General features: G+C 52.4%; 3 protein-coding genes across 4 annotated transcripts; all 3 read left to right on the forward strand.

The window, feature by feature from the left end:
• Positions 1 to 299: 299 nt before the first annotated feature.
• On the forward strand, positions 300 to 92,074 carry BSN (bassoon presynaptic cytomatrix protein; the record flags this gene model as incomplete). The annotated part of the gene is made up of 10 exons (XM_080350730.1): positions 300 to 466; positions 24,492 to 24,891; positions 48,883 to 49,659; positions 78,838 to 79,269; positions 80,711 to 87,331; positions 88,039 to 90,157; positions 90,444 to 91,192; positions 91,473 to 91,566; positions 91,688 to 91,831; positions 92,034 to 92,074. The coding sequence occupies 10 exons, from the start codon at positions 300 to 302 to the stop codon at positions 92,072 to 92,074; spliced, it is 11,544 nt and encodes a 3,847-aa protein (XP_080206856.1).
• Positions 92,075 to 95,621: 3,547 nt separating this feature from the next.
• On the forward strand, positions 95,622 to 99,642 carry LOC308044247 (acylamino-acid-releasing enzyme-like). 2 transcript variants are annotated; one of them, XM_080350799.1, is made up of 21 exons: positions 95,622 to 95,920; positions 95,998 to 96,124; positions 96,205 to 96,292; positions 96,377 to 96,452; positions 96,529 to 96,692; positions 96,765 to 96,902; positions 96,991 to 97,082; positions 97,157 to 97,197; positions 97,274 to 97,395; positions 97,539 to 97,599; positions 97,668 to 97,765; positions 97,855 to 97,906; positions 97,992 to 98,080; positions 98,152 to 98,290; positions 98,364 to 98,447; positions 98,528 to 98,608; positions 98,704 to 98,792; positions 98,909 to 99,099; positions 99,169 to 99,271; positions 99,339 to 99,445; positions 99,513 to 99,642. In XM_080350799.1, the coding sequence occupies exons 1-21, from the start codon at positions 95,812 to 95,814 to the stop codon at positions 99,616 to 99,618; spliced, it is 2,157 nt and encodes a 718-aa protein (XP_080206925.1). In that variant the 5' UTR covers positions 95,622 to 95,811; the 3' UTR covers positions 99,619 to 99,642. The 2 variants fall into 2 exon arrangements, with proteins under 2 accessions (XP_080206925.1, XP_080206926.1); XM_080350800.1 differs by lacking the exons at positions 95,622 to 95,920; positions 95,998 to 96,124 and having other exon boundaries at positions 96,216 to 96,292; positions 96,564 to 96,692.
• Positions 99,643 to 102,542: 2,900 nt separating this feature from the next.
• LOC308044110 (uncharacterized protein) lies at positions 102,543 to 105,018 on the forward strand (the record flags this gene model as incomplete). The annotated part of the gene is made up of 5 exons (XM_080350586.1): positions 102,543 to 102,567; positions 102,919 to 103,017; positions 103,857 to 103,964; positions 104,337 to 104,399; positions 104,807 to 105,018. The coding sequence occupies 5 exons, from the start codon at positions 102,543 to 102,545 to the stop codon at positions 105,016 to 105,018; spliced, it is 507 nt and encodes a 168-aa protein (XP_080206712.1).
• Positions 105,019 to 136,822: the final 31,804 nt, after the last annotated feature.

Raw genomic sequence — 136,822 nt, forward strand, 5'->3', positions numbered from 1 at the left:
CGCCCGCCGCCGTCTCGCGCTGCCATTGGCTGCCCCTGCGCACGCCCGCGGGGCGGAGGGCACGTGCCGCCCGCACCAGGCCGGGGCGGGTGGAGGTGGGGGGGGGGGGGGAACGGGGACGATGGAGGGCGGGGCAGCGGGCGGCGATTGGCTGGGCGGCGCGCGTGCCCGCGGCTCGAGCGGGCGGGTGCGGGGGGCGGCGCATGCGCGGGGCCGGCGGGGCAGGCGGCGATGGCGGCGCGGGGCTGATGGCGGCGGAGGCGGCGCTGCGCTGAGGGAGCGGTCCCGCCCGGCCCGCCATGGGCAACGAGGCCAGCCTGGAGGGCGGCGGCGACGACGGGCAGCTGCCGCCCGGCGCCGCCGCCGCTGCCGCCGGGGCCCCGCCGCCGCCCGCCGCCTCCAAGCCGCCTTCAGCACCGGGCGGCGGCGGACAGCTCCCGGGCAGCGCGCCCGGGCCCGGGCCCAGGTCAGAGCGCGGGGGGCGGTGGGAGCCGCGGCGGGTGCGGGGGCAGATGGGCTTCGGGGCGAGGGTGCGGGCAGAGCCGGGTGCTGGTGCGTTGGGCGCGGGGGTCCGGGTACAACAGGCGGGGGCAGGGTTTTGGGGGGCAGGCAGGAGCTGCAGGTGTGCGGCGTGCGTGCGGGCAAGTGCGGGCAGCCGGGGTCAGGGAGGGGCTGCAAGGGGTGCGAACTGTGGGGGACCACGGTGCGGCAGTCTGGGGTGCGGGCAGACACGGGGGGTAGACGGAGGCACACAAGGCATGTCACTGCTGGAGGTGCAGTCCCAGGGCAGGGAGCAGCTCAGAAACATCAGTGGGTGCTGGGGGAAGGCAGGGGTGTGGTTTAGGGTGAGATAGGGACAGCATTCCCTCGGGGGGCAGCGCAGAAAGGGGGGTGCTGCCTGGTGGGTGAGCGTCCAGCAGTGAGGGCTGGGGCGGCACAGGGGGACTGGGGTCTGAAGGAGGGGTCTTTTGGGGTTAAGGAGCCTCGGCTGTGCACAGCAGGAGTGGGAGGAGGGGAGATCCTGGTTGGGGATGGGGCCCAGAGGATAGTGAGGAGCAGCCAGGGCTTGGAGGAGATTTTGGGATGCAGCCTGGAGGAAAAGGGGGGTGCAGAAGAGGGTGACCGGGGCTCTGGATCTGCAGGGCTGTGATGAATGGCGGGTGGTAAGCTGAAAGCTGGGGAGCAGGCTGGGGGTCTGGTCAGGGTGGGAGGACGATGCCCAGTGGCACTGGGGTCTGCGGGCATCCTGACCATGGCCATCCCAACTGGAGCCAGCACCAATGGGAATGGCCATTATGTAACAGGAGGGACGTGCAGCCCTGCTAGGAGTCACTGGTGCAAAACCTCGCGGGGAACCACGCTGAGCTGCGCTCCCTCTGCCAGGCAGCACCAGCCAGCAGGGAGCTGCTTCAGGAGCAGGCGTGGGATTGGAGGTATTCCTTTAAAAAAAGCTGATCCGAAAATATCACCTCATCTGGAAAAATAAATGCAAGGAGCACAAAGTTGCACGGAGGGATGTGGGGGACTCGGTGGCAGCTTGCCCACGGCGTGTGGCCGAGGTGGCATTGTTTCGGACTCTCCACCTCGCCCGTGCGGTGATGAGCTCTGCTTGTGTTGTTGGTCGCGTTACTTCCAACAGAGAAAACGCGAGCAGAAACCTGGACAGGAGGCTGCGGTCTCGCCTGGTGGTGCTTTCCTCTTGGTCCCAGCCAGCCGGCTGCAATCGCTGCTTGCAGGCTGCACATTAGTGTCCAGATGGGATTCGGGGACCCTACAGGGTATCTGAGCTGCTGACAGGCTTTTCTTTTGTAAAACCTCTGTTAGCTTTTATGTAGAGAGTGTGAAAAAATACCCCTGAGTGAAATCATGCCTGTTTTCCTTTATGTTTTTCCAGTTCCCCTTGCTCGAGAGTCACTGACCCTTCCGCTTTAGAATCTGCCAGTGGGAACTTGTTTGTAGGTTGCTCCTAACAATTTAAATTAAATACCCACATGGCTATTTAGGCTGGCATAACAAGATCAGCTGAGGGAGCTGTGCACATCTGCTGTCTCTGTCTGTTTTGGTGCTGCCACGGGGCTCTCCCATTGCTTCCCTGGGTCTGGGTTTGCTGCTGGGTCCTGGGGCTGGGGATCCTGGGGGCTGTGGGGATCCTGGAGCACATGAGACGGGCAGGATGGAGCAACACAGCCCTGCAGTGCTGCCCATCCTCGCTCCTCCTGCCAGAAACACTGCGTTGATGTGTCAGGCCGTGCCCAAGCCCTCGCACACTGAGCTGATGCTCCTGCCCCTCCTGGGGAGCTGCTTCTGGGGAGCTGCCCTCCCTTGCAATTAATTAACGCAATTAAAGAGCTGGGCCACACGGGGCTCTGCGGGCTGACGGCACAGGCTGCCGCGGAGCGATGGTGGAATGGGGAAGGTGCTGATCTGTACCGGTGTTTAAGAAATGAGTGTAGGAGGAGTGTGGGGGGCTGAGATAACGTTTAGGGATTTTAATTCAAGGTAACAAAGTGGAAATGAAGGAAAAGAACAGGCCTCAAGAAGAAAGTCGTCTTTGTGAGATCCAGGAGTGGCCACATAAGATAGACCAGATGTTGTAAAAGGTTTAGCAAAGCGCGGCTTGTGCTGACTGAGCAGCGGGTGTGCGGTGCAAAAGTACGGCTCCGGAAATCCCATATAGCAAGGCAAGAGGAAGTGAATTTCTCTTATTACTTGGACAGGTTAGTTTTGTTTTTTTCTCTGAATTAAGTAACCTAAATCTGCATGCAAGTCAATGAAATCCATAGTAATATTACTTTTCTGTGTAATTTTTCACAGCTTGCTCTGTGTCATAAGATATTTAGACTATTGCCCTGTGTACGAGGTACACTGGATTTTGGGGTCTTGTGTTCAAGTTCATAATAATTGTGTTCAGGAAGCTGTGCATGCACTGTGGAGAGACTTTAGAGAGTAAAAAACGTCTTGTAAAAGTAGCATCTTCTTACCAGGTTGTGATATCTCCTGATATTTATGAACTTTGATTTTCTGCTGGCTGCACTGTGCGAGGTGCGGCGGTGCGGGAGGAAGGAGGTGTGTGCGGTGCGGGCCTTCCAGCAGATGCAGCTCTGAAAAAGGCCGAGGTGGTGCGGGCTTGCACCGGGCGAGATGTTTTCAGTGCAGGTGGGAAGATCTTACCCTGTGCACGGTGCTGCCCGAATCCTGGCTGGGAGGGCCGTGCCTGGCTCTGGTACCTGGGCAGGGTGATGCTGTCAGGGCGGGAGGGAAGGGTTGCTCCCGTCTGCCTGGACAAAGGGACCCACTGTCACCTGAGAGGAGAGAAAATATGGAGTGTTGTTAACCTGTAGGATCAAAGGAACAGAAATTGGTTGTGGATGTGTTCGGACTGAAACTTTCCAGCTGCCTGACAGTGTGGTTCTGGTTCGCTCCTCCAAAAAGAAGGGACAAGATAGTTTTAGGGTCCAGCTTGATGGACTGATGAAAAAGGTTTGGATGGCAGAGCAGAGATGATGCCAAGTTTAGAAATGTAGCTTCAGGCACAGAGCTTTAGGTGGCTGGTTTTCCTGGTATCCTGAAGAGAGACTTTATTGCTGGTTTTGATCACATTTATCTGTACCTGATTTATGGCTGATTCATTCAGGTTTTCGTTCTGTCTGCTGCTCAACTGTGGAGCTCCTAAAAGGCTTTTTTCGATGCCTGGATGCATGAGCTAAAGCTGAAGGACAGCAGAGGTGAAGAGGGTCTGTCTCCTGGGGGGCATTGAGTGTCAGCCACGAATGCCTGGGCTGTCGGTGGGAGCCGTGGTGCATTTGGTGTGGCTGTTCCTCGCAGCCTGGGAGACACACATGGCAAACAGCTGGGCTGGCTGCAGGACTGCGGGGCCAGGAGGAAGCTTTCTCCCACGGCACCCTGGCAGAGGCCACTGGGACCTTTGCTTTTTGTGCTAAACAAGCCACTTTAGTCAATACCCCTGAATTTCTCAAGCCTCCAGGTCAGCACGCTATGAGCTGGAGTGACCACGATGGGAAGATTCCAGCACTGAGTGGTAGCAGCTCCCACCTGTGCTGTGAGTGCTTCTCTGAAACCTTCACTTGGCTTGGGACGGCAAGTCAAGTGTCCGTCCTATTTACCCTGCTGTACATTTAGCATCGGTCTGTTTGGCAGTCAGAGAAATCGGATATGAAAGAGTGTAGTAGAAACAGGACTGAAAGAAGCACACCTCCAAATTAGAGAAAATAGCTCAAGTTCGGAAAAAATGTTCATAGTTCAGATGCTCTATTCTGCCCTTTTGATAGCTTACTTGTGTTTACTGGGTATTGGCCTATTTTCTTGCCATAAGCACCACAGCAATAATATTATAGGTAATAAGTATATACATAAAGTAATTTTACAAAAGAAGTTTGCCCATTTCTTTTTAAATAGGCACTTTCCACCAGATTGCAGAAATGAGCAGTCAATGTCCATTTTCTTATGACTGTGCCAGAAATAAAGCCATAAAATGAGACTGTGTGATGGAAAAATAGCCTATACACAGGGCTCACAGCTGCGTAGAAACCAGGCTCCAGAAGCCAAGCTCTGTATTTGTTTCCATGCACTGCCATCCCCAAAGAGACTGAGCAGGACTGTGCGGAGACGGTGGTGCCATCAGAATCATCACTGGGAAACCTTTTCCTCAAATATTAAAATATCTTTTTCTTGGCCTTTTGCTGAATTGCAAAGCTTGCCATGCACCCGTGCTTAGTAAGTATTGGTTTATTTACTATAAGACATTTGGAGGGTCAGGAGGGAGCTGAGGCTGAGTTTAAGTGAGGAGGGAAAGAACAGGTATGCAACATTTCGAGCTCATAAAACCTGTGTGAGCAAAATAAAAGGTAAAAGGAGGAGTACAAAATGGCTTACTTGACAGATCAAGTCAAAATATTTGCTGTGTTAGGTATCCCACTGGGCTTCAGTTCGTCTTCCTCTCCCGTGATGGGCAGGCGCTGTCAGCTGCAAAGTGTCTTCCCTTTAGCAAGAGGTATTTTCCATACTTTTGATGGCTATGACAGCAGCCGTTAGGCCACTGAATTTAGACAGCACAATTCTGGGTGGTTAAGTAACTCCTAAACCTCTTCTGTGAACACGCTCATCAATATTCTAAATGTTTGGCATCAAATATTTATGCCTTTATTTCCAAAACAAATACACAGATTTGCAATCTGCTGCAGAGGGGTTTCTCGCCGCTGAAACCAGCCTGGATGCTGTGCTGACTTCTTGCCTCTTTAGCGTGCGTGTTTGCTGTGAGGGGCTCCTGGATGTGCCGATGCCATTCATTCCACTCAGGAATAAAAATGTAGAAGATTTTGGATGGGTTGGTTTGCTTTGCTCTGTTGGCTCGTGCTGGTTGGAAGGTTTGGAGGAGTCTCTAGCTCCTTCCCGTGTGGTTTGCAGCTGTGGCAGGGACATTTTTGCACGCCACAGCCCCGAGAGCTGGTGCTCGGCCTCTTCTGCTGATGCTCAGCAATGCCACAGCTCTGGTGACCACGTCCACGGGGACCGACGGGTCCCTGCATGCCACGGGTCCTGCTGTTGCTGCCACGGGCTGGGTGCTGCCTCCCCAGCATGCCTGGGAAAAGCTGTTTCTTTGCTCTGCAAACTGAGCATGGATTTGATGCTTCCCATCATGTTCCCAATTATTACAAACAGGTATTCAGTGCTGTGGTATGTTCCTGCAGTTTATACTGGTTTGGGGAATACTCGATGTGCATCTGGACGTGTACCCACCAGAACAGACCCGCCTGCCTGTGGGCGCAGCCCTTGTCGCCAACTCCCTGGCCTGACAGCGCAATGGCACACCGTCGGCCAAGGGTGTTTTTCTAGTAATCAGGTTGCAAGATCAGACTCATGTCCGATAGAACAACCTATCCTTGGTACCATCTCAAGGCATATCAGGGATAAGAGGGTCATTAGGGTCAGTCAACATGGCTTCACCAAGGGGAAGTCGTGCTTGACCAACCTCATTGACTCTTATGATGACATAACAAGATGGATGGATGATGGCAGGGTGGTGGATGTGGTCTGCCTTGACTTGAGTAAGGCATTTGACACAGTCTACCACAGCATCCTCACAGCTAAACTGAGGGAGTGCGGTCTGAATGATCGGGTAGTGAGGTGGACTGTGAACTGACTGAAGGGAAGAAGCCAGAGAGTCGTGGTCAATGGTGCGGAGTCTAGTTGGAGGCCTGTATCTAGTGCAGTGCCTCAGGGATTAGTACTGGGGCCAGTATTATTCAATATATTCACCACTAATTTGGATGAGGGAATAGAGCGTACTATCAGCAAGTTTGCTGATGACACTAAGCTGGGAGGAGTGGCTGACACGCCAGAAGGCTGTGCTGCCGTCCAGAGGCCTGGACAGGCTGGAGAGCTGGGCAGGGAGACATTTAATTAAATATAACAAGGGCAAGTGTAGAGTCTTGCATCTGGGTAAGAACAGCCCCAGCTTCCATTATAAAATGGGGAATGACCTATTAGAGAGCAGCGTAGGGGAAAGGGACCTGGGGGTCCTGGTGGACAGCAGGAAGACCATGACCCAGCACTGTGCCCTTGTGGCCAGGAAGGCCAATGGTACCTGGGGTGTATTAGAAGGGGGGTGGTCAGTAGGTCAGAGAGTTTCTCCTTCCCCTCTACTCTGCCTTGGTGAGACCACATCTGGAATATTGTGTCCAGTTCTGGCCCCTCAGTTCCAGAAGGACAGGGAACTGCTGGAGAGAGTCCAGCATAGGGCAACAAAGATGATTAAGGGAGTGGAGCACCTCCCTATGAGGAAAGGCTGAGGGAGCTGGGGCTCTTTAGCTTGGAGGAGACTGAGGGGTGACCTCATTAATGTTTACAGATATATAAAGAGTGAGTGTCAGGGGGATGGAGCCAGGCTCTTCTCGGTGACAACCAATGATAGGACAAGGGGTAATGTGTTCAAACTGGAACACAAGAGGTTCTGCTTAAATTTGAGAAGAAACTTCTCAGTGAGGGTGACAGACACTGGAACAGGCTGCCCAGGGGGGTTGTGGAGTCTCCTACTCTGGAGACATTCAAAACCCACCTGGACACCTTCCTGTGTAACCTCATCTGGGTGTTCCTGCTCCATGGGGGGATTGGACTGGATGATCTTCTGAGGTCCCTTCCAATCCCTAACAGTCTGTGATTCTGGCATACAAGATGCACCTTCAGAAGGAGAGGACAGGCAATCAGGGTGCAAAAGCATTTCCTAGAGCCAGGTAGCTCAGTTTGGACAAACAGGCTACACAGCAATGGCATCCTGTTTTTTTGCTAAATGTGGAAATAAGATGATCGCGTCGTCTCTGCTGATGAGAGCTGCTGCTCTAGGATGCTGTTTGGGGTTTTTTATGGCTGGTGAGTGACAGCAAGTGCCGATGGTCATCCCGGTCCCACACAACTGTTATGAGTGTTGCACGTATTTTCTTTGGATTGAGATTGTTGCTGTTGAGCCATCAATGTGTTTTCAAATGTCTGTTTGAATGACAGATTTGTTATTTTTGCATCAGTCCATGGGCACGACTATTCTTATGAACAGGTTTTTTTTGTCTTTTCTAGTGCCTGGAGGTGCTGAGCTTCAGCGTGACCCCGAAGCGCTGCTGTGCAGCCTGTCAGTCATGCCGGGCCTGCCGTACCGCTTCTCGTGTCACTGACACTGAAAAGTTTTTATAAATGTAGTGAGCTGGCTCCTTCTGAGAACACCCAGCTCCTCCAACGAGCTGTTTAGGAGCCTACAAGGAGGAGTGGTTTCATTGCATCCTATAGACACTGGGCTGTGATTCATAGTGAGGGTGGAAGGTGTGTTCCTGGGGGGCTCCTCACCCCTGCTCTGCTCATATTTAATGTTAAAGATGACTTAATTGTGCTGGTGATGGCATCTCGCTGACTCTTGGCCTCTTTATAGCTTAGTGCTGTGGGTTTGATACCGAGATAGACCTGAGCCCCATAACAGACTGGATGGGGCAGGAGACAGCAGCTCCCTGCCCAGGCTGAACTCCTCAGGGGCAGAGGAACATCATCCACCAAGGCAAGAAAAGCTGCTGCTGAATGCAGTTATATTGTTTTTCCTCTCTTTTTAAAGTGACATAGTTTGGCTTAAGACAAAAAGTGACAGCGTGCCATCCAGCCTGACTTCTGGCACTGCGTGGTAAGGATGGTCACGATGGCTAACAAAGGTAAAATGAAATCTGGAGTTTAGAGGTCCAAACTGGCCAAATGGCAACGAGATGTATAAACAGTGAGCACAAATAAGAGTAGCAGCAGTTTACCAGAAGGTGTGATGGGATATATGCTTACATGAAGCTTAAATAAAAGCCTCACCTCCTAAAATATTTGGTCTCCCTCAGCCCAAAACTGTAGTTTCTGTGAGGTACAGCAGATTAGCTGTTCATACTGGTTTATTCCCTCTGAAGATGTGATTAAGTAGCTTGGTGCGTTCTCTTTTGTCAAGAATGATTTAGTTGTGTTTTTAGGTCATTGTCTATAGCGGGAAAATATGAGTATAATTAATGCAGTAAAGTGTATTAGGCATCTTCTAAAAAGAGCTACAGCAAAAAAACCCTTCTCCTACCCCGTCTGTTTCTTGAATATCAGAGACCCTGGACCTTTCTCCTGTCCCTGTCCTCAGTGTCCCCTGCAGCAGCAGTCCTGCTTGAAAACCTGTTGCTCCCAGGTGGCCTCAGCAGCCTGACCTTGTCTTCCTCTTGCTCCCTGACATGAGGAAGAGCCTTTACATAAGAGCAACTGAGTCGAACATCTCCACTTGGACACCATCGGTGCCTGTCCAAGAGCCAGGTGACTGTAATGGGGTGTGTAGGGTGCCAGTGGGCAAAGAGAGGAGCACAGGAGTGGAGGAGACCTCGGGGCCATTACCCACTCATAGACAGCATTCGTCACCCCATCCTATAGTCCCGCTATCAAGGTAACGACTAAGATCTTAAATGAGATACTCTCCTATGCAAAGCCAAAATGGATTTGCCTGTGGTACTCCACATGTTTGAGACATGCAGATGTAGTTTAACTTCCATATGTCTTCTGAGGGACAACATCATCTTTCAGCCCAGGTGTGTTTGCAAACTTGGACTTGGGCCATCCTGTCCAGCTGGTTTTGCAGCAGGGAGCAGCGGTGTCTGGGATGTTCACCCATTTCTGCTTCTGCAGCCAGATGATGGGGCACATTGCATGGCTGGGACACAGCAGGGGCATGTGGGGCAGGACTTGAAGCTGAGCCTTTGGAGATGATGTGGTGGTCCTACGCTTGGCCACTGTGCTCCTCTCCTCTGTGTTTGCAGCCAGGCAGCGGGTGGTACAGGAGGGAAGGAAGGGACCTCTCATGGACACCAAGTCTTCTCACAGCAGCACAGTTACACAGTGACTGCCCGAGTTGCAGCAAGCTCTGCCCAGGCTCTTGTGACCCATGAGAAGCTCTTTCCTTCCTCCCTGAAGACTGTCAAGGCCATCCCTGTGTTTCTCAATGTTCTCTCGTTCTCTGTGAACGGCTTCTGTGCTGGGTTGTGACTCTTGCTTGGAAGGTACTGCAGCTTCACCCACCACCCTTTGAGGTGCAGGCTGCCATCTCCAGCCTGTCCCACCTGCAGCCATCCAAACTTGCGCTTTCTGAGCATGCTTGGCTGCTCCCCATGAGAACAGCATCTCCTGCACTCTTCTTGGAGGGTTTCCCCCATTTTTAACGGTTATAATACAATCTAGAGCAGGCAGATGCTGCATGGCTCAAAGGGAAGATGCATCCATGCTGCTTGAGAAATGCTACTGAATTCTGAGGGGTTCTGAGCAGGTGTGACTGACCATTCTTCTCTTGTCTCTGGGACCTGCTGGGGGCCATGGTTTCTCAGACGTGACAAAGCAGTTTCCCACACAGCTTTCAGGTGAGGATTTGACAGCTCTTCTGAAGGCCACAGAAAAAAAAAATCACCTCAAACCAAAATGTTGCCCAGTGCCGATGTGACAAAATTCTGTGTTGACGTGCCCTCCTCTGCCCGCCCCAGAGGCACATGTGTCTGTGCAGGTATTACAGGGCAGGGAGACTTTCAGAGGCCAAACGTCAATAACTGAGAGTAGCTTTTGAACCTTTTTTCTTTCTTTTTTTTTTTTTCTTCCCTGCCAGTGTACTATTGCATTTTAGGCTGTTTTGATTCTTTCCTGGCAGTGGGGCTCACAGATTTCTCCAGTTGCCGAGAGGGACGTAAGGCTGATGCTGAGCTCTAAGCCTGGCTCCAGCAGACATTGCTTTGTAGGTCCAGTGCTCTCCTGAGGACCGTGGCATCATAAATGTGTGGATTTATTTTGGAATTTGGCTTTATTGATGGATTTTGAGCTCTGTTAGGAGTCGCTTGGAGTACGCGACCTCTTCTGACATGGTCTCAGGGTGCTCCATGCTCAGAAGTTGTACATGAGCAGGAAGGTAATGTTAGACATGTCTTCTTCAGCTATTAAATGAATTCAGAGGGGTCCTGCCCTTCTCCCCAGCCCACCTGAGACCCAAATGGGTCTACCATGGACTCCCCAATATGAGAAAGAGTCTGTCGGTAGCTTGCGCCCTTCCTTCCTCGGTCTAGACGTGAGGAGTACAAAGAGATTTTGCCATATTTAATGTCTGCGAAAGGATGAATTTGTGTGTGGGAATTACTTTCAAAGACTGACATGTTGTAGCTGTTAACTGCTTTTTAAATTTTTTTAACCAGAAAAAAAACAGATTGCAGCCTGGGAACAACAGCATGTTGGGTTTTTTTTTTCTTTGATCTAAAGAAAACATTTCGGTTATAGATATGTGAAGTTATGAGTTATAAAATAGGAACAGTTGAAATTTGGAAACGTGTAAGTTCTTAAGGGACTTGGTAATTTGCCTTGCTCTTGTGAAAAAAAGCAAATCAGCTGAAAATACAAAGCTTGTGAAAGGCTTGGGGAAAATGCAATGCTGAACTACGTCTTTTTGTACATTGATTCCAAACTGTACTTTTTCCTTTGATAAAACATGAAATTACTTTTAATTTATTTTGTTCCAATCCTGGTTACATAAACTATTATTTGATCGTACAGCTGGACTGAAAAACTGTAGGAGGTCTCACATTTAGGATTTTGCTGCCTCTTTCTCATTAAGCCTACAGACTGATTTCTTTAAATGCACCTATTAATCTTCTTAGGGAGACAAATTGTTGTTTCGTTTGGTTTCTTCTTTCTTTTATTTGTTTTTTTTTAGAGCACTAACCTCCCAGTTAAGTGCCAGGGTGAACCCTGATGGTTTGAAGCCTTTCCAGGTATGTCTGCGCTGCAGTTGGGCCACACGATGCTGACACGTCTTGTCCTGGCCAGGCTGGGTTTGGCTGAATTAGCTTAAACACCCGAGGTGGTCCCAGCCTAAATTGTTCTCGTTGTGCTCAGTAAAGACCTCCAAGTCTACAGGATGGAGCAATACATTTTTTTTTCCATTGTAATTTTGCAGTGTGCTTTTTCAGTAGCTTGCCCATGGTAACTGCTGTTGCGTTATTGACTCCTGGTTCGGGACTTGTTGTGGGGCTCCAAGTTTGGGACCATTAATGTGGTCCTTGTATGGCCAGCAGTAGTATGCAGTGAACCATGTGTTGTCCTTAGGGCATGCAGATCTTCCCCATATTTCCTCTGAGGTGCATCAGCCGTGTTGTCCTCTGCCCACTGACAGTAAGCCACCATATTTTGGGTTTCCTTTGACCTGTTCCCAGCAAGTTTTCTCAACAGACCAGGCAGGTTTTGGTAGCTATCCTCTGCTCCCCTGCTGGGAATGGCTTGGAGGAGGGCAAGGAAACCGCTGCCAGGCTGCTCCCAAAACACATCCCTGGACTGCGTCTGCTCCAAAATGAACCTGCGAGATGTCTGCAGCAGATAGTGCCGGAGCACATTGTACCGGGGCTTTCCGTAAATACTCCCAGCACCGATGTACGTGAGGAGCAATGCGGATTCTGCTGACACGGCTGTACATCACTCCATGCTGCTCGGGGTCTGCCCCGGCTGTCCCTCGGTATTTAGGGCAGCACTGTAGTCCCAAGGAGTGGAAATTTCCAAGCCTTCTCTTTTTCCCTACCTGTCTGCAGGTCATTGTGGAATTTTGCTTGGGAATCCTGTAGCTGGGGGTGAAAGAGGTTGTTTCCATTGATAGGGAGCAGTGCTGGTCCTGAAGGGCACCCAGCCTGGCCCCCTCCCTTTGCTGAGGTGCCACTGCCTGGGGCTGGGCACTAGAGGGGACATCTGGTCCTTTACAGTCCTTTGAACCTGTTTTGGGGGTGGTTTGCAGAGCTGGTAAAGCCCGTTTACCACTTTATTATATGAAGTTTTGACTGGTTACCTGACAATTATGACAGACCATCAGTTCTTGTTTGAGTGGAGAAGACAGTCCATATTAGTATGTTAAATGCCATTGGTTACCTTAACCTGGCAAAAATAAGGCATCTAGAAGCATCACTCTGGGAGAGAACTGTAAACCACTCTGTGAAATATCTCCTTAGACGTCCCTTTTATACTTTATTTTATCTGCCTTTCTCATCTTGGAGTGCCTCCTGGCTGCACTGGTTAATGGGTTAGGATATGGTTCCTGTTGGCTGTACAACTCGGTTTCATCCAATGCATGTCAGTAGTTACCAACATAATTTTAATTTATTATTAACTAAAAATACAGTCCCAAACACTCTGGATTAACAAATTATTGTGCCTTTCTTTTTTCTTTGAAATGTGCAAACAAAATCAGCTAGCCGCTTTGGGGAGTTATGAGAAACGCTTTCTACTTATCAACATATCTAAAATCTGGCTCATTTATCAAGTCAGCTTCTCAGCCTTAAATTTTACCTGCTTCCGTTTCTGCCAAGTCAAACCTTTCAATGGAACCTCGAGGACAGATACATCAAATATGCAGATGCATCAGTCTCTTTGGGGACAAATGTTCTGGTTTGAGGTATGTGTGGCAGGGAAACGCGCACAGGGACAAGGCGCCTCAGAGAATTGCAGACGCTGAGAAGTGTTTTCCTTTGATCCTATACAGAATTTGGCAGGGGAATTTCAGACTCTCCTGTTTCAAAAGTACATTTAAACTGAACAGCTTGAAATATTGAAGTAGATATTGTCTCTTACTGTATTGGTAATGTATTATTCTTTGGGTTGGCTTTATCTTTCCTGTTGTGAATAAGAAGTTTTACACGCAAAAACGTTTATTAGTTCTGAATTTGGTTTGCTGTTTGCATTTGGGCTTCTGATTGACATCTCTGAAACCCAGGAAATACAAATCTAAGACACACACACAACTATATTCAGCCTGTCCTGGCAAGGCAGTTGTTTGGCAGCCCCAGGCGCTTGCAACCATGGTCTTGTCTCTAATAACAGATGTTATCAGACCATATGTGCTGGTATGGAAAACATCAGGGATGGAGAAGCTTCTGCAGCTGAGAAGTGTTTCCCACCAACACAACCTGATGTGAAATTTTCATCCGGGGGCGTTTGGCCATGTTGGACACCATGAGGGTGGGGAAGCACTGGAACAGCTGCCCAGAGATGCTGTGGATGCTCCATCCCTGAAGTGTTCAAGGGCAGGCTGGACAGGGCTTTGAGCAACCTGGTCTAGTGGAAGGTGTCCCTGGCCTGGGCAGAGGGTGAAACTAGGTAGAACTATGAATGTCTCCTCCTTGCAGGAAAGTGTGGGCTCATCAGTTTTACTGTGTACCCCTCTATGTGCGCAGTACTTGGAGCTCCTTGGGGAGGATGTGAGTTGATCCCTCTTTCCTCAGGCCCTGCCCAGATGATCTTCTCTTGATTCCTCTTCTACACCTTAGATGCCAGCTCTCCTGCCAACCTGAGGCGACAACAGAAAAAAAATTAAGGACCTAAATGGCTTGTGGAAGAGTTAGACGGACAATTATGGGATGGCCCAAATGCTGTGAGGTGAAAGGACACAATTGCAGGATGGATAAAAATGCTACAATTTTTCACACGTGCAAAAAAGAAAAATACATGAGGTCTCACGTTTCATTTGCCCAAGCTCAAAGAGGGTGCAAAGCCAGGATTTTTCTGTTGCTGCAGTCACCGGGAGCTGTTTGTCTCTCTGCAGTGTGGTCGTCTGATTTCCTCTCCTGGAAATTGCAGTTTTAACTGAGTTTTTCTTTCCTTTTTCTAAAAATACAAGCTGGTTTCTTTCTGGTATGTCATTACCGCCTCATTTTTAACAACACTTCTCTTTCTGATGGATCTTCCTATTTTTTATGCCTGGAATGAGCGTTGTTCCTTGTTCCGGGCTGAGTTGGTTGACTCAAGCTGTCACGGAGATGGATAATGATATATTTTTTTTGCATCAGCTTTTAATTTTGAAGCATGGGTGGAACTCATCCAAAAAAGGGGCCGTGCAGTCTTCCCAGCTTCTTAATGGTCAGAAGCAAATTTCTTGCAGCCAGGGGTTTCGTAGGAGCACGGGGGTCCGCCAGTGGTGTGGACAGGACTGTGAATGCTGTCCTGGTGGAGCCAGACCCCTGGGGTTGACCCCCTTTACCCACCAGCCCAAACCACTCTCAGTGTTGGGGCACTCACCCACAGCTGCAGAAACCCCTCCAGCTCCTGGACCAAATCAAGCCTAAAACTCAAAAGGGAGCCTTGCAAAACCAGACCTTTGTGCCACTTGCCATGGGGGAAAAATGCCAGAAGCGAGTCAAGGGAACGGGCTGCCTCTGCTCTTCTCTTTGGTTTGCTTTCCAGAATGCATTTTTTCCCAAAATAACTTAATTGTCAGGATTTTTTTTTTGTAGATCATTCTATATTTGTAGATGAGCATTACATTGACATTTTCTGAGGACTTTCCAAAATGGCTCGAAGAACTCTTTGCCGAGTGGCAGTACCTCATTTAGAGCCCATCACCACGGTTGTCTTCTCTTCTGTGCGTTATTCCACATTCCTTGACCTTGGATTCCACCTGCTGCAGCATTTTGAGGCACCCATTTCAGGAGAGCCTTCTCAAGCTCTTTGCATTCAGTTTTAGCTTTGAATGCTCTGAATAAATTAGCATGTCTCAGCAAACTTGTCCCTTGATTATTCCCCTCCTTCCCAGGCCATTGATGAACATATCCCGTGGCAGGGTCCTGCAACTCTGCTTGTGAAAACCTCTATCCTCGGTGTCCGCAATTGTGATCAGCTATTAACCCACAAGAAGGTTTCCCCTTATTTTACCACCTTTTACTTGTTTTTTTCCTTCTTTCTTTCTAGCTTTTTATCTGAACGTTTGTCCTCCTGAGGCAATTTTTCAGACTAATCCTGTATATGAAACAGTTCTGGTATGGGAACCTTCATCAATTTCTCTGTAGCAAACAGCATGGCAAAGGCTGGGTTTATCTTTTCTTTTACAGTCTTGCATTCCTTAAATATTTCTGTTGCATTTCAATTTTCTTTCAGTTTTCCAGATTCCTTGGCAGATTGCCTATTTCTAAAGTTTTAGATTTTCTTTTTTTTCCCAATTTATGAATTGTTCTTTAAGGGATTTTTTTTTGTATGCTTTATTAAATTTTTGAATTTAATTTGCCAAAATATGCTGGGTTTTTGTTGTGTTTTTTCCCCCATCTAGATACAATTTTTCCATTTTAAAGGTTTTCCTTTTACTCCTGTAGCCTTATTTGCGCCACTCTTTAATTATATTACCTTGTTATGGCCACGTCTTAAACCTTTTATTGATAGTGTACATTGTGCTGGAGGCCCTAATGTGCTAACAGATGCCATGGAAATTTCCCTTTCTTACCCTTCCATCTGCTGCTTTTAATTTCTCTTTAACAAAATTTCTCACTTTTACTGATTTCTTTTTCCCCCACCCTCCCCATTAAATCTGAGCAGTGTAGTAGTCATGTGTATTTGTGTCTTTTTTCCAGTCCTGCAAACAGATTGAAGCTGAGTCTCTTATGGTCGCCGTTACAGAAAGTTTCTATCGTCAGTTTTGGCACCCGGGAGCAGGCGCCGTGCCTGTCGCAGGACTCTCTAGAGGGACTTTTGAAATTATAGATCTACAAAATAAGCGTTCGTGAACCATGCACCATAAAAATTCCTTTGCTTGATGCCGTGGTTTATCTTGTGGCTTTGTTGGCATTTCATAAGTACAGTACAGTAATTCATGCTTTACTGGGGTAAAGGTCTTTAGTTAAACGTGACCACGGCAATCAGCAATTTTACTGCTTAATTGCTAGAGCTCGGTTATAAGATGTAAGTGGAGGGAGGCGGAGGGGAGAGGTTGCTCCTTGGCTGGGGTACTTTACCCATCATACTTGTCCTTTCTGGTGCCTGCATTATTTTCAAGACTGTCACAACCCTTTATAAAGTATATGATGTTTAACGTACATAAATGACTGGTTCACAGCAGTCACTTGGGCTGGGGAAGAACATGGAGGCCACACATCGAATAGGTGGGTAGAAACCTGATTCAAGAGATGGTTCCAGCTCACCCCTCCCTGGGACTTCTGGGGACATTTATCCCCATTTCAGCTGCCCTTTCACTATGTGCTCCTGATGTCTGTTGCGGGGCTGTATCTCGGTGGCAGGGCTCTTCATCATTTAGAATAATGGAATGATTTGGGTTGAAGGGACCTTCCAAGCTTATCCAGTCCAACCCCTGCCATGAGCAGGGCCATCTTCACCCAGATCAGGTTGCTTAGAGCCCCGTCCAGCCTGGCCTGCGATGTCTCCAGGGATGGGGCATCCACCACCTGGGGCAACTTGGGCCAGGGTCTCACCACTCTCGCAGAGCTTCCAAGTCCTGCAGTGAGGAGGAGAGAATCTCTGTGGGCAACTTCACCATCCTGCCTGCAGCATCCCCCAGGCACGGCCACCCCCAGCAGTCATCTCAAGTAACGTGGAGTTTGGTGCACTCAGCGCAGGGACACTTAATGACCCCACAGCCAGGCAGACATGCTGAGCATCCCCCTTTCGGCAGCATCCTGGGGGACAGCAGAGGGGTTGCTGGTGCCTCCCCTCCTTCCAGCTCTCCTTGATGGCCCCAAGGCTGCTCTTCCCCATGGTCCAAAGCTGACCTACCAACCACACCCGTGCACTAGAAGAGCTACCGTTCCTCCTTGCTTCATATCTTCCAGGTACTTCCTCAGTGCCCAGAGAGATGCAGGCACTGGATCAGAAATCCAGTGGACATTTCTAATAGCTCGGCATTCATCTCGGGGATGGCGTGTCTGCAGGCGCAGTGGAGTTGGGCTCCTGCTTCGCGTCTGCATCCCGGCTCTCAGCATCTTGCCGTGCTGCTCCTCGTACGCCATGCAGCTAATTGCATCACGATCTAGAAGCAGCTCCTGCTCTCTCTCTGGAAGATTTACATGTAGTTTTCTGCTGTAGCAGAGGAAATAGATTTTCCTTGACACCAAGGCAGAATGGATATCAGACACCCCACTTATCCTCGAGAGATTTTAATACTTTGAAGTTCAAGATTGTAAATGTTCTCAGCGACAGTTAAATCACTTGAAAAGGAGACCCGTTCAAATCTTTCAACCTTCAGTGTGCCTGCTCCTGTAAAGCTATCTCAGAAGAAATCTCTTTGATATATATTGGACTGAGATAATCACCTGCAGGTTCTTCTGTCATGCCAGCTGCTGGAGGCTCTGAGGGGCTTGGCCAAGATCCTGACAGCAGTGGGTGCACATTTTGGGCATTGGCAGCTGAAAGAGCATCTCCCCAGGGCAACACGTGGGGGTCTGCAGGTCACTCAGTGACTTTCTGGCCTGTGAGGGCTTGTGGGAGGGGAGCAAAAGTCTCCCCTGACTCCAATTCAGGTCTTGGGCTTCAGAGGGACTGCTCTGGACCCTATGGGGACCAGTTGCAGATGTTCACCATGGTCTCCATAGGGTGACCAGTAGACATCAGACCTTGGGATTCTCTGGGGAGAAGTTTGGGGTTGCTGGGCTGGTGGGTGTGAGCAGCCCTTGCTCTGGTTTTATGGCACAAAGCACCTGAAGGGAAATTGTTCTTAACTCTACTAGGGCCAAGTTAGGTGCAAATTAAGTATTTATTTGCCACATGGCAAAATTAGAATAGAATAGAATAGAATAGAATAGAATAGAATAGAATAGAATAGAAGTAGAATAGTTTGGTTGGAAGGGACCTGCAACAATCATCTATTCCAAATGTAATTGATTCACGAACACTTACAGAAAGGCAGTGTACAGGAATGTAAATAAGCAAGTAAATGCTTATTTAGAGCTTAAATAAGTCATAAATCCTGCTTTCGGTACATAGGATTTGTCTAATAAGATGGCAGATGCTTCTTGACAACCTTGCTTCATACAGCAGCGTGAGTGACATTGGTGGATTATCCTGTTGCTGATTCTCGGTTGAACCATGCATGATGTTAATAAGATGGAAAATAACTGGTTTGTGGTGGACTGAGGCTCTTCCTAATCTTGCCTTTGCAGAATACTGAGTCATGCCCCTATAGTGTGGATGTAAACTGGAAAATGTCTGGTCCTTGTTATGTTTCCATGGATTGTGTAGACCTCTGCATTTTAAACGAAGGAGAAGCTGGCAGCAGTGCCCAGTGTGTTATCTTCTGCAAAACCAGGAGCCAGAGGAAGAATCCGGCAGACCATGTGTCCCAGTGCTGCCTGCCCCATGGCAGCACCGTGCTGGGATGCGGTTCCTCAGGGGAAGGTCATTTGGCAGGTACATTAAGGGCAAGTGGCTTATGCCACTGCCTGCATTGTAGCTCCCCGTTCAACTCCAGCCCCAGGGAGGTTTAGCAGGGAGGCAGAGGACTTGAGGGTGTCACGTTCCTCTGTATTTATGAGAACAGGTATGTGGGTGGAGGTTAGGGGCCCAAATGATTGCCCAGGAGCTCCAGCATTCCATTCAGCATCAGGAGATGGGTGTTAGGGACACCTCGGTCATGGGAAAAATGCCTGACAGAAGTTGCATCTTATTTGATGGGTGGGGATAGAGCAGCCTTGGAGCAAAAGCTGCAGGAGAATGGGGTTTTTCCACTGCTCACAAAAGCGAGGCATCAACCACTGCGGCCATTCACGAGAGTGCTTGTGTTGGCATCTAACAAAATGCTCCCTGACAGTTTCTAGTCACCATTTCATATTTTCTGTTTTGTTTTCAGCTGTGTGACATTCGCTGTTTTTAAACCATCCAGTACACACATTTCCAGCACGAACTTCTTCCTGCATGGACAGAAACGTAATTAAGTCGAGGGCACTTGTATTTAAGCAGGTGCTGATTTTTAATTCTGTAACTGCTTCCTTTTTAGTCAAAGCAGAATCCAATACAGGATTCCCTGTGTAGCACGTTTAAAGCTACGAAGCTGCCACCGATAAAACTCCCAAGCTCGGTGAATGTTTCAGTAGGAGATTTTCAGAGCACGTAGCTGAAACCGGATGCCCTCCCCATCAGACACATCTTTTTCTGTTTATTTATTAAAAGGTTGCATGTCCTATTTTCTAGCCTGACTTGCTGATAGGCAGCATATACCAGCTAATGTTTGATATTATCCCATGCAGTTCCTATGCTGACCCACAAGCATTAGGAATTATGATTTTCTGAGTCAAAGCCAATGCCATTTTGACATAGAGTGCAGCTCCCCTTTTCCTTAGCTACCTCTTTTCTTCTAAATAGGTTATATTCAGTGATTCTTAAAATCAGTCATGTGGATGTTCACATCAGGTTTCATTCGAACCAAGTAGGTCAAATCTCTGCTCGTAGCTGAGCAGCTCTAATTCTTGTTCGTTAACCCAGCCTCCCTCTTTTGGGTGTGAGCATCTACACATCTTCTGTCTTTTCGTGCTTTCTCTTGATTTATTTGCTTCTCATACACTTGGTTTTACTGCAGGTAATCAGGCATTTGTTTTCCCTTTTTTTTTTCTACTAATAGAAAAGACTTGCTTGTCCCCATTTTGCTTATTTTTGATATGGATGTGAAGCTACGAGCTCCCTTCCATGGACAAATCCAGCTCTTCTCTGTGAAGCCTGAGCAGGGCATGCTCTGTGTGAAATGATGGCAATGGTGCCATTTGTTTTCATGTTCTTTTTATACGCTATAATGTAGTAATTAGATCAGTTGCCCAGCGAGCAGAAGACCCATTTAAATATCCACCAGGCAGAGAAAGGGATGCAGTCCTTGTTTCCCAGCTGCATAAATGGGCTGCAGCTCCCAAAGGATTTACTTGGCTCAGAGATGCCAAGCCCCCCGTGGATGTGAGTGCTGCCAGGGTTTGGTGACAGCTGAGCACATGGATGTGGCTGCCATGTTCAAGGGGGCAACGTGAAATTAGGAGAAAACCATTAAATTAGGAGAAAACCAATGCACATGCGCTCTTGAACTTCTCCACAAACTGTGCCTGAACAAGACCGAGTTACCAGCCATGTGTGTAGATTTTGTGTAATGTCGTTATTATTTGTTTTATAGCAAAGATTTTAATGGTGTTGGCATTTACCTTGTGATGGTTATTGCTCCCAAGTTAGCATTGTGTATGAAAAAGGACCCGTTGACACCTCTTGGGATGCTGGCTCCAAGCTTGGGTCTTGTCTGTAAAATTTAGTGGCACCAATGAACTTACCTGAGTTAAATTAGAGCAATTCCCTTCCACAGGCACTGCCTTCACCTGGGAATTCCCAAGTTAAAAGGCCGTACCAGCTTACTGGAGCAGGATTGTAAACCAATACCCTGTCACTGTATCACTTTCATCTCTCCTGAAGCTGCCGGCATCTTTTCACTGATACGACCATGCCATCAGAAGTTAGGTTTAGGACAAACCATCTTTTTCTGAAATTAAACATTAACCAACAGTCTAACATTTGTTTTGGCTGTAAATGGAATTCTGTTTTTAAAGCCTTTCCAATTCCTGTTATTTTAAAGAAAAAAAAAATGTTTACAGAAGAGAAAAAAGTCAGACATAAAAAATCCAAAGTGCTGGTGACACCTTACACTGCTGAGCTTGATTTTGAGGAGAATGGCTTTGACCCTTGGTTTTCATTATGCTGTTCATTCTTCTGATCATCTCAGTCAGTTGTTCTCCCAGCCTGCCACGACGTTGGCACCAGCCCTAAATAGAAAGGCTGGTTTCATATCCGTGCTTGTTCCCGGGTGGAACACAGGAAGTTCTGTGCTTTTTTAATCAGGAGAACTGTCTGACAGAGAAGTGGACCTGGGTACAGATTAATCTCTCAGGGTGATTTTTAGCTCTGGGCTACGTGGCGAACAACCTTTGCAGTTCAGCCTTCTCCCTTGCCCGGAGCTGGGGGTTAATTTTTGTGGGTGTTTTGCAATTCTTCATGTCGGGAGACAGGCAGATGCTTCTTTCACTGAACCAACCAGTCTGGCTGTGGTGTGGTTTGATGCTGTGTCAGCTTCATGGTGGAAAATTGAGGGAGTTCTGGAAAGCAAGAAGAAAGCCATCGTTTTTCAATTTAAAAATAAAATAAATAAGGAAGCAAATGGCAACCTGCCGGTGGTTGTGGGCAGATTAATAGAACTGCCTGTCTGACCTTGTCTCGATAAAGCCTTAATAGACAGAATATAATAAATGGCAACCTCAACGGTATAATTGTTAATGAGCTTAGTCAAATGCACTCAGTATTCTTTACTTGGACAATATTATAGCTCTCTTGGTATCTGTGAGAGTGCTGCTGAATTTGGACCTGCGGAGGTGTTTGAGCAATTTCACAATTACGGTGCTGCAAAGTCAATAAGGCAGGTAAAATCCTGCCTTATTAAGATATCCCAATTTGATTGTTAATGAGTGACCTAGTGGCGTTGGGAGGAATGCCTTGGGAACTGGTTAGCAGCCCAGTGCTAGTTAATATTTTTATCAGTGATGAAGAGGGCTGTAGTGAAAAATGGGGACGAGCTGGAGTTTGGACTTGGGTAACAACAACGAAAGGGTTTGTAGATGGGTACGAAACATGAACATTGGAGCATCCTGGTAAAGCAAGCCACAAGCATGGGCCTGCATCTGACTCAACATGACTGTTCTCATGTTCTTTCCTGGGGCAGCTCTCTTGTATTTAGTTACTGCATTTGACAGGCCAGATGATTCCTTCTGAGCTTAAAATTTCATGGGCACATTCAACTGGTGCAAGTGACAGCCCAGCCTGTGTCATGGGGCAGCTGAAGCATCTCAGATAATTGTAAAATAAATAAACGCGTTAAAAAAGAGTGAAACTGCTGCTGGGAGCGGGATGGAGATGGTGCACGGCGTTCCTTTGCACCTGAAAAGGTGAAGGAAGGCAGGAAGAAGCTCCATCCTGGGCTTGAAAAATTCACTCTTTGTATAAGAAAGGAACTTAAGCCAGACTGCTAGTACAACTGATACCAGCTATAAAAATAAGTGATAGCTACTAATATACTACTGAACACTTCTGCTGCAGGTAGCTGCTGTATGTTTTTTCCATTTTTCACTGAGCTGGAAAGTGAAACTGTGGTTTCATGCTATTTCTGTGGTCAGACCTGGTCAGAATTCCTGCTTGGCAGTAAACATTTTTTTTGGTATCAAATAGGAAAAAAATAAATTGAATTTTGAAATTTGCAGTGGAACAACCATTCTCCTATTCCAAACAACAGTTATTTGACCGTATATACATGAATTTCTTCAAATAATGTTATTTCAATGTTACATAATACACCATTAGGATAGTGTGTTTGCTAGCACACGAATACCGTTTCCATAAGAATTAAATTTAAGGAGAGAAAGTGCATTTTGCTTTCCGACAGTACTTTCTCCCGCTGTCTAGGACTGTGCTCTCCCATCTGCATGAGGTACGATGCCGCACGTTTTACGGGGCAGCGGCTTTGCAGCCCTCTGCATCCAGGGGCAAATCCCGATTCCGGCCCAGGAGTGTCAGTGCCCACGATGGGGGAGCAGCACGTGCAAACAGCACCGGTTGCAGGTGTCTGGCTGCAGGGCCAGGTGCGGTTTGCTCTTTAGTCTGGAACAGATCGGTTACTCCCTTATTGCTTTGCTTTATTATTATTGTGCGATGCCTCCTTCGGAGAAGTGGGTTTCAATTTGCAGCTGAACAGTATTCCCAAAGTGCTATTTTAATATTTATTTTCGTCTGACTTACTATTACTGTGGCAACATGCACTTTGAATTTCATTAGTTTTATGCATTTAAGTTCCCTTTTTAAACCTTCATAAGGTCAGACCCTGCTTGGGTAAATCAACAATTTATTAAATTTGAGATTCTGAGTAATTTTTTCCTTAAACAGCTGTAGATCACAGGTAATGGGGGCATTAGGGCTTCTGCCTTTTTGAGAAATATTTGTGGGCCTTTCTGATAAACAGGTGCACCAGATTATTCTGTAATTAGATAAACATCTTGCATGGCAGATCCGTTCTCCTGCACTCACGGTCCGTCAGCAGCACGTCGCAGGGTCCCTGTGCTGCAATACTGCGGGAGGTGGGCCGGGCAGGATCTCGTGCTCTGCAGCACAAGGACTCAAAGCTCTGGCAGCCGTAGCTGCCCCAGAGCTCCCTGGAGCACTCGACCCTCTCCTAGAGCGCTGGGGGGGCTGGAATCACATGCTGTGGGGTGCTGAGCATCCCACACGGGCTCCAGGACAGCTGCTGAGCAGCAACAGCAGGTGCAATGCCAACCCCAGCGGTCCTCCTTCTGGGGAGCTGAGGTTTCACAGGCAGGTTTCGTAGCCTCATCCTGGTGACCTGACGCATCCCGGCTGGTTTTCTGCCCAGTGAAGACTCGCATCACCCAGAAGAGGGTTCAGCTGGGGCCAGCCACCCCACACAAGCCCCTGTTCCCCACAGTTCTCCTTTTAGTAATGATTCCTAAAGCAAAGCTGATGTCCTCTCTTAATTTCCCACTGCTGTGGCCTCTGGGAAACCAGCCCTCAGTTGCTTTCACCTGTGACTCGCTCAGGGGCAGCTTGACAGTCGGAAAGTATAAGTAGTTCTGCTGCCTCCTTTGAGAGGGCTGCTCCTTCAGCAGACAGGGCTTCTTGCTGCCTTTTTGTTCCACAGCAACTCATAAAAGGAGGTGATAAGAAGATGGTTTAGCACACGTGGGCTGTCTCCCTGCAGAAAGGGCCCTACAACCTGCAGCCCAGGGTTGCTGCTGCCTCTTGGAGTGCTGGTTTGTACTGGCGAAGTGCTAATAGGGAGCCTATGGCTGGCAGGACACTGGGCTGCTCCAAACTCCTCTTTCACGTTTTCTGTATGACTTTCTGACTCAAGTTCAACTCGGAAAATGCCGAATAATTCAATTACATCTCTGCTGCTGGGTTATATAAGAGGAAACTGAAATTGTGCCTTGTTTCATAAGGTAAAGTGTATCTTTCTGCTGATCTGAACAGCTTTTCTGGTTTGCAGCGTGGCTTTACTGTGTCTCCTTGGCTAAGCTGGGGCTTCAGGGGTGAAGAGGGATCTTAACATACTTTTCTGCATTGACTGGTGTCATTTGAATGTACTAAATCTGGCTTATTGTGTATATTTTTTTATGGTGTTTCAGCACGCTAAGGAGACCAGAGCAGCTGGATCAGGCTGGGGCCCAGCGGTCACCATCCCCCTCCCTCACCCAGACTGCACCCAGCACCCAGAGCCCCAGGGAGATGAGGGGCCGGGGCCAGCCTGGAGCGGCGGCAGAGGGACCACGAAGGACACTGCAGGTGGACAGCAGGAGCCAGGGCTCGGGAAGGTCTCCCTCGGTGTCACCGGACCGGGGCAGCACCCCTACCTCTCCCTACTCGCTGCCGCAGATCGCCCCCCTCCCCAGCAGCACGCTCTGCCCCATCTGCAAGACAACGGAGCTCACCTCCTCCCCCGGCCAGCCCAACTTCAACACCTGCACCCAGTGTCACAGCAAGGTCTGCAACCAGTGTGGCTTCAACCCCAACCCGCACCTCACCCAGGTAACGCCTCCTCTTCCTCAAGCAGCCTTCCTGGACAGTTTGGGTGGGTGGTGGGGTGACCACCACCAAGGTTTATAGGGAGAGGTTGTTGCTTTCTCCAAGCACAGAAGTTGCACCTTTGCTCTTGGCAGCTGTATTGGCCAAGAGCAAGGGCTTTTCTGGTTAATCATGGGATGACTGTGATAATGTGAGCTATAATGAGGTGGGAGAAGCAAATTAGTTAAAGGGAAATGGTAGACCACCAGAGAGGTTTAGTCTCTGTTGCTGGGACCCCAGGATGCTTGGCTGAGGTGACTTCTACATACACAAAACTGCTGTGATGTTGAAGGACTAAACAACATGAGGGGAGCAGAGGGGTTGCTGACAACTCTGAGGTGTCGAGCATCTTAAACCTGACTCATCCCAGGGGATGATGTTTTGGTGGCAGCTGAATTTCAGGCAGCACTGGGCTTGGTGGCAGGAGAAGTGTGAGGATCTGTGTGTGAGATGGTGCCTCACTGGGGAGCGATTCGCACTGTGCGGGGTGTGTGATGTGGGTGGGCTGGGCTCCTGGGGGCGGATCTGGCAGTGAGGAGGGTGCTGGGGCTGGCTGGGGTGCAGGGCTCCCCGTGCCCATCTGTCAGGTCTGAGACTTCCACGCAGGGTGGGAAGGGACACGGATGCTGCTTTTGTACGTTAGTAAAGAGCTACTTACCTCTGCAAAGATCAGCATAAAGTATCAGATCTTAATAAAGGGCCCTGAGGTGGGAATTTGGGCTCCTGCAAGGAAATGCTATGGGCCACTTTTCTGTTTCGCTTTTTAATTGATTTGCTAAACGTTTATTTTGTTGGCCAAGCATTACATTGAAAGTTGACCAACTACTCTGAATAGTAGCAGTTAAACAGCAAATAAACAAACAAAAATGCACCAGTTGCTCAGGTTCTGGTCAATTGGGACCTGTCTCCTCTGCCTGCGGTGTCCCCAGCCCCGAGTCTCTCTTGCAGATACCTACGTTAAAATGTGTGTGTGCACAGAGTCTCTGCTTTGCATCTCTAGGTGTTCTCTTTGTATCTCTAGGCATATCTGCGCTCTGAAATGTGATTGACTGCGGAGCATTTTTAAACATTAAATCAAAAAAATGGGAACTGGGATGAAAAAGATATGTTGTGGGTTTTTTTTTTTTTTCCTGAGCTTAATATACATTTCAACACCCAGCACCCTTATGACTTGTAAGTAGGTCACTGAGGGAGGTGGAGATGAGAACAGTTGTCCAAGATCACTGTTTGCAGCGTGTTGGCAGCCGGTGTGACGGGCGGGCTGGGGAGCAGCGGGGGTTGCTGCCGCCATGAGGTGTGACTGGCTTTCCTCAGCAAAATCCCAGTGCTGCTTCTCTAGAGCTCTGTGAAAAGACGTCTGCAGCAGCCTGGTGGGGCTAAAAAGGGTTCATGGGAGGCAGCTCGGAGGTTGGTCGCTTTCTTGGTGGTAGGATCCAGGTTGGGAAGGACCTCCAGAGGTCACCTAGTCCAGCTCAAAGCAGAGATCAGGCGTGGGAGCTCTGAGCTTTCTCCTCTTGGTTCTCAAACTGCCAAGGATGGACCTACTTGGTCCCACCTGCTCTACTGCTTGTCCATCCTCATCCATCCAGTCTGGTCCCTCAAACCCACGGTGTGCTGCAGGGTGGCTGGACAGTGTTGCCGAAGGGGTGGTTTGTGGGTTTATATTTTCCATTTGCATTTCCTTATGAATACATTTTCATGTGAATAGTTGATATTTCTACTTTTGCGCTGCAGTAGATATGGACTTGTAACTTCTCTTTCTGCTTTCAAGGCTTTCTAGCAGGGTTAAATCACACAAAAAAATAATTGCATTTTCTGAGAAAACCAAACCCAAGAAAACCAAAATTGTGTTTTACTTGGTAGCTCCTCTCCTGGGCAGTCTGTGGGACTGCTGGAGACCGCATGTGTGGTGAGGTGTGAGCTCCGGTACTTGTCTGGCACAACACAGCCATGTGCATTGACTTCCAATACCCTTTTGGGAGCCCGGGGTTTATATAAGCTTGATGCTTCTGATACATGTATGTATTTTTAATATATATATTATAGAATAGCTTTTAAAATTTTTATATATATAAATAAAATAAGAACAGGCTTAGTGTATGAGCTGTAGTTCATCACGCTCCATCCTGCCACTTACAAGTAGCAAAAGCAGATTTTTCCGAGGAGGGTTAACCGTACTCCCTAACAAAACACCTTGACTCGATAATTAGGTGATACCTTCTGCTCAGAAGCATATATATTCATTTGAAAAATTATTTATCTTTGTCTTATATTTATTTTATTCTTTTTCATGTGGGTTTGATGATCATTTTATCTTAAAGGCAAGTAATGAATTTCTATCATGACAAAGCATTTAGCCTCTATGGCATCTTGAGTAGATCGCTTGTTGAGAGGAAAAGAAAAAATGAACCTTTTTTTTTATTTGCTGTGTTTTTGTTCCTTTGAGCACCAGCTCATTCTTGTTTCACAAGACTGGGCAAACAGAAGTTCCTGTCTGATGTTGGCGTCACTCAATATTTTACATGTAGATAATCATATTCTTCTCTCTGTTCATCTCCACGCTCTGAAATAACCACTGTCATCGTTTTCAATTTGGTCGTGTGCTGGCAGGCCCGTTTTCTCGTTCATTCACTTATTCCTGAAGGTCAGTGCTCTTGCCATAGATGGTTATTTTAAGCAAGAGGAAATGTGCAGCAGGGAGCTGTAATGGCACCATTAAAGACAAGAAGTTATGAAATAGCATGGTAAAATCTAACAGTTCGCTTACGCTCCTATGCAGGAAATGGGATTTTTGAATGGAGATGTGTTATTTTAAATGCAAAACTGCAGCCTTAACGTTCTAGTAGGATTTTTAATTTCTCATTAAAACTTTTTTCTAGTTTTCATCTGTGTTGTCTTTGAGGGGTTTTTTGGGCAGCTTGTTCTGCAGAACCGTACCAGCAATTCTGTCGTCTCCTCTGGGTGGAACATAGCTCAGTTTCAAGCCAGTACAATAGGTTTAGAAAATCCTCTTTTTGTACATCTTTCACTTTGTAATGCTGCTCCTGTGGCTTTCGCCTGACTGATCCTGCAGCATGTTCATCTGATTGGATTTGCTCTGTTTGGTATCACAAGGAGCAACCTACAGGCAGCCTTTCTGTTCTCAGGGGATCTGAAGTGCCACTGCACATGGCTAATGTGAGAAATTAATTTCTTCTTCAGTGTCCTCCTAAAATTTTGGGGGCTTCTTTTAATTAGTTTCTTCCCCATCCTAAGTGCTAAACCTAAAAAAATTAGAAATTGAGTTTGATTTTGATCAAGAGCACTGGTAGAGCATTAAAATCTGTGCTTTAGTTAGTGCTGAAATGAAACTCAAAGTGTCTGGCTGCCTATAGCTTTGCTTGGAACTGTCTGGGGGTTATATAAAAACCTTTGCATTCTTCCTTACCTTTTTGTTGTGCTTTTTTTCAATTTGAAATTGTGTTCATCAGATGCAATTTCATAAGTAGTCAGATGCATGCAACAGAGATTTTTTTCCCCCCACAACCCTGAATAAAAGGAGCATATTTATACAAAATTACTTTCTTTTTGAAGTCCCTGCTTTTGTCCCCAAGCCATTTTGAATGTATTTGCTATATTTATGACTGTATGAAGTGGTAATACTTGTTAAACTTCAGTTCTGGTCCATGTTTTTAGCTCTTCTTAGGGCGACCGAGGACATTATTTGTACTTTGTTGCATTATGAATATCGCGTAATATGAAAAGATGAAATATTTTAAATATCTGATAATAAATCTGTTGTCTATGAGCTCTGTGCCATGTGAGATCATCACCAACATTTGATCAGACCTTCAGCAAGTGAAACGTAAAAAGTCTCAGGAAAGATTAAAAACTTGCTGGTTGGTTTCCCAACCGCCGCCAGGGTGGTTTGTCAGGAGAGGAAAAAGATCTCTTGGCAGCTCTTCAGTTATCTGTAGCGGGAGGATATACCCACTAAAGGAATCTCAAGTTTTTAGGTAAGTTCTTAAATTTTATAAATGGAAAATAGGCCATCAGCTGAGGAGACGAGAGTGAAGTAGCATGAATGAACAGTATGGGGCCATGTTTGTCCTCTCGTAATGTAACAGTAGATAGTTTTCTGCTCGATACTGTAAGAAAATCCAGGTAAAGTGGAACAAAGAAGGAGTTTAGGGCAGCCGAGGGGTGACCCGGTGCTCAGCAGAGCATCTGCAGGAGGAGCAGTGTGGGGTGGCCTCTGTCCAAGCCTTCTCCAGCCCATCTCCACCAGCATCGCCTCATTCTATTAGCAAATGACTTTAAAAAAAGACTGGGTGTCCTGGGAATTGTGGAGGTGTTCGTATGCTGCTTTTGCCGAGAGCCCATTTCTCATGTGGTTCATTGTGTCAGTTTTATTTCTTGCAGTGTGTTAGTGTCCGATTTTCAGTAAAACCTGCTATTTCTGTGAATTAACAGCCCAGTCTGAAGTATTTATGCCTCAGGAGGCTTTGGCTTGACGAGTGACCGCTGGTTCAGTGGCCCCACGAGCAAAGGGCTGTGCTTAGGGCTGCCAGAGGGGTTGTTAGTTCTACGTTAAAACCATGGCCATTATTAATACAGTAAATCTCCAGTCTTCTCCTTTCATCCCTCATCTCCTGCCTGTTGTTCACTGAACATCCAAACGTTTACAGGTTTCTGATGTCTGCTGTGTAAGCGAGGGCAAAATCCCTGTTGACATGAGCGGTTTCACCCCAGGTCTAATCGGTGCCAAAACAGTTTTGGGGGGAGTCGCTGGGCTCAGCTCCCTGTGGTCTAGGTAGCCCTGAAGTCATTGGAACACGACTGTAATTTATGTTTCTGTAATTTATGTGGCTCAAAGCCATGTTTTACAGTATGTTGTGTGCTGACAGGCTGCCCTGTTGTTCCTGGGTGCTGATGTGGTGGTTTCTGGGACTCTGTGTCCAGCAAGCTCGGGGGCCATCAAGAGGTGAGCATGGTGTGAAAAAGGGTGAATATACTGCTTGCCAATAGATAATTAAACACGATTTTTATGAGACATTTAATCTCCCCTGCCTTTTTAAACAACTAAAGCAGTCCTTCTCCTCCCTGGCTTTTCACTGAGAAGCTGCAGGATGATGCTGGTGTGGTGTCTCCTAAATTTCCAAGGTTTCTCTGGATGCAGCAGCTCCAAGGTTGGTTTAGTGCTTTGCAGCGGGTCTGACGGCAGAGGAGGAGCCACGAGATTCCATTTATGTGGTCTCTTCTCTTGCTGAATGGCAAACCTAACAATGTTTCCTCCTGCCCTTGGGACCTCGTTGGCTATTCATTTTCCTGGCCGTGAAGCAACCTCCAGCCTCAGCTCCTGGCAGACGTGCAGCATCGCATCTCAAAGACGTGTCATCGTGCTTGTACAGAAATGCACGGCTATGTTTAGATATTGTAGTTCCCTCTCCCCTTAAAGAATGGGTGCTGGATCTCAAAAAGCAGATCCTATAGTGGGATAATATTTAACAGTAAGTGTTTCTCTGGTCTGGCATCCCCTGTGGATTTTTCCCCCCCAGTGTCATGCTTGTGGTGGCTGTGCAAGAGGAGCGGGTAGCTGGGGAGGTAGGGCTGTGGGGCTGGCTCTGTAAGCAGCAGTCCTCTCTGCTGTGCAGCTTTCAGCAGGTCCAGGAGCATGTATTTTCCTCCTGTGATCAGGTCAAAACCCAGGACGCCTCTGGGCAGGCAGGATTTGTGTGCTGCCGTGGTGTTAGACAGCTCTTTGCGTCTGTGTGTGCCGATGTTGCACCCTGCATCCATCAGGACCCCGGAGCTGCTGAGTCAAGTTGCCCATTTCAGGATGATTTGTCTTTCGAGATCATCCTTCTTCATGATATAGCTATAAAAATAAATTTGTTGTTAGCGTTACGTTGCAGATCCGGGAGAAATTTTCCATTGGATCAGGCTGTGCAATGGGAGAGAAACGCGAGTTTTATTCCAATTCACGGTTTGTTTTTAGCAGAGCTCCAGCCAGCAGTGACCTGCATGCGCAGCGTGTGATGCTGCTCGCAGGAGCTCAGCACAGCTGCTGATTTATCATGAGGATGCTGCGACTGGGGCAGCCTCTGCCCTGCACAGCACCCCCGGGGCAGGGACACTTGTCCCGGGCTGTGACCATGGGGCAGCTCCTGTCCCCAGGTTTGGGGCTGGCGTGCAGCGGGGGCTGCCCGGGACCAGTGCTTCAGCAGGGGTGTGCCTGCCTGGAGCAGCCCTCCTGCTCCCTTCGAGAGCACCTTGTGCTGGGAGCATGCTGGAAAAGATAGGCGCTAAAAATATGCTTTTTGTGATTGCAGTGGATATTCTGTATTTTTTTATGATGAGAAAATATTGATAGGAACCGATGTATCGCCGTGGGCCAACAGATTGCGTGTTTGTATGTGTATTTCCTGCGTTTTAGCCTTTCCTCACCAGTACCCTTTGCCTTTTAATACCCTTATCCCTATACTGTGTATCCCAGCCCTTGTTTCATCCTGTGTCTGCAGGGAAGGATACTTCTACTTTCTCTTGGGTGGACTGTTTATTTCTGCTCTATCTTTTTTCAATGGTATGATTAGCACTGAATAAAGCATCTAATACGATGCTAGAGAGTAGTATACTTGCTGAGGCTTTCTACATATAAGTGGCTTGCTTGCCTTTTCAGCCCCTACTACAGCCCAAGCAGGGGCTTCTCTCAGCCTTCTGCAGCGACATGATTGCAATTTAAGTTAGAGCCAACAACAAAAAAAACCAGCTTGTGAGTAATTCTGGCTGTTCCTCTCGGTGTGCCGCCTTTCTCTGTGCTCCGTGTGCATGATTCAAATAATGCAAAATTCACTTGCGGAAAATGTCAAAAAAATATCCTGGCTAAACAGTTCCCGGTGACTAACAGTGCTGGTGTTGCTCATGGTGGCTCCCCTGTGCTGACGGATGGCTCCGATGAGCCGCGGCAGCAGGGACCCGACTGTGGGGACGCATTAGCGTCCACAGTGACGTCTTAAATTGTTCGGAAGGGATGTGAGAGTGTGGCTTCCCACACACCAGAGTGATGCTGTGGTGGAGAGGGGTGAGAAAAACAACTGCAAGTAAGGATGAATGCTCCTGAGGGATGGGAAGCCGCCTGCTTTCTTCTTGGCATCTTCTGTCACTTGATAAATACCAAGCCCAGTGAGCTGCACACAGAGCCACCACCACCCTGTGCTGTCCTCCCCTTGGTACATGGAGTGACAACAAGCTGTTTGCTTGGATGGGACATGGTTTTCCTCCAGCTCTCAGCTCGCCTATCACTATAATTTAAAAAGAAAAGCAAGCCGAGGACAGGAAACTGCTGTCCAGCTCTCCAAAGCAGAGTGGGGTTCCAAGTCAGAGGCTCCCCGTGTTTTTGAAAGCTTGGCTGTGGCTGCTGCTTGCTTTCTGTTCCCTCCTCTGGACGTCCCTGGGCAGAGCAATAAGATAATTTACAGCCTGCGGTGCTGGATGGAGCTATTCTGCTCATGTGGATGCTGCTCAAGGTTTTCCTACCTGTCGAGCACATGAAATCTCGCACGTGATTAAGTGTCCTTCTGGATCCTGCTCACTGCATACAAAATATCCCAAAGCACAGCCATTGTGCAGTGCTTTATAGTCCTCACTTTTATGGTCCTGTTCGCGATGGGTGCCTGGTGGTAAAATGCTGCTTTTGGGGAGCGGTTGCGAGGAAACTTCAAGTGCTTTCAGTGCCTCAATGAGGATTGAGTTAATTCCAGCTGAATTAATTCCTATTTACCATCTTGCTACAAGCAGCAGGGAGCAGGGTGGTTATAATGGGGGGTGTCAGATGCTCCCCTGTGGCAGAGCTCTGGAGCGGGAGGAGATGCCTTGGCTGGTAACGATGAATGAGGCTTGTCTGGTCCTTAAAGACAGCAGTGTTTTGCAGAGTTGCTGACATCTCAGCAGTGTCTCTTTTGGCCTGAATTTTATCCCATCACTGTTGCATGGCCTTCTATCACCAGAAACCCAACTTGCTTCTTCCTAACATGGCCATGGCCACGTTTAGGTGCTGAGAGGCATTTATGTAGTGTGGCGGACTGAAAAGTATCAGATTTCTGAAAACAGCCCTGTGAATGCAGTAAGGTGTTTGTGGGACAGCAGTTTTTGCCTGCTGAGGTGTTCTTCACCACCTTAATTCCAGCTCATACAGCCTTGCTCCTGGACCTCACCCTCCTGTTGTACTCAGCTCCTCATCTCAGAGATGTAATATGGACCTGTGCTCCTGGAAAGCCCTTATCTGAGGGAGTGTGGAGCTAATTGGACTGTGAAATCGGGTTATTTTAACTCTGATTGAAATGCTGTTTTATCTGGGCTGTGTAGCTTTTTATCATGAACAGCTGAAGGGTGGGATGTTTCGATTCTGGAGTCTGTTCGTGGTGTGAATAGGCTGTGCTGTAGCTTGGTGTCCTGCCCCAGGTGACATCAAAGCCAAGGGGCTGGAATGGCTCAACAGGGAAAGATGTGGTCTGAGTGTGGAGCAGACTATGTGGCAGGTCTGTGGGTTTAAAGGTTTATCAAAATGAGTTAAGGCATAGATATAACATGGACATAACATGACACTAAAACAGCTGGAAGTCAGTTTTGAAGACTGAAGGGCCAGTGCGTGCTTCCCTTGCCCACTTTGCCCACCTCCTGCATCTTAACTGAGCCTCAGCTGCTTGTGCAGCAGCCCTGCTGCCCAGCCATGGCTCAGAAACCCCTTTGTGGGAAGAAGACTTAACAATGACTTTTTGCTCCCTCTCCACCTGCTCTGTCACCCCCTGGCTGTGTCTGAGCCATGGGGTTATACTGGCCAGACCCTTGAGCTGGAGAGGCCCGAGCTGTGGGCAGGACAGACATATCTGTCAGTCCTGTGGAGAAGTTTTGGTGCCCACCTACTCCCAGCCACCCTCTCCCCATTCTAACGAGCATGGCACAGTATTCCTCTTAGATGGAAACAGAAGCACAAACGCTCGGGCTCGTACGTTCAGCAAAGCCTAGATTATTCTGAATCATCCCACATCCTTATCAGAGCGCTGCAGACGGCGCTTGCATCAGTCACAGCGCAGGCTGGCCGCATCGGTGGCAGCGCTCGGCCCGTTTTAATTGCCACAAGCTAGCAGCTATTTGAAGCCCTGTCCCCAAAGAGCAAAAGAGCTTGTCACTGCGCGTAACTCAGCAAGAAACGCGGGCTCAGCAAGTGTTTCCTAATAAACACCCGATAAGGATGCAAATGTATAGGGGCACGTGTATAGTGCAGCAACCAGCTGGATGTGCCAGAGTGGGGACACTGCTAGGCTTGGCTCCAGGGTTGGGAACTCCCCTTGGGATTTTAGTTTAAGGGGTTTTTTGCCTCTCTTAATTGTAAAATACCCCACTGCCTGGAGACACAGGCAAGGGGTGAGCTGCAGGGGCTGAGCTGCTCTAAGGGAAGCTGGAAAGTCCATATCCCTGCAGCTCCTCGGGTGAGTTTTTCCTCCAAAACCAGCTTCATGGTGGTGCTGGGTGAGGCATTTGTTCTGCTCAGGCCTTCCTCTGCTTTCAGATGTTCTGCATGTTCTTTCTTCCCTGGGAGACAACCCATGTTTCTCCTGATCTCCTGAAAGGCACTGCTGCTCCTTCCCACTGTGAACAGACTATGATGCCTGGTAGATAAAATACCAGGTCTAGTGGAAAGGTCTGGCTAAAAAATAGTGGTCTGTGCTAAAATTACCCCGAGGACAAATTGAATTACCTGAATTTCTGGATTCCTCAGGAACAATGAGCATGCTTATTGTGGGGAGAGGCTTGTGCTTGGGCACATGTGCCTCCCTTTTGCCTGCAATGGGCAGTGTGTACTCTACATATTGTGAAACCTTTTAAGCTTTGAGAAGCAAATACCCTTGGTGTTTGGTGGAGCACACTGTGCTAATGCAAGAACAGTGGTGCTGGGGCATAGGAGGGGTCCATTCCAAAAGGTGAAGCACAGTTAGTTTATGAGTTCTCATACCTGGACGTGCTGCTTTCATCTGGTCTTGAGCAACCTGCCCAAAGGACTTTAGTCAGACTAGGACATGAATCCTGATGCGTGGGGTTTTTTTGTTTGTTTGGTTGGTTTTTGGTGTGGTTTTCTTTCTTTGTGTGTGTGTGTCTTTCCTCTGAGTCCCAAGTCAATACTGAGATGCGGGGCCAGCTCAGCCGATGCCCTGAAATTTGTTTTTACAAACTCTACCTTATGTTCTGGCCTGCCATATTAATTTTCCAAATGATATGATTGTGGCTTTCAAATTGGAGAGCGCTTTGAGAAACATCACCAAGCAGGCACGCTGCTGCTGCCATCTGTCTTTGAGCTGCTTCTGGGATCCCATTACTAGCTCTCAGCAGACGATCGTTATTGCTTTATTGAATTAAGAAGAAAAAAAGCCAAGTGACTTCTGAAATTTTGTTCTCCATAACTAATTCCAGGTGCTGAATTCTTGTTGACACCTAGGGGATGTGTTGAAATAATGCCTTATGCAGATCCTGGGTGTAAAGTTTTCACAGGTCTGCCAAGAAAAGCCCCATGATCTGATAGTTTGAAGAATGTATTATCTGGAGGGCTTCAAGCAGCCCCATGACCCTTGGATGAAGTAGTCTCAGAGCTGTGCCATCCCAACCAAGAGCCAACATTTGGCGCTATATTACTCTATGTAAAAAGTGAAGGCTTCATTGTCCTCCTGATGGGTTTGGCTAGCTCAGGCTGTTGTTCCAAGTCCCCCATCTTCTCCAGCTGACCACTTTTCCCGTGTCCCCCTGGGAAGTGCAGGTCCCAGTACAGCAAGACCTTCTCCCTGGGTGAGTAGGTTGCTGTTCACCAACGAGCAGCATCCCCCAAGGTGCTGTTGTCCATGCACCATGTGCCATTTTGCAACCCAGCACCTGCTGCACACCACGGTTCAGACCTGCTTCTTCTCCTGCTTCCACAGAGTGCCTGGAGCCAGCCCAGGCTTGGGGGTTCACACCAACAGATGAGTCTGTGGGCAGATAAAAGCTTATGGGAAGGTGATATTTATTCGAATGCAAAATGTTTCCTCCTCCTGATGCACAGGTCCTGCTGCTTCCCTCTTGCCAGCCAATCCATCCCTTTTCTGCCCAATTTAAGGCAGTTTGGGCCTGATTGCTCACGGTCAGCGCAGCTCCCGCTGCTCAGCTGGAGGTTTTGCTGCACAGCACTCGAAAATCAGGAGCAAGACCTCCTGATTGCACTGGAGTCTCCTGGGTTTGAAGCTGGGGCAGAGTGACAGTATTTATTGTTTCTCTCCAAAAGCAGTTTCTAATTGACATTGGAGCAAATCAAAGAGCGGGTGAAATCAGCTTGAACTGCGCGGTTTTCTCCTCCGTGGTGTTCTGTCTGTGGGGATGGACATGCCGCGGTGCCGGTCCCCTGGACCAGCATGCTCTGTGGCGGCAGCACTGGCGGACAGGACCCAGCGTGAAGGTGCTGGGGGTGTTTGGCACCTGCAGACAATATATTGAGCTGTAGGGCTCGAGTAAGAAATGCTTTTATAGAAACTGTGTACCTTCTCAAAAATATCCTGCCAGAGGCATAGGATGGCTGCCTGGAGATAGCTCTGTCACAGCTGTGATGCTTTAATCGAAAATACACTATTTACAAGTAAGAGAAGCTTTTTTTTTTTCTTTGCCTGACAAGTTAGTTTGAGATTTCATTAAACACTGGCCCATTCCTGCAGACAGAGTTGTCACCTGTGATGGTGTGGACGGATGCCCTCGTCAAGGAGCTCTTAAATACTTTGTTCAAATGGACTACCTGATTTATTCTTGTGGTATTTATTGCTTGGGTTGCATGCACCAGTGTCTGATACATCTCCATATCTCTTGCCATCTTCTCTTTGCAGCCACTGGTGCAAGAGACATTGCTGTAGCTAAGTGCTGTCTCGGCAAGGGGGACGCTCCCCATGTACTATGGGCTAGTACAGCCAGCTGTGTGGGCAATAAGGGGCTAAAGGCAACCTTAAAATAGCAGTTGGCAGTGGTGTGTTTGCACAAAAAGGGTTCTTGTCAGAGAATTCTTGCATGGTGGGCCTTGTTGGGTTGTGTTTGGTTTTTTTTTTTTTTGGTAGGGGCTTTTGTGTTGACTCAAAGCTGCTGTCATTTGGAGATATTTCAAAGAAAAGCTAAGCAGCTCAACAATGTAGAGGAATAATTTGCTTCTGCAGTATTTTTTGTATTAACTGAGCAATTTCTATCTGAAATTTTTTTCTCTTCTGTAGTGATTTCTAGTTTTGCAACCAAGGACTCAGCCCCTTGTTTGAGCAGAATGAAACCAGCTTTCATGGTGACCTTGCCCAAGACTTGAAATTGGGCTGAGAGGTCCTGGGCCAGTTGCTCTATGATGACCCTTTGGACCCAATCAGGAGGGCTCTCCTGATTGGGTATCTTCAGATTTTGGCTCGGGTGATGATAGTAAGAGGCAGCCTTGCTGACAGCAGGACCCCTTCTGATTATGTCTTTCTGGGTGCACCAGTTTAGATCTCTGTGGCAATAATGACTTCATATCAGCAAGCAAAAAATCCTGATTTTAATCTTACTTTGTATTTGTCCATGTTAGTAATTTTTTTTGAAGACATGTTGATTGCTATTGTAGACTGGTTTGCAATTAAGTGTCCCCTGCTTAGAGGTTACATAATGGCTATAAAAACTCCATTAACAGTGGTACAGCTTTACAGTTGTCTGTTCAAATTCTAATTGTTTACAGATTTTTGTGTTGGAATTGATGTTTTACTTAGTAGATGATGACTTCAAGCTGAGTCCAGGTGTGCTGGGATGGGGATAGGAATTCCAACACAGAAAGATTCAGATTGGATATTAGGAAAAATTTCTTCACTGAAAGGGTTGAACAGGCTGCCCAGGGAGGTGGTGGAGTCACCACCCCTGGAGGGGTTTAAAAGACTGGTAGATTGTGGCACTTAGGGACATGATTTAGTGCCAGCATTAGGTTAACAGTTGGACTTGATCTTGAGGGTCTCTTCCAACCAAAATGATTCTATTATTCTAAAGCCTATTCTAATCTACTAAAATAGATATTAATAGCTGGTAACTGAACAGACTGTTTCTGGTGTTCATGGCCCACATTTGTACGACCATTTCAGGCTGCCTGAGCAGCTCCTAAAAATGCACAGAAACTGTACCTGGAAATGCAGAAAACCATTATTTGTGTCTAAAAGACATGGAGCCCCAAGGGGAGATCAAGACCAAGAGTGATGCAGCATGAAGGTGGTGGCTGGCCACCTCTAAGAGACAGTTTACACATTGTGGCCTTGATGCTGGGACATGCTCGCCTGGGCAGATGCCTTCAGCAGGGAAAACTGGTCACAGGCTGGTTTTAATGGACAAAATTGCTGCTGTTCAGTGTTTGTGTTCTGTAGAATGGCAAGTAATGGATTTGGACTGCAAGGAAGATTGAGGTTAATATTTTGGGAACATTTTCTAGTAGTTAGGGTGGTTAAGCCAAAGCCCCTTCCCCCTTTTGCTGCCCAGCCTGTAAACCCACAACTGGTGGGAAGTTTTAAAGACCGAATTAGACAAAGACCTGCCAGCAGCCACGCAGGCTGGTTTGGTCCTGCCCAGGGGCAAGGACAAAGCCAAAGCCTTCCAGAGGCCCTTGCAGCTCTTTCTTCTTGCTGCTGCTGAACACCAGGGTGAAATCCCGAAGCCTTTAATGTGGGTATGTTGGAACAAAGCAGTGACATAAATAAAATTCAGATGCAGGAGCATCTACTGGAAAGAGCAGGGCAGGGAAGGGCGGCATTGGGTGCCCAGGCTGGAGGGAACCCACCCAGTGCCTCTCATCTGCATCTTGAAGAGTCAGAAAGATGCTTAAAGTTTATTTTATGGCCCTGAGCCCCATGGGAAAACATTCTGTGTGTGTTTGGGGTTGCTGGAGGTGGTTCCTGCCCATTGATGTGTGGTTGGTACAACAGGTTTCCCAGAGCAGTGCTTGGTGCTGTGATTTGTTACCCCTCGGCATGGGAAGGGGCTGCCTGGGATGGCTTTGTCGTGGGTTTAGGATTAACCCTCCTTCTGGACACCTTCCAGGTCCCTCTCCTACCCCAGTGTGGTGGGTCCTGGCTGGACGGGACTTTCCATCCCACCACAATGCTCCTTCTTCCCTTGCCGTGCTGGCCCTGCAGACCCCCATCCTCAGTGCTCTGTGTCCCGCTGGGCTTCGCTGTGGCTCTTAAACTCCATCGTGATGACCTGATGGGATTCCTGGGGAATCCAGTGTGGTCAGCTCCTGAGGAGGGACACCCAGCAACGTGTCTCAGGATTGTGGCATCTGCTCACTTCTCCTTTGCTGCAGCCGTAGATTGGTGTTTCATAGATTGTGTGGCTAGCTGGATTATAAATTATTCATGGCAGGGAACTTATCGTGTTTATCTGGAATAATTGGGCAATTAAATCTGCTTAGGTATGTAAAAAGATTGTGCAATGGCTTGTCTATATTCAGGCCTTAAATTCTACAAGAGCATTTATTACATATTTAATCCAGAATTTAAAAAAAAAAAAAAAGGCAGAAAATACATTCTGCTTGGATGCATTGATCCACTCCAATGTGTTCATTTGCAGAAGTTGTTCATTCCAGCGGCTTCACTCATAAATACATGTTGGACCAAGATAAATGAGACCAAACTTGGCTCCTTCAGTCTGGAGAAAACATGAAGCTATTACACCTGGCCTGTGACTGTCTCTGAAAATACTGAGAGTTATTTATGTTAGCACCAGGATTGTCTTTATTGTTTGAAAACTTCTGTCCTAGCTGTTTTCTACTGGGTCAGAGGATTGTGATCCTCTTTACCCTGACTGCTGCTGTGCCATACTCTGATGTTGGTGCTGCCACAGAAATGCAAAGTTTGGGGCATAAAGGGACCTTTGGATATTCCAGGCTGTTTAGTTGAGTCCCTGAGCTGCAGCTGGTATCTCTTATTGCTGTAATTGTCTGGGAGGGTTCCCAAAGGAGCCAGAAAGTCATGGACCAGGCTGCATCGGGGCCCTCTTGTAACTGAATAAATGTGGTGCCATGCAGTAAATGAATGATGATTTTATTCTGTGTTACTGATAGGAAACTGGGCTGCTTTTCAATTAATCTGTTACAAGTCTATTTATCAAAAGCAGTCTATGCTTTTTATAGCATTATAGCTCTGAATTGCATCTCTGCTGTATGCGGTGGCCACTTTGCATCCAGAGAAACCCCACGGCCTCATGTATTTCTCTGCCTTGAGCAGGAGGTAGTGGTGAATGGAAAGTTTTGAGCTCCCCTGCTCCCTCCCAGGCTTCTATTTTAGTCCTGCAGAAGACAATAAGTGAGCAGGACCGGAGGCTCCTGTTACTTGGGACGTCTGTCCTTCGGCAGCAGCAAAAGGCAAAGCGAGGCATCAGTCTGTCCTTGCCCGAGAGGGCTCCTGGGGATGTCCCACGTCACAGAGCAGGAGGGACCTGGGGCTGCACTTAAAGCACATTGGCATGCAAAGCTTGAGAGGTTAAAACTTTGGGGAGCTCTTTGGTCCCCCTGACGAAGCCCAAGGGACAGCACCCTGAGCGTGTGCAGCCATCCAAACCTTTCATGTGCCTCTGCGGCCAGGGAACAAAGGCTGTCTAAACAGGAGCTAGTCAGGCAGCAAATTGCACAAGAAACCTTCCCTAATGAACTGGAAGGACTTGTCCCTTCGCCTGGGGCGGCAGTGCTGCTTAGCTAGGCAGTGCCTAGCTTTGGCGAGGGGGACCCGCTCTCCAGGGGGGGCGGAGGAGCAGCACTGGGTCTGTCACTGGAGAGGTTTCCTCCTGCCCATCCATTTCCTTCTGCCAGCACGGGCGAGCGGTGAAGAAGGGGATCCTTGTGCTTCCCGAGAAGCTGGCAGCTCGATCGGCACCGTGGCCATGCAGGATGCCATGGGGGAATCGCTGTCCCACGGGTGACGGCAGACCAAGGTTAGTGGCAAAGCTCTGCAGCGTGCAGTTATTTTCTTGGAACATTTGCTGCATCTCTGTCGGTGGCTGCATGGTGTGGGTAAAGATCATCACAATAATGGGGTGCAGGAGCTGGAGGCTGCCTTGAAAACCCAGAGCATCTGCAGAGCCTCGGGTGGGTTAATGCCTCCTGACACGCTTTGGGGAGAGGAGATGACCTGCTCCAGCAGCCTGTGGTTAGTTGGGGGAGTGCTAACTAGAGAGAAGGAAATTGGTTAAGAAGTGACTAATAGGATGAAATGGCACTGTCTTATTCCACAGCTCGATTCTCTGAACAAACATGGTTTCCCATCTGTTGTTTGCGGTGAAAGGAGATGAGTTTGGGGGTTGGTTCTTCTCGCTCGCCAGCAAACGAGCAAGTTGATTATTTTCTGGCAAGAGTTAGCAGGATGATTACTGATGGCTTCGGTGGTTTCCCCTCCTGGGCAGAGTGCTAAGGGCTAGATTCTATTTGTATTGAGATGTTTGAAGATAAAGATGAGCATAAGGTGGCCTTTCTCAGAAGTGCCTCAGTGACCAGTTCCCTTGTCAATTAAGTGCCAAATCCTCCTAATTGCACAGTCCCTCCGGAGCCCTGGGTTGTCCTCGAACTGTGCTTTAGATTTGGACCAGGAAGCTTCAGCCCACGCTCACAGCGTGTTTGCATCCGCCTCCTCTCCACCTGGGTGCAGGCATCAATTTTGGTGATATCTTGATGAGCAGCATGGCCACGGACACACTGCAGCTCCTGCACCCTGAGCTGCTCCTGCTCCTATGGAGGTGTCTTGGGAGATGATGTCTGTTCTCTGATCAGACCCTGGCTGTGCACCACGTTGCAGCTTCCACAGGATGCTGTGCAGGCTTTTCCTTGCATCTGCACGCTGGCTTTGTGCTGATCCCAACCACCGCGGCTGCTTTTCCTGCCCCCAGCACTTTCCTGTGTTGCTACAGGAGAAAACAGCAGTGGTTCTGCTTTAAGAAACAACCCAAACACTTCAGAATAAGGCATATATTTGCTGTACGCTCCACCAACCGGTCTGAGATGGTGTGGGAAGCCTTCTCCAGGTGGTACCTTTATTTTTTTCCATGGATCAGCAGCTCTTCCAGGATCTGCTGAGCTTTCCCTGCTCTCCCGCAACCGTTCCCAGCTCCCGCCGCGGTTGCTGTTCCCTCTGTTCTCTACCCGGGGGCTGCCTTCTGGCACCGCCTCTGCTCTTGGATCGGGATGTGGCTTTAATTGCGGGGTACGTGTCTGTGGCAGATTTCAGCGTGACGATGTGAAAGGCAAGATGCACCCCCCGGAGAGCTCCTCCAGAGCAGATCTGGGAGGCACGGAGGGGAAGGGACGTTTCGCTGACTGGCTGATTTCACGAGATGATGGTTCTTTGTCTGAGTGGTTGAAGGTGCCTAAGGACACTGGCAGGCAGGTCATGGGCAGCTCTGGGGAGAGGCCAGGCTGCTGCAGGGCTCCTCCAGGGTAAGCCAGTCGCACCCATTAATGAAACCCTTCTTCATCCAGTCAGCGTCTTGGCACGGAGCCTCTCTATGAGCTGATTAGCGCAGTACTTCGGTTACTCAACTACAGCTTTGGGTATTTTTGTACTCGTTTAGTTCAGTCTGTACTGGTGGCTGCAAAAGGCAGAGGAGGGAGCTGTGACCATGGCCTTGGGGTGCATCTGCTGGGGGTTGGCTTCATGAGAAGTGGCTCTGGGGCAGACCCCCTCTTGGAGTCAAAGAGTTCCTGCTGAGGGTTTGCTATCTTGCTTTTCCCAAATCTGTTTTCTTCCAAGATTTCCAGTTTTGTAGAATATGAAATATGCATTTTAGGCAACTTGGAGGAAACCCACACTCCTTTTCTCTTCTAATTGCCCATGAACTTGGCTTCTGTTTTTTCAGCTTTCTGTGCACTCTGTTTTCTCATGCCAGAGGAGGAGGATGGGTTGTATCTTCTGCTGAACAAAGCTCATTTGCTCTGTTCTGTTCAAAGTGGTCTACCTAGGATGAGATTGGCCATACTTGACTTGAGATATCCTGGGACCTGTTTTTCCCAGCCCAAAATAATCACCAAAACCAAGTCAGATGAACTGTTCTCCTGAAGTGCTGAATGACCTCCATATGTGAGGCAGGGTCTCATAGCTGGCAAGGTGGGATGGCTTCGACTGCCATGAGGTGTAGTAAATGGGCAGAGCTGATGAAGAACCATTCAGTCTAAAGTCTTAAAAATGATTACCTAGTGCTCTCCTGTTCTTTTCAGTTTTTTTATTTTCATATAGTAGGATAACATCCTGGGTGGCCTCCAAATGGCCCAAAATAACCAACCCTCAGCAAAACCAAAATTATTCTTCCTTATAATCCTAATTGTTGGCTTGAAGAGACCTCACATGCTCAATTAAGAAGTCTTTCTGCTTACAGCTCATTTTAAAGTTTTTCCTGTCTACTGCGAAGGCTGAACTCTATACTTAGCTTACTTTGAGAGCTATATTGTCTTACCTCAGGAGAACAAAACAGCCTGCACATTACCAGCACTCTCTTGCATCTCCTGGTAACAAATCCAGGGGATGGACTGTTTCCACGTATTTCCTAAAATAGGTGGCGTTAGAATAACTTCAGAAGCCTTCTAAGCTCAAGCTGTCTCTGTTGTTTCAGATCATTTTTATCTGGGTGCTTTTCATGGTGTTTTTCTCAAGGGGTCGATAAGCTGCAGTGCACAGGGATGCTTTCTGTCCTCACCACATGCCTATGCAAACCCCCTGCTCTCTGCAGAGAGTCAGGATCTGACCCGCCATGCATGTGCCCGCCTGTAATTCTTCTCGCTGTTTAGAGGAATTTCACGGGAATGCCCTGGAGTGTTGCAGGGGGCTGTGGTGGGAAGGGGGAGGCTGGTGGTGGTGGTTGCATTGGGTACAGTGTACAGGCCTGGGGCAGCTCGGATCTTGAGTGCCAGTATACCATGTGTCAGTAAAGACAGGATGATCCAAGCACCCTATAGATGAAAAGCCTGCAAGCTTTACCTCCCTGAGTCTTCTGCTGAGCCCAACAGCATGTGTATAATTTGCTTTAATGGTTAGAAACATCTGCTGTTAAAAGTGATGCTTAATATATTTGGCTTCCATTTCCAGTCATTAGTTCTTTTTATGCCTTTTTCTGCCTAATTAAGAACCTTTTAGTACCTGATATTGTTTCCCCGAATGTGCTGCTATATCGTAATCAAGTCACTTCTTAATCTTCTCTTTGATAAACGAAAAAGATCAACCCAGTTAATTCTCTCATTTCAGACGTTTTTCTGCATCCCTAGCATCACTCTTACAGATCCGGTCTATATCTCCCACAGTGTTTTACTAATCTCCTTAAAATGCCAGTGTGGAACCATGGAGGGGTCTGGAAGGAGTCCCTGGGCGCTGGAAGGAGGGGGCTGAGCCACCTCCTCACTCCCACCTCCAGCTCCGGAGCGAGCGCAGCTTTGCCAGGCAGCAGAGACTCGACTTCATTGGTACTCAGCATTTTACCGAACTCTGCCATGTGTGAGTGGTGTTAGCCACAGTGAGATACTTAAGTTGTGGTGAATCCTCGTTGTCTTCCAGCTCAGACAGGTAACTAGTCTGAAATCCATTTAGCGTATTCACTATTCATATTTTATAGTGTGCGCTTTTTTTTTGTCAGCATGTCATGCGTTACTAGGTCAAAACACCTTTCCGACATCAAGGATATTGCTTCTGTGCATTACTAATATCAAATGTGCAGAGAATAAAATCAGGTTTGCTTGGCGTGACCTATTTTCCCTAAAACCACGTTGTCTGGCGTCTATGCGTGCCCTTCAGTTCTCTGCTGCCAGAATCCAGCGCTGTCTTTCTGTTTTGGACAGATGTCTGGCTCTGCCCTTCAGGCCGTACCTCTGCCTTCTTGGCTATTGAAGCAGAAGACTTCAAGTCTTCTAAAATTTCCTCTTAAAAATGAACATCAGCATGCAGCAGTTTTCTTAGCTTTCTTGGATCTCTTGGATGCAAAATTGCTCAGATCTGCCAAATTTAAATATCTTCTGGTGCTGGTAGATGTTGCTGAATGTTCTTCTCAGTTGCTAATAAGTTGGAAATGCTTCATCCTTGTAATGAGTGTTATCCTGCTTCTTCCCAACTGTTCTATGACAGTAATTACAGCACATTCGCCATATCTGTCTCATTAACAGCTTCACCATCTCCACCCAGCGATGGACCCATGTCCTTTCTAGGGTGGCCTTTGTCCCTAATGCCCTCAATTGATCCTTCTTACTGCTTCTGAGAAACTTCTTCCTGAAGTTCCTTTGTTTTTCATATGGGTTTAAGCATTTTGAGCCTCCTTGGTTGACATCAGTGTGCTGAGCTCTGATGTTTTTTGAATTTATATTTCTGATGGTGCTTTCTGGTTTGCACAGCAGCCGCCTTCACTTTTAGCCAGTCTCATTTGCTCTTCATTGAGGCACCAGTTTGGTTTCAGACTTATTGTCCACGTCCCCATATTCTTTGTATTTTTCAGTATTTCCTCCAGTCCGATTCCCAGGGCTGAAGGCAATTAGCATGCTCGAGCAGCCAGTCTCAGGGTACTAAAGAGAATGCAGCTTTACCCCAGCATTCCCACAAGGTGAGCTGGAACTAGAATTTTCAATAATCAGGGTTTTTTCTCTTTTTACTGATGGACATTTCATTTTGCTAGTTACCCAGACTGTTAGCTGTGCTGAGAAAAACAAATTATTCTTTTCCCATTCTTGCCCCTATTTCTGTTCTGTTTTCTGAGCATTTTCCCGCTGTATGGTGAATCTGCAGGCAAGCAGAGGAGCATTTAGAGGATGGTGACACAAGCCAACTGAATAGTCCTCTGTTTCCTCTATTTCTGCATCTTATTTTCCCAGTTCTCCACCAAATCAAAACTTTCAGGGGTTGGATTAGTAAAGATTTATGCCCAGGCTTTTCCATCCTCCTTTCTCTTTCCTGGGGGAAGGATCTTTGGCAGGATGACTTGACCCCTCCTCTTTACTGTGTTCCCTCCAGGATCCTTTAAGTTGTCTTTGATCTGTGTAATCCACGCATTGTGTCATCAGTTGCATCAGCAGAGGCTGGTCAGGCAATTTGTGATAATCCCAACTATTAATAAATTTACATTTCAAATGCTTGCTTGGGTAGCAGCCTCGCTGTATTCCTTGCAGCTCTCTCTTGCTCCTCAGCACAGTCATTCCTCAGTTGTTCCTCAATAAGTCACCAAGAGCAATTTGATGGTTTCCATCCCACCTGGAAGCCCTCCGGCTTTTTTCTGTCTCGGTCACATAAACTATGTTTATTGTGGAGAGTGAGAAACCTTCGATGACCACGTTGCTCTCCAGCCCCTGAGCTTGCGAAGATTCTGGTGGGCTTGTCCATGAGCTCTGTGCAGTTTCCATGGCCACAGCACCTGGGGCTGGTACCTCTGGGTGCCCAAGGAGCCGTTCTCCTGCAAAGCCAGAGCTGTTGAGTATTCACCAGCAGTGCCCACTTCTCGTTAAAGCTGGCAAACAGTCGAGGGTGATCAATTGAATTCCCTCAATATTTTGCTTGATTGCTTTAAAATTTATGCAGGAGAGTGGCAAAGTATTTTTCCCAGTCCAGAAAATAAGCTAAATCTTGTGCCAGGCTGCAATAAACACAGACTGCACAAAAACAGGAGTGTGGAGTGTGTCCTTTGCTACATATATGGTGGTTGTGGTCCCCTAAAATCTAGATGGAAACACCCCCACGTGGGTCTTCGAATATCTCCTCTTCCCCTGTTTTCTGCCTCCCTGGAGGGTCTTAAATTGTGGGTAAGGAGATTATGCAGAGAAGGAAGATTTGTATTTCTCGAATACTGGGAACTTTGTGGGGAGAGAGAACCTGAATAGAAGGGATTGGTTCTCTCTTAATCGGAGCTGATGGGGACGGCAGGCAAAGCTGATGGGATTTTGGGAGACGCTCTCCTGAAATAGAATAGTGGGAAGAAATTCTAGGAGGTGTGAAAGCAAAAATAATGCAAGGAATTCTGTATGTCAGAAGACAGACAGCAAGACCATAAGAAATTAAAAACTAAAGCATTATTTCAGGAGCTAAATATAACATGGCTCATTTGGAGCAGCTTGGAGAACCAACAATGTAATGCAAAATTTCTGGGAAAAAATCAAGGCTGTTTTTCACTGGGCTCCGAGTGAAATAGTGGAGCAGAGGCTGGTGGGGGATAGTGGTGTGGGAGCTGGGCACACACAGCAAAGGCTGAGAAAAAGACAGAGCTGATGTGCAACAAGGCTTGTGAGGTGATGGGAAGAGCTTTGCTGGAGACCAAGGCAACGTGGAGCTCTCTGCAACCTGACGGGGCACACAGGGGCTGGGCAGGGAGCCAAGGGGCACAGCCAGCAGGTGCCCTTTGGTTTTAATCCATCTTTCCTAGTTGATCTGAATTTCCTCTGTTTCAATGAGTTTGTTATTTGATGGCTTTATGAGCATGCTCCTGGGGAGGAGACCTGTGCGGAGGGATTCAGGGCACATCGGTCTCCCTTCCCGGCACTCACCGTCCTGTCTCATCAGAGGAGCTGCCAAACCACCCAACTGCACCTCTGCCAACAGCTCCTGTGAGGCAAAAAAGGTTAAAATGTGCCTGTGGCTGCAGTATAGGGGTAAAAACACTGCGGGCAGGTTATGAGTCGGTTGTGCAGAACCAAAAGGCCGGGCAGACCTGGAGAAATGGGGCTGGGCAAGGAGACAGGGCAGTCGATGTCTCTGCAGTGGGATTATGTTGAGTCTCAGACGTGATCTGTAACACTGGGGTGAGGAAACAGCTCCAGCAATGAAAGGCAGGAAAATCTGCATCTCATGCAGCCCCAGGAGGGTGCAGGGGCTGGGAGCTGTTGGGTGCTCTGGGTCTGCTTGTCCTGGATGCTGCTCTGGTTTCTGGCATTGCTCTGGTTCTTTTTGCCACCTTAGTTGCTGGTCCTGGAGAACTCTTTTGCAGGCAGACCTGGCTGTCCTGCTGACTGGGCTATATATTAATATTTGTACAGCCGCTGAGCATCCAGGGGATTCCTTGTATGGGAAGATACACAGCTTTCATACAGCCTCTTTAATTAACTTAATTCAGACATTAATATGTCACAGGTAACATCTCTCAAGGGAAGAAGTCTTTCATTTATCATCACTTAGCTAGGGAGCATTGTATTTTTCATTTGCATTCAAAAGTTCATAGTGTCGAGAGTGAAAATTACCTGTTTACTCCCTGGTCGGCACTTTGCCTGCCCAGCAGCGCAGATGCATTGTGCGAGGAGAACCCGCTCCCACTGTCTCTTACGGGCTGCAGAGCCAAATTTTTGGGTGGGATATCACAGCCACCACACTGATTCCCAAAAAACCATCTCTGCCAGCCCCAGGGAAACACTGGGCATCTGATGGTGTTTTTTCCCCGGGAAGTACCCGGTGGCAGCAGGCAGCGTGCTGGCGCTGGGGAGCATCGCAGTTGTACACAGGCATTATAGCAGCATCTCTCTGTGGAGTGGCCCCTCCTGCCAGCCTTCTGCTCCTGTCTGAGGGGCCTTGGCTCTGGTCACCAAGCAGGAGCACAAAGAAATGTGCTTTAGGGAGATGGTGGGGCTGGGAGCCCTCGGAAAGACCCCTCTGCCCTGGGGGAGGCACAAAATGGGCTGGCTGCCAGCAGAGCCTCGTGGCAGCAGGAGCTTCACAGCAGAAGCCTTGGGAGCAAAGCAAAGCTAATTAAAACTTTTGGACTGACGTGTTGTGCCGTGGGTACCTGTGACAGATGGGGGTCTGTTTGCCATGACTGTGAGATATTTTTCATGAAGAATGTGGTGCTGAAATGTGTTTTTTCAGGGGTTGGTGACTTGTTGCTCTAGCTATGTAGGGTTTGTTTAGGGGAACTTAAGGGTGTGCTGGGGCTGCTGGCCATAGCCTGCCCGCCACTCACTACCCATGTCCTCTCCTTGTCTCGCAGGTACAGGAATGGTTGTGCTTGAACTGCCAGATGCAGCGGGCGCTGGGGATGGACATGACCACCGCTCCTCGCTCCAAGAGCCAGCAGCAGCTCCACTCCCCTTCACCGTCCCCCTCCCACTCCCCGGCCAAGCACCCACCGGGTGCGGATAAAACCCCTCCAGCTGCCCGTGCCCAGCCTCCCGAGCAACCCAAACCTCACCCCGCCACGCCGCAGAGGGAACCGCATGGCCAAGGCCAGCCGAAACCTCAGGAGGTGGCCAGGTCCTCCCCGCAGCATCAGCAAGCCAAGCCTTCCTCCTCTGAGCAGAAAAAGACGGTGGGAGACCCTGGGGTGAAGCCTGCCGCCTCGGCCCCCGGTTCTGGAGCACAAGAGCAAGCCCAGGAGGGACTCACGGGGAAGCTCTTTGGCTTTGGAGCATCCCTACTGACCCAGGCGAGCACGCTCATGTCGGTCCAGCCAGAGGCCCCACCTCCGAGCCAGCAGTCTCCTGGCAAAGTGCCTCCAAAAATTGTCTTCAGCGATGCCAGCAAAGAAGCTGGTCCCAAAGCTGCGGGGGCTCAGGGCCGGGCCGGTGCTGCGCCGACGGCAAAGCCGGGCAAGCCGGAGCAGGGTGTCAAGCCAAAGGAAGTGCCGAAAGTGAAGGTCTCATGCCCCCTCTGCAAGGCGGAGATCAACGTGGGCTCTGGCGAGCCCCCCAACTACAACACCTGCACGAGCTGCCGGCAGCAAGTCTGCAACATGTGTGGCTTCAACCCCACGCCTCACCTGGTGGAGGTAAGGGGGCTGGTGGGGGCAGGCACCTTCTGAACTGGGGTTTGGAGCTTCCTCCTTGCTTAAAATGGAGAAAAGATGGTGCATTTTCCTTCAAAGGAAAAGCCTGTAAGAAGCTGCTGAGGCCTGGTCTCTGCCAGGTGAAGCCAGAGTGTTGGAGGTTGTGGTCCTTCATCTCTTGATGGAGATGGATTTCGTATCTATACACTGATTTCATGCTAGTTTCACAAGAGGAGTGGAGCAAGGGGGTGGCCACTGTTTGGAGCACCCCCAGCAGTGCCTGCTGCTCCACAGAGGTGTCCAAGGAGTCAGTGGGCAGGGTGAGGAAATAGAAACAGGTCATGCAGGTGCCAGAGTTACCAACAAGCATCCTCCTCCTGGTGCTGCAGAGGGACACCTGGCCAGGCCTGGGAGGAGGCTGGTGGAGAGTGTTCTGCAGCTCCTGCATCCTTGGGTGGTGAGGCTGTCAGGGAGCTGACATGGAGTGGGAAGGTAGCAGGACTTCAACAAGAGGATTTCAAGTCAGCTAAGGGCACATGATGTCCTGTTGGATTGTGCTGCCCTCCCCGGATGGAAGGACCCTGTGCCATGGTGCCTGGGGCAGGACCGGGAGTGGATGAGCAGAGGGGGGATGTGGACATATCCAGGGTGTCATTCTGATGTGAATTGGCTTGGGATGGTGCAGCCTGCTGAGATGGAGTGAAAGGAGAAGAGAAGGAGGCTGAGATGGTCTGAGGTCTCTGAATTGTGATGCCTGCCCAGATGATCTTCCCAAGCACTAAAAAGGCACCTTAGCCAGCTCCAGCCACTGATGCCTGGAGAAGAGAGGGGTGCAAATGGGGCTCAGCTGGAGCATCATCCTACTCCCCCTTGCTAGGTAGAGAGGGAGATCTTCCACACTTGGTTAAAGTCTAGACCCTCACTCCCTCCTCTCAGGTGATTTGAGAGCATTATGAGAGGCTGCACAGGGCTTTCTTCTGAAAGTGCTGCATCTTGCAGCCAGTAAGGCACAAAACCGAAATCATCAGCACAAGGAAAAGTTAATGGGAACTTTAAATGACCAGAAGTAGGATTGCTAATCTTGGCTCTGTTCCTCAGTAGGTAATTACATTTTATGTCCCTAGCTCCTCCCTGCAGTTTCAATTACACCCAGTAATTTTCTCCTCTTCCTGAAGCTGCTGCTGTTTGTGGCAGAGGAGAGCCGCTTTCCCGGCATGGTACACAGCGTGTGCGGAGGTGTAAAGCTGTCAGATGGCCACCTCCTTGTACATAATGCTGTTTTTGACTGAAATGCTCTGCTTGTTGCTCCTACCACTGCCTCCTTCCCACACTGAGGGCTTGGGTGAGAAGAGAAGGTGTCCAGGGGTTGTGTGGTCCCTTGGGTAGGGCTGAAGCCCCATGTTGTCCTGTCCTTGGGCAATGATGTGTTTCCAGGCTTCAGAAACCTCATGCGTTGATGTAATGGCTTTAATGTGCTCCCCTTGGCACCTGCCTGTTAATTAATTAATTAGAGAATTAATTTGGGGTCAGGTTGTGCCTGATAACATGGTACTCTCTGCAGGTTCCATGGAAAGGTGATCTCTCCCCAGTGCTTGTCTCTAGGGTCACTATCTGACACCTGGGCTTAAAATTCAGATTTTGAAGGCTGGACTCTGTCTGGCTCGCTCATCTCTTGAGTAAATGCTTTTAGACACCCTTGGCAAACTCACCCTTGCACCTGTGTCCATCTTAGGGTTTCTTGCTGCTGCTCAGCACTGTGGTATCCATGTGCTTTAACACAGAGTGAAGCCCCACAGTGAGGTTTCACCTGGGCTTTGTGATGTCTTGGTTTTTGTTTCCCTTTACAGAGAGTCATTATGCAGCTCAGAATGGATGCCTTGGCTTATGGGGTTTATTTCCGTAAGAGTTGAGGAAGAAATGCAGCACCTAGAGAAACATTGCAAGATCTATTATTGCATTCAGGCTTTAGGTTTGCTTGATTTGAGAAAATTGCTCTGTGGTCTGATCCTCTTTTTGCCCACAGCTCACACAAGCTTGTTCCAAGCCCTGAAATTCACACAAATACCAGAACTTGCTCTTTGAAGTAGCGAGGCTAGATCCATTAATTGCTTTATGAATTAGGCCCTTGACTGCTAACTGCCCTGGGAAGCTGTGTGTGAGCTGATGAGGAGATGTGAGCTGAGGTCAGGTGCGTGCAGAGGAGTTCGAGCTGGGGGGAGACAGGCAGCATCCTCAGCACGGAACGCTGGAGCCTGGGCAAAACCTCCAGCCCAGCTTCAAACAGCCCGGGTTGCAGGGAGGGAGAGAGCATGGGCCACTGTGGCCTGGTTTGGGAAGGAAGGATGGAATTTTGCAGCAAAACAGCGCTAAAAGAATTTGTTTTCTGCAAATAAAGTTGTCATCACTATGAGCAGCGGTAGCTTTGTCATGGTGTTGGAGATGGGTTGCATGTGATTATAGTTTCACAGCAAAACTGTGTAACCATCCTGGGAGGGAAAGAAGCCCTAAATAATGTTCACATGCTCATACAGGATATGTATTTTCACTAACTAGGTCATCTTCACTGCCAGAAGCACTCATGGACTTCTGCTGAGGGAGACTGCTCTCACTGTGCTGGTGTGGGCTGTCACAGCTCGGTGGGAAACATCACCCGAGCCAAGGCTGGTCCTTGTTGGGGGGCTGTGTGATCCCAGTAACACAATGGGAGCCAGTGGCCACACTGGCAGCACCGCTTCCCCGGGGGAGCTCAGGCTTCTTGGTGGCATCACGCAAAATGCTGTGGGTGAAGGGCAACCTAACTCTCACTGACCCTGATCCTTCAGTGTGGGCTCACCTCCGAATTCATCACGACTGTTGAGGAATCATCCCTGCAAGTGGCTAAGGTGGATCTTGGAGGGAGTGTGTGGCCAGAGCAGGTCTTTGGGAAGGGGAGCTGCATGCTTGCAGAGACCTTGTGAGATGCATTAGCCTGCTGATGGAGGTGAGACCACGTCAGGGTGTTGCATGCTGCTGGAAGCAGAGCTCCTGCTGCACATCCATGTGTGCTTCTGCTGCGTGCATGGGCCACCAATGGGATGTGGCAGGTCCCAACTAGTTGGACACATGAAGGGGCACATCAAGAGGGGCAACTGGTCAAATCTCTGGGTTGCTCTCAGCAGAAAGGGGGTGTGGGAGATGTTGCCATCTGGCAATTGCTGTTATGAAATAGGGAGAAGAAAACTGAGTGAAATGCAGGAAGTGGGGAGGGCTTTTACCCCTATCTACAGCCCTCTAAAACTTCTGATTTCCCTGGAAAAATGCAATATTACTTATTCATGGTATTTTCGTCCCCATCCCACTCCTGATCTAAAGATGGAGTTGGAGGCTCCAGGTCCTTGTCATCCCATCCCACCTTCTGCAACCACCTGGGGAGGCATCCAAGGAGCTACCTCCTCCCCAGCGCTTCATTCAGCCGAGTGCACTCAAACCTAGCAAAAGAGAAGAAAATAATAAAAGAGCTTCTTTTTCTGTGGACTCAAACAGCTGAGTTGTGTAGGTGCCAAGCCACCAAAGCCAAAGGTGACTTACAGTTTCCTCGTTGTCTCTCTGCTCCCGTGGGCTGAGCACTTGCGTGCTCTGGTCCAGCTGAAGGTTACTCCTAGAGCATCCCGCCTGCAAGCAGCTGGGTGATGCCTCCAAGCCCAGAGGTCCAGGAGATCCATCAGCTGGGCTGGCTTTCCTTTAGCCCTGGGTCTCGGAGACCTTCTGGGCATGGTCAGAAGGTGATGGTGAGGACTGGGAGGACCCTTGAAGAGTTCAGGTACAAGCGTGGCATTTTGGCAGCACATCCCAGGAGAAGCATGTGGGCTGTGGTAGCCCATGGCTCTGAAGGTTGTGAATGACCAGCAGAGAGGAAGCCCAAAAGTGTGCATGACCTCCGCTTCTCTTGCTTGCTTGCCACGATACACGTTACCCAGCTTTAAATAAGTTGTTTATGTGAATTGCCAGAACAGAAGTACAGGTGCCCGGAGCTTCCTCCCACCTGATCACACCTCCTCCAGGAGCCAGCTCCTGGGAACAGCACCACGAGCTGTTCCTACCAAGTCAGAGCTGGTGCTTTGGGGCTCTCCCAAATTCCCTGCAGCCTCAGCCTAGTGACATGCAGGCAGGGAAGAGGTTTCCATCAAGGTGCTGAGTGGTCTCACTTGGGGTGTAAGGAATCACAGCTGTTCACAGCCTGGTTTGCTAAGGGATCAAGTGATCCGGCAAGAGCTGGCTTGGAGTGTGATTGCCCTGCTCTGCACAATGCTCTCCCAGTAACCCTGATGGCCCCAGAGGTTTTGTATTGAGGCAGGAATGAACTATGCATGTTGTGTTACTAAATAAGCATGGCAGGATGCCCCTTTGCCTAATTAACTAGCCTGAAACAGGAGCTGTCATGAGTTTCATTGAAGAGTGCTGCTGATCCCTGGGTGCCAGGTCCTGACCCCCAATGGGTGCCTCACCCTCTGGAGGGTCCTCTTACTGGTTTTTGATACCTACCACACTGCATCCAGACCACAGAATTGCATTTGTTTTTTTCTGTGTTATAAAAACCATACATTTTACAATGCTTGTGTTGTTGTGGACATGCTGTGTCTCACTGGTCAATGCTATTAGGTTCCTTTTTATGTACCTATGAAGTATGTATATGTTATAACACGTGCATTATCCTGCATGTGATATCACAAGTCAAGATGCAGGGGCAGCATGTGCTTGGATCTTTCATGGAATGTGTTTCCCTTCCACTGCTCCCCTTGTACCTGCAGCCGGGTGCAAACACAGAGCTTGTGAATCGCTGTATCAAATACTTTCCAGAAAACACTGAGCTTCTCTTTCTGTCGTGGTCCAAGTTGTGCTGCTGGGCAAAACTGTGCCCTGAGCAGAACATCTCCTCGGGGCACGGTGCAGTGTGAGGTGCTGACGCCGCGGATGGGCTGATCCTGCCCTACTTGCAGGAGCCACCGCAGCAGCTCCTGTTTTCAGCTGCGGGGAGGGATGCCTGCGGAAAAGGGAGGTCAGTGAAGTGGATAAAAACTCCGGCAGCTGAAGGATGGGTTAGAGAAAGGGGGTACCGAGGAAAGGGTTTGTGCTGAAATCATTTTGGTGGTGGCATGTAAATTTCGTAGAAGGGGCTAAAGCAAGCAGGGAGGAGCACTGGGCTCCTGCCCTCACTGCCGTGGGAGCTGGCATCCACTAGCCCGTGTTGGACCTTTGGTGCACCATGTCCCCCAGCCCCTTCCCTGGGGTCTGTGCACTCCCTAGGGATGTAATTAGTCAGTAGCTGCTGTTCGCAAAGAGGATTAGCTGGGGTGAGAGCGTGCCGCCAGCTCAGTGCTGTCCCGGGCTGGCGTCTGGGGCCGTGCATGGCTCCCGGGCGCCTCCACCTCCTTGCGGGGGCAAAGGTGGGATGGAGGTGCTGTAAGAAAAACCTTCATCCTGAGGTGCAGGCAGAGCCCATGTTGGGGATCCGGCAGCTCGCTGCCCCCGAGAGCCTTGTGTCCTTCCTCCACAGGATGCTTTGTGTGTGAAACCCTTCTCAAAGAGCCGCCTGCCTCCGGTGACAGGGCAGATGGGTGACAAGTGGAGACGGATGCTTAAAGTTTGCAGGCATTATTTTTCCTTAGGAGTCCAGGTCCTCCTATTCCTGCTGGGCTCAGAGGGCCAAAGGGTACCGATGGACACGCTCTGCAGCCCCTGGTCTAGCAGGCAGCAGCTGTTGTCGGTCACCCCTTTGACACTGTTTTTCCTGAAAACCAGAGTCCTGCAACGATGACTGGCAGGGTCCTCAGGGCTCAACTGGATGCTGACGACTCGGTCCCCTCTTGGGGGGACAAGAGGAGGAGCGAGGTGCCACACTGAAGGATGGGCAGGGGTTTGGACCCTGGAGTTACCTGCAGGAGGAAGAGGGAGCTGGACATGAGAGCCATGGAGTGCAGCAATTGCTGGGTTTCTCCTGAATTTTTGTGTAGAAATTGTGACTTTTAAAAAATACCCCAACCCCAGGGGTATAAATATTCAGGTCAGTCACATAAACTTAAGTCAAACCAAGCGCACTGCTAATGACAGGACGAGATGGAGTCGGCTTCGCCGCCGTGAGCCCTCAAATCCCTTTATGGGATGGTAATTAACAGCTTGCTGTGACTCAGGAGTTTTCTGTGCTGCTTAACCCACTGTAATTAAGCCAGCTTCTGTGGCTGGGCTGGGCGATGCTGGGCTCCCTGCAGGCTCCCCTGTGAGCCAGGGGGCTGAAGTGGGGCTGGGGGTCAGGGTGGTGTGTAACCTGGCAGATGACTCTGAGATGAGCACGGTCCCATCAGATAGGGGATGACACACAGTGCCCACAGGTGTCCCACCATTGCAGTCTGTGTTTCTGTGGCTGTTGCAGCCCCTCCAGACCCTGCTGCTGGTTTTTCTGCGGAACCCCATTAGATTTTACCTCTGCAGACTCTTGTCTTCTGCTGCTTGTGTCTTTTGAGGTTTTAGGACTACTCCAAATGCTGGAGTTTGCCTTGCTGAGCCTGCTTTCAGCTTCCAGCTACTTAGAAAATTATGTTAAGAACTGCTGTTTGTTTCTTTAATCAGAAAAAAAAAACAAAAAACAAACACAACAACAACAAACCACAAAAAACCACAAAGCTCTAGGTTCCTTTCCTCCTTTAGATGCAATTATATTATTAGTAGACAAATGTCAGCCCTATGTGAACCCTGCTGATTAATTATGTTGGAGGAAGTCAATGCCCATGCCTGCAGATTGTTTTCAATGGTTCATAAAACCAAACTATAAATTCAGGGGGTGACAGTGGCTGAGCAAGGTAAGGGATTTCTGCCTTCCTCGCTTTTAAATGAAGATGTATTTGAAGTGAACGGTGCTTCCCTGATGCCAGGCTGGTTTTCCCGAGCATATTTGCTGTGCCCTAGGACTTGGAGCTGCTGCCTGTTGTGTTGCTGTGCTCCTGGGCTGGCAAGCTGCCTGGGCTGGCAGTGCCAAGGTGACAACAGCCGGCGTCACCGAGACCCCCAGGCCAGTGTTCTGCAAGAGCCAATGTCTTGCCAGGAGCTGTAGCAGCATCGCCCACCACTGTTAGCAGCAACAGGAGCCCAGGGAAGGGAGGCTCTGCCCGTTCCTGCCGTGGTTTGGGCTGGAGCGCTGCTGGTATTGCACTAGGCAGCAGCGTGCATTTAGTTCTGCAGTAATTGATGGCGAAACGTCACCTGTACAATATTGATAATACTGTTTCCTAGAAAGCGTCAAGGAATAGTTTAGGGAAATGCTTTTTGCCCATATAATGTGGATAGGTCTTCACGCCAGCTCCTGTTCCCTGCTAAGCTTTGATTGCTTTTCCCAGCAGACACTTATTTCAGTACGTGTTGCAAATCTGAATCTGACTGCTGATGGTGTTCTGTCCCTGAAACTTCCATGGCACAGACTCATCCTTCAGAAACCTGCCCAAGACGTCCTCGAGGAGATGGAGGGGACTGTGACCTTGCAGCAGGGCTGTGGAGAGACATACAGGGCTATCGCTGTGAGAGGATTTGATATTCCCACGAGTTGGGTGCCGTGAATATTAAAATTCAACAACCTGGGAAGGGCCTGAGTAACTTTCCATCTCCCAGCAGAGGTTTCATAGTTCAAAGCCACTCTGGGAAAGACTGAGAAAAGATCAATAACTGCCCTAATGCACCTTGTTAGGGGCTTTCTTGACCTTGAGAAGCTTTGAAAAGAGCCACTGTTGTACATATGAAAGGCTGAAGGCAGCAAAAATAGGCAAAGTAGGAGCATGGAGAGGAAGTAGGACAAACCAAAGCTGCTGTAGTGCTTTGTGGATATCAGAGGGGTTTTTATAAATATGTGCTGGATAGCAAACAAACCCAGTTCATTCACAAAATTTGGGTGTACCTGGTTCTAGCACAGCATTTTGTGCCTTTGCTCTTTGAGTCAGACCATTTGGTTTTTGAGTCCCTCAAGGAGACCTGTGGGTCTCTGCTGATTTGGGCAGTGTCACTGAAGCCCCCTGCTGTACCAGCCTGCGAGTCGTCTTTGGAACTTGTCAGATGAGCCCCACTCGCAGGGAGCTGGTGCAGACCTTGGCAGACACCTTGTTCAGGAGCTGACAGGGGGGGCATCCTCCTGAAGGTGTGCCAGGTACAGCAAAGAGCCTGGGATGCTGGAGGAAGGCAGGGTAGGAGGAATGTGACATTAGAGGGAAGGCCTGGGGACTTTCAACGGGACAGAGAGATCCTGGACCCTCACTCCTGCTCCTGTTGCATCTTGCATGGAATGACCAGTGGCTAAGGAAGTTCTGGAGCAGTTTCCAGTGCAGGGACCAGCACCCAATATCAGCAGGTCATCACCATCTGGCAGAGGTAGTGGTGGGATACAAAGATGATGAGGGATCTGGAGCATCTTTCTTATGAGGAGAGACAGAGAGAGCTGGGTCTGTTCAGCCTGGAGAAGAGAAGGCTGAGGGGGAATCTCATCAATGTTTATAAATATCTCAGGGTGGTTGTTAAGAGGATGGGACCAGACTCTTAAGTGATGCCCAACAATAGGATAAGGGGCAATGGGCACAGGAGGTTCCCTCTGCATATGAGGAAAAACTTCTTTCCTTTGAGGGTAGCAGAGCCCTGGAAGTGGCTGCCCAGAGAGGTTGTGGAGTCTCCTTCTCTGGAAACATTCAAAACCTGTCTGGACAAGATCCTATGTGATCTGCTCTGGTGATAGCAGGTATGTTGGACTGGATGATCTTCAGAGGTTCCTTCCAGCCCCAACCATTCTGTGATTCTGTGTGGGATCAGAGGAATCTGGGCTGGGGATGAGCCATGGCCTCCAAACATACTATGTAGGATGACAGACTGCTGCTCAGCTTGGCAGGATGACTCGTTGGGGACTGGTGTGGGACACAGTAGCCTTGACTCTCGAATCCAGGCTGCTCTGTGAGGTGCGTGGGCTCCTGTGTCACCAGCAGCCCCTGCCCTGGAGACGGAGAACATCTCCCTATGGCAGACACAAGTCTTACCAAAACAAGAAGGTCGCAGGGGACCTTTGGAGCAATGTGCTCTGAGCAGCACCATGGGGACTGACAGTGGATGCACACAGTTTCTGGGCAGGTACCAGCAGCAGACAGAGAGGCTGGTGGGACTGTATCAATCAGTTTCAGTCTGAAGGTGCAGTGAGCAGGGAGAGAAATGGCTCTTTTTGTTGGAGATGGTGAGAGGATTCAGATGCTCAGCTCCTATTCCCACCCCCTGGGAGGTGGCACAGATTATCCTGATGTGCGCACAGGCCATTATACAACCTGGAGCTTGCTGATTCCTTTTTCTTCTTATAATGCGCCATGTTAGTGCTCTATTTGGGAATGTGTTGGGACACTTAATCGAGCGTTTAATTGACTTTGTAACACTGGCTTTCTGAGTGGGTTGAGGGGGAGGCAGAAGAGATGCTTGGTTTTCCAGCTGCAATGGGAACATCTTGGGCTGACTTTGTTGGTGTTGATCCGCCTTCCAAAGCAGCATAGTTTCTCCTGGCAATCCCAGTGGCCTTTTGCAGTTCTATCCCACAGTCTTTAGTATCTGTAAAGGTCCATGGAACAAAATTAGAATGAGGAGAGAGGGAGACCACTGACAGTGAAGTGTGTGGATGTGCAAGGGAAGAAGCCAGCAACGGTGCTGATGATGGGATTACCAGCTGGATTTGCACGTGTTGGGGATGGGCATCAGTAGTTCAGGCCAGGCTTTTGTATCCATTTCCACATCAGAACTGTTGCTGGTAAAGCCCAAGGTCAGAGCAGGCCTGTGGGGGCAGTGCAGCCTCCTGGCGTTGGAGATGCATTGGTCCTGGGCTGCTAAAGCAAACGCAAACCTGCATGGTGGTCGGGTTTGCAGCCTTCTCCAAGGGCCAACAGGACCCAAAAGGCAGTTTTATGGTATTTTTGGTTCAGCATTCAGTCCTTGCCATGTGCTGGGATGCCAAATTTTTCCCAACTACTTGTGTGTTGGGATGAGCCATGTGAGGTGACAACTATGAGATCCCATCTCTGGAGAAGTACATTGAGTATTCAGGAAAATGCTGCTGGGCAAAGGAAGAAAATCTGTGCAAAGAAACAGCATTATCAGCACAGTTACAAGTGAATGCTAAGGAGTCAGCCAGCTGGGGGTTCGTTTTCTCTGTTAAATGGCTTGTGGGGCTTTGCCTGGTCCCTGACAGAGTGGTTGCACTGCCAGGAGGTGTGGGATGAAGAGCTGAACCCTCACCATCATCCCTCTCCTTGAGTCTCCCTGCAACGCAGCGTGAACTCTGGTCTCCAGTGAAATGGGAGCTTTCTCCCTGGTTGAAAAGCAAGCCTTGTAAAATCTGTATTGCTAGGGGAACTGGGGTTCTGCACCGTCGCAGTGCCTGGGGTTCAGCAGAGCTCTGCTGCAACGTGCCCTGCACACGGTGACCCTTTTGCCGGTCGATGCAGGCGACAGCAAGGAGCAGGGAGCATGAGCTGGGGCACTTCAGCCTTTTAAATAAAAACAGAAAACCTCACAGTATGTTAAAATTCAAAGAGCTGAATGGACCAGGGGGTGCAGCAAGTTGCTGACTGCTTCCTCCTCCTTGTGGCCTGCTTGCTGGGCTGATGAGCTGGGGAAGGTGGATGGTACCAGCCTGCACCACAAAGAAATGCAAAAGCAAAACGGAAAATGAAAGCGAGCTCTTTGTTTGAAGCAAGCCAAGGCTCTGAGCGCATGCAGGTCTCTGAACGGAGGTTCTGAGCAACGTTTCATTCTTACGTTATCCGGGCTGATTTTCAATCTTGGTGGTCACTCATTAATGTGACCCGTGGCCACCTCGCAGCCCTTGGAACCTCAGCCATCCTCACCTCTCCAAGCAGGAATTGCTCATAACGCACAGGGGACTGAGTTGTGGAGGGATAAAGGCTGCCTTTTGACTCATTTTTTGGACATAGGGGTCAGGAACTGGCTGGAAACACAGGATTAAACACCTTTTTGGTTGTCTCTTGCTACTTAGTTGAAAGGGAGATATTTCACAGGGGTGGTTGGATTTCTGGAGGTGTGAGATCCTCGCAGAACCAGGTGCCCACATGACACCTCAGGGCAGGTGATGGCTGGCAAAACCATGGATGCTAGAAAATGTATTATTTTCTAATTTATTTAGACTTATTTTCTGCTTTCCCAAAGGAAATTCTTGGGATGACACCTGGGAACCTGCACCCCACTGTGCAGAGGAGTTGGGTACCAAACCTTTATAGGCATTTTGCCCCCCCAGGCGCTTCAGCTGCTTCTCTTTCTGTTTAAAAGCCTTTGCACACCTGCTGTCAGGGCATCCGGGCTATTCGATCTCGTGGACCCTGACTTCCTCCGTGTGTGTTTTATCCACGGAGTAGGAGAGGGAAAGACATATCCCTGCATTTCCCACTCCCTGTTCATTTCCCAGCTTTCAGTGAACCTGTTCAGTGCAGAACATGATCTCTGCCCCTGCTATTTAAACTGAAACAGCTTTGTTTTCCCATGACGCTGCTTGTTGTTGGTTTGGTTTGGTTTTGTTTCTGTAGAATGTGAGCAGTGGCAGCTGCTCTGCTGGGCAGAGCAAAAGCCATGCTGCGGCTTCCTTGCTGCTAAGACAGGATTTCTTATAACGCCTGATGCTTCCATAGTCTCATTTTTCACATCAGGCTGGAAACCAGCTCCTTTCCAATAATCAGAAGTGTAGGAGGGATTAGTGAGGAGGCGCAGTTATTAATGTAAGTGATTGTAATTATAAGAAAAGGCATTAACATAGATGCTTGTCCTTGATCCTACACTGATTGCACTCTTTTGCATCTTTGATTTTTATCCCATTTCTGCTCTCATGAGTGGGTGGAAAGGCTTGTCCGGTGCTTGGGCTGCTGCTTGTTGACATTATTGGTGATTTGTGAGCTGGTGCCTGTGTTTGGGGCCAGGGAAGCCTCCATCTCTCCTCCTGCATCTGCCTTTGCTCCCTGTTATTTCTGGCACCACAAAGTCTGACCTGCAAAACATTGGTGACAACTCTGCTGCAGTGTCCAGATGAGGGGGGTGCTCCCTGTCCCCACCATCCATCCTGCACCGCGTGGCCATGACAGAGCTTGGGGGGCCCTGGGGGTGCGATGCCGGTGCCTGCAATGGCCTTGTGTCCCACGTCCCCCAGGGTCAAGATATGACTTTGTGGGGGCAGGCAGCTGCTTTCCTTCCTACCCGCTCACCGTGCTCCTGCTCTGGCCTTACCCATAAATAAATGAGGTTAGCCCAGGATGCACTGCAGAAGGGTCTGATCATGTAGGTAATATTTAGAAGCCCCGGGGAATAAAACACTCCATCAAATTGTGATCATTCCCTGAGAAAGTGGGGAATTTGTAGAAAGCGTCCCTTGAGGAGCTCACCAAGCAGGGCAGAGTGCCAGGGGCCACGCTGGGGATGGCTCCAGGGCCATGTCTGCTTTCTAAGGATATTGATTGCTCTAATAGAAAATGTATTTCTCTCTAAAATATTTTCCCATTGTGCAAACACCAGCACCGAAGAGCAGAAAATAATGACCCTGGGGACAGCTTCTGCCGTCCTGTTTGGCTCCTCTTAGGCTTGCCAGCTGTATCATGTGCTACCATAGGTACATTTGGGTAATATCCTCCTGTGGGGTCTGGTGCATCACAGACTGTTGGTGAAACAGCAGATTCAGGGTTTTGTTGCATCCAGATTATCTGTAGAGTTATTCGGTGATTTGCTAGAACCATTTATGAAGAATTCCTTGGTTTTACCCCATTATCCTTTTCTCCCTAGTTCAGCTGAATCTGGCTGTAGGTGGGAAATATCTCCATCCCCGGCGCCTTGCCCTGTCCCATATTCCCCCACACATCTGCTTGGGGACAGTCACCTCCAGCATCGGGGGTGACGATGGGGGTGCTGCCTGCAAGTGGCATCAGTGTGGTTGCTCTGTCACCCAGTTAATTTTCATTTTAAATCCCTCAAATTTTAACAGTGACCCCAGCCAGGCATAAGAAACTGGATGAGAAATGGGCCACAAAATGTCAGTTTAAAGGGGAGTGTAGCTGTGGTTTTGCCATGCCCTCTGGAGACTGTGAGTGGGAGCTGACGTGTCTGTCCTCTTGGAAGACGACATCCAAAATTATTTATTGTTTTTACTTCGCCAAGGGTTTCTAAATATGTTGCTTGAAATGGCACCTAGAGAAGTGAGATCTTCTAGAAAGGATGCAAAAGTAAGCAAGCCGCTAAAGGGAATGCTGTCACATTCTCTCTGCATTAACGAGCCCTCCTTTTGGGTGGGTAAGAGGTTGGTTTATGTCCCTGGTGGTCCATAGTCTCCTGCTCTCCCTGGTGCGGTCCCAGCGGAACATGAACACCCTTCTCTGCCAGCACCAGCTGCCACGGGAGCTGCGTTCCCGGGGAGCCGAGAGCTGATGTGCCCCTGCCCGCGCCTCGGGGAGCGAGGGACAGACCAGCCTGCAAAGCTCTGCCTGGGGAGCCTCCTGCGCTGGCGGGAGGGAATAAGGAACTTATTGTTAAAAAGTGGCCCAAATTCTTTGTATAGCAGAAAGAAATGGGGGTGGGGGGGAGCAGATGTGTAGCCCGGTGCTTGACTTGCCACCCAGAAGAAATGCTTTTCCCTGCTGATGCTATTCCTAGAGCTGAAATTAAAAGCTGTTTAGGAGCTCCTGGAAACGATTCCCCAACAAAGCAAACGGTTTCAGCTAATTAAGAACCTGATGCAAAAGCTTCAGGTAATACTTTGTAACTTAAACAACTTTCTGGGGTGTTTGGAAGAGAAACAATTACAAAGGCGCAGCTGCTGGCATTGTATTTTCTCTGTCGATGGAGGCAGAGACCTGGGGGATGCGGCTGGGGTTATTGCGAGCTCCCTTTCCCTGCTCTATGGTGCCTCATCCCACTGGTCACGGTGAACATGACACCGGCTGAAGGTGACAGCGGAGTGGCTTGGGCTTCATGGCTTTCGTCAGGTCCCGTGTGGGTGACATATGCCTTGCAAAGCCCTTGACAGCCCGAGCAGCCATGTTAGGGGTTACAGTCTCTGGGGGACAAGGGGGCTGTGCTGGCACTGGGCACGGGGCTGCACAGGGCAGGTGGGGCATAAACCGTCTTCTCAACATGCCCTGGAGCCCCAGGTCAGGACTAAGCGCTGCTGGACCCATCCCTGCCTGCTGCTGCCGTGGTCCCTATCTCTGCAGGGCATCAGGGAAGAGGGAAAACCAGGGTGCTCTGCAGAGGATCCCCTGCATTTCAGGCAGGGAAGATCCTGGGCAGCAGCCCTGAGAGATGTTCAGGCTCAGCCATGCAGAAACCTACAGTGGTGTCAGGGCAGGGGACAGTCCCAGCTCCCCCAGCCCTGCAGGCAGGAGCTGCTGGAGCTGAGGCACCTTCTCGTGAGGGCTGAAAGCCTCTGCCAGGGCTCTGCCTCCATTTGCTGAGGATAATCTCTGTTTGTGCCCCACCAAGGCCATGCTGACCCAATGCCAGCTGTCCCTGCCAAGTGGTGCTTGGGCACCAAGACAGGCTTCTCCCCACCTCTGCTCCCCATGGTTGCAGGTCCCCCACCAGCAAATCCTTGAGCTGTTTCAAAGCTCATCCAGGTTATGACCATCAAAATGCATCAAACCCTCACAACAGAGCATGGGGCTTTATTGCAAAAGCTTTCTCTTCGATTCTGCTTTGCCTCCTTATCTTCCCACTGCCATCTGCTCTGCCTGCTAAAATAAGGAGCGTGCTGAGGACGAGGTGTGCTGTGCGCAGGGGGACCCTCCACTGCGCATCTTCTGCTGTGGTCTGGGGGAAGCTGCTGCAGCCGGGGGTAGGGTTTGTCTGCTCTGGTTTTTGGTGTCTGTAGCAGGCTGAGCTGGCAGTGGAGGCACCTGTCCACGGTGATGGAGAGAGCGGTACCCACATCGGGTGCCTCCTTGCAGGGGACTTGGCTCCCCACCCTGAGGATGCTCATCTCACTCCTGAGGCAGGTGGTGATTTCATGAGACCAGCTGCCTAAATTTTAGCCAGTGAAATGAAATAAACCTTAAGAGATCTTAAGTGGAGAAGGGCCAAGTCCTGCATGCCTTTCTTGTCCCTTAGTGCTCTGTCCCTGGCTCTCTTTGCAGAGGGGTGACCATGGACAGGACCTTCACCACCTTCTTCCTTGGTGTGATGAAACATCTCAAAGGGAGATTTTCTGAGGGCCCCTTTGCACCCAACAGATCAAATGCCCAGGACAGGTGGTTGGTGCCCTGCAGCAGAAGTGGCACAGCAGAGCAGGGCCCTGCGTTCACTTTTACATTTCTCACAACACAAAACTAGGAAGAAAAGAAAGGCTGGGAAGTGGGGAGATGTTTTGCAGAGTTAGCTTGGGGACTTCATTGCCCCAAGTTACTTGAAGCAAACAGTACAGCAAAATGCTGGAGCCCAGAGGGAGGATTTGGGTAAAGTGGAGACACCTTTGGGAGTGATAAGAAGGCTTCTTTAATTCAGAGATCTGCTTTGGGATCTTCAGATGGCATCTTTGAATGCTTTGTGTTTTCCCATCCCACAGCTAGAGGTTTTCGGCCGTTATTTGTGCTGTGACTTGCAGATAACTAACAGGCAGATCTCTGACATGAGTTTGGTGGGTGTTTTTTTTTTTTTGTTAGGATATTTTAAATTGAAGCACAAAGAGCACTTGGTTCCCAAGCCTGTTGAAGCAGAAAAACATCAATTTCAGTGGTGTTTGGTTGACTCGGAGAACAAATACTCTGAAAAAAAACCCTCTAGTTTGGCAAAGAAATGAGGTATTGTGTTGGTAAAACCCCCTGAACGCATGACCATGGGTGTCAGGACAGGGCTCATGGGTTTGACTGTGGCTGTGTCCTGGCTGGGGCCGCGTCTGGGATGAGTGTGGCGGGGGACAAAGGGGCTGCGGCGGATCCAGGGCGCTGCCGGGAGCAAACACCCTCGCGTCTGCAAAGGAGCTGTGAAATTCCCAGCTTTACATAATTTCCTGATTTACTCGGAGTTGTTAAGCATGACCAACAGTCATCTGCTTGCTGAGAGCAAATAGGGCATCAGGAAAAGAAGAGCAAACTGGAGCTAGGCAGCAGTATTTTTAACGGATCGGGGGTTTTCTTCAGGCTGGAAGTCAGATGAGTGTTGCCAGCCTTCAGAGGGGCAGGTTTCCTTCGGGACTGGCCCGGAACTACTCTTAAAGCAGAGCTTTTTAAATTACTTAAAGGATTTGCATGGGGTGGTTCCTCCGGAGGCTTCAGAGAGCGAAGAGGTCCCACATGCATCCATCTGTCTTTGCAAAAAGGGCAGCTGGGAAAGGAAACGCCTTCAGAGATCCATATTTAACTGAGCAAAGATCCATGTGATTATTTTTCTTTAAAGCAACCATTTTATGTGGACTTCACCATTTCATTTCATTTTGGCTTCTCAGCTTCATTCTTGCTGCGTTTACTCTTGAAATGCAAAATCTCAGTTCTTCCACCCCGGTGCCTGTAGCCAGTTCCCATCTCCTGGCTGTGGAGAGATCTGTCACCACTGGTGGGAACATCTTTCCAGGTCGGGGTCACCATCAAATCACCACCCGGCAGCTGGGGGGCTATCAGCTCTTTTAAAAATAAGTTTAAGTTAAAAGGGTTTTGAAAATAAACTTAAGTTTTATAGTGGGTCTTAAAGATGATGAAAATTATATTGGACCTGCCAAGCCATGTGCTACCTCTGTAGGCAGCTCATGGGTTCTCCAAGTGTGCCCTTATGGCCCAGATTTTAGGAGTTTGATGGAGTCAGGAGTCTCATGGGATGAGCACAGGGAGGGGGATGCTCTCCAGACAGGGAGGTCTGGGAGCTGCTGGGTTTACTGTGAGCACAAGGTGAGGGGATGGAAGAGTGCAAGGCACGAGCGTGGAAAGATGCTGATGGTTATAATTAGGGAGTAAAACGGCTCATCTGTCTCTGTTGTAACAACCCGTGTTTCTAGAATGTTTCTCAGCCTTTTCTTGTAATAGTTTATTGACCTGCACAGGAGAATGAAAGATTATGAGAGTTAATTTTTCAGGCTTATCACTTGATTTATTCTATAAAGGTAGTTCATTTAATTAAAATATTTCTGCTGCTGAAATCAGGACTGATAATCTTGAAGCCTGGAACAGGGTATATGGGCTTGTTTTGAAGCAACAGTCATTGAATGGGGTCAGACAGCATTGCCCACAGAAACCAAAGTTTCCAATTCTCTAGGAACACATGTATTTCAGGGCAAAAATACTGGCAGAGGCCATAGAAATAGGAACAGAACAGGATGGAGAAAGAGAGAAGGGGAAGGGGCTGAGATCAGTGGGGTCACAGGGTACCTGAGATGCCTGCAGGTGTCTATGCATCACTTGACTGCTCTCCACCCAAAGGTGAAGCCCTCGGCCTTTGGCATCTTATTTTCCAAGTGCTGAACAGCCCTGAAAGCCATGAGGTGACCTCCCGCTTGCTGGCAGGGCCTGGAAGAGCTGAGGGCAACTGCCAGCAGATGTCCCCTCCGGTGGGGCATCTACCCAACGTGCAAGGGCCATGGGAAGGCAGATTGGGTAGGTCTCAGCAATGGAGCCCTGGGTACCCTCAGCCATTTGCACATGAGGTTTTCAGTCTCTGCTGATGTAGGGTTGTTTCCCGGGAAAATATTATAATTATTTTTAAAGTTTTGGAAGCATTATATAACTGTGCAGGTACTGCTGGACATCAGTTTGGGATGTCCTCAGCTTCCAAGCTGTACAGCAGTTGGCTCCCCAAGATGCTTTGAAAATAATCCATCATGATAATGAAACAGATTCAAACCCCATTCGCTGCTACTGGACTGGTGTGGAGATGAGGGGACTGGGGACTGAGCAGCTTGTAATGGGAAGGAAGCTGGAGCTCTTGAAGATGCAGATTTTCTTCTGGTTTGGAAGCGAGTGGCTGCTGCCTGATAGACACCCAGGACTCTTTGCAATTTAAAATAGAGCAATCAGACAGCTTGAATCTGCTTTTATCAGATGCAGAAAATTGCTAGTTGATATTTTAGTCAACACTCTAGTGCCTATGAAAAACCAAGGTTTTGGTTAAATAAAACTTTTCTGATAAACTTAGCTTTTCTTGGATTTTCTTCTGTTGCAAAAATGAATACAATGTTATATTTGTTTTCTGTAGAGTTTGGCCAGGTTTCTCTTAGCAAACATTATTTTGCTGCGAACTTGAATCTTCTATATACGAGTCCAAACGGTTCCTGAAGAGACATGGTTATTTCATCAAACATATGTGAAATAGCAGCACGGCTATGAGAAACACTTTGTGTCTGCACTGTGCCCATGCACCAAGGGGAGTTGGGATCCGTGATTACCCAGGTCTGGACTGTGCTGGATCCGACATGCACCTCCTGGGCTTTCTTGCAGGATTATTATCATGCAGCTGGCGTTCGGAGATCCTCTTGCTGCTGTTAACCTTGGCTGAGAAATACATCCCGATAATGGGGACTGTTACAGATAAGGATGGCTGGCAGGCTGATAAATCTCGTTAAGGAGTACTACATCACAGAGTAAATTACAATGCACGGCTGGATCGATTCAAACAAAAATGAACAATATATTACTTCTTTATCGGTAGGGGAAAAACAGACTCCTGCTGCTGTGCCGGTGGGTTTTGGTGCTGGGTGCGCAGCTGGGTGTGATGGTAGCACAGGGCTGGCTGAGAAGATGCGGTTTCTCAGCGGGTGCATCCTGGCAGTGCTGGAGCAGGGACCCGGAGGGGTCCTCGAGGAGGGTGACCTGGGAGCAACTGGTGTGTCTGTGGGTGAGAGGAGCCAGGGAGCCAGGGGACAACGGCAGACAAGAGCCATGTCCTCTCTTCTGCGTGGTTACATGATGGTCATTGCAGACTGGTCTGTAACGACTGTAAATGACCCAGACAGCTTTATAAACGTCATGTTGGAGCAAAACGGGGAAATGGGAGATAGTCTTCCTTGGGACAGCCATAGCTAATCTTTGAAAACCAGACCAAACCCTCTGCTGCTTTAATACTCTTGGCTGGATTTTATTGTGAAGAGAAAATCTTCTTAATTCTTCATCCATTTGGATCCAGTTTCTCGGAACTGAGCTGGTGGTTAATTTAGCTTTTCTCCAAGATAAAACAGAGAGAAATAGTAAGGCTCAGTGAAAAGGAAAACAAAAAGCACTTTCAGCATCTGAGGCTTGCTCTCTTGTTCCTCTTATTTTCTTAATCTTTGTGATTTTCCTTTTCCTTAAATATGCAGCACTGTGCTCACGTTTCCTCCCACAATGGCACCCTCAGGTGCCCAGCGTGGGCGGGTTGTTTCTTCCACTTTTTGGAATAGATGCTCCCTCTCAAGCCTGTCCCAGGCCAGAGGCAGCTTTGTCTCCACCTTCTCACCACCATCGAGTAATGGTCGAGGTGGCAGAAGATGTGTAGTGGTGTCCAGTGGCCAAGGAAAAAAAAGGGAGCACATCCAGATTGGAAATAGCAACAAATGAGTATCAAAACTGCTGCCCAGCAATGGGGACCATGTGAAGTAAGAGTGTCTTTTATCTGAACCAAAGTGCAGAGGGGATGAGCTGGTGCACGTGGTGGTGGGTGAACTTGGTGGGTCAGAGTGAGGATGGGCACTTCTGGTGGTTGCGTCTGGCCCCGAAACTAGTCTTGTCTTCTCCAAATAGTAGCACAGAGGATGTCCCATGTCCTACCTAAGAGTGCTTGGCTTCCATGTGTCAACTCCATGTGTCGCCTTCATGACATGTCAAGGCAAACCTGCTTGTGTTCGTCTTCACCAGCATTGCCATGCTGGGAGCTGGCGTCCCTGCCTCCCGTCCCTGATGGCAGCTGGTGCGTCGCTGGATGTCTGTGTCACTGCAGAGGCGTGGCAGGGACACGGATGCTCTGCAGGCCATTTCCAGGGTGATGGATGCTCACCCGCAGCCCTGGACATCAGTCCCGTGGCTTGGACAAAAACCCAAAGCATCCAAGTGCTCTCCTCAATATCCTACTGATTTTTTAAAATGTTTCTGTCTAATGAACTGGAAGGAAATATGTTGAGTGGGGAGGGATGTCTATATATACTCTGCAAAAGCACCAGTTTCCAAATTTTGGACAGCTGTGTACCCTTTTTTAGCAGCCCCTTCACACAGCCCACACAGCACCCAGGCTCTCGCAATCGGGTTGGTTTGGAAATACGCTTTCTTGATTGCAAAATAGTTTCAATCCTTTAACTTAGAAACATTCTTGCCATTTGAAAAGATCCTTTTTTTTTTTAAGCTCCAAAAATACAGAAGATTCTTGCTGCCGCAGCAGCTGCCCTGATTTTGGAGGTGGTGCAAGGTGGGCAGGGATGAGCTGGGGGGTCTGGCTGGTGGCTATGGCCGCACAGGGGGCATTATTCTGGGGTCCCAGCTGGACCCTCCGAACTGGTCACCCAGTTGGCCCCTTGGCATTCAAGTCAGGTGTTTGACGGCAAGCTTGTTTCCCAGCTCTGGGGAATAAAATTGTTTGGGCCTGACAGTGAAATAACAATATGGAAAAGCGGTCTAAGCTTGAGTGTAACCCCACAATTCCTAATAATGTGGGAGAGATGCTGGCCTTTTCTTCTAGCCTCCATCAAGCCAGTTTTGGGCAGGAGCCTTGCTGGGGGGCCCTGGCACAGCCCAGGGGGCAGAGCAGAGCAACACATGTCCCTTTCCGGGGGTCAGCACACCAAAAAGCCCATCGGTTCTCTGCAGATCTCTGTTTCTGCCGCAGCTGGGGCTGCCCAGGACGGCCATGCCCGACCCTGGGGCACAGCTGCTGGGTTTGCGGTGGGCGAGAAGCCACGGGTGGCCCAGGCTGGCCGTGCTGGTGGAAACCGCATCTGCAGCTCTCCCACAGCCGCATTCTCCCCGCTGGGCTGTTCGCCGGCCATCGGCTCTGCAGTGGAATAAGCTGACTTGGCAAGAGCACAGCAATTCCTCGAAGGCGAGCGGAGGGGAGCGTCGCTATGACTCGTCAGTCAAAGACTTTCAGCTGGAATAATCCTCCGCTGGAGTGTTGGACTGTAGGCTCGGGGGCTGTTTTCTCTGGCCTCTGGGCTGTGTCACGGGGGGCTGATGCATCCCTGCTGTGGCCAGTAGCAAGGGAGGAGAGCAATCAGCATCTCCCCTGTGGCTGTGGTGGAGCCGGGGCTGGGAGCTGCTGCTGCCCACGTCCTTCCCTCCCGGCACGGCTGATGGCAGCCCCAGCGCTCAGCCATCGTCTGCAGCTCCTCCCACCTTCTCTTTCTGTGTGTTTTTTCCAGCCAGGAGAGGTCCCAGCACAGAGAAGGAAGAGGGATGAAGCAGAGCAGATGGGAGGCAGAGAACAAGCCCTGCAAGGCAAAGCTCATCCCAGTGAGCTCTTTACTCTGCCCTGCTTTTAATCACATTATTGAGGTGTGAAGGCCACCGATACATCACACATATCTAAAATAGAGCTGGGGAGGGACTGTCGGCTCCATCAGCCTGAGAGAGGCCGCAGGAACAGAATAGGCTGAAGCACATCACTGGGTTACTTAGTCAAATGCTATATTTAGCAAGGTATTGAAATAACTGTGGTGGTTTTCAGCTGGGCTAATCTCTGAACCGTGGTTGCACTATACTTGCCTGGTTGATGGTAATGAAGTCAATTAGTGTGGAGCAGGCAGCCAAGGAATCTCAGCTGGCTGTGGGAAGCACGTGTGGTCCGTTCCCTGGGGACGATGCCGGGAGCTGCGGCGTCACATCAGGCAGTGCCGGCTCTTTGCTGCCCACACCAGCCCCACTGGGCAGTGGGAGGGATGTGCAGTGATTCTGGGGACCCCACAGTCCCCCTCACTCCCTGGCCAGGCAGGTGTCAGCACACCGGCAGCCGGGCTGGAGAAACATGGCCTGCTCTGCTGCACGGTGTTTGAGTCATGTTTAGCCTTTTTTATGTATAGATCTTTATTTGGAGCACAGGTCCTGTAAGAAGCAGCTGAAGGACATGGGGGAGGTTCAGCCTGGAGAACAGGAGGCTGAGGGGAGACCTTCTCACTGTCTACAACTGCCTGAAAGGAGGTTATAGTATAGAAGGTGTTGGTCTCTTCTCCCAAGTAACAAAGGATGAGAGGAAATGGCCTCAAGTTGCACCAGGGGATGTTTAGATTGGATATGAGAAAAAATTTCTTCACCACAAGGGCTGTCAAGCATTGGAACAATCTGCCCAGAGAAGTGGTTGAGTCACCATCCCTGGAAGGGTTTAACAGACGTGGAGATGAGGTTCTTAGGGACATGGTTTAGTGGTGGACTTGGCAGTGTTGGGTTAATGGTTGGACTCAATTACCTTAAGGGTCTTTTCCAACTAAAATGATTTTATTATTTTATATATATATATATATATATATACATACATAAATTTCAGAAGCAGCACGCATATGCTGGCATAAATGCAGTTAGCAAGCGCAGGTGCAGGCAGCTCTGCATCTAGCTTGAGTGGAATTTTGAGGATGTTCTTAGGGGAAAAAAAAGGCACAATCAGGGCACTTCCTGCTCTGCCTGATATCTGCCTGTCCCCAGGGCTGCCTCTGCCTGTCCCCAGGGCTGCCTCTGCCTGTCCCCAGGGCTGCTTCTGCCTGCCCTGGTCCCCCTTGGTCCCCTCCTGGCACTGGGACCACCTGAAACCTCTCTGGCCTCTCCCCACCGCAGGCACAGCTTCGACAAGCATCTCCTGCATTTGTTCCATCTCACCTCCCGATCTCTGGCGCTTCCACTGTCTCGATGCATTTCCTCATCCCCATCTCGAATCCCATCCCTGCCTCAGCGTCTGGAGAGATAAGGGCTGGGGAGGAGGTAAAACCAGGCCTGTGGTTATTTGCTGATGGCACACGAGGTTGCAAACGTGCTTTGCAAGTTGCTGTGGTTGGGACTGTGTTGTGCATCGTCCCTTCTGTAGGTGAGTGTCCTGGAGAAGCACTGGTTGTTGGGTTCGGCACACATGCCCTCGTCCCCCCCAAAACAGCAGTGGCTCGGTGGAAGGGGTTTGGCAGAGATGTGTGGTGCCTCCAGCTGTGGGGAGGTGGTCTGGAGGGGCTGGGAGAGCTCAGCTGAGGGAATGGGCTGACACCGAGGGTGAGTGAGCAGCAGCCAGCGCTCAGGCAGTGGCATCCAAAAGGAATGAGCCCCGGGGAGCCTGCTGCCAGCCAGACCCCAGGCACTGCCCAAGATGGGTCTGAAACGGCCCTGGCATCCAGTGATCAAGCATGACTCAGTCCTTTTCCCTTAAAACTGTGCTGAAAGCCATCCCCAGTATAGACAGAGCTGGGGTGTTTGTAGCAGGAGGATGCTAAGTGCTTGGGAAGTGGGATCACACAGTGAGATGCTCCCATTGCTGCTGCGGGAGAGTGCAGGGAAGGTGGCTGGATGTCAGGAATACTCCAAAACAGGAGGTTTCCTTCAAGCAGGACTGAGAGGAGTGCTTGAGAAGTGATTTTTTTGAGGTTCTTGTTGTTAATTTGGATCTTGATTCAGATACCAGAAGTGTTTTCCATATTTTCCAGGCACCCATCTGTCACAGTGATGAGCCGTGCACAGTACTTGTCAGCAAATAAATGAAATATTCTTGTGAGATTCAACGCATTTAATGCTGGGAAATGAGATCTGGCTTGTGAGATACTTATACCTCATGCTGCTTATCTAATTTTGGACAGATTTTTGTCCTGGTATTTTAATAGATATCATTTAAATTTTGTAAAATAATGCCACAGAACATAAATAACTGGGTGGAATCCTAGGGATGATGTTGCAGGGAGCAGTTTGCATTGGGATGAAGATCACGGCTGTGCATCTGCCAGAAACCTGAGAGGTTACATCGAGGTCCTCAGGGGTGATGGGGACAGTGGGACTGGCAGCCAGGATCTAACTGGGGAAGCTGGGAAGCCTCTGGTGCCGCTGCCTCCCACCAAGGCTCTCAGACCTCCGAGCTGCTGAACAGGAGGTTCATGTGCAACCACGATGCTGAAGCTCACTGGCTCTGTCACTTAAAAAAAACCCAGCGGTGCTGGGGGATTCAGCATTTAATTAACTTGCCAAGTGGTAACGGTGACCAAAATTATGCTGGAAGACTTCTATTTTAGTTAATTACAGTTCTGTTGTTGCCCATTAGTAAATTAAAACAATTGCAGGGTAAATCCCAGCGGAGGTTGGCGAGTGTGGCTGTGGCCACCTGCCAGTGGATGCCAGAGCTCGGGGGGAGCCCGGCGCACCCCCCGTGCACACAGACCCCAATGCTCGCCAACCTCACACCGCATCCCCACGTGTCACCCTGCAGGCTGGGCTGTGGCAAACCCTCCCTGGCCTAGGAGGCAGCACAGGCAGCTGTCGGCACAGAGCCTGCCGGCATCGTGGCCGCATCCTGTGTTTCCCCACACCGCTCACGTGGTGCTCAATTAATAACCGGAATAGTCGTTCCTGCACTGTTGCGATGCCTGGAACGCAACCACTCACTCTCAGTCAGTGGCCAGGGCTGCCCTGCACCTGGGCTCCCTCCTGCCCCCAACAGAGCTCTTTTCTCTTGCTGGAAACCTGCTTTTCCCATAATTCTGCAAATCCCAGTGGTTTGGGGGCATGGAAGGCTGGGAGCCCAGCAGTCAGGATGGTGACTGCCCAGGGGTGTAGGCTGGCTGGTTTCCTGCGCTCCCTGCGCTGCCAGTGCCTCGACATTGAAGACAGCATCTCAGGAATGGTTTAGCTTCATCCATCTCTTTAATTATTGGTGCTTTCCTTTGCCTGCAGCCGGCTCTGCATCCCAGCGGTGCTGCCCGTGCGCTGCTGGGCTTCCCAGTGCGCCAGTCTTCATGGGCCCCAGCTCCCATCACCTGTCCTCTACATGGTTAAAGCCCCTGTGCCTGCACCGCAGTGCAGCAAACATAGGCGTCGAGCAAGCCCCCATCCCATCCTGATTGGGACCATACTTTCCAGCATCTCAAAGCACAGGGACTCAGACAGGCACTGCTGTGCCTTTGCTATAAGCTCCTTACCCGCTTACTGCCCCGGTGAGGGGCACACCGACTTCCTGGCCGTCCAACCATTTGGACATGCAAAGCACTAAATACAGCCTAATTATTATTATCTTCATGGGATCTGGTTAATCTGGATGGGGATTTACAAGCTGTTAGCAAATCAGCTGGTCGTCACATGTTTGCATTTTTCTCAGGGGTGGCTTAATCCTGTTGGCCGCGTTGGCTGGGAAATGCCCAGGACCAAGTTACATGTCTGGAGGAGCTGCTCCCGTGCTGATCCATCTGGGAGGCAGCAGAGGGGCTGCAGGAGAACCAAACACTAAGCTGAAAACCCTGGAGGACAGCGGGAGAGGATGGGTCATTTGTCACCGACGGAGCCTGGAACACTGGTGCAGGGCTGTGAGGTGCCTTGGACGCAGCATCTGTGCTGAACCCCAGGGTTTTAGCATCCAGCAGTGTGACAGTGTCAGTGCTAGGTGTTGGTTGGGCTGCAGAGGGCTCTTAAAGATGAGGACTGAGCACTTGGAGAGGTTTGCCAGGGGTGTTCCTGCTGGGTACAGGTGGCCTTTCCTGCCTTCATCTCCCCGCAGCTGCCACGGGCAGATTTCACACCTTCCTGTGGGGGTGCAGGAGCCGGACAGCCTGGAGCTCCTGCTGCTGGAGATGGTCACTGCAGCCAGCGCCGGGATGTGACGGCAAACGCTGCAATGGCGAATGCAGCTCCAGCACAGCCCATGCTCGCGGCATACACAGGGCCCTGCACAGTGCTGCTGCCGAGGCCGGGGGCTCTCCCACAGCGCGGGACAGAAAACCTTCCCCTGTTTTTTTGCCATCCGAGGCTGTAACCGTGTAGTGATGTTCTGTGGGGGTTCAGACTAAAGCACAGGGTGCTGGACTGTTGGCAGGGTCTCCCCAGCCTGGGAGACCCCTGGGGTGCTGAAAGAAAAGCCCGACAGAGAAAATGCAAACCCAACATGTGGCAGTTTCTTGTCTAGGGTGTCTCCTGGGGCTTGGCCGGCACCTCTCTCAGCTTGGGAAGGCCAAGGGCCAGCTCCACCTGCCACATTCCCCGGTTCCTGCCTCCCCTCTGTGCCCCAGCCTTTCTGCAGGCTGTGAAGGACAAAGGCTATCTCAGAGCAGAGCTCCACAATCTTTTTGGCAGGGCTATTTTTACCAGAGATCGTTCCTTTCTCCCCTTCCTGGTGCAGTCCCATGAAGAGTGGAGCCATCACATCTGCGAGAGCAGGGTGACACTGGAGTGGGTGACACCGGGGCAGCTGCCCAGCGGAGTGGCTGCGGAGCCACGGGCAGGACTGTCCCGAGGAAGGATGCTCAGACCGATCTGCAGAGCTATAGACGCCCGTGGGTGGGGAGGGGCTGCTGGCGGAATGAGGGGTCTCCAGTCCAGTCTGCCATGCAGGGCAGAGGAGCCATCAACACAAGGGACTTGATCTAGCAAAGTCTTGAACCCTCTCCAAGGACAGAGACCCCATGGTGACTGTCCTGGGCTGCACTACTGCCTCAGCCAAGGGCCTTTTCCTGATGTCCACCCTGACCCTCTGATCATGCAAAGCCTGTACATCTGGACAAAGGACTGGATGAACTAGGAGGTAACACCTTTTGCAGGTGCCCTGCCATGGTGGTTGTCCCAGAGGGCAATGGCCAGAGTGTATGTGACTCCTGCCTCTCCATGGGCACAAGAGCAACCTCTTCAGATGGGACCTGACTGGCACTCAGTTTCCACACTTGGTGGCCAGCCTTGGCCTTCCATGGTCATCGTTGGCTTGTATTTGGCCCCAGCGGGGCAAAAGAGTCTGTGCCCATCCCCTTGTCCAGAGCTCCCAGCCACCATGGTCTGGCAGAGTGGGACAGCACAGGCATGGTCAGTGCCCCATCCAGGGAGTGTGTTGAGGGCCTGGACAGGGCAGGACGGGTTGTTTTGTGGGGACAGACTTTTTAGTACAGTCTGTAGTGATAGGACAAGGGGTGATGGTTTTAAACTGAAGGAGAGGAGATCGAGGCTGGACATGAGGAAGAAATTATTTACACTGAAGGTGGTAAAATCCTGGCCCAGGTTGCCCAGAGCGGTGATGGATGCCCCATCCCTGGAGACATCCCAGGCCAGGCTGGATGCCTCCCCCTCAACGCCAGTGTTGGGAGAGAGGTCTGGTGAAGAAAAATGGGATTCCTTAAAGAAAAATGAAAGGCCGCGTGTTTCCATGAGGCAGAGATTCAATTTGTGTCATGCAATCACATTTCCCTCTGCAGTCTGAAATAATTACGGATTGGAGCGGGGCGAGGAGGTCTGATTCAGAGACACGGGGACAAGAACGAGTTCTGAAATAAAAGAAGACAAATGCAATCATTACAATACAATAGGCTGCACTTGCCCCTTAATTAGACTTTCTCTTTGATTAAGCAGTAATTAAATATTACCATGCTGAAAGGGATTTTTTTTATGCCCCTAGTGTATTCCTAAGATGTTTGTGTGGGACTGGGGGCTGCTGTGGGGTGGTGGGAGGATGCTGCACGTGTGCCCCTTCCCTGCAGGAGAAGCATCTCTGCCCCTCGCTCCCCAGCCAGCGTGGGCTGGTGGCAGCTCCTGGCTCAGGTGGCTGCAGGAGTGAAGTACTGTCCATGGGGACACCCGCTGCTCCTGGCCACCGCCAGCTGCAAAGCATCACCAGCATCTCCTCAAAACAGGGGGACTTCTGATTGCAGGTGCCAAGCCCATTGTGCTGCCGCCATCTCACAGGTGGGGTTTTTAGAGCCGTAGAGTAGAATCGTGGAATCATTTAGGTTGGAGAAGACCCTTAAGGTAATCAAGTCCAACTGTTAACCTGACACCACCAAGTCCACCACTAACCCATGTCCCCAGGAACCTCATCTCCACATCTGTTCTACCCCTCCAGGGGCTGTGACTCTACCACTGCCCTGGGCAGCCTGTTCCAATGCCTGACAATCCTTTCCAGGAAGAAATTGTTCTTAATAACTGATCTAAATCTGCCGTGGTGTAACTTGAGGCCTTTTCCTTGAGACCATTTTGGTGAACCTCATCTTCTCCATGGAGACCATGACCTCTGTGGCTCCAGGAGACAGGGCTGGCTTGCAGCCCCAATCGCAGGCTGGTCCAGCTGAAGACCAAGCCCATGTCTCTAACAGCATGACAGCTCCTTGGGGCCAGCTGCCCCCTGAGGTTGGCCACCGTGAGCTCCAGGAGCAACGGATCAGCAAAGAAGAAGTCTGGGGAAAAGGAGTTGGAGCATATCAGACTGTCAGCAGCAAAACTAAAAAGATTTAAGTTTATGAAACATCAAAAGGGAAGGAAATGTCAGGCCCCTATTCCTGGACATTCCTGGGTGGGTAAAAATAGCCCTTGCATGACCTGGGTGGGGAAAGTGCTTCAGATCTAATGCAGAGCCCCCGCCGCAGCCCCGCGGGCTCTCTGCCACTCACCGCCCCGCGTGCAAGCGGCTTTTTCCAGGTCATAAAACGATGGCTCTTGCTGAGAATTTCACTAGACAAGATTGTCTTGTTCTTTTCCTGCACAGCGTGTACTTTGAGTAATATCTTTGGGAAATTTTTGCATACTTGTGTACCCAGTATTTTCTGATAACCTAGAAAAAAAGATCCTTAAGTATTATGATTATGCTATTAAACCTTTATTGTATTGAGGAAAGAGAAGCTGTGTGGAGCCAAAAAAATGTTAAGCTACAGTAGCAATCTGCCTTCATTGTTTCATTTCATTTAAAATTGAAATATTGGCAAGACTGGAGATGAAGAGAGCTGGTGATACTGAGGTGTCATGGGGGAGAGTGTGAAATCCCTGTGCCGTAGCCATCATCCCTCTGGCTGAACATCACCGAGGCCTGGACAGGGGTAGGTCTGAGCTGGACGGTTGGTCTCTTCTAGATGGTTTGTAGGATTCAGCTGCAGTGCTGCAGACCCCTCCACAGCCCATGCCAGCGTTATGACACTTGTCTGCTCACAGCCCGGCCTCGCCGAAGCCGGTTATCTGCTTTACGTGGGCTGAGTCCTTTGCGCCATCACTGTGTGTCCCATCAGCAGATCTCAGTGACACCCCCACCGGGCCAAATCTCACGGAGTTTGAAGAGAACTTTCCTTTCTCTGTTTTGCAGAAAAACGAATGGCTGTGCTTGAACTGCCAAACTCAGCGCCTACTCGAAGGCAGCCTTGGTGACCCAGCCCCCATGCCTCTGCCTGCCCCAAAGCAACCACCCCCCGGCTCCCCCCGGCACCAGCCGCCAGCTGCCAGCCAGCACCAGAGAGCACCGGCACCCGCCGAAGCGGCGGCACCCCCGGAGCGGCAGCCCTCACCTGCGCGGAGCCTGCGGGCTGCTGAACCCAGCCGGTCCCCCAGCCCTGCCCCGCCGGAGAAGAAGCCCCCGGCACCGGCAGAGGAAAAACCGCTGCCCAAAGCTGCTCCGAAACCTTCCAGAGCTCCCGAGAGCACCGCCACACCAAAGGGGAAGAGCGAGATCCCCAAAGCAGAGGGGGAGAGCAAGGAAAGCCGGGCACCCCCTGAGGCGCCGCGGGCGAAGGAGCAAGAGGTGAGTTCTGGGGCCACGTGTCCCCGTGTCCCCACCCGAGCAGCCCTGGGGCTGCGTGTCCCCGGGGCTGGTGCAGTGCTGAGCCCTGTCTGCGCCAGCAGCGATGCTCAGATGGGGGGTTGTTCCGAGTCGGAGCAGAAACTGTGTCCTGGAGGCCACTTGCCATAGGAAAGGGTGAGCTGCAAACTGCTGTCTCAGCAGTTCCACACTGCTCGGGAACTTCTACAGCAGCATGCTGGAGTTTGCCTGCTCTTTATTAGGATTAGATCAATTTGGGCATAATGCGATAGGTCATGTAATCTTTAGCCTTTGGATTTGTTTTAAATAATATAAGGGCAGCTGAATTTGTTGTTAAATGGAAAACTCGTTTCAGAACATTTTGTGTTGCAGCAGTTGGCATTTTTCAAGCTCCTCATCCCACCATTTTTAAAATTCAGTATGGTTTGGGGAAACATTTGTCTGCATTAGGATAGTTTTCCCCCAAGAGCAACCATCCCTGCAGCAGCCAACAACCCCCCTTTGGGCAGGGGGCACAGCAGGAGGTCCCCACCAGCTGGGGGGACAGCTGCCCCTGGGGAAGAGGCTGTTCTATCCTTGTCTGCTGGCACTTCCGAAATCAAATAAGGTCCCTGGTGGCTCCCTGGGATGACAGGTCCTAACCGTATCATCAAAGCACAGTGTGACAGGGCTTTCCCCAGGGCTCGGAAGCTTGCCCCCACCCTGCCTAATTGTAATGTCAGTTAAAAGGGCCTGTTTATTTCTGCTGGCATCTAAGGAGGGTCCTGGGGGCTGCTGTGCTTCTGAAGGCAGGCCTGTCAGTCAGGGAAATTAAAGCTCATTAAAGATCCCCACAGCTGCAGCTGCTGAAGCTCATGTTCCCTCAGTGCCGCTGTGCCAGCCTGGCCAGGTGCAGGGGTGCAAGGGCTGCCCCCTCCCCAGAACCCTCCCCAGTTACCAGTGCCTGGGCTTGTCCTGGTGCAGGTAGCTGCCTGGGATGAGCGACAGCTCTGCCTGTGCTCCCCTGCTCCAGCGAAGGGCACGCAGCCATCGGTACCCCAGCTTAACGACAGGGCTCAGCCACCTCGAGTCTCTGAGTAGTGAGTAGTAAAAAAATGGATATTGCCATTACACAGCCTTCTCCTGCTAGTTATTGGAGAGATAAGGCTGACAGGGCCCAGTTTTTTAAACATGAGTCCCACAGTGCCTGCACCCTGGGGACATTTGCTGTGCCATCCCCTGCACGCAGAGTGCCCCATCACCTGCCTTCGTTAGCGCACAGACAAATTGCTGACAAGCCATTGGGAGTTACACGAGGCAGCCCCCAGCCTCCCAATGCCGCCCAGACTTTCTGCGTGCTCCCCAGGGGAGGATTAGGTGGGGGAGCAGGGGTAGCAGCTCCGAAGCCGCGCAGGTCTGACACTGTGCTCTGCCCTGCCCACAGGAGGGGAGCAAGCCGTACCCCCCGGACCTGTCCCGCAGCCCCCAGAGCCTCAGTGACACCGGCTACTCCTCTGATGGCATCTCCAGCTCGCACAGCGAGATCACCGGCCTGGTGCAGCAGGAGGAGGAGAAGCTGAGTGGCACTGGGCTGGCCGGGCAGAGCCCCCCCAGCCCCTCCGAGCTCACCAAGCTGGAGAGCAGCATGCGGCCCCTCCTGGAAGGTCGAGGTCCCCCACTGGAGCCCGCTGAGCGCGGCAAGGGTGGCCCGGAGCCACGGGAGGAGCAGCGGCAGCGGCCACGATACCTCTCCATCACCCCCGAAGCCTTTGACTCGGATGAGGAGCTGGAGGACATCTTGGAGGAAGATGAGGACTCACTGGAGTGGGAGAACCAGCGGGAGCGGCGGGAGAGCACGGAGTCCTCGGATGAGTTTGGCAGCAAGCTACGGCATGACTACGTGGAGGACAGCAGCGAGGGGGGCTTCTCTCCAGTGCCCCCCCGGCCCAAGGGCCGGGAGGCAGAGGTGAGCGATGAGGAGTTCATGCGGAGGCAGATCATGGAGATGAGTGCAGAGGAGGACAACCTCGAGGAGGAGGAGGAGGAAGGCTACGGGCGTGCCAAGTACAGCATTCCCAAAGCCGGGCAGAAGGCTGAGGCAGAGAAGGGCAAAGAGCCAGCGTCGGCCAAGCGGCGCCTGCCGCACAGCCCTGGCAGCCTCTACAAGGAGGAGAGGAAGGAGCTGGAGGTGGCAGAGGGCGACGACCTGAACACGGCCCAAGGCGGACTGCGTCGCTTCAAGACCATCGAGCTGAACAGCACAACCGGCTATGGCCGGGAGATGGAGATGGGGCAGGAGGCAGACGCCAGCCTGGACCGGGAGCCCGAGCTGGAGATGGAGAGCCTGACGGGCTCCCCCGAGGAGCGCTCCCGCGGCGAGTACTCCTCCACCCTGCCCGCCACAACGCCCAGCTACACCTCAGGCACCTCGCCCACCTCCATCTCCTCCCTGGAGGAGGACAGTGACAGCAGCCCCAGCCGCCGGCAGCGGCTGGAGGAGGTGAAGCAGCAGAGGAAGGCTCGCCACCGCTCACATGGCCCCTTGCTGCCCACCATCGAGGACTCATCGGAGGAGGAGGAGCTGCGGGAGGAAGAGGAGCTGCTGCGGGAGCAGGAGAAGATGCGGGAGGTGGAGCAGCAGCGCATCCGGAGCACGGCGCGCAAGACCAAGCGTGACAAGGAGGAGCTGAGGGCCCAGCGGAGGAGGGAGCGCTCCAAAACCCCCCCCAGCAACCTCTCCCCCATCGAGGACGCTTCCCCCACCGAGGAGCTGCGGCAGGCAGCAGAGATGGAGGAGCTGCACCGCTCCTCCTGCTCCGAGTACTCGCCCTCCATTGACTCAGAGGCCGAGAGCTTCGAGGCCGTGGCCTCCAAGCTGTACAAGTCGGGCAGTGAGTACAACCTGCCCACCTTCATGTCGCTGTACTCCCCGACAGAGAAGGGGGAGAGCGGCCCCACCCAGCCCGCCAGCAAGCCCCTCAAAAGCGCCGAGGAAGCCTATGAGGAAATGATGAGGAAGGCAGAGATGATGCAGAAGCAGCAGGTCCAGCAGGCCCAGCCAGCTGTTTCCTATGGCAGCGCCTACCAGCAGGTCGGCTACCGTGGCAGCGAGGGCCAGAACGGCTTTGAGTACCAGTACGGTGAGGAGTACCAGTATGAGGGTGGTCCTGCGCGCCCCTCCCAGCCCAGCTACCCCAGCACCCTGTCAAAGGCAGGAGCCGTGTATGAGGAGATCCTGCAGACCTCACAGAGCATCTCCAGGATGCGCAGGTCCTCCTCCTTCGACCTGGCCCTGGAACAGGGAGAGAAGGTGAAGGGGCAGGAGGAAGCGTACCAGGAGAAGCACTTCCTCAATGCCGAGAGCGCCTATGCTGACCTACTGAAGCAGAATGGGGGTCCCCTCACCCCCGGCACCAGCCCCACACAGCTCTCTGCTCCTGTCTCCTTCGCCACCTCTGACAGCAGCGCAGGCAAGGCCATTCCCGATGTTCGGGTAACCCAGCATTTTGCAAAAGAGGGGCAAGACCCGGCCAAGCTCCAGAGCTCCCCGGCAGTGCCCAGCCTGGCATCCAAGGCTGCCACCACTCCTTACACCTACAGCAAAGTTACTAGCACGGTGACAACAGCGGCGGGTGGCCCTGGGAGCACATTGCAGAGCTATGGCTCCCCAGCTCCAGAGGCCCCATCTGTAGCCAGCAGAAGCTACAGCCCAGTGAAGAGCACGGTCAGCTATGGCTCACAGACAGAGGACCCTGGCAGAAGCAAGGCGTCGGTGGAGATCAGCGTGCAGACAGCCAGGGAGAAGCTCCCGGCCACGAGCGACAGCAAGCCCCCACCGCCCAAGATGCACCCCTTCTTCAAGAGCTCCAGCACTCCCCTCTCACCCACCTCCCCCACGCAGAGTCCCACCTGTGCCACCAAGGCCACTGCAGAGTTTTCCACGCAGACACAGAGCCCCCTCCTCCCCTATGAGGGTCCCACTGCCGCAGCTGCCAGCCCTGCCACCTCCTCCCCCATGGTGGCACAGGGGACACAGACACCGCACCGGGCAGGCTCACCACGCCTGGCCCGGCAGCCCTCCTCGCAGGATTCCCCCTTCATGGTGATCACGCTGGCAGCTGACGCAGCCAGCCAAACGAAGCCAGCCAGCTCCAGCTCCTTGACGTCCCCCACCTCATCCCCCACCAGGACGAGCCGGCAGCTGCCAGCACATGGCTACAGCCCGGCACCGGAGCAGCCGCTGGGAGCCTACGTCAGGGCACAGCCGGTGAAGGAGCAGGCTCAGAAGACCCCTGCTGTGACTTCAGCCACCGACAGCATCGCAGGGCTGTACGGCTGGGGAGCACTCCCTGCGGAAAACATCTCCCTGTGCCGCATCTCCTCCATCCCTGGCACATCCCGGGTCGAGCCAGGGCCCAAGGCATCGGGCACTAATGCCGTGGACTTACGGACTGCGCTGAAGTCCGCCCCCATCATCATCACGGACCAAGGCATGGATCTCACCTCCTTGGCCACCGAGGCCAGGAAGTACTGCCTGACCTTGGATCACATCCCCAGCCGGCAGTCCACGGCCATCCAGCCCCTGATCATCAACCTCAATGCCCAGGAACAGCCCCACACCATCATTGCAGCAGCCAGCACCGCCGGCCTGGCCATCGCCTCCCCCATGCTCCTCTCACAGTCCAAGCAGCCCGTGGTGTATGGAGACCCTTTCCAGAGCCGGGTGGACTTCGGGCAGGGCACCGGGAGCCCGGTGTGCTTGGCGCAGGTGAAGCAGGTGGAGCAGGGTGTCCAGACAGCCGCTGTCAGAGCCAGCGGGGTGGCCGTCAGCAAGCCTGAGCCTGCTGCTGCCCCGCAGACCAAGTTTGCAAGATACGGCGTGCCAGGCCAGGTGGTGAAGAAGGACATGCTTATCACACAGAGCAGCGGGGCGCAGAATGTCGGCGGCCTCCCGCAGCCCTTCCCACCAGAGTCAGGCTCGGAGCTGTACCGGGCGGTGCCAGTGGAGCTGAAGAGCCAGAGCCCGCTCCTTGCCATGGGCAGCAAGAAGTCCCAGGTGATGATGGTGCAGATGGAGGAAGCGGCGGCCAGCCCTGTGACCAAAGTGCTGAAGGAGGAGCTGCCAGCCAATGTGCTGGACCTGACAGGTGTGAAGCCGGAGAGCCAGGTGGCTTGTTGTGACATGGTCTACAAGTTCCCCTTTGGTGGCAGCTGCACTGGTGCTTTTAACCCCACCTCCAAGATGCCGGAGAAGAAAGCTGGGGAAGCGGTGGTGCCCGGCCTGAAAGCCAGTGTTCCCCTCTACGGCAGCAGAGAGCCAGAGATGCCAGAGACCTTCCCCTACCGGGAGCAGCCGGCCCCGGCACCCGCACTCTATGAGGAGCAGAAGTTTTACCCCACCGGCACCTTCGGACGCCTCTACTCCTCCATGTCCGACACGAACCTCTCTGAAATCGGGATGAGCTACTACCCTACGAAGGGGGATCAGCCCTTCCCCTCCCCGGCACGTGACGCTGCTGTGGACCTCAGCACTATGAAGCATTCCTACAGCGTGGGCTTCGCCGAGGGGGGTTACCTGGGCCAGGGGCTGCAGTATGGCTCCTTCTCCGACCTCCGCCAGCCAGGGGAGCTGCTGGGCCACTCGCTCCCCATGCGGAGGTACAGTTCGGTCTCCAATATCTACTCCGACTACCGCTTCTCGCCCCGGGGGGACCTGGCCAGCTTCCAGGAGTCCAGCCTGGCCCACTACAGTGCTACCACCGCGCGTGAGATCAGCCGCATGTGCGCTGCCCTCAACTCCATGGACCAGTACGGGGGCCGGCATGCCAACGACCCCGACCTGCTGCCCTACGGCCCCAGTGCTGGGCCAGGGGGTGTGGGGGGGCTGGCAGCTCAGCAGCAGGGCCCCGCGCCCCCTAAACCCAGCAGGGTGTACAACCCCTCCTTCCCCGAGGCACAGCAGGGCTTCGGCAACCTGGTGCAGTACAACGTCCCTGGCGTCCGCCTGGGCACTGTCCGGCAGATGTTCCCTTCCACCGCCACCGTGCGAGCTGCCGACGGGATGATCTACTCCACCATCAACACGCCCATCGCCTCCACACTGCCCATCACCACCCAGCCGGCCTCAGTGCTGCGGCCCATGCTGCGCGGGCTCTACAGACCCTACGGCCCGGGCAGTGTGGCGGCGGTGCCGCTGGCCAGCCTGGCTCGGCTGCCGCTTGTCTCTCCCCGCGTCCCGCTGGCAGCACAGGGCCTCTACCGCTACCCGGCCCCCAGCCGGCCGGCGGCCTCGCTGATGGAGACGCCCGTCTACCTGGGCAAGCCTGTCAGCACAGCACCAGCGGGCACCAGCCCTGCTACCAAAGCCCCTACTGCCCCCTCCAGCGGCTTGCAGAGAGCGGAGCCGGCAGGGGCTGCTCCCCGCGCTGAGGGTCCGGCAGCACCGGTGGCCGGCAAGGAGGGTGGGCAGGTGATCACAGCAGCCAAGGCAGCGGTGGATGGGGCTCAGAGAGAGGAGCGGGAGCGGGAGGAGGAACGGCAACGCAAGCAGCAGGAGCATGTGCTGCAGCTGGAGCGGGAGCGCGTGGAGCTGGAGAAGCTGCGGCAGCTGCGGCTGCAGGAGGAGCTGGAGCGGGAACGCGCGGAGCTGCAGCGGCACCGGGAAAAGGAGCAGCTGCTGGTGCAGCGGGAGCTGCAGGAGCTGCAGTGCATCAAGCAGCAGGTGCTGCAGCAGCAGCAGGAGGAGCGGCATGCGCAGCTGGCGCTGCAGCGGGAGCAGCTCGCCCAGCAGCGCCTGCAGCTCGAGCACATCCACCAGCTCCAGCACCAGCTGCAGCAGCAACTGGAGGAGCAGAAGCGCCAGAAAAGTGTCTTCCCTGCTGAGCCCACTGCCCGCCCGCCCGAGGGGCCCGTCGAGCTGCCACGGGGCCCACCGCACAACGGGCAGGCATGGCCCCCGCCGGGACAGGCACTGCCAGACGGACCCACCGGCTCCCGTTACCCCACGCCGCAGCGGCCCCTCAGCAGCTCGGCCTCAGACATGTCGCTGCAGGCCGAGGAGTCCTGGGAGCCCAGCCGGGGCATGAAGAAGAGGAACTCAATGCCACGGCTGCGGGATGCTTATGAGAAGGATGCGGCACGGGAGGCCTTTGCGGCGAGGAAGACGGCCGACAGCAGCGTGCAGACAGACGAGGAGGACGGTGAGGAGCGATACCTGCTGTCACGGCGGCGGCGGGTGCGGCGCAGTGCTGACTGCAGCGTGCAGACAGACGAGGAGGACAGCGGGGAGTGGGAGCAGCCTGTGCGGCGCCGGCGCTCCCGGCCATCGCGGCACACCGAGGCCGGTACTGAGGGCAAGACGGAGGGGACGGCCCGCGGCACGGCCAGTGTGGGCATCCAGACCATCAGCGACTGCTCAGTGCAGACAGAGCCTGACCAGCTCCTCCGCGTCTCCCCCTCCATCCACATCACCACCCATGACCCCCGGGTGGAGATCGTCAAGTACATCTCAGCCCCGGAGAAGACGCAGCGAGGCGAGAGCCTGGCCTGCCAGACAGAGCCGGAGCCGGCCCCCCAGCCCGGCGTGGTGGTCCCCCAGCTGACTGTGCCCACCACCATCCCCCCCTACTCCACCAACATCCAGATGGTGGGTACGGGCCCCCTGGACCCCCACGCTGTCCGGCAGCAAACCCTGGGCAAGTTCGAGAAGAAGAAGCCAGATCCCCTGGAAATCGGCTACCAGTCCCATCTGCCGGCCGAGTCCCTCTCCCAGCTGGTGACCCGTCAGCCGCCCCGCTCTCCTCAGGTCCTCTATTCACCCGTCTCCCCGCTGTCCCCCCACCGTCTCCTGGAGTCCTCCTTCACCACCAGCGAGCGGCTGAACAAGGCTCACGTGCCCCCGCAGAAGCACTTCACCGACTCAGCCCAGCGCCAGCAGACGCTGCCGCGCCCCATCAAGACCATGCAGCGCTCCCTCTCTGACCCCAAGCCCATCAGCCCCACTGCTGAGGAGGCTGGCAAGGACAGGTTCTCCCTCTACCAGCACCCGCTGCTTCCCAGCACCCAGGTATGTCAGTGCAGAGAACAACTTTTCCCCTGGGGAACAGCTCCAGGAGGCACCTCGGCACATTTCAGTTTCATTAGCGCTGCAGCAATTGATATTTTAAAAAGCTGGCTTCCCACAGCAGCCAGCGGGCACAGGAGCGGCAGCCGGAGGGAGGCCCTGGAGCTCCACCAGCTGCAGTACCTGCTGCTGGGTGGCAGGATCGGGGCTGTCCCTTGTCCCCTGCCCCAGCCGCGTTCCCCTCCTCTCCCGAGGCACAGCTGCTGTGCACGGCTCTGTTTTGGCTTGCGGCAGCTCTCACTCCACCTTTGTCCCCCTGCATCGAAGTTGCCTTTGGCTGCCAAATGCCCCACAAAGAGCCCTGGGGCAATTGTTGGGGCAGCAGCAGCCCCGGCTGCTCCCCCGAGCCCTGCTGCTGAGTGCCTGAGGACACAGAGCAGTTTTGTGGCAGGCGGCAGCACGCACGTGGCCAACCCGGCGCTTGGCTGGCTTCCACCCCGGTAATTACTCACGGAAAGCGCCCTGCCTGTTACTTCCATCCTATTTATTGCGCTTTTACATAAATGCCGCTTTCCTGGTGCATGGGGGAACATGTGCACAGGGGGCTGTCTCGTTGCAGCCCCGGGGCATAGGAGAAGCTCCACGATGCTCAGGGGGGACATGAGGGGACACCCGTTCTCAGCCCTGACCAGGTTTTCTTGGCTTTGCAGGTTGGAGGGCTGCAGTCAAGCCCACTGGCGCGCAAGGTGAAGCGGACGCTGCCCAGCCCACCGCCTGAGGAGCCCCATGTCCCCCTGGCCAGCCCGGCCACCCCCCAGCTCTACCTAAGCAGCCTGGCCCCCAAGGCCACAGCGCCGGTCACCAAGGCCAGCCTGCTGAAGGAGCTGGACCGCGACCTGAAGCTGGTGGAGCACGAGGCCACCAAGCTGCGGAAGAAGCAGGCAGAGCTGGATGAGGAGGAGAAGGAGATCGATGCCAAGCTGAAGTACCTGGAGCTGGGCATCACCCAGCGCAAGGAGTCGCTGCTGAAGGACCGGGGGGGTGGGCGGGACCACCCCTACCTGCGTGGCCCCGGGGACCGCCGCGACTACCTGTCCGACAGCGACCTACACAGCTTGCGCCTCGCCGCCTATGACAGCACTGCCCTGCACCCCGCGCCCACCGGCCAGTACCCTGACTTTGCCGCCCCTGTTGCCTCCTACGGCGCCTACCCGTACCCTGCTCCGCCTGGCCCCGCCGCCTTCCCACCACCACGCCTACAGCCCCCACAGTACCCCACAGCCAGCACCACACAGGATGGCTTGCCAGCGGCCCCGCTGCCCACCTTTGCTTCTCCCAGCGCCTTCCCAGCCCCTGGTGCCACGTACCCAGAGCTGGGCACCCCAAGCCAGCCAGGCTACCGGCCCCAAAACCCCTATCAAACCCCCAGCGCCTTCGCCGGGGTGGCTGCTGTGCCAGCAACGCAGCCCTCCCTCTTCCAGAGCCTGGCCGAGGTCACTGGCGGGCACCAGAAGCCACGGCAGACCTCGCTTGCTGACCTGGAGCAGAAGATCCCCACCAACTACGAGGTTATCGGCACGGCCACCAGCTCCTCTGCTGTCCCCGACGTCACCTTCAGTGCCACGACAGCGAGTGGTGGCTACGAGCAGTACAAGGTACCTGAGGCCCGGCCAGCCGAGAGAGCTGGTGCAGCACAGGGTCCCTCGGCCAGCTTCTCGTCCGAGTCCCTCTACACCAGCCTGGAGCAGAACATCCCCCGGAACTACGTGATGATCGAGGACATCAGCGAGCTCACCAAGGAGAGCCCAGCAGTGGAGGGGCAGAAAGCGGAGCCGGTGAGCACAGGCACTGACAGCCGCCATGGCAGAGAGAAGAGTGATTTAGGGGATGCTGAGGGCTCCGGCCGGCCCTGCTGCTATGCCAAAGCTGAAGAGGAGTCTGAGGAGGATGTCTACGACCACCACGGCCCGGACCACCGAGGGAAGAACAGCTACCACCGGGGCACTGAGAGCAATGGCCGGGTGTTGGGGAGCTCTGCTGGCTCGTCCTACTACTATGGGGACAGCGAGTACCGGCACTCCTCACGGGCTGACAAGCACAGCTCCAGTGCAGCACTGCCAAAACATTCCTCCAAGAACCTGGCACCTGCTGTTGTCTCCTCGAAGCGCAGCAAGCACAGGAAGCAAGGCATGGAGCAAAAGATCTCCAAGTTTTCTCCCATCGAAGAAGCCAAAGATGTGGAATCAGACCTGGCCTCCTACGCGGTGACAACCTCGGTCGGTGGGAGCAATGTGGCCTCCAGGGCCAAGAAGCTGCAGGAGGAGATCACCTATGGCCTGAAGAAGAATGTCTACGAGCAGCAGAAGTACTACGGCGTCTCCAACCGGGATCTGGTGGACGAGGAGGAGCGGGTCTACTCTGCCGGCAGCAGAACCCGCTCCTCCAGCTACGGGGTGGAAAAGCCCTCTGGCCGGGAGGCGGGCAGCCGGAGCAAGTCCTATGAGCGGGAGGGCATGGAGCGCTCCCAGAAAGGCGGCTCCAAGCCCTCGTCCCTCAGCATGAGCCAGAGTCGGGGGCGGGCGCCCATCCGCACGCAGCCCTCGGAGGAGGAGAGTCCTGTCAGCCCCCTGGGGAAGGCAGTGGGGGGGTCACGCAGTGCGGGGGGGCCCGGCTCCCAGTCGGCAGGGGATCCCTGCTCCCAGTTCTGCTCCAGCCACTCGTTGCCTGATGTGCAAGAGCACATCAAAGATGTGCCAAGGAGTCACTCGTACAAGCACGAGGAGGGCTACGGCATGGACGATGCCCATTGCGTTGTCTCGGACAGCGAAGGTAACGGCTCCCCGTGGTGAGCACCCCAGAGCATGGCGCTTCCCCGGGGCATGCCCCTCCGCTCGTACGCAGAGACACTCTCACCGCCTCAGTTTGCTTGACATGTGCCTTCCTCCCCCTGCCCTGGGTGTTCGGTGTTAGCCGGTCCGTGCTGTGTCCCTTCCCCAGCGGCGCGGGCTGTCCCCCACTCGCGTGTCCGCTGCTTGCCTCTCCCACCTCATTGCATGGCTTCACCCGCGGGGCCTCAAGTGAGAGACTGACTGTGGTTTGTTTTTGGTTTCCGAAGCCTATCATTTGGGTCAGGAGGAGACAGACTGGTTTGATAAGCCCAGGGAGGCACGGGCGGAGAGGGCCAGGCACTATGGCGGCCATTCTTCTTCGCAGAAGAGACCCCCGGTTAAGCACACCTACCATGACTACGACGAGCCCCCCGACGAGGACCCGTGGCAGCACGACGACTACCCCCAGCACCGTGAGCACCGGCACCATGGAGAGTACGGGCGCCATGCCAGCACATCCCGGCATGCCGGCGACGAGCCCCCACGGCGCTCGGGCAAGCAGCACCCGCGGGAACCGGGCCGCCATGAGCCCCGTGGCCATGGGCAATCAGCCGCCCCCAAGAAGGCGCAGCAGCCTGAACCCCGCGTGCCTGCACCCTACGGCCCAGGCTCTGCTGAGTACACCCCGCCATCCCGCCCCGCTGCACACCACCATGGCGCCGAGACCCCCAAAGCGCAGAAGCCCCCCCAGCCACATGGGCCAGCCACCCCAGCGCCGAAGCCAGAGCCTGTCGCACACCCGCAGCAGCCGGCAGGCAGGCAGCAGCAGGCAGGGCAGCAACCAGCCGGCAGGCAGCAGCCAGCAGCACGGCAGGCTGCCCAGCCGGGGAGCTCGGCACAGCCTGAGGCCCGGGGTAGGACCCAGGGACCCCCATCGTCCCGGCCACCGCAGCAGCAGCAGCCAGGGCCAGCCCAGGCAGTGGGGAAGGCACCGGCCACTCTCCATGCACAGCCGGGTGGGCACACAGCACCGGCGGTAAGTACGGGCTTGGCAGGGGAAGGGGTGGGGAGAGGAACCATGGGGCAAGGTGGATCTCACTTGTCTGCCCATCCCTGCATGCTGCGGGAGCAGCCATCCCCTTGAGGGAATGTGGGGGGGACATCTCTGTGCCCTGGATCCCTCCCTGCTGCTTTTGGGGGTGCGGGGCCATTTTCCTACAGCATTTGGGGGTTTTGGTGTCACCTCCCAGCCCAGGTCCCCCCAGAGGCTGCTCTGCTGGATGGGTGAGCCCTGAGAGCTGTTTTCTTCATTCCAGCCAAAAGTGGAGCAGACAGACACATCCAAACCTGCAGCGAAAGTGCCACAGCAGCCGGGGAGAGCGCCCATGGCACAGCCCCTGGGAGCAGCAGGTCAGTGGGCCCAGGGACATAGTGCCATCCTCCCCCGTGCCAGCTGCCTGGCACCCCAGGGACTCAGCTGAAGCCCCCGCCAGGCCCATTCCTGCTAACGGTGGCTTCCTTCATCCTGCAGCAGACAGCAAGGCTGGTCCAAGGGCAGCCGGGCTGCGTGGTCCTGCCGGCCCGGCAACAGGACAGCCCGGAACGGAAGGAGAGAGCGTTTTCTCCAAAATCCTGCCAGGGGGGGCAGCAGAACAAGCAGGCAAACTGACTGAAGGTGAGGGCTGCTCCCAGGGACTGGGACAGTGCAGTGATGCTCTCCTGCACTCAGATGGGGTTGGGTGCCGCAGGAGTGGCCAGGTGCAGATGGCAGGATGCAGCGTTCCTGCAGTTTGGGGCAAATGCAGCAGTTTGGGAGATGGGGAGGTGGGGGGCCAGCGTGGCTGCTCCATGCTGATGCCTTTCTCACTTCCCTGCAGCGGTGTCGGCTTTCGGCAAGAAGTTCACTTCGTTCTGGTGAGAGAACGGCACAAGGTGAGTGCAGTGAGCAACAGGTGCTGCACCAGGGGCTCTTCCCGCCCTGGCTGCAGCTGACACCCTCCCGCTCCCTCCTACTGCAGGAGTTTGGGAAGCAAGTGGAGATTGAGTCGTTGCCGTGGAAAAACCTATGAAGACGCCAGTGAATTCAGCACACGGCGCCGGACTCTGGGTATAACAGTGAGTGTCGTAGGGCAGGGCCACATACTGGTCCCCTCCATCGCACCGATCCCCTCCATCATATGAGTCCCCTCTGCTGTGCCATCCCTAGGCTCCCATGGCACCCCTGTGCCCCCTGGCACCTGCTGAGCCCAGTTCTGCCTCACTGCCAGCCCCCGGGGCAAGAAGGACACAGTGCAGCCCCATTGCCTTCATGCAGTCTGTCCCCATCCTCTTCATGCTGTCCCCATCCTCATCCCCAAGTGCCAGCCCCAAGCCAAGGCATGGGGGCTCAGCCTTGTTCCCTGGTCCCGGCAGCACTGCGTGGGCCGATGCCATGTGGAGACTGGTGCAGACCCTGGGTTTGCAGGGAAGGTTTGGGCGGCCCCAGCTCTGCTCCGGGAACCCGTCCAGCGCGGGGGCGGGCAGCAGCTGCTCCCCCAGCAGCACATCTTGGCTCGCCGCCACCCATTCGCTCGGGCTGGCGCTGCCGCTCGGCAGGGTCCCCTCCGCGGAGACATCACCGCTCGGACTAATGCCTGTCTCTGTCTCTCACAAGCTTTTGAAAGCAGGGCGATCCCTGGATGCTGGACCAAACGGCGGCCGAATGGGGGCCCGGCGGATGCCCTGGGGTGGGTGCCCCCCACGCCTGCAAGCAGCTCCGGCACGGCACGCGGCAAGCCCCAGCACCGGGCGGGCGATGCACCTTCTGCCCCATGGCCGCCCTGAGGGGATGGGCCTGATCTGGGCAATCGGGTCAGGCCTCGTAGGTGGGCTGTGGCCCTTTCTCAAGATTATACACAGAGTTGCTCCTTCCAAACTCCAGCTCTGGTCTCTTCATAGGTTTTCCCCTGCCCCAAGCTGAGGGCTGGGTGCTGTGGGCACCGCTCCTCCTTCCCAGCCCCATCCGCCCCATGGGGCCGTCCCTGCGCCCCCTGCACTGCGGCCCGCTCCCGGCCCCCTGGGGAGCCCCGGAGCGCGTCAGCTAGGACCTAACACTGTTTCACTACTGAAATACGAGGCCATAGGACTCTGACAGGCGGCACGGCCGGCCTTTGCCGACGCGGCCGTGTGTCCCGGCCCACGGCGCTGCCCCAAAGCCATTGGAAGCATCGAACGGGCCGCGCTCGCCCTCGCCACGCAGCCAGCGCGCCCGCCGCCGGGCACCCCTTTTCTTTCAAGAACAGCCTTAATCATCCCATTTTGATTTCTGTGTATACCTCATCCACACCGGGGGGGCCACGGGGTGTCGTCAGGGGGGTCCTTTTTTCACAGTTTCTCTGGGTTTATTTTATTTTGCTTTCGGGGCTTTTCTTTTTTTACCTTTATACCAAATCCTCTTTCCTCTTTGCTTTGTGCGATGAGTTAGCACACGGGCTGTCGTCTGTAGAAGCAATAGAGTGCAGGAGGCTACAAAAGAGCACAAATCCCATGGAACAAGATCAGGAGAGCTTTGCCTCCGGCAGAATCCTTCCTCTTACTGTGCAATCCAAGTCCTTCTCAAGCCATTTTGCGGGGACGGCCAGCGCGGTGGCCAAAGCCCACTCGCCCTGCCAGGAGGGGTTCCTGGGGGGGGAGGCAGCCCGAGGAGGGGGCTTGCCAGCGTACAGCCGTGTGCCTCCCACGCTCTGCCGCCTCCCCGCGCCGGCAGCACCCCCCTGGTGCCCCCTGCGGCGGGTGGCAGCTGCCCCCTCGCCCGCCTGATGTTCTATGCAAGGAAATACCACGACTCCAGAACAAGACCTGTGAATAGCTATTCAGTTCAGTGTCGCGCCTAAGGGTTTCATCGCAAAGTGTGCTGCCGAGCGACCCGAGAACTACTCTTTATCGACCACCCGTGCGTATGAATTCGTGGCATGTTCGACTCACGGAGGGCCACTTTGCCAAAGGGCAGCCCTAGCGCCCGTGACCGTCTGTCCCGTCGTAAAGCATGGCTTGCAACTTCTCTGCACGGTTCCACCCGCCTTTCAGTGCTTGCTGTTCTTTGCCTGGACTTTTCTTTTTTTCTTTTCCATCAGTCCATTGCTGTACTGAAAGCTCTTTGCAGATTTGTGCACTTGTTATCGAGGACCCGGTCGCCGCGGGGAGCCCACGCTCCGTGGCAGGTCCCTCGCAGGGGGCTCTGCCTGTGCCCAAGGCGGGGAGGGTTGGGGGGAGCGCAGTGCTCCCGTGGGGCAGCCCCACCGCGGAGAGCCCTGGCCCGCGCACACCTACCGCCTCTCCCCACGGATGACAAGTGCATAGCCCACGGGTGCCTCCTCCGGGCCCCCGGCCCCCGCCACTCCTCGCGCTGTAAATACTTGTACAGTGTGTAAATCGCAGGCGGGACCGAGAGCCCCGCTGGGGCCTGTCTCGCATCCGCCACCTCGCCTCTGTGCCCGCCGGCACCGGGGGCGTGTAGCCCACCTTGTGGGGCCAGGCCCCCGGCCCGGATTGTGGCAGTGCTGGCCGGGGCCGGGGGCGCAAAGGCGAAGGGCTGAGCGCGGCCGGGCGCCGTTTCCAGCGGTCAGCGCGATGCCGGGTGCGCTCCCTCCGAACATTGTGACGGTGTGCGTGTCTGCTGTGCTCTGTGCCACCCGTAGTGACCCCGTTCCGTGCCGTACCGTGCCGTACCGTGCCGCCCCCGCCGCTGTGTCGTGACTCCCTCCCAGAAGCTGCCCCCTCACCAGGTGTTTCTGTGGGAACAGAATAAAAAGGACTTGACACAAACCACGGACTGGCCCCGATTCCTGCCTGCGGCAAGGGGGCGGGACCCAGACCCCCGGCATGGAGGGGGTGTCCGGGCTGCGAGCCCCGTGGGGCTGGTCGGCACCAAGTGCTGGTGGGCGCTGCCGCCCACACCCGGGGCTGGGCGGGGGGGGACTGTGAGCTCCGATACCCCCGGCCTGTGTACGGAGCCACCGCGCTGCAGCCACCTGCCCGGGAAACCGCTCCGGAGCGGCCCAGAGGCTGCGGTGCCGCACCCTGGCTCCGGGCTACCGCTCCAAACGGGGCCACGGATGAACCGGTGTCTCCGGGCTGGGGCGAGCCGAGCCGTCCTCCAGCGGCGCCACCCGCGCCCACCAGGGGGCGCCGCAACTCGGGCGGTGGGCCGAGCGTCGCAGCCAATGGGAGGCGCCGCAAGCCGCCGGGCCCGCCCCTCCGTCCCGGAAGTGCCGGCGCTGGCCACGCCGCCCCCGCCGCCACGACATGGAGCCGCCGGTGAGAGGCTGAGGGAGAGCGGGGGTGCCCTGGCGTCACTGTCCCCGTGCCCGCCCCGGGAGCACCGTCCAGGCGCCACCCCTGCCCTGGCCCTGCACCCCGATACCCCGTAGCTGCCCCCGGCACCTTCCCAATCCCCCCGGTGCCCTGGTGGCTGCCCCAGCTCCGCGCCCCGGTGCCGCCCCAGCGCCCTCCTACGTCCCCGGTACCCCAGTAACTGCCCCCAGTGCCCTCTAATTGCCGCCATGTGCCCTGGTGCGCCGCTGAGTGCCCCCTGTGCCCCACTGCTCCCTGGTTCTTGCCCCACCGCCGCCGCAGCCACCCCGGCGGGTTCCGCAGGTGCCGCCGAGCACGGAGGAGATGGCGGAGCTTTACCGGGAGCTGAGCCGGCACCCGACGCTCAGCACCGCCTGCATCGGCCCCGACGTCACCACCCAGTACGGGGGCAAGTACTGCAGCCTCTACACCGGTACGGGGATGGGGTGTCCCCCCGGGGGGTCTCTGCCTGCGGGGACACAGCGCGTGTCCTCACCCAGCTCCTCTCAGAGTGGTCGCAGCGGGACCTGGCGCGGGCCGAGAACGTCAAGTTTTGCCGCCAGTACCTGATCTTCCACGACGGGGCCTCTGTCGTCTACTCGGGGCCCGCCGGCACCTGTTCTGAGATCAAGGATGAGTGAGTCCGGTCCTGTCCCCATGCCAGCATCCCCTTGGTGTGCTGGTGGCGGGGGCTGACGGGCACCCACCCTCCTGCAGGCTGCTGAGCCGGGAGTCCCCCAGCGGGGCGCTGAAGGCTGTCCTGCGCAAGGTCCCCGGCAAGGAGAAGGAGAAGCAGTTTCTGGAGGTGAGGGGGGGGCTGGGTACTTTCTGGGACTCACAGCCAGGTCCACACTGTAGCTTGTGGCCGCCCCGGCATCTCTGTCCCCAGGTCTGGGATCAGAACCGCAAGGTGAAGAGCATCGATCTGACGGTGCTGGACAAGCATGGCAGCGTCTATGATGATGGTGAGGGGCCAGGGGATGCTGGGGGGATGTGGGGTCTTGGGAAGACAGGGAGCCGGTGCCCGACCCTCTGCTGCAGACCAATTTGGCTGCCTGGCCTGGTCACACTCGGAGACCCACCTGCTCTACGTGGCGGAGAAGAAGCGTCCCAAGGCCGAGTCGTTCTTCCAGAGCAAAGCCCCAGAGCTGAGCACCTCTGATGAGGACACAGGGTACCCCAAGAAGGAGGACGTACCCCTCAAGGTGGGGTTTCCCCTCCCTGAGCCAGTGGGGGCCAGCGGGAGTGGCCATGGGGCTGACAGAGTTGTGCCACAGGGTGAGCTTTTCATGTACCATGAGGACTGGGGGGAGACACTGACCACCCGCAGCGTGCCCGTCCTCTGTGTCCTGGACATCGAGAGCAGCAACATCTCGGTGCTGGAGGGCATCCCAGAGCACCTCTCCCCTGGCCAGGTCACAGGAGGGTGCCCTGGGGAACCAAAACAGGGAGGTTTTGGGGGTCGGTGGCAGGGTGAGCTGCTCACTCCCCGCCACCCTGCAGGCTTTCTGGTCCCCTGGTGACACTGGTGTGGTGTTCGTGGGCTGGTGGCACAAGCCCTTCCGCCTGGGGCTGCGGCACTGCACCAACCGCCGGTGAGTCCCTGAGGGGCACCCGACAGCCCAGCCCATCCCCCTGGCCCTGCTGTGACACCTGTCTCTGTCCCCAGCTCAGCGCTCTTCTACGTGGACCTGACGGGCGGGAGATGCGGTGAGTGACACGCACCCTGGTCCTGTCAGCACCCCAGCTCCCCATAGCCCCTCACCGTCCCCTCATGCCCCTGCAGAGCTGCTCTCTGAGGACACCAGGGCTGTGTGGTCCCCACGGCTCAGCCCCGACCGCTGCCGCATCGTCTACCTGGAGAACGAGGCCCTAGGCCCCCACCAGCAGTGCAGCCGCCTCCACATGGTGAGCAGCACCCGGGAGCACTGGGGAAGTAGTGGGGTGTCCGTGCTGGGTTGGGGGCTTGGAGGAGGGCGGTGGTGCCCCCTCCCCAGGCTGCAGTGGGGGCTGAGACTCTGCAAAACTCACCTTGTGAATGTCTCCCACAGTACGACTGGTACACCAAGCACACCAGCGTGGTGCTGGAGGTCGTGCCACGGCAGACATGGGGTGAGTACAGCCTTGGAGGTGGTGAGGGGTGCACAGAGCGGTGCTGAGCACCCCCACTCTCATTACAGGCTCTTTCCCTGGCATCTACTGCAGCGCTCTGCCAGGGTTGTGCTGGGCAGCTGACAGCCGCAGGCTGGTGCTGGACACGGCCCAGCGCAGCCAGCAGGTGAGGGCTGCCATGCTGAGATGGCAGGGGGGCACGTGGGGGGACCAAGCCATGTCAGGACTCTGCTGGACTCTGCCCTTGTGCCCTAGGATGTGTTTGTGGTGGACACGGTGACGGGTGCCACGACCTCGCTGACGGCCGGTGAGTGGCAGGTCATCAGGGCCATGGCAGTGTTGGTGCTGGCAAGGGGATCGGGCCTGCAGGTCTGACCCCACTTCTTCCCCAGATGCTCCCCAGGGAAGCTGGTCTGTCCTCACCATCGACCGGGACCTCTTGGTGGCCAGGTTCTCCACCCCGAGCTGCCCCCCTACACTGGTAAGGTGTCGCCTCCCTCCCCAGTGCCCACCAGTCCCTCGGTGCTGGAACTGACCCTTGTACCCACGCAGAAAGTGGCCGTCCTGCCCAGCGCTGGCCAGGAGGCGCAGGTGCGGTGGGTCTGCCTGCAGGATGCGCCCCCTGTGCCCGGCATCAGCTGGAGCATCCGCACCCTGCGGCCCCCGCTGGAGCAGGAGCACCCCCAGTACGGTGAGTGCCGAGGGGGCCAGCCTGGGCTCTGCTGCCCCTGCTGAGCTCTGACCCCCCCACCCCACCTTTGCAGGGGGCCTGGACTTTGATGCCATCCTGCTGTGCCCAAGCGAGAGCCTCACCTCCCAGAAGCCCCCCTTGGTTGTGATGCCCCATGGTAAGAGCTTGTCCCTGCCCCAACGTAGCCCCTGCCCTGGCTAGGCAGCATCACCCTCCCTTTACATTTGCCCTTCGCAGGGGGTCCCCACTCCGTCTTCACGGCTGGGTGGATGCTGTACCCGGCAGCGCTGTGCCGCTTGGGCTTCGCTGTGCTGCTGGGTGAGTGACACCAGGGCCTGGGCACTGCTGGGTGTGCAGTGCCTGTGGTGGGGCCATGGTGGGGGAAGGAAGGCTCTCATGCTGCCCCCCCGCAGTGAATTACCGTGGCTCACTGGGCTTTGGCCAGGACAGCGTGGCCTCCCTGCCGGGCAACGTGGGCACGCAGGATGTGCGCGATGTGCAGGTATGGCTATGGCATGTGGTCCTGACCCCAGGCTGCCTCATGCTCCTGTGGGTGCCCCAAGGAGGGAAAGTGGGGCCAACCTGACTCAGCGGGTGTCCCCCCCACCACGGCGGCAGTTCTGCGTGGAGCGGGTGCTGCAGGAGGAGCCGCTGGATGCCGACCGGGTGGCACTGGTGGGCGGCTCGCATGGGGGCTTCCTGGCGTGCCACCTCCTTGGCCAATACCCCAACACCTACCACGCCTGCGTGGTCCGCAACCCCGTGGTGAACATTGCCTCTATGGTGGCCACCACTGACATCCCTGACTGGTGAGTACCCTTGTCACCATGCCCCCACCACCCTGCCTGCACACGAGCCCCCGTACCTCTTGCCTGCAGGTGCCTGACAGAGACAGGGCTATCCTATGCACCCAACGCCCTGCCAGACCCAGCCCAGTGGACGGACATGCTGCTCAAGTCACCCATGCAGTATGTTGACCAGGTACGGCCCTGTCCTTGTCCCTCTCCCTGCTGGCAGTGCCAGCGCTGAGGCTCTGCTGCTCCCGCAGGTCCGTGCGCCTGTGCTGCTGATGCTGGGGGAGGACGACCGGCGCGTGCCTCCCAAGCAGGGGCTGGAGTATTACCGTGCCCTCAAGGCCCGAGGGATCCCCACCCGGTGAGTGGGTTGCTGGGTGCCCGGGTGGGGGGCACGGGCACAGCACTAAGCCCTCTGTCCCCTCCAGGCTGCTCTGGTACCCGGGAAACAACCATGCACTGGCCGGTGTCGAGGCCGAAGCTGACGGCTTTATGAACATGGTGCTGTGGCTGCTCAAGCACCTGCAGTGCTAACTTGCCCCCATTGCTGCTGCCCCCCAATAAACAGTGTAGCTCAGCATCCTGGTGTCTCCCTTAGTGGTGTCAGTGCCAGTGCCACCTCTGCTCCCGGTGCACCTGGGGCTCACAGCCAGCAGACCCGTGTCCCATGGGACTGGGCGTGTGTGCTGCCAGGGCTGCAGTGTGCCACGGCCGAGGGTGGGACCTCCCAGCGGCTGCGGGGAGGGCAGGCAGCGCCGGGCAGGCCCCTGACGCCAGCTGCTCGCACATGCCTTGGCAGCTTGCTGTGCTGCCAAGCAGCCAGTGCCAGCAGCCCAGCACAGTGGAGCAAGGCCCCATGGATTCAGCAACCGAGCAGGGGAGCCTGAGGGGCTGTGTAGATGGGTGCAGCCTCCTTTCGGAGGTGGGTGTGGGCAGAGGGGTGAGCTTTCCCCCCACCAGCGTGCCTCTGCCCCTGCCCAGGTGGCCGGCAGCCCTGCTACCTGCCACGGGGAGCTGAGACAGTTCCCAGCTGTCACCCATACCACCCTTGGCACTGCCACAGGGGGACAGACATCCTGCTCTGCACCGGTGAGTGGTGGGCACAGCAACTCGGTGCTCTCTGCCGGCAGATACGATGCAGGCAGCTGGTGATGGTGAGTAAGAAGCTATCGCAGTTGTATTGCTAGCTTGGGCTAAACTACGACAGCGGGTCAGCACTCTGTGCTGGCCTTTGGTTCTGCTTGATTTCCACCAGATACAGAATGGCTGAAAAGCCAGAGCTGCTCATTTTCTAGCCCAGCAGCCAGAGAGCCTCTGAGCCTTTCTGCTTATTTCCTCTCTTTTCTCTCTCTGGGATCAGCTTTGGCACCAGGTACTGTTTTCCTGGGACTGGCTGCTCAGTGGTAGACAGAGTTGGTGAGGAATTGCCTTGACTATTTTTTATTTCCTCTTATATATATTTACTAGTAGTGTTTTTTATTTTATCTCAATCCAAGTTTCTGCCTTCCCTTTTGATTCTCTCTCCTATTGGGGATGGATGAGGGAAGGGGTGAGTGAGCAGCTATAGCGTTTGTATTGCTGGCTCAGGTTAAACCATGACGGCGGTCAGCACTCTGCACTGGCCTTAGGTTCTGCTTGATTTCCACCACGTACAGAAGGGGCTGCTCCGGCCAGCTGCAGCTGCAGCCGCTGCGGTGGGCTGGGACAGCCTGTGCCTGCAAAGCCTGCGGAGCTGGGCATCAACAGGGCCAGCACACCTAAAAAACATCCCTGGAGAGCGACACAGAGGCCAGGGTGGGCACAAGGCTGCTGGCAAGGGCCTCCTGTGCCCTGTCTGCATGGCCAGAGACAAGGCCCCGTGCTGGTGACCTTTATGCACAAATGCTTCTGCACACACGGCCCTTCAAGGGCTCCAGCAGTGCTGACGGGCTGGTGGCTTTTTCCCAAACTTCTGACCACACAGGAGGGTGGATGTTGAAATGCTGATCACTTGTAAAGGGAAAAGAGGTGTATCTGCTCGGGAGGTACAGAAACTTGGAGCATTTGGCCTTTCCCAAACTGGGAGCGGCATTTGCAAGAGCAGCTACAGCCTCCTTCTGAGTGCCAAAAATGTTTAGGGTCAGGTCCGTGTGCCCGTGGCACACCTAAGCAATGCACACTGGGGGATAACAAAGCCCCCGTGCTCTAACGGTTCTCCGTGAGCACCCGCAGAGCCGTCCCCGTGCAGCCTCGGCCCAGCCATGAGGTCACAGTGGGGCTGTGAGGTCACAGAGCCACACGGTGCCGCGACAGCCATATGAACGGACCGCGCAGCTCCCGACCCTCACTGCAGCAGCAGCAGCGGCAGCGAAAGCAGCAGCGGCAGCGAAAGCAGTGTGGTGCAAGCGTGGGTGCCATGGCCCTCGCCCAGCGCCTTCTCCCCCTCCTCCTCCTCTGGGTGGCCCTGCATGCCAGGACTGCCCAGGCTGCTCCGTGGCGAGCGCGGGGAGCGGGTAAGTGGGTGGCACTGGTGCAGCCTTTCACGGCCAGCAGGCTCCTCTCCCCAGGAAGAGGGCAGGCTAGCTTTTCCTCCAGGGCTTTGCGAGGGTCTCCTCTGTGTGTTGATCCATCTGCTCCTTGAGGAGTGTTGCACGTGGCCTGGGGAGAGTGTTTGCAGAGCTGCCAGGAGCCAGCCAAGAGGTCACCAGGCCCCTCTGCAGCTTTAGGAAGCTCGACCTACGTCTGGCTCCCGTGTAGTTACCTGAGCCCCTTCCAGTGCCCGTGGTTCACTAAGGCAGCAAGTGGATCCAACCTTGTAACAGGAAGATATCCATCTGTGCTTGCTTCTAGATGGGGGTGGTGGCCCTGATCAATCCTCTCGTCTGGCTGTTAGCTTGGAGCCCTTGGGTCGTCCTGGTTGTAAGTTCTCAATGTCCCTTTCCTTGAAGGAAGAAACATTGATAATGTTTCAGTGGGGGGAAGGAGCATTTCCCTTTTAATCTTCTCTCCTGGGTAAGGCAAGTCGCTCCTTCTGGGACCAAAGCAGAGACACAGAGGAGAGCAGAGCGGGACCGGGCCGGGCTCAGGGATGTGTCCCGGGGCGCTTTCCCTTGGGAAAGTGTCTTTGCCAGCCCCTCAGAGCCTGAGCTGCTGCCGGTGCCAGCTGCCAAGCCAGCGGCTTGTTGGGGTTGAGTTAGAGCAGCTGTGAGCTCCAGGGAGTCCTTTCTCCCAGCAGCTCCACGCGTGGTTCGTTAGTCCCAGTACGGTGCTGCTGCAGGCACGTGGTAACTCTTTGCCGCGTGTCCCGAGTGGGAGGGAGGGACGAGTGCCGTGGAGTAATCCCCGCTTTGATATTGCACTCCGTGCCGCTCCCAGCTGAAGAAGTGACTTGCACTGTGTCACGGAGCTGTTCTGTCCTGCGCTTGTTTGCAGCCGTGCCTGTCGGCCAAGGGGATCCAGGTTCCCGTCCGGGTTCCAGGATGGAGGCTTTGGGAGATGCCGTGGGTACGTCATGGCTTTTTCCTCCCTTTTGAGCTGCCAGCTCCAAGCCCAAGGGTCCTCCAGCTGGACACCTCTCGGGTGTGGGGACGGAGACCTGCACGTGTGTGCCCTCTCCTCACTGCAGCTGCGATTCGGTTCTGCTGATGCAGATCACTGTAGATGACAGAGGCTTCTTTGGGTGTTTGGTTACAGATGTGCCTGTAGGAAGGACTTTTCCAGCTCCTCGCCTGGATGCTGGGCCACAGCCTGGCTGGCGTCGCAGGGGTGAGTAGTCTGTCTCTACTGACCTCACAAGTTGTGCGTTGTTTTTCCGTAATATCTTGACATAAAATTGAACCTCATACTTTTGTTAAGGTCTTCCAAGACCAGAGTATCAAGCTGAAGGAGGAAAGAAGCCCCCAGAGGCATCTGAATCCTGGAAGCAAATTCTGAAGAAATTGCAGGGAGGACGCGGTGGGTCTATTTCACTCCGCATTAGACATGAGACGGGACAGCCAAAGGATGCAGACACACATCTGGACGCGCCGTGGCCCGCACAGTGGGAAGGGGCTGATCAGAGCCTCGCAGTGATGCTGGCGTTCACTCCTTGCAGGCTCTGGCGAGACACAGAGATGGTGCAGAGCCTCTGCTGCCAGCTGTGGTTCCAGCCAAGAGCCAGGGGCAGCTGCTGCTCCCGTTTCACCATTAGGGCTCAGAGCTGGTTTGTGCAGGTGTCAAGACACAGATTGGAGGGCCTGGTGTGTGCTGAACTTGTGTTCAGCTCACATGTAGCACTGCTTGCCCACAGGGCCAGTTCAAGGCGGGATCGAGGTCCCAAGTAATGCTGTTTGCCCTTGTCTGTGCTGGGAATCGGGTGGAGATGCTGATTGCGCTGCCTTTTTGGATTGAGCTCAGTGTCCCGTCTGCAGGCCGATAGCGGGGCTGGGACGAATGCGGCCATGGCTGGTGCTCAGGGGGAAGGGCGTGAGGGCCTTGCGGAGGAGCCTTCTCAGAAGGGCTGTTTCCCTGGCTGCAGCTTCTTCCCGTCCCCCCTGCAGGAGGCATTTAGCGTCCCTTGCCATTTTGCCAGAGATGCGCTGCGTGCAATGGGAACCAGGAGGTCGCGTGCAATTTCCTGGTCTCCCAGCAGGTCCGGCGTGGCTGTTTGGAGTGGTGACGAGGCGCAGTCCTGAAAGCCCAGGCCTTGTTTCTATTCCTTTTTGGTGCCTTTGAGAAGTATTGCCTGCTGCAGATGCCATCTCCCTGATGGGAAGGGTTCCATCTGATCCAGCTGTCCCCCTTTCTTTCTCAAGATACGGACCGCAAGGCTGTGCAGAAGGAGGCGTTTCCAGAGGGAAGCAGCCGCTCACTGCCAGTCCCTGGTGGAAAACTGGAGGGGATGCGGGACATCGGCCGGCCAGGTAACTGCTGTCCCGTGATCAGCTGGTGTCACCCATCGGGACTGGACTGTGGCAGCAGGCTCTTCCCCTAGTGCCCGCTCTTGCACGTCACGTCAGCAGCCAAAGCTGAAAGTGTTTTGAGCTGGGGGCATCTGGGACCCATTCCACAGATGGAGGGAAATGGGACTCTCTTACGAATGCACCTCCCGCTGTAGCTGCAGCCCAGATCTTGCCGTGAGTCCCCAGAGGCACAAGAGCAGCACAGAGCGGGATCCTTCCCGTGAGCTGGGTCCAGAGTGATGCTCTGACTGCCAGCCTGGGCTTAGAGGGAACCTGCATCCTCTGTGCCCGAGCTGTGCTGATGCTTTACCTGTCGTCTCTGGTTTTTGGCAGTGCCGCCCAAGCCAGGAGAAGTCCACCGCAGCAGAGTATATGGATTTTTTCAAACGGACTCAGGTACTGATCAGTCCCACTGGGAGTCCCTAAGGGAGACATGCCCTGAAACCTGGGAGCACCTGCAGCAGTGCCCATTCCGGAGAAAAGGCAGAAGGGGAGAGCGAGGCTCAAGAGTCTGCTGTGAAGGCCTGACTCCGTCCCCTCGGGTGGGGGTGGCACTCCCTGCTGCAGGGACGGGCTTTGTCCGCGTCCCCTGAAGGAGCGAACGGGGAAGCTGCTGCGCTCTACCCCGTGCTCTCCTTGTGGCCGTCTGAGTTTTGTCGGTGGGACACCCTGTCCCAAAGGGTGGGATGGTGCCTCCAGGCACCAGGAGTGGGGGCAACAGAGAACTTGCTGGCTATATCAAAGGTGCTGCAGGCTTACCAGTGGTGCACAGAACAGACTAAAGTCCAGAATTGCTCCCGCAGATGCGACCGACAAGAGACGCGCAGGTGTTTCCGAAGTCCAGGGGAAAGCAGATGTTTCCAGTTCTGAAGAGGACGAACTTCCTCTCTGCCCTCAAGATGTGCGAAAGAGCTGTATGATAAACACAGCACTAACCATCACTTTAGTGCCACTTGGAATAGCAGTGCTAGTGGTGGCCTTCCTGTTCCGGCGGCGGAGGAAGGCAAAAAAGTGAGTTATTGATTTCCCATCACCCCAACTGCTTCCTTAGGTAGCTGTTTGTAGCCACCAAGCCTTTCTGGTCAGGCTGCTGTGAAGGGGCGAGTTAGTGGTTGGCCAAAGAATTCTGCTGAGGTTCGCGCTGCTGTTGGGTGCCTGAATTGGCCTCTTAATTCCTGGGCCACCTCCTCGGGAGCCTGTTCTGGCTGGAGCCAGAGTGAGCTCCGGCTGACCCTGCCTGGCCAAGAGCAGCCCCCGGAGCGACAGGCACAGGCAAATCAGGGCAGGACGAGAAGGAGCGGGGATGAGATCGCCCTAGAAGGCGAGATGCGCACGGTCACGGCTCCTGAGGGGGAACCTGCCCGGAGGAATCCCCCTGCTCGGCGGTGCCCTGAGGTGCAGGTGTCCACCTCGGCCAAGGGGAGCCAGCAGCTCAGCCGTGGTGTGAGCCGTGCCAGCTCTGGGCCGTGCTGCGGAGGAGAGTCCCCGTGTCTCGCCTGCAGCTCGGGCCTCAGCAGGCTCCATGGCTCCATCCACAGAAAGAAGCACGGAGCTTTTGGAGCCGCTCAGGAAACCAGAGGCCGCCCCAAACACCTGGACCACTGGGACACTGGCCCGGACAGCTGGGACGGCGAGGAAGACATCCATGAGAGCTTGATCCAACCCCAGGAGCCGCCACTCCCGCCTCCCAAACCATCACGCCCACGGAGCCCACGGCCCCCCAGCCCGGTGACCCCGATGAGGAGGGACCAGCACGGTGGCTACTGGCCCCAGGCCGAAGAAGACTTTGAGCGCCCGGCCTCCCCACGGCCCCCGCGTCCTCCCAGCCCGGCCGTGGCCCCCCCACCGAGGATGACCCGTCAAAGTGACTTTGGGCCCCCAGGCAGACAGGACTTCCAGCGCCCGCCGAGCCGCTCTCCTCAGCCACCGAGCCGCTCTCCGCATCCACCAAGCCGGCCCACACGTCCTCCGAGCCGGCCCCCGCCTCCCCTGAGCCAGTCCCCGCGTCCCCCCAGCCGCTCCCAGCCCGCCATGATGCAGCAGGACCCACGAGGTGGCAACCGGCACCCGCCACCCACTCGTCCCCCACCACCCCAGCCCTTTGGCAGGGGCTGAAGGAGCCCCCCCAGGGCAGGGCTTGGGGTGCAATGGCAGAGCCCCCACCAATTGATTTGGGGATCAGCCCTTTCTATCCAAATAAAGAGGGACTGAGCTGTCACACAAGTGTCTGAGTGCTACCAACAGCAAACCCCACCAGGCACCGACACTGGCTGATCTCCAGGCCCGGGCACAGCCCTGGCTGCCCACAGGGTGGGCAGGAACCAGGCACGGGGCTCCCCCCACCAGCGGTGGGGCCCAGAGGGGCTGGGTGAGCCCCCGGCCATGGCCAGCAACAGACAGAGACGCCAACCTGACCGGCGCACGGTGCTGGAGGTGGTGATGGGCGCCTGGTCTGGGCAGTCACACGGCCTGCGGAGGGTCCCTGGGGTGAGGGAACATTTGTTGCAGTGGCATCCTCTGGCCATGGACGTCCTGCAGTGGGATACCCAGCAAAAGAGGGAAGGCATCAAGAGCACCTCCAGGAACAGAAGCCTGAGAAGCAGATGCACTGGAGGCACAACAAAGGTCTTCCCTGGTTACATTTTATTGTGTTTTGATCACAGAAGCCTGAGAAGCAGATGCACTGGAGGCACAACAAAGGTCTTCCCTGGTTACATTTTATTGTGTTTTGATCACAGAAGCCTGAGAAGCAGATGCACTGGAGGCACAACAAAGGTCTTCCCTGGTTACATTTTATTGTGTTTTGATCACAATATATGACCATCTCTTGCTTACAGAGATCCTTTATACTGTTAGATTTCCCAGGGCACTGTTGTTGACTGAGTCAGTTTTAAATCTTTTTAATAATGTGAATGTTTTGTAATTTAAGTGAAAACTACTTCTGTACTTGTTTAGAAGAGCTCCCCTCAGTGCTAATGTTACACAGTGTTCCAACTTTATTAGACACTTGTATGCTTCCAAATACCATGTGGATTTGGTCAACTCTCTACAGCTGCCCGAAAGGAGGTTGTAGCATGGAAGGTGTTGGTCTCTTCTCCCAAGTAACAAATGACAGGGTGAGAGAAAATGGCCTCAAGTTGCACCAGGGAAGGTTCAGACTGGATGTGAGAAAACATTTCTTCCTGGAAAGGGCTGTTGGGCATTGGAACAGGCTGCCCATGGCAGTGGTGGAGTCACCAGCACTGGGTTTAAATAGCACGCAGATGAGGCTCTTAGGGACATGATTTAGTGCCAGATTTAGGTTATGGTTGGAGATGATCTTAAAGATCTGTTTCAACCTAAATGATTCTATGAAAATAAAATTAAAAGAAAAATTAATAATCTAAAAATCTAATAAAGGGAGAGTCCACAGGACTACCTGCAGGGTCTCTGAAAATGGGGGAGGTGCAACCCCCCCTATAGATCCTGTTCCCCGGCCGCAGGTGGTCCCTCCTCCCATCCGCATCAGTTGAGGTACTCAGAGGGTAAAATTCTTCCGACAGGGCTACAGACATATCCCTGCTGCCGCTCCCGGTACCTGTTACATATTCACTAATTGTTCCCACCCAGCCTACTCATTAAACATATCACTATGGCTGTGCCCCGTGTGATTCGTTGTTGCGCTACAGCCAATAGTAAACATGCTCGCTTCCCGCCACCATGTATCGTTTTTTCCCGCCAGGAGCACTGTCTGCGTGCAGCTCCTTACGGCCTGCGCTGAGCTCTGCTGCTGGGCAGAGGAGGTCTAGTTACAGAGCAGCAGGGTAGAGTCTGCAGAGGTTTTAGCCAACAGACAGAAAACAATATCTTGAAACAAAGCCATTCATAATAAAATGAAGTAAGAACAAACCAATCAGCAGTGTGAATCGTGACATCGCATTTTTTTTAAAGATGCTATAATTATTCATTGAAAGAGCATTACCAAAACAGGTGCATTGTCAGTGGCAAGCGTCAGTCCCACCAGGCACTGACACTGGCTGATCTCCAGGCCCGGGCACCGACACTGGCTGCCCACAGGGTGGGCAGGAACCAGGCACGGGGCTCCCCCCACCAGCGGTGGGGCCCAGAGGGGCTGGGTGAGCCCCCGGCCATGGCCAGCAACAGACAGAGACGCCAACCTGACCGGCACATGGTGCAGGAGGTGGTGATGGGTGCCTGGTCTGGGCAGTCACACGGCCTGCGGAGGGTCCCTGGGGTGAAGGAATGTTTGTTACAGTGGCGTCCTCTGGCCATGGACGTCCTGCAGTGGGATACCCAGCAAAAGAGGGAAGGCATCAAGAGCACCTCCAGGAACACAAGCCTGAGAAGCAGGTGCACTGGAGGCACAACAAAGGTCTTCCCTGGTTAATGGGCCCTTGATGGGCCCTAATTCATGGCCATGACCAGCTGGGGGTGCTGCAAAGTATGGACCCCATTGTGGGTGGGCACTGATGCCCCCTGTTAAGATGCTCCCCGAGTGAGGTTTTTACTGTGCACACAACCTGGGAAGAGGAGGTCACTGTGCCCAGGACTGCAGACCTCCATCAGCATGGGGTAGGGTGTCCTGGCTGGGAAGGGGCTGCTCCAGCCAGCTGCAGCTGCAGCCACTGCGCTGGGCTGGGACAGCCTGTGCCTGCAAAGCCTGCGGAGCGGGGCATCAACAGGGCCAGCACAACTGAAAAACATCCCTGGAGAGCGACACAGAGGCAGGGTGGGCACAAGGCTGCTGGCAAGGGCCTCCTGTGCCCTGTCTGCATGGCCAGAGACAAGGCCCCGTGCTGGTGACCTTTATGCACAAATGCTTCTGCACACACGGCCCTTCAAGGGCTCCAGCAGTGCTGACGGGCTGGTGGCTTTTTCCCAAACTTCTGACCACACAGGAGGGTGGATGTTGAAATGCTGATCACTTGTAAAGGGAAAAGAGGTGTATCTGCTCGGGAGGTACAGAAACTTGGAGCATTTGGCCTTTGCCAAACTGGGAGCGGCATTTGCAAGAGCAGCTACAGCCTCCTTCTGAGTGCCAAAAATGTTAAGGGTCAGGTCCGTGTGCCCGTGGCACACCTAAGCAATGCACACTGGGGGTAACAGAGCCCCCGTGCTCCAGCGGTTCTTCATGAGCACCCGCAGAGCCGTCCCCGTGCAGCCTCGGCCCAGCCATGAGGTCACAGTGGGGCTGTGAGGTCACAGAGCCACACGGTGCTGCGACAGCCATATGAACGGACCGCGCAGCTCCTGACCCTCACTGCAGCAGCAGCAGCAGCAGCAGCAGCGGCAGCGAAAGCAGCAGCGGCAGCAGCAGCGGCAGCGAAAGCAGTGTGGTGCAAGCGCGGGTGCCATGGCCCTCGCCCAGCGCCTTCTCCCCCTCCTCCTCCTCTGGGTGGCCCTGCATGCCAGGACTGCCCAGGCTGCTCCGTGGCGAGCGCGGGGAGCGGGTAAGTGGGTGGCACTGGTGCAGCCTTTCACGGCCAGCAGGCTCCTCTCCCCAGGAAGAGGGCAGGCTAGCTTTTCCTCCAGGGCTTTGCAAGGGTCTCCTCTGTGTGTTGATCCATCTGCTCCTTGAGGAGTGTTGCACGTGGCCTGGGGAGAGTGTTTGCAGAGCTGCCAGGAGCCAGCCAAGAGGTCACCAGGCCCCTCTGCAGCTTTAGGAAACTCGACCTACGTCTGGCTCCCGTGTAGTTACCTGAGCCCCTTCCAGTGCCCGTGGTTCACTAAGGCAGCAAGTGGATCCAACCTTGTAACAGGAAGATATCCATGTGTGCTTGCTTCTAGATGGGGGTGGTGGCCCTGATCAATCCTCTCGTCTGGCTGTTGGCTTGGAGCCCTTGGGTCGTCCTGGTCGTAAGTTCTCAATGTCCCTTTCCTTGAAGGAAGAAACGTTGATAATGTTTCAGTGGGGGGAAGGAGCATTTCCCTTTTAATCTTCTCTCCTGGGTAAGGCAAGTCGCTCCTTCTGGGACCAAAGCAGAGACACAGAGGGGAGCAGAGCGGGACCGGGCCGGGCTCAGGGATGTGTCCCGGGGCGCTTTCCCTTGGGAAAGTGTCTTTGCCAGCCCCTCAGAGCCTGAGCTGCTGCCGGTGCCAGCTGCCAAGCCAGCGGCTTGTTGGGGTTGAGTTAGAGCAGCTGTGAGCTCCAGGGAGTCCTTTCTCCCAGCAGCTCCACGCGTGGTTCGTTAGTCCCAGTATGGTGCTGCTGCAGGCACGTGGTAACTCTTTGCCGCGTGTCCCGAGTGGGAGGGAGGGACGAGTGCCGTGGAGTAATCCCCGCTTTGATATTGCACTCCGTGCCGCTCCCAGCTGAAGAAGTGACTTGCACTGTGTCACGGAGCTGTTCTGTCCTGCGCTTGTTTGCAGCCGTGCCTGTCGGCCAAGGGGATCCAGGTTCCCGTCCGGGTTCCAGGATGGAGGCTTTGGGAGATGCCGTGGGTACGTCATGGCTTTTTCCTCCCTTTTGAGCTGCCAGCTCCAAGCCCAAGGGTCCTCCAGCTGGACACCTCTCGGGTGTGGGGACGGAGACCTGCACGTGTGTGCCCTCTCCTCACTGCAGCTGCGATTCGGTTCTGCTGATGCAGATCACTGTAGATGACAGAGGCTTCTTTGGGTGTTTGGTTACAGATGTGCCCGTAGGAAGGACTTCTCCAGCTCCTCGCCTGGATGCTGGGCCACAGCCTGGCTGGCGTCGCAGGGGTGAGTAGTCTGTCTCTGCTGACCTCACAAGTTGTGCGTTGTTTTTCTGTAATATCTTGACATAAAATTGAACCTCATACTTTTGTTAAGGTCTTCCAAGACCAGAGTATCAAGCTGAAGGAGGAAAGAAGCCCCCAGAGGCATCTGAATCCTGGAAGCAAATTCTGAAGAAATTGCAGGGAGGACGCGGTGGGTCTATTTCACTCCGCATTAGACATGAGACGGGACAGCCAAAGGATGCAGACACACATCTGGACGCGCCGTGGCCCGCACAGATTGGAGGGCCTGGTGTGTGCTGAACTTGTGTTCAGCTCACATGTAGCACTGCTTGCCCACAGGGCCGGTTCAAGGCGGGATCGAGGTCCCAAGTAATGCTGGTTGCCCTTGACTGTGCTGGGAATCGGGTGGAGATGCTGATTGCGCTGCCTTTTTGGATTGAGCTCAGTGTCCTGTCTGCAGGCCGATAGCGGGGCTGGGACGAATGCGGCCATGGCTGGTGCTCAGGGGGAAGGGCGTGAGGGCCTTGCGGAGGAGCCTTCTCAGAAGGGCTGTTTCCCTGGCTGCAGCTTCTTCCCGTCCCCCCTGCAGGAGGCATTTAGCGTCCCTTGCCATTTTGCCAGAGATGCGCTGCGTGCAATGGGAACCAGGAGGTCGCGTGCAATTTCCTGGTCTCCCAGCAGGTCCGGCATGGCTGTTTGGAGTGGTGACGAGGCGCAGTCCTGAAAGCCCAGGCCTTGTTTCTATTCCTTGTTGGTGCCTTTGAGAAGTATTGCCTGCTGCAGATGCCATCTCCCTGATGGGAAGGGTTCCATCTGATCCAGCTGTCCCCCTTTCTTTCTCAAGATACGGACCGCAAGGCTGTGCAGAAGAAGGCGTTTCCAGAAGGAAGCAGCCGCTCACTGCCAGTCCCTGGTGGAAAACTGGAGGGGATGCGGGACACCGGCCGGCCAGGTAACTGCTGTCCCATGATCAGCCGGTGTCACCCATCGGGCCTGGGCTGTGGCAGCAGGCTCTTCCCCCAGTGCCCGCTCTTGCACGTCACGTCAGCAGCCAAAGCTGAAAGTGTTTTGAGCTGGGGGCATCTGGGCCCCATTCCACAGATGGAGGGAAATGGGACTCTCTTACGAATGTACCTCCCGCTGTAGCTGCAGCCCAGATCTTGCCGTGAGTCCCCAGAGGCACAAGAGCAGCACAGAGCGGGATCCTTCCCGTGAGCTGGGTCCAGAGTGATGCTCTGACTGCCAGCCTGGGCTTAGAGGGAACCTGCATCCTCTGTGCCCGAGCTGTGCTGATGCTTTACCTGTCGTCTCTGGTTTTTGGCAGTGCCGCCCAAGCCAGGAGAAGTCCACCGCAGCAGAGTATATGGATTTTTTCAAACGGACTCAGGTACTGATCAGTCCCACTGGGAGTCCCTAAGGGAGACATGCCCTGAAACCTGGGAGCACCTGCAGCAGTGCCCATTCCGGAGAAAAGGCAGAAGGGGAGAGCGAGGCTCAAGAGTCTGCTGTGAAGGCCTGACTCCGTCCCCTCGGGTGGGGGTGGCACTCCCTGCTGCAGGGACGGGCTTTGTCCGCGTCCCCTGAAGGAGTGAATGGTGAAGCTGCTGCGCTCTACCCCGTGCTCTCCTTGTGGCCGTCTGAGTTTTGTCGGTGGGACACCCTGTCCCAAAGGGTGAGATGGTGCCTCCAGGCACCAGGAGTGGGGGCAACAGAGAACTTGCTGGCTATATCAAAGGTGCTGCAGGCTTACCAGTGGTGCACAGAACAGACTAAAGTCCAGAATTGCTCCCGCAGATGCGACCGACAAGAGACGCGCAGGTGTTTCCGAAGTCCAGGGGAAAGCAGATGTTTCCAGTTCTGAAGAGGACGAACTTCCTCTCTGCCCCCAAGATGTGCGAAAGAGCTGTATGATAAACACAGCACTAACCATCACTTTAGTGCCACTTGGAATAGCAGTGCTAGTGGTGGCCTTCCTGTTCCGGCGGCGGAGGAAGGCAAAAAAGTGAGTTATTGATTTCCCATCACCCCAACTGCTTCCTTAGGTAGCTGTTTGTAGCCACCAAGCCTTTCTGGTCAGGCTGCTGTGAAGGGGCGAGTTAGTGGTTGGCCAAAGAATTCTGCTGAGGTTCGCGCTGCTGTTGGGTGCCTGAATTGGCCTCTTAATTCCTGGGCCACCTCCTCGGGAGCCTGTTCTGGCTGGAGCCAGAGTGAGCTCCGGCTGACCCTGCCTGGCCAAGAGCAGCCCCCGGAGCGACAGGCACAGGCAAATCAGGGCAGGACGAGAAGGAGCGGGGATGAGATCGCCCTAGAAGGCGAGATGCGCACGGTCACGGCTCCTGAGGGGGAACCTGCCCGGAGGAATCCCCCTGCTCGGCGGTGCCCTGAGGTGCAGGTGTCCACCTCGGCCAAGGGGAGCCAGCAGCTCAGCCGTGGTGTGAGCCGTGCCAGCTCTGGGCCGTGCTGCGGAGGAGAGTCCCCGTGTCCCGCCTGCAGCTCGGGCCTCAGCAGACTCCATGGCTCCATCCACAGAAAGAAGCACGGAGCTTTTGGAGCCGCTCAGGAAACCAGAGGCCGCCCCCAACGCCTGGACCGCTGGGACACTGGCCCGGACAGCTGGGACGGCGAGGAAGACATCCATGAGAGCTTGATCCAACCCCAGGAGCCGCCACTCCCGCCTCCCAAACCATCACGCCCACGGAGCCCACGGCCCCCCAGCCCGGTGACCCCGATGAGGAGGGACCAGCACGGTGGCTACTGGCCCCAGGCCGAAGAAGACTTTGAGCGCCCGGCCTCCCCACGGCCCCCACGGCCCCCGCGTCCTCCCAGCCCGGCCGTGGCCCCCCCACCGAGGATGACCCGTCAAAGTGGCTTTGGGCCCCCAGGCAGACAGGACTTCCAGCGCCCACCGACACCACGGTCTCCTCAGCCGCCGAGCCGCTCTCCGCATCCACCAAGCCGGCCCACACGTCCTCCAAGCCGGCCCTCGCCTCCCCTGAGCCAGTCCCCGCGTCCCCCCAGCCGCTCCCAGCCCGCCATGATGCAGCAGGACCCACGAGGTGGCAACCGGCACCCGCCACCCCCTCGTCCCCCACCACCCCAGCCCTTTGGCAGGGGCTGAAGGAGCCCCCCCAGGGCAGGGCTTGGGGTGCAATGGCAGAGCCCCCACCAATTGATTTGGGGATCAGCCCATTCTATCCAAATAAAGAGGGACTGAGCTGTCACACGAGTGTCTGAATGCTACCAACAGCAAACCCCACCAGGCACTGACACTGGCTGATCTCCAGGCCCGGGCACAGCCCTGGCTGCCCACAGGGTGGGCAGGAACCAGGCACGGGGCTCCCCCCACCAGCGGCGGGGCCCAGAGGGGCTGGGTGAGCCCCCGGCCATGGCCAGCAACAGACAGAGACGCCAACCTGACCGGCGCACGGTGCTGGAGGTGGTGATGGGCGCCTGGTCTGGGCAGTCACACGGCCTGCGGAAGATCCTTGGGGTGAGGGAACATTTGTTGCAGTGGCATCCTCTGGCCATGGACATCCTCCAGTAGGATACCCAGCAAAAGAGGGAAGGCATCAAGAGCACCTCCAGGAACAGAAGCCTGAGAAGCAGATGCACTGGAGGCACAACAAAGGTCTTCCCTGGTTAATGGGCCCTTGATGGGCCCTAATTCATGGCCATGACCAGCTAGTGGGGCAGCAAAGTATCTCCACATGTGGGTGCTGAGTCCCCTGTTAAGATGCTCCCTGAGCAAGGTTTTTACTGTCTTGGGATTAATCAAGTGGTGACCACCCCCTGCTCGATCAGCCAGTGGACGGGCTGGCTGAGCCATTCCTAAGAGTTGTGCTGTGCTGCAAGGCTGTGCCCTCTGGTCGGCGAAGCAAGACACACGTTTACAAGCAAGGCCGTTCATTAGCACCGATAAGGCAGTTTTGGGGCGTGCAACAGTAAGCATGTGGCCTTTTAGAGGCCGGGCCTGATGTTCGTTCTGAGGCCTTTGCTTAGATCATGGTTGCTATTGCCAACAGCATGTGAAAGTGTTGAAGGCTTCAACGCATCTCCCCAAGCAGCGTGGATGATGGTTTTTTCTCCAGTGCTTTGCCAGGATTTCCTCTGTGTGCGAAAGCCCTCCTGGTCAGAAAGCCCCGACGCGCTGTATGTCGGTCCATCAGCTCCTCGAGGGGTGTTGCACGCAGCTGGGAAGAGTGTTTGCAGAGCTGCCAGGAGCCAGCCAGGAGGTCACCAGGCCTGTCTGCTGTTCATGACACTGGTGCTCTAAATCACCAGGGCAAAGGAGAGCACACAAGGAAATTATCCCCTGCTCGCCTTGCTCTTAGGTGCCATCCTGGGCTTCTCCCAGAGGCCAGGCACCCTAGGCTAGACCAGCCTTTGGTTAGATGCAATCCGCCTGTTGAGACAACAGCAGGACTGGGGGCTTTTTCCCCTTGGGTGTCACAGACTCCTTGACATCTGTCTAACTTTTGGTGTCTGACTTTAGACATTTGAGCTACACCAGCTGGGGTGCTGCACAAACATTGAGAGGTTTTTCCTGTAAGGCTGTGGTCTCCTCCTAACACAGACACATAAAACAATCATAAGCTTTGCACCCTTGGAGGTTGTCAGTGAGGACAAAGGAGGGCTCAAAGAACTGTGCTGAATATAGCTATCAGCCTTGTAGGTGTCTGTGCTGGTTTGACTGAAAATGACTTAATTTTCTTCATGCAGTTAGAAACCCTTCTTTCTCATAGATAGCATGGTCCTTATTTGGACTTAGTTTGAGAAGAAGATGATAACACCCTCTCACAGAGTTAATGTTTTCAATTGCTCTGGTCTGAGAGCCAAGGACACTCTGAGGGCTCTGCCCACAGGTGTGAGGCATTGAGGAAGGGGGGGATGGATGGGGCAGAGCTTGACTGACACCCAGACTGATTAGTGAGAGTATTGCATCCCATTAGCGTCATGCTTCATATATAAGGAGAGTCGGGACCTTCCAGGTGGTTTGCATGGTCTCTGTCGCTCTCTCAGGTGTTCTCACTCTTGCTTGCTCTGAGGTGCAGCCAGGGGAGTTTTTGGTGTGGGACGTTTAGTTTGGCTTTTTGCCATTTTGCAGAAGCCTCTGAGCCTTCCTGCTTTTTTCTTCTCTTTTCTCTCTCTGGGATCAGCTTTGGCACCAGGTACTGTTTTCCTGGGACTGGCTGCTCAGTGGTAGACAGAGTTGGTGAGGAATTGCCTTGACTATTTTTTATTTCCTCTTATATATATTTACTAGTAGTGTTTTTGTTTTATCTAAATCCAAGTTTCTGCCTTCCCTTTTGATTCTCTCCCCTATTAGGGGGGAATGAGGGAAGGGGTGAGTGAGCGGCTATAGCGGTTGTATTGCTGGCTCAGGTTAAACCACGACAGCGGGTCAGCACTCTGTGCTGGCCTTTGGTTCTGCTTGATTTCCACCACATACAGAATGGCCGAAAAGCCAGAGCTGCTCGTTTTCTAGCCCAGCAGCCAGAGAGCCCCTGGTGGCTGGGAAGGGGCTGCTCCGGCCAGCTGCAGCTGCAGCCGCTGCGCTGGGCTGGGACAGCCTGTGCCTGCAAAGCCTGCAGAGCTGGGCATCAACAGGGCCAGCACAACTGAAAAACATCCCTGGAGAGCGACACAGAGGCAGGGTGGGCACAAGGCTGCTGGCAAGGGCCTCCTGCGCCCTGTCTGCATGGCCGGGGACAAGGCCCCGTGCTGGTGACCTTTATGCACAAATGCTTCTGCACACACGGCCCTTCAAGGGCTCCAGCAGTGCTGACGGGCTGGTGGCTTTTTCCCAAACTTCTGACCACACAGGAGGGTGGATGTTGAAATGCTGATCACTTGTAAAGGGAAAAGAGGTGTATCTGCTCGGGAGGTACAGAAACTTGGAGCATTTGGCCTTTGCCAAACTGGGAGCGGCATTTGCAAGAGCAGCTACAGCCTCCTTCTGAGTGCCAAAAATGTTAAGGGTCAGGTCCGTGTGCCCGTGGCACACCTAAGCAATGCACACTGGGGGATAACAAAGCCCCCGTGCTCTAACGGTTCTCCATGAGCGCCCACAGAGCCGTCCCCGTGCAGCCTCGGCCCAGCCATGAGGTCACAGTGGGGCTGTGAGGTCACAGAGCCACACGGTGCCGCGACAGCCATATGAACGGACCGTGCAGCTCCTGACCCTCACTGCAGCAGCAGCAGCAGCGGCAGAGAAAGCAGCAGCGGCAGCAGCAGCGGCAGCGAAAGCAGTGTGGTGCAAGCGTGGGTGCCATGGCCCTCGCCCAGCGCCTTCTCCCCCTCCTCCTCCTCTGGGTGGCCCTGCATGCCAGGACTGCCCAGGCTGCTCCGTGGCGAGCGCGGGGAGCGGGTAAGTGGGTGGCACTGGTGCAGCCTTTCACAGCCAGCAGGCTCCTCTCCCCAGGAAGAGGGCAGGCTAGCTTTTCCTCCAGGGCTTTGCGAGGGTCTCCTCTGTGTGTTGATCCATCTGCTCCTTGAGGAGTGTTGCACGTGGCCTGGGGAGAGTGTTTGCAGAGCTGCCAGGAGCCAGCCAAGAGGTCACCAGGCCCCTCTGCAGCTTTAGGAAGCTCGACCTACGTCTGGCTCCCGTGTAGTTACCTGAGCCCCTTCCAGTGCCCGTGGTTCACTAAGGCAGCAAGTGGATCCAACCTTGTAACAGGAAGATATCCATCTGTGCTTGCTTCTAGATGGGGGTGGTGGCCCTGATCAATCCTCTTGTCTGGCTGTTGGCTTGGAGCCCTTGGGTCGTCCTGGTTGTAAGTTCTCAATGTCCCTTTCCTTGAAGGAAGAAATGTTGATAATGTTTCAGTGGGGGGAAGGAGCATTTCCCTTTTAATCTTCTCTCCTGGGTAAGGCAAGTCGCTCCTTCTGGGACCAAAGCAGAGACACAGAGGAGAGCAGAGCGGGACCGGGCCGGGCTCAGGGATGTGTCCCGGGGCGCTTTCCCTTGGGAAAGTGTCTTTGCCAGCCCCTCAGAGCCTGAGCTGCTGCCGGTGCCAGCTGCCAAGCCAGCGGCTTGTTGGGGTTGAGTTAGAGCAGCTGTGAGCTCCAGGGAGTCCTTTCTCCCAGCAGCTCCACGCGTGGTTCGTTTGTCCCAGTATGGTGCTGCTGCAGGCACGTGGTAACTCTTTGCCGCGTGTCCCGAGTGGGAGGGAGGGACGAGTGCCGTGGAGTAATCCCCGCTTTGATATTGCACTCCGTGCCGCTCCCAGCTGAAGAAGTGACTTGCACTGTGTCACGGAGCTGTTCTGTCCTGCGCTTGTTTGCAGCCGTGCCTGTCGGCCAAGGGGATCCAGGTTCCCGTCCGGGTTCCAGGATGGAGGCTTTGGGAGATGCCGTGGGTACGTCATGGCTTTTTCCTCCCTTTTGAGCTGCCAGCTCCAAGCCCAAGGGTCCTCCAGCTGGACACCTCTCGGGTGTGGGGACGGAGACCTGCACGTGTGTGCCCTCTCCTCACTGCAGCTGCGATTCGGTTCTGCTGATGCAGATCACTGTAGATGACAGAGGCTTCTTTGGGTGTTTGGTTACAGATGTGCCCGTAGGAAGGACTTCTCCAGCTCCTCGCCTGGATGCTGGGCCACAGCCTGGCTGGCGTCGCAGGGGTGAGTAGTCTGTCTCTGCTGACCTCACAAGTTGTGCGTTGTTTTTCCGTAATGTCTTGACATAAAATTGAACCTCATACTTTTGTTAAGGTCTTCCAAGACCAGAGTATCAAGCTGAAGGAGGAAAGAAGCCCCCAGAGGCATCTGAATCCTGGAAGCAAATTCTAAAGAAATTGCAGGGAGGACGCGGTGGGTCTATTTCACTCCGCATTAGACATGAGACGGGACAGCCAAAGGATGCAGACACACATCTGGACGCGCCGTGGCCCGCACAGTGGGAAGGGGCTGATCAGAGCCTCGCAGTGATGCTGGCGTTCACTCCTTGCAGGCTCTGGCGAGACACAGAGATGGTGCAGAGCCTCTGCTGCCAGCTGTGGTTCCAGCCAAGAGCCAGGGGCAGCTGCTGCTCCCGTTTCACCATTAGGGCTCAGAGCTGGTTTGTGCAGGTGTCAAGACACAGATTGGAGGGCCTAGTGTGTGCTGAACTTGTGTTCAGCTCACATGTAGCACTGCTTGCCCACAGGGCCGGTGCAAGGCGGGATCGAGGACCCAAGTAATGCTGTTTGCCCTTTTCTGTGCTGGGAATCGGGTGGAGATGCAGATTCCGCCGGTGTCACCCATCGGGACTGGGCTGTGGCAGCAGGCTCTTCCCCCAGTGCCCACTCTTGCACGTCACGTCAGCAGCCAAAGCTGAAAGTGTTTTGAGCTGGGGGCATCTGGGCCCCATTCCACAGATGGAGGGAAATGGGACTCTCTTACGAATGTACCTCCCGCTGTAGCTGCAGCCCAGATCTTGCCGTGAGTCCCCAGAGGCACAAGAGCAGCACAGAGCGGGATCCTTCCCGTGAGCTGGGTCCAGAGTGATGCTCTGACTGCCAGCCTGGGCTTAGAGGGAACCTGCATCCTCTGTGCCCGAGCTGTGCTGATGCTTTACCTGTCGTCTCTGGTTTTTGGCAGTGCCGCCCAAGCCAGGAGAAGTCCACCGCAGCAGAGTATATGAATTTTTTCAAACGGACTCAGGTACTGATCAGTCCCACTGGGAGTCCCTAAGGGAGACATGCCCTGAAACCTGGGAGCACCTGCAGCAGTGCCCATTCCGGAGAAAAGGCAGAAGGGGAGAGCGAGGCTCAAGAGTCTGCTGTGAAGGCCTGACTCCGTCCCCTCGGGTGGGGGTGGCACTCCCTGCTGCAGGGACGGGCTTTGTCCGCGTCCCCTGAAGGAGCGAACGGGGAAGCTGCTGCGCTCTACCCCGTGCTCTCCTTGTGGCCGTCTGAGTTTTGTCGGTGGGACACCCTGTCCCAAAGGGTGGGATGGTGCCTCCAGGCACCAGGAGTGGGGGCAACAGAGAACTTGCTGGCTATATCAAAGGTGCTGCAGGCTTACCAGTGGTGCACAGAACAGACTCATGTCCAGAATTGCTCCTGCAGATGCGCCCAGTGAGAGAAGCGCAGATCGTTCCAATGCCGAGGGGAAAGGAGATGATTCCGAGGATTTAGTGACCGAACGTGTTTCCTGTGCTAGCGATACCCGAAATACTTGTATGATAGTTGCAGCTGTAATCCTGCTTCTGATCCCAGTCTCAATAGTGGGTTACTTCATTGCTAAGCAGCAAACATTGTACTCAATGTAAGTTATTGATTTCCCCCTCCACTACTTCCTTAGGTAGCTGTTTGTAGCCACCAAGCCTTTCTGGTCAGGCTGCTGTGAAGGGGCGAGTTAGTGGTTGGCCAAAGAATTCTGCTGAGGTTCGCGCTGCTGTTGGGTGCCTGAATTGGCCTCTTAATTCCTGGGCCACCTCCTCGGGAGCCTGTTCTGGCTGGAGCCAGAGTGAGCTCCGGCTGACCCTGCCTGGCCAAGAGCAGCCCCTGGAGCGACAGGCACAGGCAAATCAGGGCAGGACGAGAAGGAGCGGGGATGAGATCGCCCTAGAAGGCGAGATGTGCACGGTCACGGCTCCTGAGGGGGAACCTGCCCGGAGGAATCCCCCTGCTCGGCGGTGCCCTGAGGTGCAGGTGTCCACCTCGGCCAAGGGGAGCCAGCAGCTCAGCCGTGGTGTGAGCCGTGCCAGCTCTGGGCCGTGCTGTGGAGGAAAGTCCCCGTGTCTCGCCTGCAGCTCGGGCCTCAGCAGCCTCCTCTCTCCACAGATTCGGTCCAGCAGCAGGTTTCGTAAAAAATTTGCTGTAGACCAGCAAACTCCCGTTGAGCCCGGACAGCTGCACCAGGCGTCTCCAGCACCCCTTGTATTTGAACTCAATGCCAGCAGCCACCACTCCTGCCTGGAAAACCGTCATGCTCGCCCTCCTCACAGCCCTCTAGCCTGTCCCTGGCCACTGTGCTGCAGCAAGACCAGCATGGTGGCCACCTTCCCTCGCATCACCCACCACCCCAGCCCTTTGGCAGGGGCTGAAGGAGCCCCCCCAAGGCAGGGCTTGGGGTGCGATGACAGAGCCCCCACCAATTGATTTGGGGATCAGCCCTTTCTATCCAAATAAAGAGGGACTGAGCTGTCACACGAGTGTCTGAGTGCTACCAACAGCAAACCCCGCCAGGCACTGACACTGGCTGATCTCCAGGCCCGGGCACAGCCCTGGCTGCCCACAGGGTGGGCAGGAACCAGGCACGGGGCTCCCCCCACCAGCGGTGGGGCCCAGAGGGGCTGAGTGAGCCCCCGGCCATGGCCAGCAACAGACAGAGGCGCCAACCTGACCGGCGCACGGTGCGGGAGGTGGTGATGGGCGCCTGGTCTGGGCAGTCACACGGCCTGCGGAGGGTCCCTGGGGTGAGGGAACGTTTGTTGCACAACAAGGGTCTTCCCTGGTTAATGGGTCCTCGATGGGCCCTAATTGATGGCCACGACCAGCTTGTGGTGCTGCAAAGTATGGACCCCATTGTGGGTGGGCACTGATGCCCCCTGTTAAGATGCTCCCTGAGCGAGGTTTTTACTGTGCACACAACCTGGGAAGAGGAGGTCAGCGTGCCCAGGACTGCAAACCTCCATCAGCGTGGGGTAGGGTGTCCTGGCTGGGCATGGCTGCTGAGGCCCAGCAGTGCCTGGGACAGGCCAGGAGGCCATCCAGCTCCTCTTCCCATACCAGTGGGATCAGCCCCCAGCCTCCATGTCCCCAGAGCTCGGGGACATGGAATACATACACTGCTTCTCCTGCCATGCCTGGAGCGTGGCCGCTGGTGGCTGGAAGACAACACAGAGCCGCCACTGCTCTGGCTGTGAGTCAGGAGCCCACGTGAGGCCCCAGCGCTGACGCCCGCCCGCGTTCACACGCCAGGGCCGGCACCACACACACCCTGCCCTGCGATCCCGACCCACCACACGGCCCCGCAGGTAAGTGCCAGGAGGGGTTTGGAAGCTTCTTGTGACTGAGACTGAGGGTGTTTTGGGTGGTGTCCTGGCTTTTCATACACAGCTTTGTTGTTGATTACTGTCTGAGGCGCCAAAACGCTGTACAAGGGGTTGTGGTGCTGCAGGGCAAGGCACCAGTGTTCCCTGTAACCTCTATGTCGTCCTGAATGCCCTTCCACATTTCGTTTTGTTGTTGTTGTTTGGTTTTTGGTTTTTTTCCCCTGTAAAATCGCTGTGGTAATCCCCTCATTCTATGTGTAGAGGAGGATTTGCTTGTCTTAACTTTCTCAGAGTACAAACACGAGCTCTTCTGGCTTCTGATGAATTCATTTTCTTGCCTTCAGAGCTTTCCAGTGACCACACGGAGGAGCATACGGCGTGTAAGGAGAAATACAAACCAGGTAATTTCAAGTGGTGCATGTAAGCGCATGTGGGAGCACTGTCATTATTTCAGCAACGCGGATGGAGAAGAGGCAACAAACCGCGCCAGGTGTGCGGGTGCGGGGCCGGCAGCAGCACTTGCGCCGAGCCAGGGCTCGCCGTGAGAGCCGGCAGCGAGGAGGGAAGCGCCAGAGCTGCGGCACAGGGCACACGGGCTGTCCCCGCTCCCTGCTCCCCCCATGGGGGTGGTCACGCTGAGCCTGGGGAGCTGCCCTCCCTGTGGTGACATGTACTTGGTGGGCTTCCACCTGCCTGTGTTCAAGGATGCTGTAAAGAGCGAAAGGCTTGGTGTTTTGCTATGTCTCTGTTGCATTTCAACTGCATCTGACAGCAGGAAGGCAAGGAGATGAATAGCAGAATTATCTCACTGGCGGCGTTGCCTGAGGAGACTAGAGTAGGAATGGTGTCAAACCAAGCTGGCGTGGATCAGTTTTTATTGTCTCGCTGGAAGAAACTACCAGTTTTCGCCATGGCCATAACCCTCCAGGACATCTGCCTGTGGAACCAGCCACTAGGACCAGCCTAAGACTTGTAGGTGTGCTTTAAGAAGGCTGTTTGGTTTGGTTGGAGAGGAGGGCAGGGAGGGACTTAACATTTATGTTTCAAATAAAATGTAGAAAGGTTTGGTGTCAGCATATAAATTATAATGAAAGGTAAAAGTAGTTTCAAAGGGCAAAGGTTTAGGATTGTCTAGGTTTTGCTTTGAAGTCAAAACAACCTTATTTCACTTCATTTATCTTTTTTGTTGTTGTTTCAATCCCATTGAACAATTTCACTCAGATATATTTCAGCAGCTAAGATAAAGTTGTATATGGCAGTTATAAGCTTCACTTTCTAAACAATGGGGAGAATCTGACTCTGCACACAAATTTTATTCTAACATGTTAAAAAGACCTCACTGCAATTAAATTGTGATTTGCTGTGGGGAAAGCAAGATGAGATCTGTTGTTCCTGTCATTCCTCAATGAGCTCACGGTCAGACTGAAATGCCAGTGTATTATCATCCTTCCCTCATTATGAGGTATAATCAACTAAATCACTTTTAAAACATACAATAATTAAATGCCTCTACTTATCCTTTGTTTAGATCTGATTTTCTTTCCAGAAGAGCCACAAAGGAATTAATTGTCCATAATCTAAGAGAAATCATGTATCCAGCTTCCTTAGTTACGTAAAGCCTGGCGACTGACAGGGCTTATCTGTGCTGGAGGCACAGGAAGGCAGACGGGAGCAGATTCTGGCTGCTCCTGGATCCTCTTGCGGCACGCACGTCTTATCAGAGCGGGATGCACTAGGCAAATGTGTTTCTGTTGCTGGTACAGCTGAGCACTCCTGTCATTCGGGTGGGCAAATGAACAGTTTTAAGGTAAATCAGTCTGATAGCAAGAGGTTGACAGCACCTCCTGTGCCTCCAGTGTCCTATCTGCTCTCGCTTTGTGCGTGGGGGGACAGATCTGCCACTGCCCACCTGCTCACTTTGCCTTGGGATGACGCAAAGTCAGCGTACGGCAGCTCCTGCGACAGGTTCATGGCACAGGAACAGCAACCGGCCTCGAACGTGACAATGAACGTGGCCTTCACTAGGTGTTAGGAGCCCCAAAGACTCAGATATATTTCAGCATTTCCTCATTTCACTCAGCAGTAAAATCTGTAGATATTTATAAATATTTTTATAAAATGGAACTCAGGGAGAAGGTAAATGTTTCTATTTAGCATAATTTTGTTCCTTTAGGCCTGGCATTTCAGCTCTGCAGTCCTCGAAGAAATCTAAAGGATTTAGCTTACAAAAGCAAACGCTCTCGGAAGGTTTAAGCTGGTTAAACAGAGAGGCAAGAAAGACACTTAGATGTGCTGAAAACCGTGTCTGAAGATACATAACTGCACAGAAATTATGTTCGTTATTGTGTGTCTGAGAACAAGTTTGTCCAGGGTGTGGCGAGCTGGTTCCTGTGTTTCAACATGAGCTGTTGGTGACCCAGCAGAGAGCACAGATGTGTTTCCTGCATTCCCTATCGGGTGCTCACAGTCTCACTTTGCCAGCGACTGTCACTCAGCGCTGCCGCCGCAGCGGCAGCATCACAGGCTGTACGTAACTCAGGCAAGGCTCGTGGGAGAGGCAAGAACTTTTATTAGACTAATTGATAGAGCTCAAAGCTTGTTTGTCCAAAAACTTGCCAGTTTTTCCAGGTGTGTCAGGTGGTTACATAAAACGTGTTATCTGCCATTGTAGATGTCTTGCATAGAGTCACCATTGAGAATACTTTCAGAATGTTCTTAAAATACTAATTCTTTTTTCTCGCAATGCACATAGGAGGTAGGTAAGCCGTTTCCTAGACTTAACCTTTAGAAGCGGTTCAAGAGGTTACGTAATTTTCCCAGAGCCAAACAGCAAAACAGTGGCTAAACAGAGTTTCAAACTAAGGACCTCATCACTTGAAGAACACTTGCAGCCTAGAAATGGAGAAAGTCCCCAGAATCACTCACATATCAAAAATGTGGGACCTTGACGTTTGTTCCAAAGGAGGGGTGTGTGGGGGGTCTATTTGTATCTAATTTCCTCTGTCTGACAACTAACACATGAAAAAGTTGTTCTGTTTTCAGAATGAAAATGGTTTTGCTTGTATGTTACACTGTCCTTCTGAAAATATCAACTGTGGACCCGTTTTGGATTTTGTATTGGAATATTTTCTGATTGATGTGATGATGTCTAGAAAACTGAAACTGCCTGAAGGAAAAGAAAGAGTTTTCCACCTGGAAAATTTAAAGGAAATACTTGGTTTTCAAACTGCTTGATTGAAAGTGTTTGGTTGAATGGACCAAAAGTCATATTGTAAGAAAAATGGTGGGTGTATAAATGTTTTCCTGTTGCACCCTGCATAGTGGAAACAACAGTTCAGGGCCCACAAAAATCTCCTTTTGCATCTCTCAGTACAATAGTGGTTTAGCTGAACGGTTGTGTGAGAGGAGATGCAGTCAGTGCAGGATGCCTGGACCTCAGTACACAGAGGCAACTGTTCAGGACCACAACCACCACAAGAGAAAAAAAAGCATCATCAGAATGAAACAGCCTCAAAACAAAATTTCTTGGGCAAGTCTAGCAAAACAAAAGGAAAAAATTGGATTTGGGGGATGTCAGAATGTTTTGTTTCCATGGCAAATACCAGTAAGAAATCTGGAATTGAAACTTAACATTTTTAATTCATAAACCTAAAGCTTGTGGAAATTTCCTTTTCCTGACAGCTTGGAAAGAATAGATGTTGAAGTGCAAATTCTTCAGTGAGACAAGGATCCCAAACCCTGTGGGGCTCTCCTATGAACTATTTCTACTATTTTCCCCGATTGGTACATTTTAAGTATAAGGATGTCAAAGGTACAGAATAATTGTTCTGTTTTGTGAATGGAACAGGGCCTATTGAGTTACTCACCTCTATGGTAAAGAGTTAATTAGACACCTTGGTAGTCGTAAAAAACCAACAATGTGAATGATCAAGTCAGACTTCTTTTCGTTTTACTCGTGATCAGACTTTTGTTTCTTAATAACCAAAGGCCAGCCCAGCAAGACTTACTCAGAGGAGAATTCACAGGAAGGTAAATGAATCACGATGTGAAACTCCCATTGCAATAGAGAAGTGATTTCAAAACTGAAGTGCCTAGAGATAGGCGCCGTGTTTGCAGAAAATCAAGTGTAAGACAGAAAAATAGAGAAGGTCAGGCTGATCTGTTTCTAAATATGCTTTTTCTCCCCTTTTGAACAGGTACAGCAATGGAGGACTTGAATGCCCCGTTACCACATCTTACTGAAGAACAGCAAGGTAAGGGTAGCACACAAAGATCAAAGCTTCAGCTCATTCACAATACACACAACAGTGTTTGCTGGGGTGGCCACAAGTAAATGAAACTTGTTTCCTCTGAAAAGATACTCCATCCATCTCCTTGCTTGTGAAAGACAGACCAGCAGCCAGTTCCTGGCTCTTCCACAGGGTTCTCATTAGGCCTTGGGCATGGACTTGTGGGAATTTAGATGCAAGGAGGAGATTTTGCTGTGTATTAAATGCCTCATAAGCTATCTCAGGATCTTGGTATCCAGCCCTTTGTGTCTTTGTGCCTGTCTATAAAACAGCATGGTCAGAACAAGCACCTGATAAATAGCTAGAAATACTTCCCCTGCCTCTGAGACGATAGACATCAGTAACTTGTATGGACTACTGACATTTTTCCACCGCTTTCTGGCAGACTGAGTTGCCTTATGCAATACAGCAGTAGCCTCTACCCTGCACACTAATATGCTGATGTTGGGCAGCCTGTTAAGAGTCTGATGCCTGATGTTAGAGGCTGACTTTAGAATCTGATAGAGTCTGAGATCTGTCAGGACACCTACACCGAGCACCACAGGAACGCTACCACACAACCCACTTCTGCTGCTCCACAGTGATTTGCTTGTTTTTCCTCCCAGGCGTCTTCCAGAGGAGTTTTACTGCTGATGCCAAATACTTGGAGAACCATGAGAAAATGAACCAGTCCTTCTGGGAATCACTTGTAAAATGTTTAGCCACCACCAATCCACCTATTCTGAATACCGAAGAACAGAACAAGGTAAGTTACTAGAGAAACATGCACCTTTTGTATGACATGGTTATACGGATACTTTTATACTTCTCTGATACACTTGGGGGAGAAAAAACCTACAGTCCAATTGTTTGATATCTAACACATGCTAAATGCTGTAAAAGGGCACTTAGATAAATGACACTCAGGCTCCTGCTTTTTACTTTATTGTTCTCCATGTGAAAAAGTAACTGGCTTTGTATAAATTCCTCGGGATCAGTTTAGCTCACTGTTTTCTAGGCAAGACCATTGGTAGTGACATTTTGCTGCAAGATACAGCATGTCCATTTTTAGACCCTATATTTCTCCAGCTCTTTAAATAGCCAACTATTAACGCACCTTTTTCCCAGTTGACGGCTCTGCTCTGAGTTGCTGAATGGAGTTTACATTCTCTTCCCATCTTTGGCATTACTCTTTGTCCATGATTTTCAGCTTGTATGGTGGGGGCAGGGAATTACATTTCCCACAGATAGGGTGAGATACATTCATCTGTACAGCAGGATATGTTTTTACAGGCTGTATTTTATTGGAAGGACTATTTGTAAATATACTTCCTTTTCTTTCAGCTCCTCAAGAGCTGCAATGTCCTGCCTGGAGGCTGTACAGCCTGTCTGAAAGCCATAGAGAAGAAAGGAGCCAGGGCAATGGCTGTTCTTTACCTCTTCATGAAGACAACCAACCCATCTGGGTACAGGCAGCTGCCCAGCTGCAAGGAAAAGGGTGAGTCCTACCTTGCTGCTCGTCAGCTATTTGATTAAAATTACTGCAGTGCCAGTGGGACTTGACACCAGCTTGAAAACTCTGCTATATTCTTGGAAGTGACTATTGGTGAACAACTGAAATACTGCTTAGAAAAGTCATTTAGGTACTGTGATGGTGGGAGCTGAATATTTTTCTTTAGTTTGACTTGGCTTCTTTTGGGGAAAAAAAATCCTATTAGTTTAGGGAGAGAGGATGTCCTGGGATGATGATGCCAAAGACATTTTTCTGTCTTAAAGTGGTGCTGCAGTATTCCTGTCTAGCTGAATTCATGACACCCGGGATGCCTTTTTGCATGGGCTGTTATCCAGTCAGCCTGGACCATTCTGTGCTCTCATATTGCAAAGAAATCAAAAAATGATGAACGTATTTTTTCAAATGACCATAGAATACGTGTAACAGTAACTACAAGGAGTGGATAGAGGATGCCCCTCAGGGTGCTGAACCTGACAACAAGATACAACGTCTGCATTGTACTTCTCACTTGCGTGGTTGTGCAATAAGAAATCAAATGCAGTTCCACAGGGTCCATAGACTCGTTGTCTTTAACAAGTCACTGCTGCATTCACTTAAGATGACCCTGAATTTAACTGGAGACCCTCAGGGAGATCCTGCTTCTGTTTCTGCCTTGATCAAATATGTTCGTGAAGGGGAGAGACCTCCCATTGCGGGGAGCAGCCCAGCTTTGCTCGTCTGTCGGGTTAGGGAAGTTGGTCACAGCAGGGACCCCCTTCCTGCTCCTGTACAGTGAGCAGCACTGCGCAGCTGGGGGAACTGTGTCGGGCTGCATTCGTCCAAATATTCCAGCTAATAATGAAGGGATGCACAGACCTGCTGGCCCCCAGAGCTGAATGTGAAGGTGTTAAGGACCAGCTGCAGCTCCAGCCTCCCAGTCCAGCGGCCGGCCAGAGCCCGGCGCGCCACCCGCGGGTTCGTGTCCCGCGTGGCTCTGCGGGCTCTGCTCTGTGCCACCAGAGGGTGCTGGCACCGCGCACACGCGGGAACCGGCGCAGAGGGCGGGCTGGCGGGAGGAGCGGCCCCGGAACGGTGAGCAGCTGAAGCGCCTTTCAGCGGCTATTGCTGCAGGGAGCGAGAATTTTCACAGGGGCAGCATTATGGGCAAATTAAAGGCCAGAATATGAAACTTCAGGCATCCACCACAACCATTTAAGAAAGTCTAAACAGTAGTGTATAAGATGCTTTCATTCGTAATGCTTTGTACTACTTGTGTTCAAAATCCACAGCTGAAATAAGACTAAGGGTCTTCAATAAAGCATTGTGAAATCTGTTCTTCTAATATTTTTTCTCTATGTATAAAACAGATGAAAAATTCAAACTCCTGAAGCGATTGGAAAGGAATCTCACGCTTTCACAAGGGGCAAAAAGAGCTGAAAACTCACCCCATGAGTCCATGGATGAAGATATACAAGGTAACAGGATTATTTTCTTTTTTCCTAACACACAATTTAGTCTGATTGCACCTTCATGAGAGATTCACATCGGAGACTTGCAGAAATTCAGTAACAATTTTGCATAACTCTGAAAAAATGTAAGAGAATATTCAAAAGGGAGAGCACAGAAGATAATCAGTACCTTTAGATCCAGCAGCAGCAAAACAGTGGCTGCCTCTGCTCTTGTGACAGTTGGAGGTTTCAGAAATGTACAACCCTGCTGCAGGATTTCTTGCCAAATATAAGATCATAACTTCTATGATCTTCAGTGTATTTATGGACTAGACCGGGGTGTCAAAGGCATTTTCACCAGGGGCCATGTCACCTTTCACACGGTGAAAATGCCTTTGACACCCTGGTCTAGCTGAAGCCTGTGCCGTAGCAGGAAGCAAAGAGTATTCCATGTACAGTAGTAGCTGGCAATGCTATAGTACTTCTCTGTTATTTCTTATCAGCAAACATCAACAGTGTATCAAAAGTCACTTTGGCTGCCACTAGACCATTTTGATTTATGGAAAATGAGAGAGACTAAGAAGTGACAGGCAACATGGGAGTGATAATGCTGATATTGGCTTATTGTGTTGTGAAAGGTCACTAGCTGATTAAGATCGAATGAATTGCATTTAGAAATAATATTTTCAAACTAATTGGCAGTGCTGATGATGTATGTGTTTAAAATAAGAACTTTCTAATTATACCCCTTTATACACCATTATTATATTATGAGCAAACAACTACAGTGCTGTTGTTTCTGATACTGCTGGTGCATTTTTATTTAATATGAAGAAGAACCACTTTCTCTCTCCAGACAGCGATGAGGAAGATTTAGGAAAACAGAAGACTGAAGGCAAATTACTTGGAGGTAGGACAAAGTGACAATAGTATTGATTTTTACTAGAGACAACTAATATAAACCGACTTCCGAACAAAGGCATATTAACAGGTATAGACACAGCAAAAGGACCAGTCAGAATTTGGTGGTAGGAAGGGCATTTCCCACAAGATGAAGCTCAAGTAATAGTGATGCTCAGATATGCCCTGTGGTTTGAGTTGAACCAGGAGAACAGCAAAATCTGCTGTGGTGGGAGAAGTCCTGCTGCCTGGGTCTGCACAATTGCCATTGAAATGCAGCAAAAGAGTTTTGAAAATATCTAGCACAGCCACTACCAGGGTCTGCAGTCAGCCCTCAGTACTGACCTTAGGTCTCGTTCCTGAGGCTTTTCCTTCCAAAGGAAAGATGGAAAATACGCACAATGCAGATAATGTCTTGTGCCAACCCACAGAAATAGCTATCAGCTTGTGGCATAGAACCATAGATGTAAAAAAGTAAAGGCTTTAATAATTTAATTAATGTCTTATGTTGATCTTAGCCCAGATGTAAGAGCAGATAATTTAAACGGACATGAGGTGATCTAATTCTACCCAACTCCAGCTATTGTGAGAGACGGAATATGGAGAGTTAATAATCCATTCATGTTTCCCATTTTCAAACTGTATAACTCACAACAGAGCTGCCCTCTTTGAGGAGTCAGTCGGTACCTACCTTGTCACTTTTACACAACCACAGTTTCAACAGAGCTGCAGGGGCTAGGACTGGCAGCAAGGTATGGATACTTATTATGGATATTAATCTACATCATCTTTGTGTCATATTTTAGGGAAAGCAGCAGAGGTTGCTCCCTACCGACATTCAGGTAAGAGTTCCCAGATAATCTCATCCTGCTGGAACACTGTAGCTGCAGTTTCTGCTTTCCGACATGCTTATATATTAAAAAATAACCCTCTTGCTGTTAACTCCTTGGTTTTCAGTTAGTCTGGTGTTGGGCCTGGGCATGGTGCAGAGCTTTTGTTGCAAGCTTCTCATAGTGGCTACTAATAGGAATTCTAGCCTAATAGGCGTTCTAGCAGATTAACCAGATTTTTTGTAGGTCTGCCTGCTTCTCACAAGATCAGCTGACAGCAGTTGTCATCCTTTTGAGGGGAAAACCCAGCAATTCTGTTGAGCAACTATTTGGTCTTTCCTGAGAAAGCTAGGCAGTTCTCAGCATTCCCCTCAGCCCTGCTGAACAGGGATGCAAGACTGGGGGGAGCTGGAACCTGGTTTCTGCACAACAGTGACACTCAGCTCTGGACGCTTTCCTCACTCGGCTCTGAGCACAGAGCACTCCCCAAGAGGAGATGTAGGTGAAAGCCAAGTGACAAGCAGCAGAGTGGGCTTGCACAGACAGCCAAAGGCAAATTTCCTTTTATCAGGGACTGCTGAGCAGCAGCAGCACAGATGTAAAAAGCCCAGAGCAGGAAATTTTCAATGGCTTGATGGCATTACTGTCATCCCTCCCACTCCGAGGCCAACATGACATTCATTAGTTCAGAGGCAGACCGGCCTCTTGGAGAGGTCACCTGCTCAACCACTTTTATTCTGTGTTTGGGCAAGGCTGCTGTGACTTGGGCTGTTTCAGCTGAGGACAGAGTTGGGAAGAAGAGAGAAGTCGCAGCACAATCCCTAGGAGAGATTTTTGAGTGACCTATCCCCAGGGAGCTACATAAAATACCAGGGTAGAGAAATATATTGTAATACAACATTCTGCCCACCTCAACAGGGGCAGAAAGAGTATTACAGGACACTGAAAACATTTAGCTAGTGCAGGACGCTTTGCCTACTGCACTGGACAGGCACAAGTGATACACACCTGCAGCTCTGCTTGGTTCCAGCTTCAGTTCTAGCAACTGAGCATTAACACAGAGGCCACTGATCTTCTACTCCCCAGCTATTGCAAAGACCCTTCGATTGCTGTGAATAGTCAGTTTTATTGTTTATTTAACATCTGTTCTTAGGCCCTCTTAACTTCTTTCATTTCCTGTCACTTTCAAGTGTTCTTGTGTCTATACTGAGTCACCAATAGTGACTACTCGCTGTGCTTGCAAGTGTGCAATGGTGGGAAACAACATATTTGTAGTTTTACCATCAGAAATAGTAAAACTAAGTTGCTTTTCAGAGATTACCAGAAGAGAAGATTCAACTGTGGATGGTAAGTACAAACTTACAGTGGGACTCCTGCATTTAGGAGGCAGAATAATACAGAACAGACATTGAATTGATGTTCTGATAAATTCTGCATCTATAGATCATTCACACCACTGCACAGAGGAACATTTGTGAGTCAGAATTGTGCAGTGCTACATTAACATTAATAGTCCAATAAAAGAGTTTGTCCCCAAACCAGAACTTGATCAATCCAGAATGCTCAAAGAATCAAAAATTCAAAAATGTGACTCCAGTATCTGGTGACCCAGAACAGAATTTCTTGGCAAAGCTCAGTTGCTTCATGGTTCAAAAGCACAATAGTGTAAGTCTGCAGCTCATCTGGAGTACACTTCCAGCACTCTCCTTTACATCCTTAGAGAAAACTAAATTCCCTGCCAGGCAGCGGTTGCCTGGCTGCACAGCCCAGCCTGAGTGAAACCAGCATCTAAAACTTGTGATGAATCAACTCCCTAAGGCAAACTGCAGCAGGCTGCCTAAGGGTCTCCTCAAGCCATCAACAAACAGAGGGAAAAACCTTCTGCCTTGAACACGCCATTGGAAATCTGGTAAAATACTAATCTCTTTCTGACTTTAGACAATACAATCAGAGAAATAACATAATTGGGCAACTCCTCTCACAATCAGTGTAGAGCGAAATGCTATTTAAACCTCTAAAAATACTCAGCTTGTTCTTATGCTGTTCTGTGTATTAGTATAGCTATAGGAGACTAATTGTCAGCTACAGTTCTTAATTTCAGGGGTGCAGAAATACTTCAACATCAGCCTTAAGCAGATTGACGGTACTCACACGCTTTGAGTTGGTTAGATGGTCCTATTACTGTAGCTGTGATTGTGCAAAGCACCCAAGAATCAAACCGAAGCTCCCTTGTACTACTGCTTTACTCCCCCACTGTAATTCTGACACTATTTGCTGTCCCAGACTAGACAGAAAATACACAGATTGCTTTAAAACAATTATGTATTGTTAATGCAACCATCTGATTATGCTTTTTAAAACAAAACAAAACAAAACTTGTTCTTTTTGGGGTGATTTTAAAATTGCTAATTTGATCTTTCTGAAAGGCTTGCAGATCTTTCCTTTGAACAGACCGTTTTACACATATTCTGCTCTGAGAATCGATTTCAGATACAAAAAGGGAAATCAACTTTAAACTCCTTAATTTCAGAGTTCCATGCCAATAAAAGTCATTTCTTTTTTTTGTAGCACATGAGAACACTCGCCTCCGTCAGTGGGCAGTGCGGTGGATGGGCATACGGAAGGATGGTAATTTTTCTTTAAATTCAACTGATGTCCCTTCCAATCCCTAACATTCTGTGATTCTGTGATGTCAACCCTGTTGAATCTTAGTTCACAATTAAGATTTCTGGTTCAAGCCTCCCATCTCGCTTTTTTGACATGAGTACTTTGTTGAACTGCATCAAGGTTTCTAGATGAAAGGTCCTCATAACAACTTATGTACATGTATGTTTTGCTGTTGAGTCTGGTATATAAGACATCTCATGTGGAAATAGACTTTATTTGCTGGGTGATACACTGTACTGTAAGGTGTATTTGTAAGGGCCATGCCTACAGTTGTGACCTGCTTTTCCCTCTCTATTTCAGATGAATTCTTTCATTTCGTCATTCTTTGCTTTGCAATTGGAGCTTTACTAATTTGTTACTACTACTACAAAGGTAAGGCAAGACTTCAACAGAAGGATAAATTGTTGTACACTAGAAAAATGAAAAAAGCCAAACATTTACTTTTTTGCCTTAGATTGGACTATTTCTCTTGGAACTGGTTTAATCACCTTTGCTTCCCTGGAAACCACTGGGATATACTTTGGTCTTGGTAAGTGCATCCACGGCAGTTAGCTCTGTATCCACACTGAGGCTGCAAGGTCACACGGTCATTAAACTACGCACGTCTATGAAACCGCTAGTGCTGAGATTCCATAAATCGTCACGTAACAATCCCGTAACACCTCATTCACATTTACGCAGCGTGGCAGGAGACAAACGCCTGAGTGACACTGAAGGGAAAGGTTGACTCATTTTTCGTTCTCAGTGATCACAAGACCCTGAGTCACCTCTTTCTGCAGCAATGGCTGAATGCTCAGTTGCCATGACAACATATAATTTTAGCAGCAAGGCATCTTCCCAGACACACTCTACAAGGTGCTGCGCACTCAGGCTGCCATTCGTCCCCCTGAGGACGGTGGACACCCTGCGGAAGAGCAGCTACTGAAAATGATATTGAAACATGGGCATTCTTCACAATCCCTAGGGGTGGCATAGGAAAGATGCAACTAGCAGCAAGTTAAGGCTTCCCAACTCAAAGCAGAAGTCTCCTTTCTAATCTTGTGCTAATATTTTTGGTAGATTGTGGACAGTTCTCTCAGGAATCAGCCTTGTCACTACTTTGTTATTAACGATATAGCAAAAACACTTGTTTAAACAGTAATCTTGTGTTCACTAATATTGCAATAATATTTGTTTTTTGCTGTTTTTCTATTTTTTATGTTTTATGTTGCTGTCCGTCTCATCTTGACTAAATATGTTTGTTTTCACGATTAGTGTATCGAATTCGGAGCGTACTTGACAGTTTTGTTCCTCTGATCGACAAATTCAGGCCAATAGGTAATAGTGATGATCTTACTGACTGCATGCTTATCCCCTAGACCTTCCTTAGTACTTCGTTTTGGGCAAGTCTTAAGACTAACTTCTCTAAATTACAATTCCGTCTTCTTTTCTTAATTAAAAAAAAAAAAAAAAAAAAATCACTGCAGTTCATTACAGCTGCTTCGGTATGAAAATTAATTATTCTTGACTCTTTCCATGTAGCAGAGCGTTTTCACATTTTTAATATTCTGCCCTGTATGAGGTATTAACTATTTCCTCACAATGTCTGAATAAGAATTCTGTGGTTCCATTAAAAATCAGGGAGTGGGGGTAGGTTTCTCATCGGGTCTTCAGACTCCAGTCTCATCTTTATTTGTGTTCATGAACACAAAATATGAAGAATGCTAAAAAGCTGTGTAGATACCTGACAACTTGAAACAGTCCTGAGAGTCTCCCTTTTCTCCATCATGCAGGTATGAGGAAAGCTGCCTAGGAGAAGTATTTCAGGAGAGCTCCACAAAATCCTGCTGCCTGAATTTCTGGTATTAAAAGAACTGTTTCATGAGGCAAAGATAAAAACCTAATAGCTGATGTGAAATATTAAACCACAGAAAGACATCATTCCTGCAAAAACAAGGCTGAAACTGCGTTATAGCATCCCATTCTTTCTTCTGAAGTGTTGTGTGGCTCAGCAGAGCTCCTAAGACAATCTAGTTATACGTTTATATTTAATTCCATTAAATATAAACACATTGTCCTTCCCTCACCCACGCAACTGTGTTAGTCTGCCTATGCTGTACCAAAATCAACAAAATGACCGATATTATCCTCAGCTGGTTCAGGATTAGGCTCTGGATGCTTCAGTAGGAATCTTGGCAGCCACCGAGCTGCCTCCTCGTCACCCCTTGTGATGCTGCGCACCAGCAAATACCAGCTGCTTGCTTACACAGTTGAGCCCCAACAGTGCAATAGCACTGGAGCAGATTAATTTATTGTGGCAGAACTCAATGCAGTGGGTGTATAATGATTTCACCCAGTGAAAGCTGGGTGAGATTTTACACACAGTGACATAATGGTGCAGTAATGAGACTATTAACAGCAGCAAATTTCATCTCTTCTGAGAGGAAAAATAAAGTGCTTGATTTGACTCAACCCCTAATGTTTTTCTTTCTTTGAGTAAAATGAAGTGCAACTTAGACATCTCTTTCATTTCATAAGGACATGTTACACATTATATATGTAGGGCTAATGCAATCATAAGCAGACTGCGAAAAAAAAGGTACACCTTTACATTTTTACTAAAATTTAATGCCTTTATACCTACAGGAGGAAGGCATCAACTCAGATAGAAAGAGCTATAAAACATGGAATTGTAAGGAAATGTAGACTAAAAGTCATTAGCCCAAACAGCCCAGAGTTTTAGAGAAGCAATTTCAAACCTTGCTTAGAAAATTAACACACTTTTTAGTTGTACTTAATTTTAAATGTTAAGCACCAGTGTTGATCATTCTTGCATGTTGCAGTTCCATTTGTACATCAGAAATATCAGCAATTGCTTGCAGGCCTGTAGCAACACAGCACAGCAGTTACCAACACATCAGGGATTTAATTAAGTAATAACAATGAATAGAAGTTATTTTGTTATCTTTATGTTCTCATTTACATGTACTATTTACATGTATTTGTAGAAACAGTCTGTTATACCAAAATACTGTATATTTTGTGTCGTTAGTCTGCAAATAAATTCTTTCTGAGACCAGTGTAGCATTGTTAATGTCAAATGGCTTTTGAGTGAACTGAAAACTCTGCATAGTCATCCTGCTCTGATGAAAACTGCTTTTTTAGTTTCTTCTGCTGTATTAATATCTTTCTGAAAGGTAATTTGTGGAATAGTCAGGATAAGAAACTTATTTTAGTACAAAATCCTTTTAAATTTGGTACTCTGCAGTAAAAAAAAATAATTAAAAAAAATATAGAATATATATATATATATATATATATATTTTTACACAGAAGCTGCTTAAGGGTAAAATAAGCAAAGCATTTAAAAATGGCAAAATATTTTTAAAAAATCACTCAGTGGAACCCATGATGTGAGATTAACAGATCACCCAACATAGAGCAGCTCACATGAAAAGAGTCAATCCTGTAGAAAAAAAGCAACTTACACGTTCAGCCGCATTCTCTCAGGTATCAGGGAGTTTTCTGCTGTTGTCTCAGATCCTTCTTCTTGAGTC

Source organism: Nesoenas mayeri (genome assembly GCF_963082525.1).
Source record: "Nesoenas mayeri genome assembly, chromosome: 10".
NCBI lineage: Eukaryota > Metazoa > Chordata > Aves > Columbiformes > Columbidae > Nesoenas > Nesoenas mayeri.

Excerpts from the sequence above, each read along its gene's own strand:
- LOC308044247 (XM_080350799.1), top strand. The coding sequence starts at position 95,812 with ATGGCGGAGCTTTACCGGGAGCTGAGCCGGCACCCGACGCTCAGCACC. Across the intron at positions 96,693-96,764 it reads AGGAGGACGTACCCCTCAAG|GGTGAGCTTTTCATGTACCA; the intron begins GTGGGGTTTCCC and ends GTTGTGCCACAG. Across the intron at positions 99,446-99,512 it reads GCCCGAGGGATCCCCACCCG|GCTGCTCTGGTACCCGGGAA; the intron begins GTGAGTGGGTTG and ends TGTCCCCTCCAG.